The sequence below is a fragment of the Pagrus major genome, chromosome 2, assembly GCF_040436345.1.
Source record: "Pagrus major chromosome 2, Pma_NU_1.0".
In the NCBI taxonomy this organism is placed as follows: Eukaryota; Metazoa; Chordata; class Actinopteri; order Spariformes; family Sparidae; genus Pagrus; species Pagrus major.
In genome coordinates this window covers 17,296,175-17,411,392 of record NC_133216.1, presented here as the reverse complement: position 1 = coordinate 17,411,392, position 115,218 = coordinate 17,296,175, and the positions used below count along the sequence as shown (strand labels likewise).

General features: G+C 40.9%; 10 protein-coding genes across 15 annotated transcripts; 4 read left to right on the top strand and 6 right to left on the bottom strand.

Moving 5' to 3' along the window:
• Positions 1-5,610: 5,610 nt before the first annotated feature.
• On the bottom strand, positions 5,611-17,288 carry LOC141013155 (solute carrier family 13 member 2-like). The gene is made up of 13 exons (XM_073486748.1): positions 17,206-17,288; positions 12,047-12,175; positions 11,769-11,905; positions 11,363-11,616; positions 11,227-11,286; positions 10,827-10,998; positions 10,152-10,274; positions 9,852-10,061; positions 9,384-9,478; positions 8,043-8,158; positions 7,788-7,949; positions 6,957-7,094; positions 5,611-6,504 (listed from the first exon to the last, which is right to left on the bottom strand). Exons 2-13 carry the CDS (start codon positions 12,143-12,145, stop codon positions 6,376-6,378), a joined length of 1,695 nt encoding a protein of 564 aa, XP_073342849.1. The 5' UTR covers positions 12,146-12,175; positions 17,206-17,288; the 3' UTR covers positions 5,611-6,375.
• On the top strand, positions 17,258-31,425 carry slc46a1 (solute carrier family 46 member 1). 4 transcript variants are annotated; one of them, XM_073486760.1, is made up of 7 exons: positions 17,258-17,339; positions 17,469-17,806; positions 19,278-19,669; positions 19,771-20,249; positions 20,746-20,829; positions 21,049-21,205; positions 21,320-23,638. In XM_073486760.1, the coding sequence occupies exons 2-7, from the start codon at positions 17,486-17,488 to the stop codon at positions 21,375-21,377; spliced, it is 1,491 nt and encodes a 496-aa protein (XP_073342861.1). In that variant the 5' UTR covers positions 17,258-17,339; positions 17,469-17,485; the 3' UTR covers positions 21,378-23,638. The 4 variants fall into 4 exon arrangements, with proteins under 4 accessions (XP_073342861.1, XP_073342889.1, XP_073342880.1 ...); XM_073486788.1 differs by adding an exon at positions 31,408-31,425 and having other exon boundaries at positions 17,305-17,806; positions 21,320-21,420; XM_073486779.1 differs by adding an exon at positions 26,259-26,288 and having other exon boundaries at positions 17,305-17,806; positions 21,320-21,420.
• On the bottom strand, positions 24,332-30,230 carry sarm1 (sterile alpha and TIR motif containing 1). Its single transcript, XM_073494974.1, has 8 exons — positions 29,629-30,230; positions 27,551-28,169; positions 27,026-27,238; positions 26,852-26,943; positions 26,448-26,774; positions 26,134-26,323; positions 24,786-24,907; positions 24,332-24,446 (listed from the first exon to the last, which is right to left on the bottom strand). The coding sequence occupies exons 1-8, from the start codon at positions 30,090-30,092 to the stop codon at positions 24,332-24,334; spliced, it is 2,142 nt and encodes a 713-aa protein (XP_073351075.1). The 5' UTR covers positions 30,093-30,230.
• Positions 31,426-32,148: 723 nt separating the features above from the next.
• Positions 32,149-38,237, top strand: vtna (vitronectin a). The gene is made up of 8 exons (XM_073481357.1): positions 32,149-32,256; positions 33,629-33,748; positions 34,327-34,731; positions 34,811-34,950; positions 35,038-35,194; positions 35,570-35,722; positions 35,805-36,299; positions 37,197-38,237. Exons 1-8 carry the CDS (start codon positions 32,199-32,201, stop codon positions 37,313-37,315), a joined length of 1,647 nt encoding a protein of 548 aa, XP_073337458.1. The 5' UTR covers positions 32,149-32,198; the 3' UTR covers positions 37,316-38,237.
• scarf1 (scavenger receptor class F, member 1) lies at positions 37,752-46,633 on the bottom strand. The gene is made up of 11 exons (XM_073481346.1): positions 46,448-46,633; positions 46,121-46,182; positions 45,874-45,975; positions 43,381-43,921; positions 43,088-43,306; positions 41,852-41,980; positions 40,944-41,050; positions 40,743-40,854; positions 40,388-40,512; positions 39,884-40,021; positions 37,752-39,788 (listed from the first exon to the last, which is right to left on the bottom strand). The coding sequence occupies exons 1-11, from the start codon at positions 46,546-46,548 to the stop codon at positions 38,689-38,691; spliced, it is 2,736 nt and encodes a 911-aa protein (XP_073337447.1). The 5' UTR covers positions 46,549-46,633; the 3' UTR covers positions 37,752-38,688.
• A 424-nt stretch (positions 46,634-47,057) lies between these two features.
• On the bottom strand, positions 47,058-57,501 carry rilp (Rab interacting lysosomal protein). Of its 2 annotated transcripts, none has more exons than XM_073488419.1 (8): positions 57,064-57,501; positions 54,629-54,752; positions 52,412-52,533; positions 50,671-50,856; positions 50,213-50,382; positions 49,916-50,041; positions 49,716-49,814; positions 47,058-48,514 (listed from the first exon to the last, which is right to left on the bottom strand). In XM_073488419.1, the coding sequence occupies exons 1-8, from the start codon at positions 57,400-57,402 to the stop codon at positions 48,388-48,390; spliced, it is 1,293 nt and encodes a 430-aa protein (XP_073344520.1). In that variant the 5' UTR covers positions 57,403-57,501; the 3' UTR covers positions 47,058-48,387. The 2 variants fall into 2 exon arrangements, with proteins under 2 accessions (XP_073344520.1, XP_073344511.1); XM_073488410.1 differs by having other exon boundaries at positions 48,304-48,514; positions 54,629-54,755.
• A 692-nt stretch (positions 57,502-58,193) lies between these two features.
• Positions 58,194-74,372, bottom strand: prpf8 (pre-mRNA processing factor 8). Of its 2 annotated transcripts, none has more exons than XM_073481214.1 (43): positions 74,205-74,372; positions 73,449-73,569; positions 73,174-73,342; positions 72,861-73,025; positions 72,521-72,739; positions 72,220-72,432; positions 71,916-72,041; positions 71,652-71,757; positions 71,128-71,318; positions 70,883-71,002; positions 70,574-70,763; positions 70,040-70,159; positions 69,644-69,778; positions 69,390-69,519; positions 69,080-69,276; positions 68,489-68,695; positions 67,834-67,997; positions 67,592-67,718; positions 67,243-67,435; positions 66,895-67,082; positions 66,504-66,742; positions 66,191-66,337; positions 65,842-66,052; positions 65,582-65,698; positions 65,223-65,470; positions 64,951-65,130; positions 64,672-64,807; positions 64,169-64,338; positions 63,749-63,878; positions 63,484-63,630; positions 63,164-63,324; positions 62,858-63,049; positions 62,136-62,373; positions 61,882-62,010; positions 61,655-61,768; positions 61,352-61,525; positions 60,985-61,178; positions 60,633-60,872; positions 60,376-60,517; positions 60,088-60,228; positions 59,819-59,958; positions 59,443-59,645; positions 58,194-58,784 (listed from the first exon to the last, which is right to left on the bottom strand). In XM_073481214.1, the coding sequence occupies exons 2-43, from the start codon at positions 73,555-73,557 to the stop codon at positions 58,630-58,632; spliced, it is 7,017 nt and encodes a 2,338-aa protein (XP_073337315.1). In that variant the 5' UTR covers positions 73,558-73,569; positions 74,205-74,372; the 3' UTR covers positions 58,194-58,629. The 2 variants fall into 2 exon arrangements, with proteins under 2 accessions (XP_073337315.1, XP_073337317.1); XM_073481216.1 differs by having other exon boundaries at positions 73,449-73,566.
• Positions 74,373-75,447: 1,075 nt separating this feature from the next.
• On the top strand, positions 75,448-79,390 carry LOC141010141 (arsenite methyltransferase). Its single transcript, XM_073483001.1, has 10 exons — positions 75,448-75,559; positions 75,786-75,913; positions 76,520-76,670; positions 76,754-76,890; positions 77,048-77,117; positions 77,891-77,972; positions 78,094-78,225; positions 78,305-78,447; positions 78,629-78,754; positions 79,041-79,390. Exons 1-10 carry the CDS (start codon positions 75,524-75,526, stop codon positions 79,116-79,118), a joined length of 1,083 nt encoding a protein of 360 aa, XP_073339102.1. The 5' UTR covers positions 75,448-75,523; the 3' UTR covers positions 79,119-79,390.
• A 345-nt stretch (positions 79,391-79,735) lies between these two features.
• On the bottom strand, positions 79,736-88,371 carry aifm4 (apoptosis inducing factor mitochondria associated 4). Its single transcript, XM_073482987.1, has 19 exons — positions 88,238-88,371; positions 86,869-86,953; positions 86,628-86,737; positions 86,397-86,506; positions 85,890-85,934; positions 85,721-85,802; positions 85,083-85,195; positions 84,851-84,937; positions 84,672-84,763; positions 84,459-84,589; positions 84,120-84,235; positions 83,966-84,037; positions 83,757-83,820; positions 83,521-83,597; positions 82,483-82,600; positions 82,265-82,363; positions 82,104-82,179; positions 81,910-82,014; positions 79,736-81,214 (listed from the first exon to the last, which is right to left on the bottom strand). Exons 2-19 carry the CDS (start codon positions 86,949-86,951, stop codon positions 81,184-81,186), a joined length of 1,611 nt encoding a protein of 536 aa, XP_073339088.1. The 5' UTR covers positions 86,952-86,953; positions 88,238-88,371; the 3' UTR covers positions 79,736-81,183.
• Positions 88,372-91,187: 2,816 nt separating this feature from the next.
• tlcd2 (TLC domain containing 2) lies at positions 91,188-114,640 on the top strand. The gene is made up of 4 exons (XM_073481137.1): positions 91,188-91,775; positions 92,228-92,310; positions 95,140-95,222; positions 111,288-114,640. The coding sequence occupies exons 1-4, from the start codon at positions 91,597-91,599 to the stop codon at positions 111,666-111,668; spliced, it is 726 nt and encodes a 241-aa protein (XP_073337238.1). The 5' UTR covers positions 91,188-91,596; the 3' UTR covers positions 111,669-114,640.
• The last annotated feature ends 578 nt before the right edge of the window (positions 114,641-115,218 follow it).

Below are 115,218 nucleotides of genomic sequence, written 5' to 3'. Positions count from 1 at the left end.
TGGTATACTCAATCTGGAAATTTCAGCTTCTGATGCAACCAACAATGTCATAAACGAATAAACATACCGACCACTCAGGCTTGTTGTTGCAGGATGTGAAGTCAAACTAATCTCAGAACCATCAGGCAGCTCCAGTGCACATTTAAAATGCTCCTTTTTCTTGAGAGAAATTGAAAATTCCTCTCTATAACTTTTACAGTCAGGGTAGGAGGCTCACAGAGTAAGAGAGGTAGAGATGTAAAGGAGAAAGTGAGAGAGGGAGAGGGATAAAGGTATGTCAGTACAGGTAGATTCCTATCCTATCTTCTCATTGAACTTAGTAAACAGTAACAGCCTTAGGCTCGTAGCCATACCTTGAACAAACTCTGTCCTCAGTGAGAGGGTGAGGCAGAATGACAGTGGCAATAGGATTAATTACAGGTTGAATAAGCTCTTGTGTTACAGTCCAAGGCCTCTGCAGAGCGATGCTACAGCTGAAGGCTCTTTCTCCCAAAGATGGAGTTCTTGAGGAGGGTGTAATGTGGGAACAGAGTCCACGAGGGCACCTCAGTGAAAGTCTCATTATCTTCTTGAAAAGAAAAAAAAATGCTCCAGTGCTCCATGGGTGTTTTATAACACGATGTGCAGCTCTATAAAATGTTAGTGACTGTTTTATCATATAAAATTAAGACAACTGTACTTCTCTCATCTCCACTGTAATCATCACAAGTCAGTGTTGCTATTGCACCCGTCAAAGTTTTTACAATCCTGGACTCAACCCAAAGACAACAAAACACACACATAAATGCAGACTTCTGACAATTGTCAGGCCCTTTGGTCAAAAACAAAAAATAGATCACAACAGGTCTGACAGGTAACTGCCATTGGATGATACTTTCATGTTGACATGCATCTGTCTGCGCACGCGCTTTATACTCTACTCAGGGGCGGTTCCTCATATGGGCAATATGGACCTCACCCTACTGGTGCGGGGGAGCGGTGAAGCAGGGGATTCAGAATCAGAATCAGAATAAATTCCTTTATCAGTCCCGCAAACAGGGAAATTTGTGCATCACAGCAGCCAAAGGACAGTTCAATATAACAATAAGCAATAAAAATAATAGAAAATAAACAATATAATAAAAAGGTAAGAAGAAGAGCTAGAGCAGAAATAGAAATAGAATCTTATAAACATAATATGTACAAATATAAACAGTTTAATTATAAACAGTGTGGGCAGTGTGTTGTTATTAATAAGTAATAAATACAAGTATGAAAATTGCCCAGTTAGTGCAAACCAAAATGAAAAGTGATCATCTAATAGTGCACAACTAATGCAAGCAGAAGGCCAAATCACATCACGAATTGGGGGGTTGCGCTGAGGGTGAGCTTCGCCCAGGGCATCATGCAAGCTAGGACCGCCACTGACTCTACTGTATTCAAATGAGCGTCTTGTCATCCAAGTGGAGTTCAGACCTGCTGATTCAACATCTGACTCACCTTCTTCAACATAAAATTTTTAATAATTGGCCTGAAAGAGTCATCTAGTGGAACAGCGTCATGTAACACTGCTGCTTTGCTCTTTGTGGGATGAAACTTATTATATAATATTGTCTGTTGCGTTGTTTCTTTGATCCCCCCCGTGAAAGTAGGTGCATCCATATGACATTTAAATGCTACAGTTGTGAAAGAGTCTGGAGACGCCGGGGGTGAACGTTATGCTGCCTGCATCATCATCCAGCATGTCCAGTTTGGCAGTGGGTCAGTGATGGTCTGGGGAGGCATATCCTTGGAGTGTTGCGCAGACCTCCATGTCATAGCCAACGGTACCCTGACTGCTGTTAGGTACCAGGATGAAATCTTCAGAGCGGCTGTCCGACCTTATGCTGCTGCAGTGGGCCCTGCATTCGTTTTGGTGCAGGACATTGTCCGGCCTCATGTGGCCAGAGTGTAGGCAGTTCCTGGATGACGAAGGCATTGATGCCATTGACTGGCCCTCAAGACGTTTCAATTCTCATCCAAGAGGCTTTTCAATTCTGAAGTCTAATGTCAGCGACTCCAGTTAGTAAAGATTTTCAACTTAAATAATTTTTTATCAAGATCTGATGTGTTGTTAAAGTTTATAAAAAAGTTTTACAGTGTATTTAGTCCAAAACACAATATTCAATGCATAAATGGTGACAAAATTACAAAATAAATGTGATTGCGGATGTGTGACAGCAGACGCCATTATCTCTCTACACCAGAGATCCTGAGATGGCAGCCGTTTGACAGTTCAGTTGAGCAGATAGGAGTTATTCAGTTTCAGCTGATTTTGTATGTTTTATTTAAAATTGTCATATATGTGAAACTTGAATAATGATCTATTATTAAAGAGCAATACTAAATAGTCTAGCCATTTTGAATGTTGAATGCATAATGAGTGGACAGTTGTATTTTCAGCCACAGAAATGTGAAAGAAAATGTGAAAGAAAAATATTATTAAGGTTTAGGTAAAAGTATCTCTAACATCTCTTTTTTAGTTGAAACATGTTGTTTTACCTGTCTGGTTTTCTGACAATAAAAGGTTTAACAGTTATTCCTGAATCACTTTATATACTGTTGATGCCTGGTGTCTACTGCAGTGAACATTTATACGGAAGCCCTAAAGGGCCATGCATTCATACATTTTATTTCCTCCTTTTTCCTGTGATAACGAGTTAATTTCATTTGTTATCTCGAGATCTTGAGTTATTATCTCGAAATAACAACTGCCGTTTTCCCGAGATAACAAAACTTTGTTTTCCCGAGATAACGATATAATTAATTCGAGATCTTGAGAAAACAAAACGATAATGTAGTATATTAAATCATTGCAGGAAACATCATTCAGTGTAGCAATGTCAGAGGAGCAGGAGCATATCGATCACCGTGTCACATATCTTTTCAATCAAGGCCTGACAGGCTGAAATAGCATTATGCCTTGCTATTACAGATAATATACACATTAGTGTGCGTAATCTAAAAAGACAGTTAGCAAGGCTTCAGCTATATCGGCGGCGCAATCTAAGTGAGCCTGATGTCGTCGTTAACTACATAGCTGACCAGCTACGAGGTCCCAGGCGTCTCCATAATCTCAGGCCTATCATATCACAGTCATTATCTCGAGATCTCGAATTAATTATATCGTTATCTCGGGAAAACAAAGTGTCGTTATCTCGAGAAAATTATCCCGTTATCTCGGGAATGCCAACATTTATTTTAGCCTGTTTGAGATGCTAGCACTGATTTTAGCCTGTTGGAGAAGCTAACACTGATGTTAGCCAACTGAAGAGATTAACGTTGATGTTAGCCTGTATTGCAGTATTGTAATAAGGACCCAAAAGCCACAGCCTACATGAGTAAAAGTAAAGATATTGTCTTAAAATATAAATTAAAAGTCACCAATCAAAGACTACTTGAGTAAAAGTATCTGATATTACAGTAGATGTACTTAAGTATCAAAAGTAAGCTACAAGTAAAAGTAAATTTTACATGTATTAACGTGTATGTAGGCTAGACCTATGGGACGATCGATTAGACTATTGGCCCGGCCCATTATTGTTATTATATTGTTAATATTATTATTATTAGTATTAGTATTATTATTGTTATTGTTATTATTATTATTATATATCTAATCTGAGCCACAATGGCCCTGAAAACAATGGAGCCTGAAAAATAAAGATTCATAGCAGAAATATGCTTCCTCTGCTGTCTTATGTGTTTTCTGGCAACCTGTCGGATTTATGACCCTTTGGATGGTTCTGGGTCCAAGGGTCCCAGGTTTGAAGTCACTGCTTTAACCCCTGGGCTGCATTAGTTTTAGCGAGGTTTACTTTATAAATTGTAAGCTAAGCTTATTAAACGGAGCCTTTATTGAGAGCAGACAGACAGACAGATCTGTAGATGAGAACTCTGTATGCATCCTACCCCTTAGGCTACATCTCAACCACCTTGTGGTTGAAAGTAGCACACCCCTTCTCTGGAAGTTGTGACAAAGAAATGAAATGTCAGTGGGTGTCATCACAAGAGAATTTGCATATTACTGACGGTCACATGAGACACCTTGAACTGATGTATTCCTTTGAGAATCTAGTACTCCTGAAGCACAGGTCCTGCCCTTCACGTGAAGGATTGGTTGTGATGATTGAATACTTTTTCATGTGCCACTCCCGTGCAGAAGCATGCACTTTGTTTCACTTATCTTTTCAACTCACATTCCTTGTGATAGCGCTCAACCACACTTTGATTGTAAGTTTCAGAACAATTCCAATGTTTTCTCTCACAAAAAAAAACATTTTTAATCAGAAGATGAGTGTAAGATAAAGAAAATGAAAATCTGATTCCATATTTTATACGATCAGAAACAGTGATCTATGGGTGTCTTTTCAAAACTCAGGAAACATTCAGAGCCCCCAAGGCAGCAACTCTCTCACTCACTGTGCTTTTTCGGCTCAGGTGTGAAGTAATATAAATTCAGCAGTTGCCCTGCCTGTCCCAGGGATATATTATCATCAAATGTGCAGCTGTTTTCCCAAATGACAGTATGTTATATTCACCATTACCATTTCATCACAGATTCAGAAATGCTAAGTGCAGGTGGTAAAGCTTTCCAGTGAGCATGATAATTACAGATTATTATCATCAAATTGATTGACATATTACTAAGAACAGTTCTTGCACATGGTCAGTAACCATGAGACTTATAAATACTAACACTAACTGAGCTTTTAGGCAGAAAATGAACTGCAGCATTAATCGGCTCACTGACTGGCTCACATTACAATCGGAAAAGGTTCAAATGTATCCAAAACAAGACAAGCGAGACAGAAAAATGTACATAAAAATGTAGTCTTACCTGTGGTAAGGGACGTCCATCACACTTCTATTAACTTCCATTACTATGGGAACGGATGTATTGAGAGAGAGCTTTTGCTTTGAATGATGCCGTGTTACAGTCTTCTCCAGAAGAATGGTCGCTAGATTAAACAAAAATGTTTTTGATTTCATATCCGCTCACTCTTTTGACCTCTATGTACCATAGTTTCACCCTTTCAAAATCCCCTGTGCTTCCGGGCCTTCACATACAGTAGATATAAGGACCCCTGCCAAGGAGTTCAGTTAAATGTTTTCAATCAGTTCCCTATAATTGATTTCCCTTACCTTCAATCGTTTTGACCCTTTGAAGGGATTTGCCTTCTGTCCTCTTGGCTCTCTTTAAATCAGTCGGGGGACCGATGATCCTAATCCTATGGATGGCAATGAGATTTGAGTCCATCATTAAATGTAACCGTTTCAGTCAGAAACGTGCAGCATCTCTATTCCAAAGAGTGATTTTCTTGGAAGCTGAATATCTTGTTGTTGACAGACAACACAAACTGGTTTGAGTAACTGCAGTATTTTCAAAACTGCAACTCCGAGTAAGGAGGGATGATACAGGAATGCTCTCTATCAAAACAAAAGTCTCTCTCCAGCCTACATACAGTATGAAGGCTGGTTAATCTCTGGGAGGATGCACCTTCCCAGTGTTTTATTTTGTTGAAAGTTATTTATTTCAACTAGTAATTTAATTGTCATTTTTTTTACAATGCTAGGGTTTAAAAAACAAAACAAAGTTTGAGTCCTTTAATGCTCCATTCACAAAGAAAAGTAGAAACAGTCTATTTTATAAAATTGGGTATGAAGGGTGAGTCTCACAGCCTGAGAAATAAAGCTGCTTATGCTGTTTAAACTTAAGTTTGACATTAGGATAGTGTAACACTGTTTAATACAGATGCAATGACAATTCTCAACATTAAAGTTTGCCACAATATACATCTCTTTGTGATCCAGACTGGCCCCTGCTCCCACAAACAAACCCAAATTTCTTTGGGCGAGTGATAGAGAGACCCAGGATGGATCTCGATGAGGTAATGTATTTATATGTGATTTTATATGTGATATATGTGATCAGACATTAATAATAACAATATAACAATAGCAGTCTTTTTCGCTGATGGTCTCGTTTGCTGTTACAGATCATTTACAGTCATCAGAGGAATCATGAGATTGTTTCATAAACACTTAAAAGTTCCTCGTAGTCACTTTAACGTATATTATATCTGAACTCAGTACACTCAAAAAAAATGGGGCTCCAGTGTTTCCAGTCAGCAAGTCGGGCTGGTTCCTGAAGAACATCACAACATGAGGCAGGATATAAAGCTGCATAGAAGAACTCAAGGACACAGGCCTCAGTGCACATCATTCAGGGGAGCGTTAAAAAACACACACAGTCATCTGCAAGCCCAGTCCTCCAGTGGAGGAGTCCTGATAGATATGCAGGCATTGTTCATCTCCCCCAGTTTCTCCCCTGTCTCCCTTTCCTTGAGTTCATATTCAAGGACCTTTGGTGACATTAGCCCAACTGGGGAAGGTATCCAGCTGGAACATGGCCACTCCCCACGTGTTAATGGCCAGGTTGATGGTTAGGACCCCAAGAATGTTCAAAACGAATCCAGCTTTGGCCTGAAACAAACAGAAAAATAACAGAACATAAACAAAATTGTTGTTTTGTCAACAGCCCATATGAAGAGGCCTTACACACACACACACACACATATATATATATATATATATATATATATATATATATGTATATACACATATATATACATACATATATATACATATATATACATATATATATATATATATATATATATATATATATATATATATAAAAAATTCCAGTTAGTTGAAATACTAAGGCATGTATACATTGCATTTGCTGGTGCCTGAGCTCTGTAATATTTTGTTATTATTATTCACGATGTTGGGCAAATAGATAATAATGATCAGATATAAGGATTAATATAAGCTGCTCATCTTAAAAAACGGATATGAGCCTTTATCCAAAACACTGTCTGCATGTTATCATGCTCACTTACAGGGTCTCTATCTGTTCTGAAAGGTCTTACCATGTCTATGACTTTAAGGTTTCCGAAAGAAAAAGCGATGGCATTGGGTGGAGTGGCGACAGGCAGCATGAAGGCCAGTGAGGCAGCAATGGTGCATGGTAGCATGACGTACAGTGGGTGTATCTTGATGGCGGTGGCCTGGATAAAAAAAGAAAAAAAGTGAAATTCATTCACATGCTGAACAGGCAAGTCTAGAGCTGTCAGAGTCCAGAGGAACTGGTTGCATTGTTTGTTTGTTTTGTCAAACATGACTATTAAGATGTCAGCTACAGACAGCAGGCAATTATTTTTGATCTCAAGTGATGACAGTTTCATTTCCACACAAATATATACATACTTTCATAGATAACATCAGACTGAATTCGATTATGTGCTTTCTTGCAGAGTTAGATAAGGAGATCAGTGTAACCCTTAAATCTGTGGGTTAAAGATCCCCTTCAGACATGTTTTAAGATGTATATAAAACACCTTGCTTGGACAAATCATTTGTTTCTGATTAGGTTTTTCTACACACAAACACACTGTGTTATGAGTACGTGTCATGTCATGTGTAAAGTTTTCCTGCTTGGACACAAGATGCCTCCTACTTCACTGTGAAGTCCATTCTCAGTGTATGTGCACTGGAGGCCTTCAAACTTTAAGTATGGGTGTAGAGTCGAGGGTGATTAGTTTAGCTCTGCAAAAAGACTGGAAGCAAGGGGTAACAACTAGCCCTGCAAACAAACTAACATCTCTCGGTCTCACTAGTTAACACATAATATCTCATTTGTTTAACATGTACACAATCATAAACGTAATTAAAACAACAAAAACAATTATGTTCAGTCTCACCATGGAGGCCAGTATTGGTAGAAAGAGAGTGGTGGTGGCTGTGTTGCTGGAACATTCGGTGAACGCGGCCACCAGCAGAGTCATCAGGATGGTGATGGCGTATGGAGGGATGCTTTGCAGCGGGATGAGACTTTCTCCCAGCCACAGAGAAAGTCCAGATTTCTTTATGCAGGGTGGGAGAACACACGTCAGCATCCAACCATTTGTAGAGGATTGTCTTCAGAAAAATGTGGACTTTATGATCGGCTGAGTTACCTCACTTCCATGGGCCAATGCATAACCTCCTCCTAGAAGCAAAAGGACGTTCCAAGGGAACTTTTGATGGACGATGTCCCAACTAAGCAGAGCTGAAGGGGCTTTGGCAGGGGCCCCTGGTAGAGCATGGAGACAAAGAAGAAGGAAGCTCAAATATTTACAGCTTTCATCAGCTATTAGTTAGGACAGTCATAAATAATGATATAGAAGGCCAGTTGGGTCAATGACTCACAAGTGACCCTAAAGAACCTGAGACTCAGAGTTCACACATGACCTTAACGACTCTATAAGGACACACTCACACAGGGTTTAAAGCCTGCAACTCCCCTCCAGTTAGTCAGAACTGATTAAGCCACTTGGATGAGAGGTGAAACGTCTTCAAGAAACTGAAACAAGTCCAGTTGCCTACGATAGAGCTCTTAGAATCACCATGAACTGGATGACTGAGAGCCTTTTACTGTCGACAGATAAGACTGTTGTGACCATAAACGCACTCCATGAAGATAGAAGGAAGTGCGATAAACGGCAAGCCATCAAACACCAACAACAAAATGTGATGTTGTAAATGGATCCATACTTTTAAACTAATTTTTTTTCCCCCAATGTGAGAAAAAGACTTTGGCACCTCAAAGTCTGCGTCATATCTTTTAAACTCTATCTTTTAAGCTTGTTAATCATTCTTCTGTCACTCCTCTGTATACAAAACAAACTGCTTTTCCACCTTTTAAAGAGCTGCACAACCCTTGGTGCTTATGTGCAGGAGCTGGACACGCTTAACTTAAGTTACCAAGAGCAAAAAAAATATTCATTGATAGAAAAAGTAATTTGTCGGAGGAACAGAAGCAGCTCTTTGTACAGACTTGACCTTGGTGCTATCAGGCTACAACTCAGGAAGCACTGAATCAGCGAGAAGAATTATCACAGGCGATAAAAAGTTATTGACTGCATCTTTGTGGTGTACACACCTCGAGAGGACAAACGTTACTATAAAACTGCATGCTTATCTTTATGTGAGAGACTTACCGCAACATGTCGCAAACATAAATTGTGGTCCAACGTTGAATGAGCACTACCCACTGTTTCTGTTTTGCACAGAAAGACCCAAAAAGAGATCAAGCTCCTGCCTTCATGCTTCAACAAATATATAGTCTTATTCCTCTTAAAGCATGCTGATGTATGTATTTTTCACACAATTTTATCAATGCTGTTAATTTCAAAATGTGATCTCCGAAAGCTGCACCGTCAATTTGTTCACACACCTTTTTTTTTTTTATCTACGACGTGTATGGCAATGCACCTGTTGCACACACAAAATGATCTGAAACATGCCAGCTGACCTACCATCACTGGACTTCCCGCAGCATCCGGGCAATTTGGACGGGATGCAGAAGAAGAGTGCTGACATGAATATGGCCACAGTGCCATCTGTGACGTACCTGATGAGAAAACACGTTTAAAATATATTAATTTCTACTGCATTAGCTGCATTACCTCTTGAATAAACCCAGGACCGGACGGAGAATTACAGGGTCGGGTCATCAAATCAAACATCTGACACTGGACCCATTTAGGGTGAAACAGCTACAGACTGGCTAGGACACACCGGGCACCATGGAGACCAAAGTTTAGTGATTGACACAAGGGCTGTGTGATATGGCCTTTAAACAATATTGCACAATTTGACAGGACAGAGGAATCTCTCCAGAGAAAACAGAATCTATCTTTTATCTTCTGAAACAAATGTTTTGGACAGGATCTCAGGATTTATCAGGACTATTTTACTGAATGACTCGCAGTTTTTGTACTCACGTTTTGTCTTTGTTGAAGAGCACAGTGGCCCAGCCGGGTATGAACCCAGGCTCCCTGGTAAACCACAGAAGAACCAGCAACGTGAAGATGACCAGCACACAGCCCTCAGCGAAGCCCATCCTGCCCAACTTCTTGTATTCATCTTTGATGACCTGGTATGCCTCTCTGTCAGCATCTCTCTTTGTGCCACATCCAAAGGACTTTTTCAAGCTGGAATAACACAATGTGGAAATACATTTTTAATAACGCGGATTCTTCAGCAATAACAATCAGAATATGACTCTCGTCCATCAAACTCACTTGAAGCCCAAAAACATAAACTGCAGCCACAGCCAAGATAGGGCGAGCATTAGTAGCATGGTAGGGAAAGCGAAGCCAAACCAGCTTGCAAAGTTGATTACGCCTCCATTATCTGGGAAGAGTCTGTTGATGATAACAAATATCAGAAGAATATTATAAGTCAAACAGGTGTCTGAGCTCTCTTTTCTACAAGTCCCAGCAAGCTTTTTCCCAAAGGGGTATTGTTTCTGTTGACTAGGCCATCACTTATCAGATACTACAGTTTCTCAGTAATTTTATTGCTCAATTGACTTGGCATGACTATAAATAAAGGGCATTTGGCACATTGTATTGACATCCAAATGCCAATTGGGTGAAACTTGAAATTTGTTTAGTCCTGTTGCTCATTTGGACTTAGTTGAAAAACGTAGGTGGGGCTACTACTGGTATTACCACATGACCACAATGGACAAAGTGAGTAAAATTTATTCAAAACCAATAGGAACCCTACCCTACTGTAGTCGAAATAGACCTTTAGTGGGAAAAAAGTCAATCTGGCCCACCACACTATGATGAGGATTATATCATGATCCTTGGTATCTGGTTGGTTCCCACAGATTGAGTCTGGTTTTATGAATCTGCTTCCAGGAAAAATGCCCATTAGTGTGGGTGCATGTGCATATTTGCAGGTCGTACTCATCGATCTGGCCTTTCATGATGACATTGGGTGTGGTTCCAGTGAGAGTGGCTGTCCCGCCGATGCAGGCGGAATAACAAACACTCAGGCTCATGCCTTTCTTCAGCTCTGCATACTTCTGCTCCCTCTGAAGTCTGCGCTGCTCTGCCTCCGGACTCCTGTCACAAACTTCTGGAAGGACAGAGATGGCATCTTTAGCACTGAAAAGACTACTTAATTTGAAGTGTCTTGGACATGACATTAATTTTACTGCTTGGTTTTCAATGCTTTAGCAGTTTTGTAATTGTTTAACTCAGTGTTGACAAAGTTGCCATTGACCTCAAACAAACCACAGTAAGATTACATTTGGCCTTTTATTCTTTTCTGAGCTGTCTGCTGTAGATAAAGTTAAAAACCTACTTGAAATAACATTTTCTTTTATTTCCTTCATGTCTTTGCTGTCATCATCTTTATGTGCATCTGCAAAACACCATTAGAACAACATTAGTAAAAAGTTAGCATCTCAGGAGAACCAAAATCACTGTTACACACTCACCCATGTTGATGCTACTGTCCTTTGGTTTAAGCTCTTTCTTATGATTTTCTTTGGTGTCGCCCATCTCAAACGCCTGGTTTTCCTGACCATCCTTTGCAGCAGTCAGGCTATATTCCCTCTCTTCAGCGTTGGCCTCTGTCTCACACAGCTGCTGCAGCACAGCGCCGGCGATGGGCAGCATCATGGCCGTGGAGGCCGAGTTACTGATCCACATGGACAGAAAGGCCGTGGTGCTCATGAAACCCATCATCAGGCTGGGGAAGACGCAAGACAAATGATTATATGGAGGGTGGAAAGTTGAAGACAGCATGCAAAGGATTTCAGTAGTGTGAACAGGGGCGTATACAAAATGTATATTGTAGCTGAGGCATGTATACGTTTATGTGTAAAGAGAAAAGCTTCTTACAGAGCTGGCTTCACCCCAACAATAAGCAAAACAAAAATGGCAATCCTCTTGTGCAGGTTCCACTGCTCGACAGCGATGGCCACCACCAGCCCACCAATAAAGAGCATGTTGGAGTCTTTGAGGTACTGGATACAAACCTACATAAGGAAAGAAATCCAAATAGGTTCATGTGAGAGCATTAAACTGATTCCTTGATCCTTCAAAAGAGTTCAAAGACCCTGTCAAACAAATTTTAAAGAGGTATTTAATAAAAATGCATGTATACAGTTAGGAAATACCTCGCTTGATTCCATGATGCCCATCATGGGGAAGAGAATGACGGGCAGCAGGGCGGTCACAGACAGGGGGATACACTCTGTGCACCAGTACAGCGCCATGAGGATTATTACAAAACCACATTTTCCTTCCTGTGATAAAAGACGAGAGTTACATTCTGATGAATTAGACACGTGCACAAGCGATGACTAACTGAGAAACACGGCATTAAAGCCTTAAGGGGTTCTACAACAAAACAAAGTTCTTTTTCTTGGCACAAGCAAATGCACGTGCGTGCCCACTGTTTTACATATATTTGCATGTTCAACTTTGCAGCGGACCATTAAGTATTACATAACACATGTCTTAGCAGGGCAAAGTAAACACACCGCTTTTGTCTACGTGGTTGAAGGAATTTATTAGGTTCTTTTGCATGACTACTGCCTAGCTGTAATACTTTGATGATCCTTCCATGTGTTTCATTTCTTTTCTAGCTGTATGTTGTGTTTATGTTTATCAATTATGTTCAGCTGCTTCATTAAAATTGAAGAATGATCAGCTGTGATGAGCTGAAAGGGAGCAGAGATTGTGGTCTCTGGTTTTATGGGACTGACTGAGCCTCTGAACATGATGCCACTTTTCAATTTATCATAGTCAAAGATTACATGGCACAAAGGGTCATTGACATGAATGCATTTCCAGGCTGATGCCTGTGATCCTTTTTTCTTTTTTTTTTTCATTTTGAAACAATATACTCAGGGCAGTGAGAGAGTCTCATTTGATTCAAAACAGCACAAGTACAATAATTTTCTACATAAAACCTCCCAAGTGAATCTGTCGGGTTACTAAACAATGAGATTCCTGATGAGCCTCTACTCTTCTCTCTCCTGACTCTTCAGTGGTAGAATGACACTTTCAATCACTTTCATCATCACACTCACGGACAGCAGAGTCCGCTCTTATTTGCCTCATTAACTTCTAAACATATCTCTATAGAAACCATCATATGCCCCATTTAAATCATACCACTCTCAAATATCATCCTCTCCGACTTCCTTCCCTAATGAATCATGCATAGTATTTTTTACAAGAGTTTTGCTACATCTACAGTCAGGGATCTGTGACCTATGCACTGCTTACTCCGAGTAATCACACTGTAGTAGCAGAAATAGCAGCAGCAGCAAAATGCATTAATTTATTGATGATAAGGCTGATATTCAGTTTCGTTAACTCCTTATCAAATGGACAGGCAAGGAAAGGAGAAAAATATCTGAGATGATGACCTGGATATTTGTGATTCAAGTTTTATGTTTAATATCACAGGCAAGAGTTGAAGGTTTAGCATAATAATGAGTCATCTTTTTTTCTTTTTTTTTTTACTCAGGCCTACTTAATAGAGGTTTTCAGAGGTTGTTTGGATAAATGACAACTGTGTTTGTATTCAATCTAGACCTGAGTGGTGCTCTAACGTATGTACGAGTTCATAACGCTGCTAATAGAACAAAAGACAAAGGTCAGAGATCAGATTTGATAAAACTCCTGGAAAGTCCTTTAATCAGCGCTGCTCTTTGATGTGTGACCTTTGAGACCTCTAATCTGAGTTGGATCAGATTTCAGATGGACCAGTGAACCCTAAACGTGCAGTGAGGGTGACCTGCAGACATCATGATTTGATTTGATTCTGGTCTCTTTTATTGTCCTGTTATTCACACAAAGTGCCCGACCTTAGTGGGTTTACAAAACAGGTCAAATGTTTCATGACAAAATTACAGGTTATTTTGCAGCTCAGTCTTAAACGAGATATTCTGCCTTCTCTCCCAAGCTTGACAAACAAAATTTGCCACAAAAATGGTCCTCTTCCTGAAGCAAGACTAAAGTTTTTTCTTAATCAGCACATGGAGGACATCTTAGAGGGCACGTCCCTCACGTCCCCATAGACCTTGTCTTGAAACGTTTAAGCTCTCACTTCTTAACTTCTTTAATCCATCTTCCTGACAAGATTGATGGGTGTTGGAGGAGATCTGTGCTCCAAACAAATATCTAATATCTCATATTAAGTTGATTTAATCCAAAAAGCAACAATACTACGGCAAAAGTGACTTTGTTTAGTCCATTTTCACCCAGGCTTCCAACCAGTGTCTCTACAAGATGATGACTTAACTCCACCATGTGGTAGTAATAATGGCACATATTTAACATTATCTTAAACATGTATTGCAAAAGTTTTGGGTAAAGAGTTATAACATATAATAAAATAAAATAGTATACGTACTGTACATTTTCAGCAATATTTGAAGGCTTAAAGTAATAAAGTGGTGCCTCGGTTTATGTGTTGTACAGCTTTGGACTACAATACATCATGCAATTAGACAAGCTGTCCCTATTCAGTAGATCTGAAGTTTAAAGTAAAGTAAATTGCCTGCAGATTTCTCCTACTATAGAAAAACACACAGATGTGTTCATTGTTCTTACCGGGGTTGGGATGATCAGAGGCAGAGGCAGGAGTAAAAGAGGTGTCAGGACTATTATAATGTATTTCCTATACATCCACAGAGATGTGAGAAATCCCGCCATGCTCCACACGATGTGATGGGCATCCAAAGTAATACAGAGTCAGAGGGGAAAAAATTATTAGCGACACCGGCTTACTATCTAAGAGGCAGTAACAGACGATCTCTGAGTATATATGGTGGGAAATACAGTAAGGCACCCTGAAAAAAAGGATTAAAAATTAACCTTAGAGTGAGGGGCCTGCATGAACAGGGTGTGATATGGTGATAAGGTAAGCAACTATGAGCAATAAACAGAAAAACTAATCTTTTTTTATCTTGACCGTAAAATGAGACAGCTGTTTTGTCTGTGTCAGGTGTGATAAGATTTAATTACATGTTGTCAACTGAGCACATTGCACAAATTCATAAAGTGGAATGGCACGTCCCAGGATGAAAAACAAATCCATCAAACACCAAAGTTAAACTCATGTGGGTGTAACTAATGAAAACCACTGTTACGATTCCTAAGAAAAGCCTCCCGGACAGGCTGAAATGTAGACAAACCAGATCATCCTCCTATTGTGTGTGTGTGTGTGAAACGGAAAGGTGAAAAGTTTTTCAGGAGAGTGTCGATTGATGATTTATTGTCTGGGGCAACCCTGTGGTTGGACGGTATTAAATTACGGTCAAAGTCCCTGACAGTTCCTTTACAGGAAAAAATACCTTCAGTCTGAAGTAATCTAAAATACCTCACCGACTCAGATAAATTTAAAAAAAATACATTAATTAAAAAAAATTCAGATTTAAAAAAACTGAAAAAGTAATAAGTACAGTATATGTACTTGTACGTGAAACATGAGTGGGTGCAGTTGAGTTAGCTATAGGTTAAATGGATGAAACAGCCGAACACAGTGCTGCTTTTATTTTCCAGACACAAGATTTTAAATATAAAGGGGTCACAGGAGGACAACACCTGCCTCTCTAATATTAGGTTTCAAAACACAATAATTAAATAATTGATATGATAAAAAACACTATTTTCATGAAAGGAATTTCATGCGATAACCTAATCACTAAAGACATAACAGAGGCCAAATATGAAATGCTGCTTTCAAATCGCAGTGAAACATGTTGAACTGTGAATGTTAAAGTAAACATAAATAAAAAATAAAAAAAATTTACATTAAAACTACGAAGAATAATGTTAAATTGTCATTATGGATATCCTAATAGGTTCATGTCGGAGCGTTACACTGATTACTTGTAGAAACAACCGAGATTTATGATTATAAATACTCTCCTTTTACCTCCCTACACTCATAAAACAAATATTAATTTGACAAAAAAACAGACAAAACACACAGTAAACAAAGTTCAGATGAATTTGACTGAGAGCGCTATATAATATACAATATATATGTATATGTATATGTATGACCGTGATAGAAAAAAAAATATATATTGATATCCTATTAAAAACACATATGTGACAATACTGGTGAATAATCCAGTGCAGATGTGAGGCCTTGTGGATCTTTTGTTTATCAGCTAATCTGGTTGTTTTTTCATGATCAAAAAAGAGACAAAACAAAGTTAATGATGAATTTGACCTGTAGCAATATTGTGTTAATATCAGTAGCATTCATCCGTTTGGCCATGATAATCATGAGGTGTAAATCTGATATTGTGATGGCCCAAATATGTATTCTTCTTTTCTGACGTGATCCATGGAGGTGCTCTGAAGGCCTTTACTGTGTGCACTGAGTCCCTGGACAGATATTAAAAATGCACTCTAGAGATGGAATAAAACAATACATTGATTTTAAATTATTTTATTTAAGTCAATTTTGAGTAAGGCAGATTTGTCAGACTTCAGCCAACTATCTTTATAAAAGTTAAGGCCTGATTATGAGTAATCACTTCCAAGGATCATGTTTCTTCACAAGAATCCACATAGAAAAACAGAACACACCCTCCTGTTTTGTTCAGGTCTGTCAGTCAGACATAATTACAGAGGTTAGTAAGTAATGCTTGGCATGAGTTAACACAGCTCCCAATTAATAGCGGCATTTTTTTTTTATACATGGCTAATCTCTCCAGATCTGCTTAGAAAAACAGTATGAGCCAATTCTGTCCTCATCATGTGTGACCTGCAGTTTGCTTTTGGGGAGGGTGTTGTGCACAATACATCATGATTTTAGACATGTGTTATGTAATACTTAAATGGTCTGCTGCAAAGTTGAAAATGCAAATATATCTTAAACAGTAAGCACATGTGCATTTGCTTGTGCCAAGAAAAAGAAATTTATTTTTTGCTGTAGAGCCCCTGAAGGCTTTGACATCATGCACATGTCAAATGAATCATTATGTAACACTACCAGAATAACTCATGCTGTAATGATCCTTACATGTGTTTCATTTCTTTTCTAGCTGTATGTTCTGTTCATGTTGTTAGTATTACATACTGATTATTGACATGTGCACAAGTGATGGCTAACAAACCCACAACAGAAACAGGAAATAACATTGGCCCTGGTTTGTAGTGAAATGTAGGTTACGTGTTAATGCTCAATTTGAGCTCTCACAGCAACAGTTGCGCTAAAAATAGCTAGTTAGCTTAATTAAAGATGCCCTGTCACAACTTTGTGACCCGTCTCTTGGTGATAAGTACGAGTGTTAAGCAGAAAAACCTGTAGTTGAGCTCTTCGTCCAGACGAGGCTGCTGAGTTCCTGCTTCATGTGCAGCTTTCTGACCCGAGTGAGCTGGTAGAGAAGTTGTCTTTAAACTCGTGATGCTTCGTCCAGCACAGAGCAACTAACCGAGGTTAGCACGATAAGCTAGTTAGCTAAATGGTTCAGAAAGGAGCAGAGAGCAAGATCTAGTTCACGTCTCGCTTGTGTTCAAATACTGCGAATACAGGATTTGTCACGGTGACGCAGTCTTTGTTTACAGTTTAGTGTCGGGCTGCCATGGACGAGCCGGACACCGCAGCGATCCTCCCCGCAGATGCGCTCGCGTCCACGGACGATGAAGCTTCAACCATCGACCCAGGTGGCGTCAAAGGAGGGGAGGCTGACGTACCGACGACTCGCTCCGTCCGGCCGCCGTTTACATGCTCGCTGCCGGTGGCTGTGGAGCCGGTGATGTTCCTCTCCATGTTTGCTCTGGCTCTGCAGGCGCCTCTGTCCACACAGTACCTGTGGGACCGCATCAGTGAGGACCTCGGCTACAATGGCTCCAAGAGGTCGGAGTGCAGCAACAGCTCCGCGCCCCCCGACCCTCTCCTGAAGGTGTTTTTTTCACGGTTACTTGTATCAAAATTAACCAGTCGTCACAATAATCAGTCCTATTCCCTCTTGCTGTTGGCCAAGTATCTAATTAAAGTGCCTGGCTCAAAGGCACCCCTATAACAACAGCTGTCAGATAGTTACTCTCATGAGCAGCCATTTTAAAGGGTTCTGGTTCTGTTGCTTAGCTAACAGGTGTCAGGTATGCTAGTTAGCTAAACACAGAGCATCATTACAGCCTTAAAATTTCCTTAAAGTTTCTTTGGGATACTCTGATGTATAAGGCATCACATCTACAAACACAACAAGTGTGGGTCAATGGGCTGAGTTTTATTTACTTGTTAATAAACAGGGACGGTGCCAAAAGGCTGTTTTTCTCCTGCAGAGCTAGCACAGACGCTACATAGTGTCATAACAGCAGGTATTTAAAGGTGCGGTATGTAAGTATACACTATCTGTTGAACTCGTATGCAAACAAATAGGCAGCAACATACAACCAGGCTAACCGCTGCTAACTTTAGCTGCCGTTTGTGAGTTGGCTTAGTTAGCAGCGCAGCTAGCATCGCGGAGCAACAGGAGTGCTGTTGTTGTTGTTTACTCCGCTGCAATACAAACTTGTATTGCCAAACAGGATCGGCTGGGCTAGCCGGTTAGCATGCTTACCTGTAAACCACACGTCTTTGACATGATGTCAAAAATGTTTTCACTTTCAGTTGATGATTTTAGTTAATGTGGAACGTGACAATTCTTACATATTGTACCTTTAAGTAGTTGCATGTAAAGCAGTGATAAAAATGTGAATGTGATGTTATGTAAGGCATCTTAATGTTACGTCGTCAGGTAGATGAAATTGATCAAAACATGCCATACAGTGGCACACAGTACACACCATAAAAATAAACAGAATGGGGAATATTAATGTTAATGGAAAGGTATTACGAAGGCATTATAAGCCATCAAAACATGCAGCACAATAGCATTCAACACAGATAGAAAGCAACACACAATGAACAAAAGACAGAAATGGAGGTTTAGACATTTACACACATTCATCCAAGGCAAAATGTGACACTTGCAGATAGAGATACAGAAAAGCAGCATCGTCTGTGTCCCAAGTGCACATACATGGATAGGAAAAAAGATCTGCAGTGCTTTTTGAATATCAAAGGAAGAGCGCATTTAACCCAGAAACAGTTTCCACAAAGAGGAACAGCCGTCAAAAGTTGAAACTCAGCAACAAAGAAGTGATGAGGTCGGAGGTTTTTCGTTCTGCTGCCCAGACATTGTGTGCTATATGTGCTTTATGTGCATCTAATTACATCTAGCATGCAGGGTAAATGTGATTATGGGTAGGAGAGGGACCAAGCAGTAATAACTTGAATGTCTTCACCTTCGATCACAGTGTCCCTGAACATGAAAAAATCTCCATCCTGTTCGCTGGGTTACACTTGTTTTTGTTTGTTTTTTCTTGCAGGAGGTGGAAACCTTGACAGCCCACTGGAGCCTGTACATCAGTCTTGCAGGCTTTTCTGTAGGCCTGTTGGTGGTGCCTCTCCTGGGCTCGTGGAGTGACTTCGCGGGTCGCAGACCTGTTCTCATCATCCCCAATCTGGGCATGGCCCTCCAAGTAGTGGTTTACCTCGTGGTGATGTACCTGAAGCTGCCTGTGGTCTACTTTCTACTGGGCAGGATACTCAGTGGCCTTTCAGGTGACTTCAACGCCATCCTGGCCGGCTGCTTTTCATATGTGGCTGATACCAGTGACAGGAGGTCCCGCACCTTCAGGGTGGCAGTGTTGGAGGCTTGTATAGGCATTTCAGGGATGCTAGCCAGCATCATTGGAGGGAAGTGGCGGCAGGCACAAGGGTAAGAAATGTGCGGTGGTTCCTAGTCACAGTATGTAGAGAGGTATGAAAATATTTGCTATCTGAATTGGTAATCATTGTGTTTTTTATACCTGTGTGTAGGTACATCAACCCATTCTGGCTTGCCCTGGCCGCTAACTTGGCTGCAGCTCTGTACACTTACCTGTTTGTCCGTGAGTCTGTCCTTACAGACCCAAGTGCCAAGCTCCTCACCTCTCGCCACCATAAAGCTGTCTGGCACCTCTTCTCAACAGGAGGCAGTACTGCCGAGGCAGGGGGAAGATTTCACAGATGTAAGCTGTGGCTTTACATGCTGTGTTTCTTTCTGGTGGTAGCCATACACTTCGGCTGCAGGGAGCTGTTTGTGTTGTATGAGCTGAGCTCCCCGCTGTGCTGGGGGCCGGCCCTCATTGGCTATGGATCAGCCGCTAACAACCTAGCCTACCTCACCAGTCTGCTGGGGCTGAAGATCATGCAGCGCTGTCTGGCAGACTCCTGGGTGGGTGTCATTGGTCTGGCCTCCAACATCACAGGGCTGGTGGTCTTCTCTGTAGCTGACACCACCCAGCTCATGTTCACAGGTTAGAGAATCTAGAGTTTTTTTTAGTGTATTTGGCCTTAATGAGGCACGGTGACATGTGACCAACTAAAATCCTTTGCAGTAAAAAAGCACATTAATTTAATGACATTACAATTAAATTTAAAATTCTGCTTTTACTTTCGTAATCCTCTGTCATTTGTGCTTTCGCAGCTCTACAGAAAGGTTGTTAAAGCATGCACTCTTTTATCAGCCACACGTGTTAATAGTATGTATTTACCAGGCAAATGCTGTCATGCTGTCACAGCTCAGCAAGCGACAGACTGAACAGGTTGTGTATGTCGGATACCTTACATACCAGGCAATAAAACACTCAGTATGTTCACAGCTTGTAGCCTGCGGGCACAATAGCACAAAACATATGGGCCATTTTATGACTGTACATATACATGCATACAAATACTAGAACAGAAATTTTAAATATCAGCCATGGGGACTGTGTGTTGATGTATTTTAACTGTTAATTTGTCTGTCACCAGGTTATGGATTGTCTTTCCTCTTCGTGGCTGTGACACCTGTTATTAGGTCAAAGCTGTCCAAGTTGGTGGACCCATCAGAACAAGGTCAGTCACTGAACATGTACAAATACCACAAAAACAGATGAGACAGATGAGAGCCCACTCTGTGTGTCAGCTGTGTAGTGTTTGAATGAGTCACTGAATTATCATAATTGGATCAGTATGCTACAGCGCACTTTAATTTGAAGCTCATGTCCCTTTGTCTCGAGGGACAGCCTGTGTCCTGCAGGTTGTATACATAACTGTGTTTGTGCTTTCTCCCAGGGGCCCTATTTGCCTCTGTAGCCTGTGTGGAGAGTTTATGTTTTCTGGTGGGCAGCGGCGTCTTCAACTCTCTTTACCCAGCCACTCTGCACTTCATGAGGGGCTTCCCCTTCCTGTTCGCTGCCATCCTCCTCTTCATCCCCACTGGAATAATTGGGTGAGTTCACACTTGCCTCACTGGCATAATTGACCTCATTGACAAACAGCTCATTATTTATACTGTATATATTTATTATGAATTATTAAAAGGTGTTCACATTTGTCTTTCTAGTACCCTGCAGTGTTTGGACCAGAGGAGAGAGCACAGAGACACCACATCGGCATCCTGACCTGACGAGAGGCAGCGAGTTCATCCTGGTGTCAGTCTATGAGGTGAGCAGCTCTGACACAGACGTCCATCTGTGATGCAGGGAAAGACTTTGACGGGGCAGCTGACTGTTGTTAGCTCTCTCAGCGATGGGATTCCTCCAACAAGTCACAGCAAAGTGATCAAAACCAAAGGATGAAGAATCAATCTCCTGACTGACATTACAAATCAAATCTCGGCAAGATTCAACACAAGCTATCATTTTTTTATTTGATATATTTTCGATACAGTGTAAGTGCCTTACATTTCCATTTTGGATGTATTAATGTCAGTAGGTCTAATGAGACACGACAGGTTAAGATGCTAACTGTAAAATAAAAGGCCAAACTCCTCAGCTGTTCAAAAACATATCAAGTATGGGTGTTCACGTAATGTGTTCTCAGTTGGTCATTTATTAATAGCAGCATATCAATCATCTGACTCCGACACGGTTGCTAAGTACAGTGGTACAGTACAGTATGGCACATTACTCTTTAACTCTCAGCAAGGTTGCTAATAAGGGAATACCCTAAATGTCAAACACGTTAAAGGTGAAGCTCAAATGTTTTGTTTAATGAAATTCTCACCATGCGTTTTGTTTAGTCAAATGCTGCTGCTCGTCGATTTACGTACAACCACCCCAGTGAAAATAGTGATTTGTTGACAAGAGCAGGCAAGTGATGAGATACGACTTCACTTGTGGCCTGAAACTTCTCAGAAGATAAACCAACATTGTTTTATGGAAGTCAAGTAAGTTATACTAAGGGAGGTGCCAAATGCAACCTTATTTTGATTTTAGAAATGTTTTAGGACTAAAAATGGCCATTTATTGAGATCATATGTATATTGTCGAAGAAATGAAGGTTATAATATGTTTTTATGCCAATATAGGTGACTTGTTTAATAATGAACTATTCTGAACTTATTATTAATTTAGGAAAAATACATGAGCGAAATCCTCCCTGTAACAGGTAATGTGGTATATAGTATATAAGATCTATCAATTCTTAGCCACCACACCCTTATCTTTTACCTGAGTGGTTTTGTTCAAGGTACTTGTATTTTTTGATTGATTGAAGAGTACTTCTTCCATCACTGCCTGTTTGCACATTTGAATGGAGAGTCGGTCACGTTAACTGCTATCCTAAATCTGTTGTTGGACGCGGTCTCAGAACAGTGAAGTCACCACCTGAATTTCCCAGAATCACACTCTGCAGATAGATCTTCTGTGCCGAACTGAATGACACAGCAGAGAGAGAGAGGGATGGTAGTGGCAGCCAGGGATTACTGAGCTACACCTCCTCCTTCCATAAAGCAGAGAGCGAAATCCAAACTCCCTGAAGAGCCCCCTCCCCTCCCCTCCCCTCCCACCACCACAACAACACGCGATAGTCCCAGAGCACAGACCCACAGCCAACATGGACACAGGGGTCAGGTCCTGGTGGCACAGTGAGGGAACAAGAGCTGCCACATCAGCTTTAAAATGCACAAAGGGAAGTTTAGAGGTTAACTGAAGTATTACTGTGAATTGATCTGCATGGAGACGGATTGGTTTGGTTGTCAAAGCCATTCTTAGACGTACCAAAAATACTGTTAATTCTTCACTTTATTTATACGTTGAAATCGTCTTATTTATTGGACAACGACTGGACCATTTGGTACAGTTTGTGATAAAGATGGTGGTTTAAATTGTTTCTGTCACACAGTAATGAAAAGTCAAATAGTTTCACTGTTAAATGTTTTACGACACATTTTATTTTGACATGATTCAAATAAAGGGACCATTTCATGTTTGTTTCACAATGAGAACATTAATAAACATGACGATGAAAAATGAAATCCTGTTTTACTACTTGAAAAATAAAGTAATGTAAACTACACAGAGTATATTCAATAAATGCTATGAGGTGGAAAACAATAATAAGGCAATATGTTGCATCCAGGTTATAATAATACAATCAGTGATACATATATATATGAAACCAACACATCTTAATGAATGCTTACTTTGCAAGACTTCTCATACGTTTATTTCAAAGCAAAGGGTTTCTTGTATCTTGATTTTAGATGAAGGGATTTGCAGCTTTTCAAAGCTTCAGTGTGTCATATTACTGGATTTCTTTTTGTTTTTACTCGACTGCTTCTACTAAACACACCGAGGGAACAAGGATGAAATTTAAGTTGCAAAGCCACAATGAATTTCTCATCAGACCCAATCGTGTGGTGAATAAAACATCAGTACATTTTTGAGTCCTGTACATCAATTCAAAGTTTAATTTTTATCCACTTTTACAGGAAGGAAATGGTTAATACTCCTTGGTTATTTGTTGTTGCCTGTGCACTCCTTCAACCTGTCTTCAGCTAAAGTAAGGATGCAGTTTTGCAGCGTGTAGCTCATTTATTTCTGTACAATACGTCATGTCTCCAGCGTTGACTGTTACGCCCTCAAACAATGTTTCTTCGCTATCACAACCCAGAAAACAAATGTCAGTCAAATCAGAGACCTGCCTTACCCCTGTGACTGTACAGTACATGAGTTAAACAAAAGATGATTGCATACAACTTTAATGAAGACTGATCGGTTAGTGGAGACTGATTTTGCTGGATGCCAATGTCGGCTGATCTATCACAGTTAGTTTCCTGAGAGACGGAAGGCGTATACTGCACCTGATTAAACATATACAGCAGTGTGAGGGTACTATCGTTAAAGGCTTACCATTTATTATATACAAATCCCCTTTTTTTAATCTCATTTATTGTTAGTCATTTATTAGCTCAATTTATATTATGCAATCGAATCATAATCAGATTCACTTCACATGCATTTGGGCAGAGGGGGGGAAGCTGCTAGGCCAGTTCACCATCGGCCATGTGGAATTTGGCATCATTGGAAGTTATTGTAGCTCAGATCAAACTCTGTTTTTGTCATTTATTATCTTATTCTTTCTTTTTCTGCCCTTTGGAGGCATCCGGGCTGTCGACCTGGTCTTGGTGTCCCTTCAGAAAGCGTAGGATCTTCTCGATCGAGGCCTCCTGATATTCGTGAGACCATCTGTGTCAAGAAAAAGAGTAGGCATTTGATGGTGTGCATTATAAGAAAACCAGTTGTCTCTAACTTTGAAAAGTTAACCCTAGTGTTCATAAAATATTCATTAAAAAAAGAAGAGGCTTTAAAAGATTAATAATGTTCACATGAGGAGGAACTGTGTCGTTATCACACAACTCAAACGCGTGAAGCTGTGAAACCTGTCGAGACAGATTCTCCCTCCTGCAGCTGCGCCACACAGCCATGTGGTTAACAGTGTGAAAGTATGTTGTCCCAATTTCATGGTTGTGCAAACCAATAACCACAGCATAATCCTGGTTACGTTTACAGTAAACAGTAACTCACTTGATGCCATTGAAGTTGAGAATTGCTCTCATGTCCTCTGGCAGAGACATGGGATCGGGCCACATGAAGTTATCCGTGACGGGAACAATGTTCTTCTTCCCAGCCAGGGCGGTGACTATCTCCTGCAACATGAAGGATAAAATCTTTGAGTCTATGAAATATGTCCAGACCTGAAAAAGCACAAATTATTGATTGGAATCCCTTGCAAGTTAAACATCTGATCCCTTGTTTCAGCTGCAATATGCATGTCACATATAGCTCAGACAGGGAATATGAATGCAACAAGACTGAAAAAACTGCACAAGCACTTGTACAGTAATTCTCAGGCATTCTGCAGAAGATAAAAACCAGTGACATGTTCTGATCCTGTTTCAAGGGACTCACAGCTTTTGTGCAACCAAAAGTATCTGACAGGATTACATCAAATTAAATAACCGAATATGTGAGAGAGAGCAGAGGTCCAACAGGGACATGAGGACAACTCATCACAAAGCAAAACTACACTGTCACACATCAGTGGCCAAGATCAATGGCTTTTTAGACGAAGAACAGAATGTTACAGCATGACAGCACACCATTGTTGAAGTTGTTTTGCAGCCAGGAATTAAAATGTTTTGAACTGGCAAAATAATCATTTGTTAACACCGAATCGCTTCTCAGATACCAGTCGGCTCTACAAGGGCCAACCGCAGTAACCGCACTAACAATGAAGCTGAGAAAAATTATTTTCATGGCTTGAAATTCATGACCAATTATGTGACCGATGACCCCCAAAATTCAGATACTGCACTCTGCCTTTGTATTACCTTAAACAGATAAATATATATGTAGTGCGAAGGCTAAGTGCTTCTTCTTGTCTTCTTCCTGAAAATCTAAATCTAATTTCTTGTTACATTGTACAATACCTGTATGTTTTAGTGTTTGCATGTTTAAAAAGTTGTAATTGAGGAAATTGTTATTAATTTTTAATATTAATTATATGCTCTCATAGAATAAAGTCTAGTTCATGCCTTAATGAAAACAAATATCAATCAAATCTGGGATGATAAACATAACAACTGCTGTAATCCTTGCAGTCTGGATTACAGTTTTATATGCAGACACATAAATTATTCAAATTATTTAATTATTATCAAATGATTTGACCAAGACTGTAGATACTGCAATTTGGATTTATAGGGCAGCGATGTCCACCACATCCAGTTTGAATGTTATATGCATCCTTCATTCCAGCTAATACTGTTCTGCTGTTGTGTCAAGATAAATGTGGAATATCTCAATAAGGGCTTAAGGTGGAAGAGAGTGAAAGTATTTAGCAAAAAGAGGCTGAGAATGGAAAACTTCTGACCTTATGCACCCAGTCCTTCATGGCAGTGTCATCCATGCACTTGTCAAGCGCATTTGCGGACAGGACCAGGATGAAGTTACGTGCCCTCTGTACACTCTGAATCAGTTTGTCCTCGAATTTACCAGCCTCCAGCTTCTCCACGTCTATGAAGACGCTGTATCCTCGAACCTGCAGGTGCACCTTCAGAAGGCTTGGGACAGGAGAGAAAATGAGAAAGTCAGTGAGGTAAGGATGAATAAAGACAGTACAAATGTCTTCTGTCCTTGCCCTGGCTCTAATTTAATCTCCTTTTCCCCTACACCATGAGTTCTGACCTGGCCAGCTGGGAACCGGTGGTCCGACGGTAGCTGATGAACACATCGGGCCCTGCAGGCTTGGCGTCTGTGTGGCACGGTTTTAAGGGCCTGCGGCTAGAAGACAGGATCTTGGCTCTGTGGACTCCGTTGTCTATGTGGCAGTCGAGCTGGAGCTGCTGATCAGTCACGTTCTGGACACTGTTGCGATCCACTCCTGACTGGACCATGCCGTAGGTGTACTGACGGAATCGAGGGTCCACCTCCACTAGCCAGTCAGCCATGTTGTTTGGGTCACATGTGGAGTAGTTGGCGTAAGTCTTCAGCACACGCAAGTCTCTCAAAAACCTGGAGGAGGAGACAGAACAGAGGTGTTAACGTCGCTCAGCCTCAGACACGTGTCTTGAGAGGTTTGTACCACTTGCCTCTTGCGAGTGAGGGCTGCCGTCATGCCCAGATCAGCGCTCAGATCCTGGTCTGTGATGTTTAGCAGGAGGTCTCCATCCACCTGGAGCTCCTAGTAGGGTAGTTAGAAATGTCAGACATACTGTATTATATGTAGATCTCCGTGCTTGTATCTATATCCCTGTTTAACTCACCTGGAAACGGTCACAATAGGCACTAAAGCCAACCTGCTGCAGCCAGGTCTGCACCTCACAGGTTTTCCAGTTCGGCACACATGACAGGATGCGTTTCGGCACTTCCTCCCCCATCATACTCAGCGCCCGCTTGGCGAGGCTGGAAGCTGTGCCATTACTGGAGTACATGACAATTTTCTTCAGGCTCTGCACTGCTCCGATCTCTTGAAATATCTAAAAGGAGGACAAATTAAAGTCATTGTCACAACAAAGCTACCATAGAGCATTTTTCTAAGAACTTTAGTTTAAAGGGGCTCCACGAAACTCCTATGTTGTGCTGTAAGCCGTTAAGTTTATGTTAGCTGACTCCATTTCTCAACTAACTTAAGCTACTGTTGCTGAGAATCCAACCTGAGCCCTTCACAAAGAAATCCACAGTCCAGCAGCATTAAACAACTTAAATCGTCCACAGGCTTGTATAGGCAACGAGAGAAATACCCAGTTATGTGCATCCCTAGTTTTGAGCTATATGGAAAGTGATGGTACCTTGGTGTTACGCTGACGAGACTTGATGCTGGTCTCAGCACAAAGGTAAAAGGCTGCAATGCACTTTCCTTCCACTCTTGTGCCATCCAGTAACGGCAAAAGATGCTGCAGGTCAGCGGCCGTCTTGCCCTGCATGCAGTCTGCACTGTCCAGTAAACTGCGGGCAAAGTCATCTGGATCCAAAGATGCGATGAAAGGCTCCACCAGCTCCAAGGTCCCAGATTTCACCACCTCTTTCTCAATTTCTCGGTTTGTAGCTAACACAGTCACAGCCAGACACGCGTGGAAGCGGATGAGTTCATCCTCTTTGGAAAAGGCCAGTGGGAAAAGCCACTCAGCCGCCTGTTTCTCAATCATCCATCTCTGGCAGCGGTGGCCTCCGTACATGGCACAGTTTGCCAGTGCCACAGCACAGTGGCGGAGCACGGTGGGGTCTGTACCTCGGCACCAGAAGAGGAGGGCGTCCAGGGCTCCGTTAGAGATGAGGTGGACGGACGTCTCCTCTGAGTGTTTGAACATGTGCTCCAGGATCCCTGAGACACTCCGAGCCAGCTGTGCGTCTTCCTGCTGCCGAGTCAGGTTGAGGACGACCCCCATACCCATCCGTGCTAAATAATCTCTGCCAACAGAAGATTGTAAATATGGTTAAAAGCAGTTAGCCAGAGATACTCCTGAACAACTGTGGCATGAACAGTGTCAAACACTGCCACTTTGGGTTGTTGTCAGACCAGAATCACCGACCCAGACTTGCCTACAGATAAGACTCAGTAATCAACTAGCTTTCTCCAGAAAGTTACACATTGTTGCTTTAAGTCATTTATCAAGCAAAAATGAAAAACATTTATGGGCACCAGCTGCTTTTCCCCTTGCTTTTCTCTGCTTTATGTCACTGCAAATTAAATAATATTTAGTTTTGGACCGCTGTTTGGGCAAAACTTTAAAATGTCATGTTTCCCTCTGTGATGGGTGTTTGTCACAGTTTTCAAATATTACTGAGTTACATGTTTTATATAGCTTACATATATTGCACATTTTCTGTTTCTTTCCCTTTTTGTCTGTTGTTAGTCATTATGTTCAGTCATTGTTCTTCATCATGGTTGTTACAATCACTGTTTGTAGTGGCTGCTTGTCTATGTCTGTCTTATTGTTTGTTCTCATGTCTGTATTACAGTTTGTATCATGGGACAAGGACTACAAATTAACCATGGCTAGAAGTCCTATACTGCACCTGTTGCATTCTAAGATGAAACAATGGCTTCGGGCATTGTCCCTATTAAATAAGTCAATAAAATAAAAAGATAAAATACAATTTTATAGACAACTATGAATACAGTGAACAATCAGAAAAAATCTGACTAAATAAAAACAGTCTTGAGATCCATCTCTGTCATTTTTGAGGCTGTAGATTAAGGTTATCATGTAGTTCCTGTTATTTTGTCCTGGCTACATCATATGGCACAAACATCCACAGTTTTACTTGGTAACATTTTACAATAAGGTACATAAAAATGTAAGCAGTTACTAAATCATTATTTAGTAATTCCTGAATGACTAAATTTGAGGACTATGTAGTAGACAATGATGAGTTACTAAAGAATAGAGTTGGAGATACTACATTAATGAATCATTAGGTAATAATTAGTTCATAAATATCTGAATGAACATACTGACCACTTTTTTCATGAGTTGTTCCTGATTAACCACGAACCAGCGTGTTCTTCACAGATATTGATGAACTAATCATTACATAATGATTCAATAATATAGTGTTTTTCCAGTCTATTCTTACTCATCATAATTTCTGGTATAGTACTTGAATCAAAGTTATTCAGGAATTACTCATTAATGATTCATTAACTATCAAGTCGTTCCTGATTCGCTCCTTACTCGCTCCTCAGTAGCTACTCACATCTTTGTGTAGCAATGCTATTAACTACAGAGACAACATATGATGGTCTCGCAGACTACCAGATTAGAGTAAACACCTCTCTGAGAGAAAAATATTTAAAATGGTATTTGTTTATTGCAGAGCTGATCTCTTTGTCCAAGTGTTCACGTTATTTTGTCCACACTCCTACCTGTTGTCTGCCACCAGTATCTGCTCCAGCAGTTTTGCAGACTCATAGGTGATCTCCACAGCAGGTGTCTGTTGCAGCTGCAGCAGCAGCTCCAGGCCTCCATCCAGCCGGATCCTGTTGCAGATCTCCTCGGCCACCTGACGGCCTACAGCGGGCATCACCCAGGCCTCCTCCACCAGCTGGTACATCTCGGCGATGGCCTGGCGGGTCTCATCTGAATCAGAGGTCTCCTTCCCTGTCCTCAGCCTCCTGATGGCGCAGCGCAGGGCGGGGAGGGAGCTGTCCAAAACCGCCTGGACGTCGGCGCTGATGCCCGGGGAGACCGGTCGGTGGTTGCAGACGGAGCCGCTCCTCCCTCTCTGCAGCCGGCTGACATAATCCGGGACTGTGAGTCTTTCCGAGCTGAACATGATGGAGAAATGTCGGTAGAGCCTCCACAGGAAGAGCGTCAGAGAAAAGAGCATCTACCGGCGGAGTCAGGTTGTTTACAGGCCTCTCAGTCCTCGTCAACACTCTCACATCTGTGTCGATCAGCTGTAAATCACTCCTGACAGCTTTCAGCACGTTGCATCAGCTCTCTACGATGTCATCCCTGCAGTAAGCACATAAACACTCGTAAGCAGATCTTGAGCAGGTGCTGTTTTGTCTCTGTTATCCGACCGACCGACCTACAGACAGTGTGTCTGCAGAGGGGTCCTTAAAGAGGCGACATGTCAGCACACAAGCTGAGAGCCCTGAGAGAAAACACACTTTTGTTGTCTGCACTCAGACAAAGAAGGCCTGTTCCTCTCACACAGTTTTCATGTGAAGCGGCTTGTCTCCTGAGAAAAAACACTAAATATGACGCCGCCCTCCAATCAGATGTGGGCCCCTCGACCTACAGCATCCTCCGGTCAGCATCCGCAGGCTCCTTGTCCGTGTCTTCAGGGGTCTCTGCACCGCCCACCGGCTCCAGATACTTTCGATGATGTACAGGAAAAGAAGCTACCCCTCCTCCTCCTCCTCCTCCTCCTCCTCCTGCATCACAGCCCAGCACAGCTGAGCAGAGCAGAGCATGCTCATCATGTGCATAAACACTGCAGGCCCTCTGCTGGAGGAAGTGGAGAACAACAACAGAGCTTCACCATCACTGTTACTTAAAGGAGCAATATGTAGTTTTGGGGAAGAAATGTAAATCAGAGGAGAAAGATCTTCATTGACTGTTTCAAACTTTATTTGTTTTCATGACTGAATTAACTGAATAAACTAACTGATCTTAAAGGACAACACAGTTTTACTTTGTTTATATGTGGCGGACCCTGCCACTTTTCTTAGCTTCAGACGGTGGTCTGGGGACCTTATTTTCCTCTGAGAACAGCTTGTTTATTCAGTTATGTAAAAAAAATATTATTTCTGAGTTTGAATGAATGAATGCAAATTTATTTCAGACATGTGAAAACAAAACAAAATGCTAAATTAGTTCAACAAATAAGCATAATAAAAAGAAAAGCATGTTACAAAGTATTTTCCATTAACAAGACATGCCCGAAAAGGATTAACCATAATCAATTTACTTCCATTCCTAAACCTGTGTACCTTCGTACGCTCCCATCTAACTATATACAACTCTAAGTACAATTAATAAATCACATATTAGATATAAATATATTTACATACACACCCATATATCCATATAAACATATGTGCTGAACACACGTACATATACATACTGTACCTACATCTGCACACATCTATGTACATACATACACTCACACACATGCAATGTGTTTCTGATTACAGGCCAATATCAAGAGGGGTGGAGAGGCAAGTCTTAAAGGGTAAGTCCACCAAATGTACACATTAAAGTGTGTTTATAGGACTTGTGGCCTCCTACTGCTGAGTGAAGATGTAGTACAAAGCCTTCTGTGGCTTCAGAGGAAGCTGCATGTAATCTGATTAATTGCCTCCAGTGATGTCACTCAGTGGCTAAGTTGCATTGTGTTGAACTGCATGAAGACTGAGTGGAGGGCAGTAGATATGGCATCCTCTGTGGATCTGTTGGTTAACGGATTGTTATGGTGAGAATGATCAGATAATTGTTGTGTCAGCAGAGATCCTGTGGCAAGGTTAATTTTCTTCCTAGCTCTAGATGTCACAGTCTGTGTGGAGCAGTTGTAAACTCTTCTTTGTTAGCTTGTAAATGTCTGTCTAACTGTTTTATGAGACAACCCAACAGGGCCAAAACTCCCACTGACACCAGCTGCAAGCATTCAAGTCTTGCCCTTAAAGCAAATAAGAGAATAACAACAGATGATGTTCCTCCATCACTAAATGACTCACAGATTACCGTAAAAGAAAAGCAGAAGCAGGCTGATCACAGGTCATCAAATGGTCAAATTGCTTAAACATTTGTTTCCTATTGACTGCATTCTCTCTGTGTGACTCTGTTTATCTGCTCGAGTAGAAAGAGGCTTGCAAACAAGGTTAAAGTAAACAAAAAAGAGGGGTGACTGACACATGTTTCCAATGATTGGAAGCACACAGTCCTTCATTTCTTCTTTCAGTCTGTCCTCTCATACCACAGAGGCAACATGAGGCTGTGGGCTGTCCTGCCGCTCGCTCTGCTCGCTCAGGCTTTAGCTGCAGACGGTAAGTACTTTACAAAATGGTTTTAAAGTTTAGAAAAGTGTGTAAATAGAGGAGTGTTGGTGGTTGTTCTGTAGAGTATTATCATGTTACAGTCAGACTTGATAATAATGTGCTGGTGTCTGGTTGACAGTTTGTATATTTCTATCAGCAGCTACAACTAAATATTGAATAAAGTAACATTTAATACATTAATTCATTTCATTTTTTCTGTTTTTTCAACCATTAGTCCAATCAGAACTGTCTACAAAATACACATTGTTACAGTAGCTGATCGTAGCAATTATAGAACAGCAGATAAAGCAAATCATCATGTAATCTGTGATTACTTTTTACAAGTAAGTTTTATTGTTTTGTTTACAAAATGCCAGAAAAATGTGAAAATGCCCATCACAAATAGCGAGTACAGTCTTAAAATTGCTTGTTTTGTCTGACAAGTAGTCTGAAATCCAAATGTAATCATATTTTAAACTATATGAAAGTATGAAGAGCAGCAAATTATCTAATTTATGAAGCTGGAATTTGTGAATGTTTGGCATTTTTGCTGATAAATTACATTAACAGTTGAGCCAGAGTCTCAAAATAGTTGGTATCTGTAGGTCAGAACATCAAATAGTTATATGTTTCAGCAGTTATGAGTACACTTAAGTTACGAGTACACACTTTGTGTTGAAAAGTAGTGAGGACAAAAAAATGTTTACATGTTGTACAGGCGATGTTGACAAGATGTAGAAGGTATATGTGCTCTGATATAATGTGCTGTTTCTTGTATTTCAAATATGACTAATTTTACAATGAGGACTAAAAACCTTTCTGACCCACGTTTCAACTGCTGCATGCCGTACAAGATCACACAATTTTAAACCCTGGGTGGGTCTGAAGAGAACATATGCACTCTTACGCAAGGAGGGGATCCTGTGAGGTCAGCGTAGATAGTTACAACACAAAAAGTTGTGTAAGGGCTCAAAAAAATCATTTAATCTTATTTGTTTATTGTAATTTATTTATTCATTATTTCATATTTGAACTAATTATACTTTTAAACATGATGGAGAATAAGTTTGGGGACATGTCGCCAGAATCCCCAGTGTAAATGACACCTCTGTGAGTACATATCGGATACAATACGCAGGCATTTAATATACAGAATTTGCTACAATGATAGAAACACATATTTTTAATAAGAAAGAACAACATATCCCATGATGAGACTGGCATGGTGTCAAAGCCTCATGGGAGCTATAATCAAATAAAATCTAACTCATTTAATTATCCCAGGGAGGAAATTCATTTGGTCAGAAGTGCAGTACAAAAACACATCAAATTAAACAACAGAGACAATCCGTGTTCTTTAAACCTGACATTTTATCTACAGAGTCTTGTATGGGTCGCTGTGAGAATGGCTTTGACTCTGAGAGGAAGTGCCAGTGTGACTCCATGTGCAAGTATTACAAGAGCTGCTGCTTCGACTATGAGGTCACCTGTGGCATGACGAGTAAGAAACCCTCTCTGCCTATTTCTTTAAAGGGTAACTCCACTGATTTTACACATTTAGAGTGTTTACAGGTCTTGGCGAGTACTGCTGCATATGTGAAGAAAAAAAAAGTAGTATAAATTCTTTTGTGGCTCCAGAGGAAGTTGCATTAATCTGATCAATTGCCTCCAGTGCATTTGCAGTTGTATTGTGGGTAATGTAGGCTCCAGGTTTTGAAGAGCAGTCCACTGGTCTGCAATGCACTTGTATAACACTGTTAAACTCATTATGACCAGTTTAAAAACAAATTATCAAAATAGTAACAGCAGAATCAGAGATATCACCGTTATTCTGCTACATTAACCACAATGCAACTTTGACATCATTGGAGGCAATTTATCAGATTACATGCGGCGTCCTCTGGAGCCACAAATGGCTTCATACAACTTTTTTCACATATGCAGTAGTACTCCCAAAGATCTGTAAACACACTTTAATATGTAAAACTGGCGGAGTTACCCTTTAAAATACAGTCATGTCATAAGTCAAAATGGTTCCACAGAGGATGGTCACTGATATTTTACATTTTTTCCCCTCAGCTCGTGGAGACACGTACGTGTCTGCAGATGATGATGATGAGCTGTTGGAAGGCACCACTCCGTCCCCTTTTACTGCCACCAGTCGTCAGCTTAGGCCCGCACAGCAAGCCATCTCAGACTTTGGCCGCAGAGGACAGCAACATCCCGCAACCACACTGGAGATGACCAGACCTCCTCGATTGATGGACACCATATTTCAGAGAATACCTGTTATACAGAGGACACCCATTTCAGAGGAAGTCCCAGCTACACAGGACGTCCCCACCACGACTAAACCTCCTCAGACCACTGTTCCCAGCACAACAGGCACCACTGCAGCCCCCGACCCTGACGCCGTGGTGTGCAGCGGGAGGCCCTTTGACTCCTTCATGCAACTAAAAAATGGCTCCATATATGCCTTCAGAGGTGAGTGACCAAGTGACAAAGTGATCCCCTAATATTTAGATATTCAGAAGATCTTTCATGCTAATTCACTTTTTTCTAGGGGATTACTTTTTCGAGCTGGACCAGAAGTCAGTGCTTCCTGGTTATCCAAAGCTCATAAAGGATGTGTGGGGCATCCGTGGGCCTATCGATGCTGCCTTCACCCGCGTCAACTGTCAGGGGAAGACTTACATCTTTAAGGTGGGCACACAGGGAGTGACTTCTATCCATTTACACCGGTTTCAGGCATGTCAAATGCATGTTTAAATGAATCAAAACTTTCATCAGGGAAACCAGTACTGGAGGTTTGATAATGGCGTGCTGGACGATGACTACCCACGAGAAATCAGCGTGGGCTTCGACAAGATTCCGGATCATGTGGACGCAGCGTTTGCTCTGCCCGCTCCTGGTCACAACGGCAAAGAGAAGGTGTATTTCTTTAAAGGTACAGACAAATATCACTAAATAAATCCAGATATTAATTCAAAATATTTGGTATACTTAACATGAAGTTACTTAAAGGTGCCACACAGAAGAATTGGTCAGATTTCGAAATCATGGGGGGCAGCATATCACCAGAGTAACTGCTAACTCCTGATAACTAAGGCTTCAGTTAGCTAGTTAGCTCAGTTAGCTTCACCGGGGAAGTGTTGGTGTTGCTAAACATGCTTAAAATGCAACACATTTTATAGATGTCATACGTCAAAACTGTTATTCCTTCACATTTTGTTTAGAATTTTGAATGTATTCAACTAAAATTCTCACAAATAGGACCTTTAAATGATAAAGATTTAGATTTCCATCTTGTTGGTTTCTCCAGGTGAACAGTATTACACGTACGAGTTTTTGCACCAGCCATCCCACGAGGAGTGCATCACCATGTCTGAGAGTTCTCCGTCCACACTGTTCAGGCGCTACACTGACGTATACTATAACAACTATGAACGTTCCCTCAGCGAGCTCTTCTCCAACTGTGAGTTGTGATGTGAGAGATCATTTGTGCCTGTTTTGGGGTGTTGTCACTTGATATATCTTAATTACTTTCTAATGTTTAGTGCCCCAGCATCATGACAAACACCACTTCATCGAGAAGGACTGGAAGGGCCTCAAGGCTCCGGTGGACGCTGTCATGACAGGCAGAATGTACGTACCTCCGTTGAGGTCCACACGACGCCGCAACGACTACCGGTATGACCAGCAGTATGGACAGCAGTATGGACAGCAATGGGGCCAGCAGTATGGACAGCAGTGGGGTCGTAGGAGGCAAAGCCGCTCACCCAACTGGGGGTCAATGGCCGAGCGGGGGATGAACATGGGCCAGGAGTTTGCAGAGAGGGGTATGGAGATGGGTCTGAGGTTGGCAGAGAAGAGGATGGAAATGGAGGAGCGGCTCGGGCGAGACTGGGACAGACGGTGGGATCAAGACTGGGACCAGGACAGACGGAGAGATGGTTACCGTCAGAACAACAGAGGCAACTATGACTCCAGGTCGTTCTGGGAGCCCTTCCGGAGAGATCAGCCCATACAGACCGTCTACTTCTTTAAAGGAGGTAAGACAGCAGATTCATTAGTGGTGCAGTTAAGCTTTATGATAAATGAAACTAATTAACAACATATTCATTCATTCAACCTTAGACCTCAAGATGGTCCAACTGGACTCACTACCACTGCCTTGCTTGGATGCCCTGAGAAAAACTGAGATATTTATTACAACTAGAATGGCACTCAGTAGAGCGCATACCTCCGCCAAGGCCCAATAGTCCCCTTTAATTCACTCAAGCCTGTATTTAAATCCGCTAGATCCGGATTACATAACCTCCTTTGATGTGCTATTTTTTTATTTTGTGCAGACAAGTCATGGATCTTGTGCAGACACACTTAATAACTTCTTCCCACAAGACAATAAGTTGTGAGCACAAGACAAAAAAAAATCACCTTCAGGGACTTTAGGGCCTCTGTACAACTCAGCGTCTCGAACAGACCGACGGAACAAAGAGTTGCAGATGTCGAGAGTAGCTGGGAGAGGAGACAGGAACTCAGTGATGTTATTAAACTTTCCCCAGCTCTTGTCTGGCCACAGACGGCTTATTATAACTAGTTTCACATGCTGTGTATTGGTCCACATAACAGAGAAGCAGACGGAGAAACACTCACTCCGTCTGAATTTCTGCTTGATATTCAGTAGTTATCTATTTCACAAACAAGACTTAATAGAGAAAAGTTTTGAAAAAATGTTGACAGTGATGACGAATCCAAACTACTGTCATGTTATGTTCACTGGATAGCAGTGAGATTTTCTTTACACAAGGTCATTCCCAGCAAACATGAGCTGCTCCCATGGATAAAAATATCTTGCTCTTTGATATCTAGATATCAGTTTTGACCTACTTCTCCTCTCAAATTATCCACAGAGGGAAAATAACTGTCTTGTTTTATGTGTTTTCTAGACAAATACTACAGAGTGGACCTCAGGACCAAGAGAGTCGACCCCGGTTCGCCTCCATATCCCAGATCCATCGCCAAGTACTGGCTCGGCTGTTCAGACACCACCGGGGCAGAGAAGTAGTTTCAAGTGTTTTTAAATATTTTGCCATGGTCATCTGGAATACATTTGTACATTATTGATAATTCATTTTAACTGAAACAGGCCGTGTTGGCTGTAAAAAAAAAAAAAAAAAAGTGTGTCACACATGTTGAGTGTAACACATAACTAGCTGCACATCAACGTGAGCAAATATCGGAGATCAATCAAAGTCCACATACTGCTCGTCACGGCCAAAGTTCAGCTGGTTGAACTCTACTGTCATCTGCTGTCAATATCAGCTGAACCGCTTTATTAAACACATCTATAGAGAAAATATTCTTCAGTTGTATGTTACTTTATACTCCCTCTGAGGGAAATATTGTACTTTTACTCCACTACATTTATCTAAAGAATATAAATTAAAGATGTGAGCACCTACGGTTGTTCATTGATGTTTTCTAAATCATGTATCCACAAACTTTTTCAAAATGTTTATTTTCATTATTAAATGTCTACATATATACAGTGAAAATCAAAATATAAAACACTCATCGAGGAGGTTTCATGCACCAGATCTTGTCGTATGGTCACACAGATGCTGAGAGAAAAATCCTAAAATTGCAATAATGTGGGTTTTACCCGACAGCAGCATGACTGTGTCAGCAGAGGTCAGAGGGCAGGAACAGGTGGGTTCATGCTTGAGAGGAATTTGACCGTCGGTCATAGATGTGAAAAAACATTCTTATAATTCTAGTTTTGTGACCTCCATTGACTGGTTTGAGAGACCACAATAAAATACTACAATATATTTTTGACAGCTGCCTTTGACAGATATCTAAAGGCAGTACTGATGAAGAGTGAACCACACTTGAATATAAATGCAAACCTTGTTATTGTCTGTTCTTCCTTGTATTTTCATTTATGACAAATAAAAACATCAGTCCAGCAGCAGACTCAAATCTTATTCACGTCTCTGTTTTTTGCAGACAGTTCATGATGATAAACTGTGATATTTTTGCTGTTGTTTGCTCTTGTCTTTCTCAAACAACCCTGATGTTTGTGCCTTTAGGTCTGTTCATCCCCTCTGAGTCCAGGCCCAGACATTACAGTACTTGTCTGTATTAGTGTCGTGTTTTTGTTTCATTTCTCTTTCAACCTACAATATAAATTTAATATATTTTCTATAGCGATAGGCTAAAAGTTGAGGGTGTTTTTGTCACAAATGCTCCATACATCTGTACATTAGTGTTTAACAAATAACACCATAATTCAAGAATCACAGACGTGCAATTTACTCAGATTTACAGTAGTAACTAACTTTTTCCTTTTGTGTCTGTAATCTCATAACTGCTAACTGATAATAAATATGCAGCTGTGTTCGGATCAGACCTGCTGACATGTTAGTTTCTCAGAGGTTACGACTGTTTAATCATGACGTTTTCATAGCAGGGCTCAGCACCCTCATTGGCAATGACCTCAGTGAGACTCGCAGCGTCTCCTGCTGGTCCCACGGTCAGGTAGTTGCTCTCGATTTTTCCTGCGCTTGTGTCTCCCTCCGCCCTCAGATCTGACCCTGAGTCAGCTGAAGCCACCTCTGGCACGCTCTTCAAAATGGACGACAGCGGCCTTTTAGGAGTGCCGCCCTCCGATGGTGGGGTGTCACTATCACCGGTTGTGTCAGGAGAGTTTAGAGGAGCGTGCTTTCTCCTGATTGGCTTACAAACACTTACTTCCCCTCCAGGCGGCCCTCCCTGCTCCCACACACTGGCCCGAGCTCCGAGCTTCTTCCTCGGTGGTTTGATAATCCCTTCAGCTGTTTTAGGCTTGGGCCTGTTCGAATCCTGCTCCCTTTGTCTCTGGAGGCTGCCGAGCCGTCGCAGCATGGCCTGAACGGGGCCTTCAGAGCTCGACTCCGTCTTCGACACGGGCCGACCTGCTTTACCCACCGTCACATACACTGTGGTGACCTTATCTGAGCTCCCCACTTGAGCATCAGAGGCAGATGTTGGCAGCTGAGTCTCCTTATGAACAGCTGTGTTGGACATAGTCCGTCTTCGTCCTGACGCCCCAGGGACTTGCAGGGTGGCCCGGGATGGAGTTCTGTCTACTTCCTGGTCGCTTACCTCATAGGTTGATTCCCAATTGTCTGTTGCCTGCACGTCCACTTCATCTTCCCTCTCCTCAACCTCAGCTCCGTCCTCCTCCCCAGTTCTAGCTGCACCTCCCTGACTCTGGAGGGCAGACAGCATCAAAACCCCCCAGGGTGACTTGGGTTTGTTGCGTGGATGTCCAGGGAGAGCAGCAGGGTCCTGAGTCGAGCTGCGCCTCTCCTTGGGGCTGAAGCGGGTGCCCTCTGCAAAGGAGACAGACGGCCGCTTGGATTTAGCGATGCTGGAGGTGCGAGGGATATTGAAGGGCGAGGTGATGTCCTCGCTGCTGAAGCCAGACGGGTCCAAGAACATGTTACACTTGGAGCTCATCTCCTGGAACTCACCGCCCGCCACCGCTGGAATGTCTGCCAAAGAGATGGAGGGAGAAAAGTCCAGCCACATGAGATCAGATGGAGGGTAAAGAGGGAAATATATGTTTTTGTTGTATCCCTCTTCCTACCTTCTCTTGGAGGGACACAATAGAGCGCCTCTCCCTCCTCCTCGTCACTGTCGAAGGACGAGCCCTCGGTCACCCAGCCAGAAGAAGGAGGCTCAATGAAGCTATGGTTGAATGTCAGCTCCGGGTCATGGTGAGATACTGTGGTTGTCAATGGAATAAACAATAGAAGATGGTTATAAAGGCATTTTAAGACAAAAACTTTATTTTTTATTTCATTGTCTTGTATCAATAACTGAAGCAATGCCTGCTTCAAATATTCTAAATATGGAAGTGAGGACGGATATATTTTATGATGAATTTATATATTTTAATTTTCCAAGTAGATGGATAATCAAAATCAAATAAGTCTGATAGATAACTGGACTCTTCATGAGAATAGGTATTTTGCTGTGAATTACAAAATGGTCCATCTTGTCCTTCTTGAGTTTGTGCTCAAGCTGTAAACTACAATGTATTACTGTTTTATGCAATATGATTCTATAAATGCTATGCAGCAGGACTGACCAGTGACACGAGGCAGGCCAGAGGACCAGTTAGAGATGCAAGGAAGTGCAGCACCGATATTAGCCAGAACACTGTAGACGTGATATTTCATCCGAACTGACCAGCCTCCATCAGCCACAGTCGCTCTGGAAGAGAAAAGGTTACAGATTGTACTCTTGATGTCTTTCCACCCCCGGAAATGTCATGATCATATCAATTTTAAGGAAGAATTATGAAGTTAATATTTCCAGATTCTTGGTTATGTTACAAAAAAACGGTTCTGTACAATATCACAGCTTCCAAATCCAAAATAAGCCATTTAATCTCACAAATGACAGTGGGCAGTGATGTTGATAGAGGGAAGAGAGGTACAGACCTGTCTTTGCCATCAACAGGGCCTCCTCCACAACACAAACAGCAGAAGAGCACAGCAAGGAGCAACAGGAGCAAAGGAACCAGCACACCTGCTAGTACAGAGCCTCTCACACCTGCACAAAAACAAACACACATAAAGAAACACATAAATTAAGAATCAGGTGATGTAATTCAGGATGGATGGACGGAGGGATGGACGTACTGTTGGGACAGACACCAGTGACTGAGTTGCACTGGACGTCCTCACCACAGTCACAGACAGAGGAGCAGTTGAGGCCGAACTGCAGGGCTGGGCAGCTGCTGTTACAGCTAGAAAAAAAACATAAAATCACATAATTACATCACATCGGCAAACACAAAATCCCGTTTTAAACGCTGACTCATGTTCTGTTTGACAGTGAAAACACACTGTGATGACTAACCAAAACTGTAGCGTCAGAGAGCAGAAAATTAAAGGGGACTATGATGGAGATTTTACCCGTTTTAGCCAGCTCACCTCAAATTGCATATACAATAAAGATTCTACCAATAATCATCCAAAGCTTACTTTGTTTTTTGCCTAAATTATACATAAAAGTTCATGACTGCAGTGCTGTTTAGAGGCCGACTGTTATAGCAGAGGTTCCTTGAACGCACCAACGAGGCAGATGTACATGTTACATTAGACGCTAATGTAAGTTTGACAAAAATAAAACAATAATAAGTTCTTGTGTAGTGGTCCATGGGTTAAAACATGCAATACCTTTTGAGACTAAATAAATGTCTAACTTTTAGCTACTCTTGTTTTGTCTGTTAAGCTGATGATGTGGTTAAACACTGTGTATCTTAAAGAATTTCTTTAAGTTTAAATATTAGCACAAAAGCGTATCACATTATTCTCCAGGGTCAGCCAACCTTGAGAATAAAGACCCTTATCGATCTGCTGACATTACATCCTTTTCAGGCTTTCATAACAAAACAGTCATGACAGAAAAACACAAACAAACAAAAAAGGCTCAAAAAGTTACATTTCAGTTACTCTTGTTTGTATAGGTATCACAAGAATAATGTAATTTTGTGTGTGAGTGTGTGTGAAGTGAAACTATAACTATGCCCCGAGAGAAACATCACCTCTCTCCCTGGAAGCCTGGCTGACAGACACATCTTCCTGTCACGTGATGGCAGTTACCGTGGAAACAAGGGCTGCACGGGAAGCTGCAGGCGTCTCCGAACGTCCTGTTGGAGCAGGCCTTCTCACACCTGGCAAGAGGAAGCAATGACACAGATAATGAGGGCATCACACAGACCTACATTCATTTTCTAATCATAGCATCAACCTCACTACGTGTTTTAACTATTTAGACTGATGGTACTCTTTTCTTTTTAAACATGGATACTTGTCCCACACGTATACAGTATCAGTCCATACAAAATAGAAGAAGAAAGCAAAGACGAGATCAGAAAAGCATTTTCACACAGATTTAACTTTTAACCATTAGTAAAAAGTACAAGGATTAACTATAAACTCCATGAACTTATTCCAAAGCATGTTGTACGATTTAAAGCTGTATTTTCCTCCTTTCGGGCAGCTATTTGCATTCATGTCCATACAGTATAAAAAAAATCTATATACAAAGCTGAAACTTGCTTGAGGGAGGCAGTCTAACATCACATGTTTATATCAGTAAATGGCAGTGCAGTTGTGAGCTGTGACTGACTTTGTAAATCTCACTTTTTTTGAATGCAAGAAACTTCCAAATCCACATCATTCTTGACTTTCTGACTACACTGTCAGTTGGCTAAATGGACTTTGGATGACAATTTGCTGATGTTGGAACAAACAAACAAACTTTAAGTACATTTTGGCGCTAAATCTTTAGTACTTTTACTAGGTAGGATTTTGAATGTAGGATATTTACTTGAAAAAAGTATTTCTTCACGATGGTATTACTACTTTTACTTAAATAAAATAGATGACTACGTCTTCCACCACTGCAGGCTAATATCTTATGGCGGATGTTCTAAAACTTAAAGTTAAACTTGATATGTTGGCAATTTGTAGGAGATTTATAAGACTGATGAAGGCCAGTGGTATTATTTTGATATATTTTCAATTAAACTATTATTAAGTAGACTGTAATACACTTCAATATAATTGATTTGGAAGTTCCTCCATGCCTTTGACATGACATATGATATGTCAACTCTATAACTGATGAGAATATGATAATTTTGGGATCTAAAAACACAAGAAAATGTTGAGAAAGTGCCGGTTATTTCTTTTTCTCAAACATGAAAAAACTCACAAATGATGCAGTAACCTTCACTGACAACTGAAGTATAAGTTGGCCAAACATGCATCCACACCTGGGTCCAGTCCATCCAGGGTCACAACTCCAACATTTCCCAGTTTTTGGGTCACATGGTTCATTATTTCTGCAGTGTGGACACTTCATCTGGCAGCCGTCTCCATAATAACCAGGTGGACACGGGCGGTCGCATTGTGTCCCGTTCCAGCCGGGCTCACAGGCCTCACAGGCGCCATCAGTGGCAGAGCAGAGCTGGTTGTCTTTACAGAAACCACAGCTAGGACAGAGATAGGCAGAGTTAGCAGGAACACACAGGCGTTGAACAATAAAGTGTACCCATCTTACACCTACCTCATTATACAGCCGCTGCTATACTTCCCAGCTTCACAGGGCTGGTTGCAGAACTGACCCTGGTATCCCGGGTGGCACACACACTGGCCACTGACCGGGACACAGCTGCTGTGTGTGAGGTCACAGTTACACCGCCGGTCACAGCTGGGTCCCCACCAGCCTTCCCGGCATTCACACACGCCGGTTCGCTGATTACACGGCGACATGTAGCAGTTGCAAGTGCCGAGACATCTCAGCCCCCAGTGGCCCCTGTGGCACTGACACCGACCGGTCAGCTTGTCGCAGCCAGGGCCCACAGACCCACTGCTGACACACTGGCATGGCTTGAAGCAGGTTTGCGTGAACCAGCCCTCGTCGCAGGTGCAGTTTCCGTGAACGCGGTGGCAGTGACCGTGCAAGGCACACTTGCAGGAATACTGGCACAGCGGACCCCAGCGGTTGGTGTTGCAGGTGCACTCACCTGTGACGGGGTCACAGTGACCGTGTGGGTGGCACCGACACACCTGGCGACAGTCTGGTGCCCAAAAATCAGGAGGACAACCTGGAAACAAAGAGAAACAAACAAAGAGAATACATTCAGTACATAATACTTTAGAAAAACACTGAGTAAACACTGTATAAACTGGTGGAATGCATCTCCGTTTTATGATACTTTCTACTTCTAGTGCACTACATTTCGGAGAGATGTCTATAAGTGGTTAAAAGTCCTGCGAAAGCAACATTTCCTCTCTCAACTTCCTAAATGGTTTCTTTTAAATAGAGATTTATGTCAAAGGGAGTGTAATTATACACATTTCAAAACAAAGTCCAAAAAAAGAAAAACACATTTCTGAAAGACTTTTTTTTTTTAACTTATTTTTACTTCATTAATCATCTCATGACCTCTCAGATTTATCTTGTGACCCTTTGGTGGGGGCCTGACCCCTAGGCTGGGAACCTTTTGACTGAAATACTTAATATGTATACAGATATTTAAAACTAACTTCATTTTGACCTGTACAGCAGTAAAATGTTACTTAACTTATGCACTGTTGTATTGATAACAGCAATCTACTTTTTTGTTTTTGCAGAACAAGTACCTTTACTTTTGATACTTTATGTGCCGTAGACTGACACTAATCATTTCAAATGTACGACTTCTAGTGGAGTACAATTATACTGTTGTTTGGGGCTTTTACTCAGTGTTGTAAAAAGTAACCAAAAGTCATACTTGAGTAAAAGTAAAGATATCGTGTTCAAATATTACTTTGGTAAAAGTGAATGTGAGAGTGAATGTGAGAGTAAAAGAATCTGCTATTAATTGTACTGTATTGTAATTGTATTTTTCTGGCAGAGTAAAAGTAAATTATACATGTATTTCAGTCATGGAATGAAGTACATTTACTCAAGTACTGAGCAATTTTGAGAAATATATACTCTACATGGGTATTTCTTTTTCTGTGACTTTATACTTCCACTGCACTACAATTTGGAGGCAGATATAGAACTTTTTATTACACTAAATTTATTTTATGAATTTGGCAACTAGTACTAGTTACTTTGCAGATTACAGGCTGCATCAGAACCAAAGTGGTGCATCTATCAGCAATCGGACAAAAAAAAAACAACCCATCATCAGAAACAGCTGAATATCAGATCCGATAACTGGTATACTTAAGAACATTTAATGGCAGAAAAAACTTTTGATACTTAAGTTCATGTAACATCAGATACTTTAAGACTTTTACTCAAGTACTATTCGTATGGATGACTTTAACTTTTAACAAAGTAATATTTTAACACGATATATTTACTTTTACTCAAGTATGACTTTTGGGTACTTTTTACAACACCGATGTATTTACATATATGTATATACTGTATAGTTTGGGTCGACTGATTATCAGCCAAATGCTGATTTGATATTCAAACATTTTTCAGATTTTTGGAATCAGTGTTTTTTTAACCCGATTGTCGATTAAAATGAAATAAATAAAAAATATTGTTAAAAAGTACAATATTTGCCTCCAAAATGTTGTGAAGTGGAAGTATAAAGTAGCAGAAAATGGAAATACTCAAGTTAAGTAGGAAGTACCTCAAAATTGTACTTAAGCACAGTTCTTGAGTAAATCTACTTAGTTACATTCCATCGATGTTTTTACTTAAGTTAAATATATGAATACTTCTTCCACTATTTGTCAACAGTGACTCATGTTATTGTGGTTTTCTATTAAATTTCTCTATATTTAGAACAAATTTGCAATGAGCCACATCGTACAGTGTGTGTTAAACAGCAGCAGGTCACATTTCATTTAGGGGAAACATTTACAAGTTTATGATGTTGTTTTGCTAAAAAAGCAATATCAGTATCATCTTAAGGGACCCAAAATTGTCACTTCTACACAACAAAAACTGAAATATTAAATGCACTGTGTGCATTGTTAATTAAACTGACAAAACAGACACATCAATTTGACTGATGGTAAACAGCTCCTGATGTTTATAGTAACTCACGTGTTTTACAGTGAGCTCCGTAGTAGCCAGGTGGACAGCGACACACTCCAGGATACACACAGATCTCATCCTTGCCGCAGGCCTGGTCACCCTCACACACAGCTACACACACACACACACGCACACACACACACAGACACACACACACACACACACACACACAGAGATATACACCATACCAGTGAATGGGAAGCCAGTAAAAACAGAAGTCCTGTAGATTGCTGTCCAGCAGGACACTTAAACTCACGTATAGTACACTCTTTTCCCTCTTGACGCCATCCAGTGCAACAGACCAGGGTGGACGGGTTCCTAGATACACAGAATATGATCAAGTCTGACACTTAGCAAATAAAACACTCTATCAAAGCAGGAAAAAACATCTACAAATGCTAGCAATAATCTAAGGGAATACTAAGAAAGATAAGAAGATATCAAGCATGTATTCAGAGTTGTCCAGCACAGCCCAAAACTCCTTGAAATATATATATATATAATACCTACAATTTGTCACAGGAATAGTACTAATATCAAGATTTAAAACAGTCAAAAGTTAAGGTGTGAGGTTGAAGTGTACCTGATATTGTGGCAGACGTTCTTCCCAGCAGGATCTAGAGTCTGTGAGGAGGACAACGAGCAGCAGAGCAGAGCACTCAGAGCTCCGAGGAGAAGATTCATCTCCACACAGTCCGATAACCAAAAGCCAGGACCAAATGTCTTTCTGTCTCACGTCTTTACGTCCAGAATTCTTTTCTTTCTTCTCTTCAAGGGAGCACAATGAGAGGCAGTATCTCTCTTTCTGTCTACCCTCCACCCTTCCCTCCTTCTTTCTCTCCTGTGAGTCGTCTTGTGGCTCCGGCGCAGCCAGAGAGGTCGAAGCCCCCAGGTTTCCTCTTCCCATTTCCTGGGGAAGTCAGAGCCACTTCCTTCTATTCAGCCAGACACAGAGCTTTTTAAAGATGGTCGAACACTAACACACAAAACTCGCCGCACACACTGGTGGTGTACAAACACACACCCCTGATGTTCACCCTTTTTCCCAGAATGTATTGTTGACAGTCTTCCAGGACATGATGAAGAACGCCTTCACCCTCCTTATAAGTCAGTACAAAGATGATGACGTGATCACTAGGAGCTCCTCTAGAAAATGTGTTTTTAGTCGTGTGAAAAAAAATGCGTTGAGATCATTTTGATTTTCATACAATTCTGTGTTTATTGGATTTTATTGAATCTTGAAATCTTAATATCACAGATAATCCACATTTTTGAATTGTTTTTATCACATCCCATCAATAAAATTCACTCTGGTGGCAACTGACATCTTAAATCTCTTTTTCAGCAGCAAAAAATCTGCATTAAAAACATGCTTACAAAAATAAAACTGTGAACCCAGTATTTTAGGAGAACAAGATCTGATTGGAAGGTCATTCATTGTCTTTCAGCAAATACAACATTGCTGGTCGGTCTGTTATTGTCTGAGTAGTGCTATGGTTGAACACTTAGAGGAAACAAAAGGGTCAGACAGAGTAAATGTGGAAACTTTATGGTAACTGGTCAGCTAATGGTGGTAGGAACTAAAAACAACTACAAGCCTTTTTCTCATTTCCACAAGTAAACTCACAGCTTCCCTTTAAAGGAAAGTAACCCGTCTGAAGAGGCTGGTAAACCAGCCAGACCACATGTGCTTACACACACAGATTCTTATGCATATTTATGGCACCTTCATCACATACAAACCAGACAGGAGCTTTGGCTCTGTGCAATGACTGAAAATTAATTAAAATATATTTTTAACAAGATAAGTTAAGGCTTAAGGGGTTTTAAAATGCACTCACCGTTGGAAGAGACTGGTTATATATGACTACAACGTTTTTTTTTTGTCCTGGAGCATAAAAGTGCTTCTGATAATGAAAAATATATGAGTGAACACGTGGCTTATAAATCTCTCTATTGAGGTAAAATGTATTGATTAAATCTGTGGTAAAATCTGGATTATTAGTTATAAAATTAGCTAACGCCCTCTTGTGGAGAAGATGTGAACCTAATACACTTTTCCCCATAATACTAGAGGGCAGAGTTTCATTTCAGAATGTATTACTTTGTTATATCTTTGGTTTTTGTTAAAACTGTTTGAACCTCTACATAAATATCTATGTGTAATAACCCATTTCTTTTTTTTAATAACAATAAAACTTCTTGTCTGTGTGGTGAGTTAACAAGGTTGCCTCTTAATACTGAGGTACACTGTACCATATATACTGCAGTACTAATTACCACTTATCACTTCTGTGGGAAAATAAGGGGATTTTGCAGAGAGTGAATTCAACAAAAGGGGAAATGAAAGCAACATAAAGAAAGCTGAGAAGTTTGTTCAAACGCGTCCACACTTTCTTTCCTCACATTCAAATGTCCACGTAATCCTTTGCCTGAGCCACAACCTGACTGAGGAAGAAGTAGTGAATGAGGGAAGAAGAGAGTCTGTTTCAGTTAAAAACTTCTCTGTGGTCAGTACCGGGCTCAGGAGGGCAGTCGCTGCTCTCTTTCATCGGTGGCCTCTGAGTCTCCGATGATCTCCCAGCTGGAGGCAGAGCTGCTCATGTGGGTGGGGCTCCGGCTGCTGCCTGACCGCGTCAGGAAGCCAAAGCTGTAGCAGACAGAGTGGAACAAACAGGCCTGAGGTCAGATCTGTAGTCAGGGATTACAGCTAAATATAGTCCAGGATTGACAAAGTCCTCAGTACAGTGACAGCAGCAGCTCAGCAGAGAGATGGAACTACTCTGATTCACAGATGACGTCTGCTGTGTTTGTCTGATTTAGTTTATAGCAGCTGATGCTTTGGTCCACTTTTATTGCCCTTACTTTGCATTTAATGCGAGTTAGAGCACACACCACTGCAGTGTTTTGAGTTTAACTGATCATTCTCTACTTGTTTCTCTTTGTAGATTCTGGGCTAAAGATATTATTTTATGTTTCTTAATTTATTTTAGATCATCTGTACCATAAGTGACATTGCAAAATGCATTAAACTGGCTGTCTGATAAAGCTAAAGAGACCCATAACACATCTTAACCCAGCTTTATTTTAAGTCCCTGGCCAGACAAGAGTCGTCAAACACATTCTTCACTTAATCAGATTCTCAGTCAAGGGGCTTTCCTTCACTTAGACTTTCCCAAAGTTACTGAGTAAGTAAGATTTCCTTCCCTGCAAGTTTTTCACTCTGGTAATTTCCAGTCTTTATTCTACATTAATCGACTCTACATATGCACATTTCAAGAACGACAGACTTTGAAGTAGTAAATAGCAAGTCTACTTAATTTCTTCTGTTGATTTGCTGAATTACTACTGGGTAATGAATTACAAATTGTAGTGTAACCATATTACTAAAATAAAGCACTCTAAGAGCTTCATGTTTCAATTGATTATTCATCAGGTTTCACATCCATTCCAGGAACTTTGTCCCATGTCTAACATTTCTCTGTCTCCCTCCATTGCTTCTAGCAAATGCCATTAAGATAATCCTGAGCTAGCCTGTCTAGATAAATCCTCTAATATCAGTCTGACCTCTGTGTCATGAGAAAACGATTACTAGCACAACTAAAAGTTATCCAGTGGCCTATTTAATGATGAGATCTTCTTCGGATCAGGTCACTTAACTGACACAATAAAGCCATGCAAGCAAGGAAATGAACTTTAATGTTCTCAAAGCAAAAACACAAGCAGGGACAACCCAACTAAAAACCACAGATGAGGTCGTCATGTCTGGCTATTTTCAGACCAGCCTAGTGGTTTTAAATCTGAGTGGTGCAGTGAAGCAGTGTAGCAGTGTTTGCCGAAGTTTTACTCACAGGTTTCGAATGCGTGACTCAGCTGGTTTGTCAGTGCCGTCAACTACTGTACCATCAACTTCTGTCTGCCCAAACAGAGAACTCCTCTCCTCCTCGTCACTGAAAGAAGAAAAACAGACTTTCTTCTCTTCTGAACATATTTCTACACCAGCCCATTATTTCTGGATGTGATGAATAGGTGTTGTGTGCTTATGACAGACCTGCTGGTACATTCATTCACAGGAATCCCGAGCATCTTTGCCTTGATGAGCTTTCTCCTTTTTTTGATGGCAGAGCCAACGGCTTCTAACAGGAAACCCGGGCACCTCTCCTCATTCAGGATCTCCCTGCAGAAATGCACCAACATTTTCATTAAGAGTTCTTCAAAACTCAACCATAAGAAATTAGATCACCTACATACCCATGACCTCAATTTACTAAAATGTGCCACTTCAGAACTAAAGCGTGTCCTAAGAAGGATACAAAACAAAACGTGTCCACACACTCAGTAGACCCACCTCTGATAGTAGTTGAGCTCCTCCTGCACCAGGAACAGGTTGGTTTTTAGCTCGTTCCTCTCGAAAATGATGTCACGCACCTCCTTCTTGGTGAAGCATGGCTGATCGGGATCCTTCCGGTCGACCGCTGATTTTTTTGTTGACACAGGAGCTGATTGACTTGGACTGGCCTGATGGTAGACAGAGAGACATCAGGTCATACAGACTACAAAGATGTTGATAGTTTCTTTTGGTTGGAAACTGCCTTGTTTGATTGGTAGTACAAGCTTTGAATTTGTTTGTAATCTCTAAGGGGTGGTTTTAATACCATAAATAAGTGTAGAAGTGTCTCTGAATTTGAAAGGTGAACCCACACAGTTTTATAAACTAGTAGACTATCATATATTTTTTGGACATGAAATAAAGGGAACATAAATGAACTCTATGTATGATCTATCATTTGTAAGAGGCATACGTACAGGGCCGTTGCTGTTGGTTCTGTCCAGCTGTGCTTGGAGGTTTTCGATCTCTTTGTTTTTCTCCTTCAGGTCGGCCTCCATGTCGGCCTTCCTCTCCACGATGCTCTTCAGCTGGGCCTGCAGGACGTCCTGCTTGTGTCGCAGCTCAGCGTTCATCTTCATGAAGCGATCCAACTGCTCCTGGAGCTACAAACACACACACACACACTGTTACACATGAACTACAATTTTTCATTACTCATCACTTAACAGGTTTAAAGTCAAAAAGATAGTTTTCCATATTTCTTCATTCTGTCAGGTATAAAAATAGTTAAACCCAAAACCAACAAGACAGGGCACCTAAAAAACAATCTATCTGTATCTATGAGTGGGGTGAGAATTTCTCCATGCGTGGGATTTGGACCAGATGTCTGGGGGAAGGAATGAAACCACACGATGTCAACACAAGTGTAGCATTCATTTTAAGGATGATAAAAATTCCAGGCATCCATTTGAGCAAATACTGACACTGGTTCAGCTGACCATGAGCTGTTTCTTCAGTGTTTACTCAAGTCAACTGACTGCAACTGAGCAAAGAATTAACAAATACACACCCAGTTATGGCTGCTATTCAAATCATGTGGTACATGTGCCTTGACACACATACAGGCACGTGCAACACACATTAACAAGATCTAAGCTGTGTGGGGGTGAAAACTCTGCCCTGACTTGTCTTAAGTGCAGTTAAATCCTCAACCACTGACTATGTGTATAACCTCTGCACTCTTTCCCTGATAGTAAAAAACACTTCCTGTCCTCCAGTGTGTTTATTGGTGTGGTTTACATGATCTAACTTCTATGACGCTGCCTGTGATACATGGTTGTGTGATCAGGTGTGTACGTAACAAGGCTCGTACAAAAGCTACACTCTTAGCATGACAGTAACATAATAAACATTATTTGTTTCTATGCGAACAGCCAACATGCCTTCAAAGAAACCGACCTTTGTAGCCACAGTCATAAACATTATAATAGCCTTTTCTCTCTGCTCTCTACAAAACTCTAGAAACCCAAAACACAATTAAATATTGTAGCTGCAATAAGTGTTGCTTCTTGACTTTTAATGAGAACGTGTCAGTGACGGAGCAGCTCCGTCACTGACTGTGGGCAGCCCATACACACACACACACGGGTCGGAGAGCCGTGTGGTGTACACGGCTCTCCGACCCGTTTACGTCGGCGTTAAAGACATCCCATAATTATCCATTCCCTTAACTGTTTAGTAGTGTGATCAAGGGTGCACGCTTGCTCGTCCTACTATTTCCGGGATACATACATACTCACACAATCAGTAGACACTCACAAATGGATGAAACGCTTCACACTCACCTTGTCCTCGGCCATGCAGGCAAAACGGAGGCGAAACCATTACCGCCCGTAAAAAGAGTGGGACGATGGAGGAAAGAGAGAGATCGCATGACACGTGTGTTTTTTATTTTTTTCATGGTGATTGTGTGGCCAAATCACGTGTTTTGTTTATGGGGAAATGTTCACCTTATGTAGATATTGTACAGTTTGTTTGTTATTTTCACTTTTGTAAATATTTGCACTGCTGCATTGTGGAGGTTGGTGTAATTAAAAGGTATTTTCCCTATATAATTTTTCGACTACGCCATCGTTTTTTCGTTTTTGAGGAGTTTAAAGTAAAACCCTGCTACATGAGCAGGAGAATCGTCATATGTTTGTGTTTGTGTCTCCTTACCGCCTCCACCTCTTTGGAGATGGTGGTTATCTCCTGGACTTTGGCCCTCAGCTCATCTCTCTGTCTGTCCACCACCTCCTTCAGCTTCAGCATCACCTCTCGCTCCTGCCGCTGGACACGGTCTGCACACACACACACACACACACACACACACACACACACACACACACACAAAGGTCAGGTAAAGAAAGCCGTGGCCCTGAATGTACATCCTTTTTGTTAAACTTTTTCCTGTCAATCGATGCAATGATTATTACACTGCATTATATAATAATTATATAGTGGATTGATTGCTAATTAAGCAGTTTTACTGATCTGAAGCGTTGAATAATCTATCATGCAATAAACTAAGCATGAGAAATGTTGAAAGTAGTGTGATGACTGCATACAGGGTATAAACATATACAACAAAGCTGGATGTTTAATTCCAGCCATTCCTGCCATTTACATGGTAAAAAATATGACCATAATAATTCTCTTTTAAGAAAATGTGTCATAAATAACATGAACCAGAAGAAACTATCATGTAACAGGTTATTGCCACGAGCTTTCTTCTAATCAAAGTGTTGTATTAGTGACAGAGAATGCTGCACGTGATCTTGATATGTTTTACACGGAGTTAAAGGTTCAGCTAATCAAAATCACAAAAAATATATACATTATCTTCTGCTTGCTCCTTGTGTTTTATCGTCTTGCAGATCGTTTTGGTTTCATGCCTCCAGGTTTTGAGATATTTGTCTCTGAGGTAATGCTACCATCCCAGCATATTGAGATAAACAGAATATTTTGTTGCGCTGTAAGCACTGAAAAAAATATTTGGAAAACTGATCACAGCGAATCTGTGGATTATCTAGAGTAAATGATACTTTTTGTTTGGAAAGATATGTTATTGTTAGACTTTCTCAGTTATATTTTTTAATGCAAACAGACCACAAATAAAAATAAATTCAGCTCCATTGTATGGGAGTGGATGGAGAAATCTCTGACGTGGATATCTCAAAACCTCAGCAAATAAAAAAAACAAAGCTATCGCACAGGTAGATACAATTCAAGGTGAGATTCTAGACAAACAGGTCAAGCAGAAAAAAATAAGGCATTTCTTTTAAACCATTTACTGAAGTCCCTTAAAATTAAATTCTTTAACACAAATTGAAATCAACTAGTATATTTGAACTTCACCATACCTGATTAAAGCACGGGAGCCTGATAGCGGTCACATTCATCACATGAAACTAATCACAACATTTCATCTGCCACTTGGCCTCTTGTCAAATAAATCACAAAAGGATTAAGACGTCATGTTTTTCCTGTCAGCATATGAAAACATAAACAAGATCCAGCGAAGAGACTCCACCCTCTGGCTTAGAGTTTTCTACATGCTGATATTTATCGGCGACACGAGAGAAGAAGGGAGGATATCTTTTCTGTTGATGAAAAAGAAAAAACCCACACTGCAAATTTGGACCTTTTTGGACCTTTTTTTTTCATTGCATTGTCTTTATGTTTACAGGGTAAGCACAGCCTCCACTGAATCCTGTCCCTCCTGTGAGAAATGCTGCTTCAAACATAACTGTTCAATTAGAAACCAGTTGGACTGCTTTCGACCTCAGAGCATTTGACTGTTAACCCACTGCTTTGAATCTGTCCAGCAACCGATGGGGAAGCATTTTTCACGGACAGTAGTGTCACATACATTTGCATTCTTGGACTGGAGAAGGAAAACTAGATAACCAAATGGTGTTGAGGTTGATTTGCTTGTTTAAAGAAGAGCTGATGGCAAGGCTGGATAAGTCTTAGGGGTGTTCAAGGGATCATCAGGGCACTTAGGACAAATTATGATCCAAATATGTTTGGAAGAAATACTTGGTGTTTCCATGCTATTGACAGTGAAAGCAATGAGATATTAATCATGCTTGATTGTTATTTTGATTTATACATTAATTTGTTTATACTGTTTTGTTTAAACATGTCACAACTCATGCCTGGGATTTAGAGCCATCTTAAATAACACAGAGATTGTCCACTCAACTCTCACAGAAGGAAAGAATCCCCATTATTCCCTTGGGCTTTGGTTCAGTATTGTAACATCTCCATTTCTGGGACTGTCATATCACTACTATAAACACTTTGTAGTGTGCAGCAGGGAAAGGCTGCTTTTGGAATGACTCAGTCTTTTTGAAAGTGATTCGGGAGCAAACACAGTCCAGACAGACATACCTCCCTGCGCATGGCTGCCCTTCAGCCTGCTCTGCAGCTCCTCCCTGTCCTCCTGGAGCTGCTGTACATGAACCTGCAGCTCCTCACACCTCCTTCTCCACTGCTGCTCCTTCTGCTGCAGCTCCTGCTTGAGAGGATGAGAGACAGATGGTAAAACCATAGGCTCAGAGACAGGACATGCAAAAATGTAAAAGTCTCTTGAGCGTGTAGGAATTTGGCTTCAGCAAAGTAGATTGCATCTAAGTGGGTGTGTCAGTTTGTTAAGTCATTTGTTGAAATGTTTCCAAGACATCTCAACAATAAGTTCTGACTTCTCAGGAACAGACGTTACAAAGTAAGCACAGTTAAAGATGAATCAGACAGCCCTATGATCAATGTATGTCAAAACAAATATTGATCTTGCCTTTATAAAACCATTTAACAGACTCGTTGTCACACACAACTGTGACAGTGAAGTTCTTTGTTGTGTTGATAAACCATTACACATATTCAACTTCCCATTTCTGTCTGTACTCTACTCATGTCACAGCAGCATTTTAAAGCGAATCTGTTTTATGTCCCATATGAACTAGTTCAAACTGCATGAATGTCACACTTCATAACACCATGGCCTGATCCGTATGCAACATGACCACAGAAAAAGACAAGTATTTAAGTAGCAAAATGTTCTTAACATCTGCAGTTTTGGAGCACTGGTATTTGAGTAGTGTTTGTTTATTTTGTGTGACACTTTTTACTTTAATAAAGTACAACTAATTGAGAAAATTAAAATGTAAAAGTAACTTAGTAGTTAAAAAGAAAGCTATATTTGACACGCAAATGGCTGTTTGTTTACTTTTCAGAATGGAGTTTTACAAATGAGGCTTTATGGAACATACACGTGCCCGGATTAACCTGCTTACGGGGGCCTTGGGCAAAGTTTAGCTGCTGGGGGCTCCTATTAACCCCTGATATCATGCGCTCAAGTGCATATTCTCATTGAAAGTTCCTGTTAACCTAATTGCCACAAACCACTTACCCTGCCCAGTGAACCTGCCCTGGGGCCCCGTGGCCCACTTCGTCCCGGTGGTAGATCAATGTACAACAAACAATGCTATACAACTATTAATGCTGTACCATACTAACTCTTTAATACTATGTTTTAAATCATTAATGATTGTTGGACATCCACATTTAGCATTAATAATGAATAGTCTGCAGTATATATAAACTTTGATACACACCAAATGAATTTAGGATACTGCTAATATGCTACTTTTACATGATGTTTGCTAACTTGGGCGACTATAAGTATACAAAGACTTCATCTATGCAGTATTACTGATTGTCAGTGTTGTACAAAGTACCCGAAAGTTAACTTTAACTATTGATGTTAAATGTAATTAAGTATCAAAAGCACATTTCTGGCAATTAATGTAAATTACACATATATCAGCTGTATATCTTGGGTCTACCGATTATCGGCATGGAAAATTATCGGACCGATACCCGATATCTTTTCTGATTGCCGATAAAAATAAATGTATTTAAAAATGTGCTGCTTTGGCTCTGGTGCAGCACATTATCTGCAAAGTAACTAGTAACTAAGGTTATCGAAGAAATATAGTGGAGTAAAATGTACAATATTTGCCTCCAAAATGTAGTGGAGTGGAAGTATAATATAGCAGAAAATGTAAATACTCAAGTAAAGTACAAGTACCTCAAAATTAGACTTACGTAAGTACTTGAGTTAATGTACTTATAAACAATAAGCACATGTCAAAGACTTCACCTATGCAGCTTCATTGATTAGCTAGCTAGCTTCTTTTTAGCTAAGGTAGTAGCTAACATTGGTTAATTGTGCAATACCCTGCCAAGTAGCGAAAACACTGCTGTGTCACATTACCTGGCTTAACACACACATTTAACATGACAATGGCAAATATGAACTATTACGGGAAAAGGTTATTGTAATGGTTAAATATCCCTACTGTTAACTAGTTAAAAGTTAGCTAACTGCTAACTGTCACGCCGCGGTTGCCTTGACGACACAGGCAGGGCTCGGGTTAAAGATGGCGGCTTACCATCAATTAGTCAGGTAACTGACAGCTACAGTAGCTAGTACAGTTTATTCTATAACGCCAGGGTCTACACAATCAAAACACATATAGTTAGCTTAATAATTTCGATTAAAAATGTTCTTTACAAGCCTTCTGTATCTTTTTTAATGTTTTTGTTATATGTTCATACGTCCGCTCCATGTGGAAGGCGTCGGCCATGTACCGTCGCTGGTTTCCTCTGGGCTGCCTGTCAGCTCACGTTAGGTTGACGTGAGTCACGACACAGAAAACAGGCGAAACACTCGCTGCTATCGTTGAAATGAAGCACTGTTACACAGCTGTAAAGTCAGTATAACACACACAGAGGGTAGACAGCCCTGGCGCCGTCTCTCTCACCCGTATTTCATGTTTATCGCCGCCCTCCTCGCTCTCCTTCCCCGCACGTTTCTTCTGCTGCTGCAGCTGGATCGTCTCGAAGGTCTTCAGCAGCTCCTCTTCCTTCAGCCTGTGAGCGTGGTTCCTCGACGCGAAGCTCTCCAGCAGCTCCAGCACTTTCACTATCTTCGGCACCAGACCCACGACGCTCTCTTTACCGCATCCATCGATAAGTTTCTCCACCTCGGTGCCGATCAGTTTGGCTATTTCATACACATCATCGACAGTCAGAGCCGAGGACGACCTGTCAAAACAGCCCTCCATGGATTTGGTCTCTGAATGCGCTTCATGTACCTCCATGTCCGGACAGCTCGCTTCACATGCTCCGTCTCAACTATCGAAACCGACAGCGACTAAAACAGGCGGATCGTAAAACGAGATAATAAAAGTGAAAACAACAATGTAGAGCTGGTGGGAAAGTTTAAAGCGCGTCCCGCGTGAAGCCACCGACACGTCTGAACTTGAGCTGCTCCTCTTCCAGCAACACGTCACGCATCTTCATGGTGTGGTCACATTAAAAAGCCTGCCAGAGAAAAAAAGAAAGATACAAGGACATGGAGTACTCTGCATTGGTGCATGCTACAGGGTGCAGGACAGTACTCATGCAGGCTTCTCGCTGCAGGATCCTCCTACTTTCCTGACCAATGTAATTCGAGTACACACACACACACACACACACACACACACACACAGAAACAGACACACACACACAACATGCAGAAACTCGCCTGCCAAGTCGAGCATGCATGCTGATGCACGCAGCAGGATGTGAACATTGAATTTCCTCTGTAGAGACACCAACAAATGCTGACCTTTAACCATCCAATAAAATGTCAATCACATAATTAAAATAAAAGCCAGACAACTACACTTTACTACAGTACAAACTACAGTAAAATGTGCATGAGCAGGAACCAAAACAAGTGGGTGGTGTTGACCTGCGGCCTTCCCCCCAAAAAAAGGGAAGCAAGCCAAAAAAAGGTTCCCCTGTACAGTCAAAATTAACATGCATGCCACCTAATTATCTTCTGGTAAACAGATATTGTATAGTGTTATTACAATATAAGAATAAAAGCAGATTATGAGACACGTTCATAAAAAAAGTGATCTTTATTTAAACCCAAGCTACGATGTCACAAGATGTACAGTACAACATGGTAACTGGCATGAAAATACAAACTTTCAATTTCATTTCTCAATGCGCTAAAGGGAAGTAAGTCTTTACCCTTTCTGAAACAATATTAATTGACAAATATTACACTGAAGTATTGTGTACTTTAAACTACACACAAATGCACATATGCGTAGATGTAAAGGAGAAGAAAGTAGTAGAGAGTGGGGAACAAAACAAAACATTGGTAGAAAATATCAAAAAAATTACTTCTAAAATGTCCTTAAGCCTTTACACAAAGATTTCCAAACATCACAGTTACATGTGTTCAATAGAAATATTACAAGGGCTGTTCTGGACCGGCTCCACATGATTCTTGCAGAGCTATCTACAAAACGTGTGCAGAACGGCTGCTCTCAGGCGTACATGTCCTCGCGGTCTGCATTATAGATCTCACCCTCCTGCAGTGAGGCAAAGTTTAGGAAGTGCGAGGGCCGGTGGACTTCATGGTAGAACTCCTTGGGGTTGGCCAGCTGCAGGTCGTACTTCATGTTGGGGTCATGGCGCACACCTGTAGTAAGACAAGTGAACAAAACGGTTACTTCAGCTCAACTATTCTGCCAAATATATATGTTTTCTACACCTTGGTGTCAGGGCACGATGATATGAATGAGTCAAGTATGACAGCCTTGCTTAAAAGGTGCATGATGCAACTTATTTCTGGGCTTATAAACAGAGACAGATGTCTTGATAAAATGAATGGAAGTTTGCAAGAAATGCTGAAATAGTTTTAAAATCTACTTTAAGGCCACAAGTTTACATTTGAGTTCATAAACAAAAGAGCAAAACAGGATTGTATTTTGATTTCCGGTGGGGTGAGAACAAAAACAAAAAAAAGAAGCCTACATAGTGCACCTTTAATAAGCCATTGTTTATAACATTTAAATAGCACAGTGCAGGGTATTGAGCTGTTAGCAGAACCAGTAAAATCAATCAAGCTGAAATGGGGACAGAGTGGGAATATGTCAATATATGGCACAGATATATGTCACAAAGTAAAATAAACAGCCGATGGATGTGGCCACACAGATTCCAACTGTTTTTAAAACATAATGATTGAGGTCATCTAATAAAAGCATGAATCAAAAGCATAAAATAAAAGTTCATCTAATGGAAGTATAAAATACAATTCATCTACATGTATGAGAATAAAAACTATAGCTACTGACCCATGAAGTTGTAGTTCCAGGACACCTGTCCAGGCACCATGAAGAAGCCCAAGAAGCGGTCAGAGAGCAGCATCTGCACTCTTTCATAGTGGGATGGCAGGTAGCCTTTAGGGTTGTTGCCCTTGTCTGTGTTCTGCCTGCCCCACTCATAGCCGCTGGGTGTCAGCTTGTAGGCTGTAAGCGTGCACGAGCCTGGGGTGAAGCTTAAAACCAGAGGAAAAAGTTCATTTAATCATCATTCTACTGACAATTATCCCTTTATAACTGTGACGCATTATAGTTTTAAAACTTTGTAGCTTGCTTCCTGTAGCAAAAAGTCTTTCCAGAAAAAAAAAAAAAGTCCACCACAGTATTACAAAAGGTTATCATAACCTACCTGCAGGTGATGATGATGGTCTTCTCTCCATCCCAAGAAGGGTTGTCAGCCATGATCTTGGCATGGGTGGTGACGTCCTGTGGGGACAGCTGGGGTGACTCATTAGGCTGCGTATGGATCCAGCCGAGGGGCTCCATTTCCTGTTTGAGGAACGTAAAAAAAATTAGAAAGTGCTGGGACAACAAAAAACAGACTTTGAACCTGTTCCATCCATCACAAAAATTGTAAAATGAGCTGCGACATTATCTCAAACTGCATGCGAGTCTTACTTTGAGGTATTCATGACCAGGCAGCTGGTTGGGCAGGTGGACTGTCTGGTGTGTCCCCCACTGTGGCACCATGACGATGCAACGGATCTCCTTCACCTGAGGGTTGTCTGGTGGGCTGGTGCCATACAGATAGCCTGCAATCTAAAAAAAAAAAAAAAAAAAATAGACACGGTTTGTTTCTTTACTTGCACAGAAGTGATGAGTGATACTCGAGCAGAGATGTCAAGATATGCATCAATATAAAAAAAGTCAAAGGAAACAGATCGTCTATAAAATTCTCCTACATACCTGTGCCCGCAGATCTGAGATGCAGATAAACTTCTTGAGGACGTTCTTGGGCAGGATGTAGGTGTAGCCTGTCTCTTTGATGTCATCAGATGAAACGTAGATATGGTTGGTTCGCAGATGGAGGTTAGCAGCAGATATGGCCCTGAAGGAGGAGAGGAAGAAGGAAAATTAAAGCCAATTCATATGGAAAACAAAAACTGTGAGCCTAGTCACCCATTTACTATTGTTATAGTGTCAAAAAAAAAAAATCTGTGTACCTGACTCTCCACTCTGTCTTAGAGGAGAAGGTCTGTGTCTCATAGTTGGAGGTGGTGGAGGTGATGATCTCGTCACCGTGCTTGTTCACAGTTCTGGTCTGTGTGGCCGTGAGCTGCGACTGCTCTTTAGTCTGCTTCTCAATCTCAGCAATCTGCTGACGCTGCTGTGACGGAGCGGAGATCTCCATACCCAGGATGATGTCACGGATCTCAGACTGGGTCAGCGAGGCCACGTTCACACTGAATGACGGCAAGAGAAGCATCGACTATTAATGCGAGTCTCACTTTAATCCATTCTATTAACTTATCTTTTTTTTTTTCAGCAAAATGTCAGCTCTTTGTTAACACTCACTTGTTCTTTTTGCCATAATCTGCCAGAATGAGATCTTTGAGCTGCACTTCCACCTTGATCCACTCCTCGTCAGTGAGCGTGGGCCAGATGTGATGGGGCTCAGTGATCGTTGTCTTGTCAGGTTTCAGGATCACCTTAGCGCGGTCGTTGTTGACATGGAGCGCTCTGAGGATCAGGATGAGTCGAGAGAAGGCCTAGAGATGGAGCAGACCACCAAACACAGACTATTTACACAGGGGATAAGCTGATGTCGCAAAAATAAATGCACCTCAATGAGCTTTGTTGGAAAGCCAGCTTGGATCAATAGGATATAAATGTAATACTATCCATTCAGTCTATGTTTCTCATGGGACAGAGTGAAACTCACTGTGTAAGATGAGATGGTCTTGAGCCAGTCGTCATAGAGGTTGAACAGCACCATCTGAGGCTCTGTAGCCTTCAGGATCAGGTCTCCAAACTTCTCCACCTTCAGACAGGCCTGGAAGGGCAGCTGCAACTCAGAGCCTTTGATCACAATGTTGGGGAAGTCGAGCAAGTGGACCTGCACAGAGAGAACGACATTAGAACTGGAGAAAATTGGGAGCATGTATAAAACTTTGAGAAATTACTTTGAGACGATCCTTCAAGGCTTGTCATTGTTATAACAGCGGTTAGCTTGAAAGAGTCTCACCTCCAGAGGGTCCAACATGCCCTTCCTGGTGACAATGATCTGTTTCGGCTGCTCTTCCACTGGGAGGGAGCGAATCAGGGCAGCCACTTCTTCAGCTGTCTTCCATTTGGCCAGCTACAGAGGAATAAGCAGAATAAACAACAAATGAGCAATCAAATCACTAAACACAATCAAATATAAATATAAAATCAAATATAAATATTAGTGGTGGTAGATCAGGGCTTTACCTGTCCCAGACGTTTCTGTCCAGCCCACACAGATGTGTGAATGATCTTGAGGAAGAGCTGTCCAGTCCTGGGGTTGAAGATGAAAATAGCTCCATTGATGGGCTTCGTTGTCAAGTTACCCTCAAACGTCTGTTGAGATAGATGGAGAAACATGTGACTAAATTCAAAGGGTCAAGCAGTTACTCCAGAACAAATCATGCATTGTTATGGGACAATTACTCTTTAATCTTATAATCAAAACGGTCGGTCCTCACCTTGTGGATGGTGACTCTGTACACATTGGTGTCATCTACGAACCAGATGATCTGGTTGGAGAAGAGTTCACCGTAGTTCTGTGAGGACAGGTAAGGCTCAGTGGGCTCGGAGGAGTACAGCTGCAGACCTTTGCGGATGCGCTCCCTGAGCACATACAGGGCAGGGTTGGCCTTCATGATCTTGGCCATGGCCTGCTGGATCAGAGGCTTGCTTCCGGGGAACCAGTTACCATAACCACTACAGAGGAGATACAATGACAGAGTTAAATACTAACGAAAGATTGTTTTTTTCCTTTTTATTTTCTGCTGTTGATACCCTGAAAAAAAAAAAAAAATCTCAAAACACAGGGGAGATCAGAGTATAACATCATTGGAACTGATGTGACTTACTACTGCAGACAGTTACATTCATGTACAACAAGTTAGGAGGCTAGTGTGAAGACTTCAAAGGCTACTGTAGAGCACACTTATTGACATGAACAAGTGGATGCCAAAATCCAGGCAGAGCTGTCAAGAATTTGGCTGGCAATATCCTTGTTTATTTTTACACACCTAAAATACACTGGAGCTCACTTTACATCAGAAGGAACACTGCTTGGCCTTCCTCAACCAACAAACAATGCAACTGTTGCCTGAAGCCAAGATAACTCTTCATCTTAACTATGTTCAAATTATAATGCAACACCCTATTTTTTCATGTATCCAGACAGAAAAATCCTAACCTGTGGAGGTTGTAAGCCAAGTCAATAGCAATGAGCACCCCTGTGGGGGAGGGGTAGATACTCATGTTGTCGGTGGTGTAGTCCAGGAACTTGGCCCTGGCGTATCGCTCAATGTCATGGGAGTCATAGTCACCCCAACGCAGCTGAATGTCGATCCAGTACTTCTGTGTGGTGGTGCTGTCCATCACGTCCCTGTAGGAGGAGGAGAACATTTTAACTTATAGAAGACAAGACAATGGACATTTAAAAACACCTCCAGGAAGACAGTGTGTGAAAAGAAGGTAAATATAGTGTCAGCAGTCATACTTTGAGTCAGCAAGCAGAGATGGTCGAGAGACGTTCCACTTGTATGATGCGAAAAGGAGGATGTCTGCACAGGATGAGTTCATCTTGTACGACTTCCTGGGGTGGATGGTCTCCTTCTGCACCGTCTCAATCTCCAGAGCATCCAGCTCCTGATCAAACACCTAAAAAACAAAAACAGAAAAAGTTATTATTACGTCAACAGTAAAGCAGGTAAAAAAGTAATTTAAGAACAAACTTCAGCTTGCTATATTTCTGCTGTAATGCTGAGTAAAAAGATAGTCCATAAGGAGGTCAAATAAAATATATATAATAAAACCTACCTGACAGAGATCCATGACAATGCTCTCATGAATCTTCTGCCACAAGTGAGCCCTGAAGATCTGAATAAGGGAGATCTTCAGTGTGGGGATCTTGCCGTGCATGAAGATTCCTGTCAGGTCAAGTTGTACCTGGAAACCGACGTACACCTGAAAACGGAAGAAGAAAAAATGTAGCGGTTAAGAAAGTTATTCATTCTTCACTTTTCTGTCAGGAATATAAAAATCTGTCTGAAGAGATACATTTATAAATGTTGGTTGTACTGACGTTGGCTCTGTTAATGGTGGGTGACCACCAAAGTGTGAAGCGACGGTTGGGGATTTGGTTCAGACCGGACCTCTGGGCATTAGTCAGCTTCTTCCACTTCATGGACTCCTCAAAGCCACTGGCCTTCTCCCTAAAGTCCAGACATTGAGACAAATTATGCTTTTTTTAAAAGGAAGGACTAACATGTAAAACAAGTCCACAACTTAAAAAAGGAGTTTCATGGGCAGTACACAATTAGACAGAAAATAGAAATCAAACATACAAAGAACAGAAAGTGTTAAGTGTTTTGGTCGTGCCATTTTTTTAAGAAACACACTTAGCTGCAGAGACCAAGGTCGGGGTACTCTCCCTCCTTAAGGGTTGTTTAAGCCTTACAAGCATTATACACTACCAACTATCTTAATGTCAAAATGCTCTTACCAGAAGAGACCCTCCCAGGTGGGGAAGTAAGTGCCTTTGAAGAGTGTGTGTTCTAGGATGCCCTCCACACCGCCCAGAGCCTGGATCATGTCTGTGCGGTAGTTGTTCAGGTTCCACAGTTTGCCGTCGTGCCTCTGGTGGGTCCACCAGAACGGATTCTGCTTCAGCACCTGCACAGAGACATCAATTCATATAAATGCATGTTGATGGCAAATGCAGAATTTTAAATGCAACATTTCACTTTGTTAACATAAAAATTGGAAGCATTTTGGTATGTTACTGTTTGAATTACACTTAAAACAACAAATCCCTGGTACATCTGGGGATAAAAAATAACAATGTTCGGCCCTCTAAATCCTCAAGGGATCCAAAAGGGTCACAATTTTCTCAGATTAGACTGAAGGATATCTGAATTATTAAATAATAATAAATTATAATACGATACAAATAATTTTATCAGGATACTTTTGCTTATCACCATATCAGTTGTGTCTTCATCATACCTGATACTGTTTGAAATCTGTCCTGACTCTCCAGCCTTTGTCATAAGCCAGTGTGTGTCTGTCCTTCTGGAAAAGTGTGTTGATACGGGGGATGCCTCTGTCCCATGAGTCCTCCAAATCTTCCAGGGTCAGACGCCTGAAGCACAGGAAGACACACGAATATTTACCTTGTCTAGCTTCAGCTCACATTTCTTAGAATAAATACTATGAGTAGAACAGCAGATACTATGAATCTAGTTCTCGATAGACGTCCCAAACAAATGTTGTCCAATCAAATACCTGTTCTGGGCGATGGCCTCCTGTCTTTTCAGGGCGTACTCAGCCCAAACTCTCTGGGAGTCGATGAACTCGCTCTCCCACGGCTGAATGTAACGATAAAGGTTAGGAATCAGCTGATCTTCTTCGTGGCTCATTCCAGACCTGAAGTGGGTGATACCCACATCTGTCTGCTTGGACCACCTGGTGGAGAGCGAGAAAAATTAAAGCCCAGCTTGCTAAATTAATTCACCGACCAGAGATCAAGACAACAAATAACCTGCATCCTGACTTACCGCAGGTCTGACTGTGGAATAAGCACGTGGCCCATGGACAGCATGCCAAGGCCACCCAACTCTTTGGGAGTGTAGAAGACGACAGGAGGGAAACGGCTAGGCATTTTGGAGTTCAGGCCGATCTTGATACGTGTCTGGATCTTGTTCTCGCACTTCACCAGCAGGTCCAGGAGCTCCTGGGTATTGACCACAGCCTCTCGGAAGTACGTCATCAGACCGATCAGAGCCGTGTTCCATTTGTTCACAATCTGGGAAGAGAGGGGACATAGTGAAATATTCTGACAAAGTAACCTCTTACCATTTTTTTTTTAAAACAGTACATGACACAGCTCTTGTGTTTAGAGAGGTTTTCTTCTGACCTTGGTGAATGTGGTGGATCCAGAGGCCATCAGGATCTGACGCACTCTGTTGTGGAAGCGCTGCATTGACTCATCATCAACACGCAAGAAACACTGCGCTGTCCTCTCTTTGGTTACCTACACACATGCAAATATAATAGAAGTTTAAAAACAGGAATGTGATCATTTAAAGAAATACAAAGATTACAATATGAAAATGTTAGTGCTGTCTTGAGATGCATTCCCATAATAGTTGCTTATTATGGGCATTACTTCCTCACCTCATTCTGCAGGTTCCACACACCGTCTTTGTGAGTAAACTCTTCATAGCTGGTGCGGCACTTTGGCAGGATGCGGCACTCAAAGCCACACATGTTGAAGAGCAGGTTGGGGTTGTCTTTGCTGTAGACTGAAACAAAGCTGTTCTCCCACTGGACTGTGGTTACCGATCTGGGCAGACGGTTCTTGATGTCCCAGAACACAGCGCGACCACTGTTAAGATAAGATAAGAAAAGTTATGACTGCTTGTCTCCAAATCTGGTACAATAAGTTTAACGTTCAATATGAAATAAGATTTCATAACACGATAAACTATGAGCTTGAGAGGTAAAATCTTGAGGTGGAACTCACAGGTTGACATCATGCTTCATCAGTCTCATGCGTGCATCGCGAGGCCAGCACTTCTTGTTGTTATAACCCACGATGTTCTCATTGTTGGGGTCTGGGTGCTCCGTCAGGTACCTCTGGATCAGATCTCTGGCCTCGTCAGCAGAGAACCTGGTAGAGCCATAAAAAAAGACACATGACTTAAATTTAATCAGCAAAAATAGAAAAATCTGCTCTGTTTGGCAGTCAAGCAGAGGTGTGTAACCAAGACTGAATCATTTTTAAAAAGCATGGTAGTTGGTAGAAACTTTCCAAAGCGATATGTCACAAAACCCACCTGAAGAAGATGTGGATGCGGTCGATGTAGCGACAGTACAGTCTGATTGGGTGGGCGCTCTCAGTGGCTGTGTCCTGGAAACTGAGGAAATCATTGGGCATCTGAGGTGGACCGGCCATCTCGCTGGCACGGTGCAAGCCGAGCACCAGCAGGTCCATCACCAGGCCGTAGTACTGTACGATGAATGAGGCAAACTGGAGCCCCCTGATGATACCATAGGAGTTGGTGTGGTTCATATCCTACATGAAAAAAGAGAGGAAAACCTTTGGATCAAATACCACTATAAAGTTGAAACTGGATCAAAATGCAAAGTTAGTTCTCAAAGAGCTCTAAGGAATCATCTATAAGTCAACAGGAATACAACAGATATAAAATTAACAAGAGTGTTTACCTTGTAGTTGATGACCACGTTGTTCTTCGCCGTCATATAATCAGCGATGTTGTGGTCAACGATAAGACGCAGCAGCCTGTTGAGCAGAGTCAGATCAATCTTCTCGTACATCTTCTCATAGCGGGACTCCAGCATCACGTTGCACTCTCCTTCCGCCGTCTCCCAAACGTCCTGCAGGTTGTTGATGCCTGTGGAGAATCAACAAAAGCTTTCAGATAATGTTTGACTTTAGGTCCTGCAAACATAAAAGTAATTTTAAGATGATATGCGTGTAATCAACCAAAGTTTAATTCCGTCTAAAATTATTCAGTTATTACACAGTTTGATTTTATGTGAGTAGATCCTGACCTTGGCACCACTTGTAGACCAGCAGTGGTGGTGGTTCAGTGTCAGCAGGTTTGATCCAGGGTGGGAAGAGGCGTCTCTTGTCTGCCTCGTACCACAGGTACTGGTCCAGGTAGGCATCAGTGATCTTCTCCAGGGGCTCTACATCGTACACAGGCACCAGATGACTGTACAAGTCCATGAACTCAATGCCCACCTAGAAAAGAAGAAGTTGTTCTGAGACTGACAGGACATCTGTTTTGTTTGTAAATTGACAAAGATTGGAAGATGGAAGTCATATTTTCAACCAATGCTTTGCCCTTAACTGTGGAAATCTAAATTAAAAATATTATCTGTACGTCTTGGTCCTGACCTCTTTGAAGGCTCTCTGGGTGAGCAGGTGACGTTTGATCCTGGACAAGGCCTCGTGAGGATTGTCGTACGCCTGCTCTATCAGCCCCAGCTCCTCCCTCTGACTCTGGTTCAGACGAGACTTCACACTACGAGACACAGAAATACGAAATAATGATGCAGAGAAAAAAAACATTCGGACACTTGTGCGTTGTCTTTTGTGAAAAACATTTGCAGATAAAAGGTGGTCATGATGAAATTTACCTGTACGCCTCCTTGAGCCTCTCCAAGGCCAGGATGAGCAGCTTGGTGTCATGTTTGTAGGACAGCGGAGGGAAGGGGATGGGCGAGAACCGCCGACTCTCCAGCCAATGAACAGTGGTGGTGTAAATGGCTACAGCCTCTTCAGCTGTGATGTAGGGGCCATCCTGTAGGCAGAACATTAACACTTTGATGAATAGAGGCAATAGCTATAATTACCTCTTCATATATTTAGTCGTTTATAGGAAATACAGATGTGAGGAATTAAAAAAAAAATGTAGCAAGACATCATAGTTTATCTCATCAGAAGTAATATCTGAAAGGTGACGGGCCAACTGCAGTTGCAGCCAGTGATGATTGAGAGTCCCCATTCATTTCAATATTCCTCCAGTTCTTACGCACAGGCAAGCAGACCAATGCAAGTGCGCCTTTGTAAGAGGACTTCATTCAAAACGTCATTCAAAACGTCACTGGGAATTTCTGTGAGATCATTATATTCATCTTTCCTCATCTGCTAAAGGCAGCACATTGATAATCAGTTACACGTATGAGACCAAAAAGTTCTAAAATGAAATTGAACAACTTAACAGTCCAACCTATATTTCATTGGAAAGTGTGTTCTTAGTGTTTCCTTTTGGAGCTTTTTTCTGTGCGTTACCTTCAGGTAGTTGTGCTGCCTCTCCTGCTCAGCTTTCAGGTACAGACGAGTCAGCCTCCCCAGGTTCTTCTTGCACACTGTCTTGTCTACAGTGGCTCCACGGCGGATTCGCTCACGGTTGTAGTGGGCAGTGTTGGTCCACCAGTCAGCTTTAGCTTTCACGTAGCGCAGGATCATGTTCTCAATGGGAGTGGGCAGGCCTGGCACCTGTATGATGGAGGGGGTGGGAATTAAGAATCAGTATTTAGTTCATTCTTACGCAACTTTAAAAAAGAGACACGTTTTGAACTGTTTCAATCAGTTCTGTATTGTATAAGAAATGTTAGGTCTTAAACTAAAGGAAAATGTTGTATTGTAACATTTCTAACGACAACTAACACATATGCCAAGACAGATAAGAAAAACCGATCAGAACACAAACAAACACAAACTCAATCTGAAGCAGTCCAAGTGATGTTACACTTTAAGCACTCAAACTGAGCCCAGGCATGTAACATTTTACTTCACGAATCCTAAAATGGAGAATTTCTTAAAGGATTATCTGATTAATCATCGTCTTTTATTAATGTGGAAGTGATCTCTGTAACTGACCTTCCACGGGATGTTAGCCTTCCAGCACCTCCAGGATTCACTGAGGTGCTGCAGGATGGTTCTGGCCTTGTTCTGTTTGATGCCCTCGGGCATCATGTCCAAGATGTCGTGCATCACAGCAGCACGCAACTCCAGGTCAAAGTGAGACTCCACACGCTGTTTGGTAACCGTCTTGGCTACGCCCTTAGAGTGACGTCCTGTTGGGGGAAACAGTTGCTGCTTAAATGAAGCAAACCTCAGTGCATCATACCACTTTGTTGCTGAAATAAACGTGGCCATCAGAAAAACATGGAGAGGTGTTTATGCATACCTTCAAACTGCCTGGCCAGCAGATTCCCCAGCCACCTCTCCAACAGCGGAGTGATTCCTCTCATGAAGAACAGCCACACTCTCCAGCCGGGAGCCCAGAAGCCACAACCTGGGCCCTTGCCCACAGGACCCTGATCCATAAGAAAAAAAACGCACATCTTATTTTTCGATGCCAAGCTGGTGACAAATCTTTTCTTAAGGACACTGAACAAAATACAAAAAGGTTGGCAGATAAAATACACCAAGTTTACTTACAGTGTTGAACCTGTAGTAGATGAGATGCTTCAGATCTTTGCACATCCTGATTTGTCTCATCAACTTGTACTTGTAGCGGTACATGCCTGTCAACTGACCTACATGAGCGAAGATGTACTGCAGCCCATCAGCCAACTACAACAGAGGGGAAATTCAAGTATTAGTCAAATGTGAAATACTGTAAAATAAACTTCAAAAACATTTCTGACAAATACAAAAAACAGGCTACCTTCTAAACAGCAAAGAGCTGACTTTAGAAAAGTGAAAGAATCATCAAAATGGCCTAAAAGTTCATCCTTGTGTCTTACACATTAAGTAGTAGTTAAGCTGTGTTAGTACCCTTGCCCAGTAGAAGTAAAATATTGTTCTGGTGTGCAGTTTCTTTACTGAACTCACCTGGAAGGCATCGACATTTCCCAGTCTGTACTGCACGTGGCTGTCCACCACCAGCTTGCTCAGACGCAGCACCTCTCTGCACAAGTGGAAGGCATTGCCGAATCGAGACTTCTTTCTTTCCTGGGGGAGAGAAACAAGAACTTAGTTGCAGTTGTCAAGAAGCTCAAACTCCTCAAATTGATTCAGAGCAGGAAATTACAATAAAAAGTTAGTAAGTTGACCCATAAAAAGAAATTTTAAGAAAAATGATCCGGTTTCACATCAAATCAAGTTGAACTCTTAACTTTAAAAAATGTAAACAATATCTGAACAGTGAAGGACCAACTGCAGCTGCAGCCAGGAATAAAAACAGTCACCATTCATTTCAATATTCCTCAAGTTCTTACGCACAGACAAGCAGACCAATGCAAGTGCGCCTTTGTAAGAGGACTTCATTCAAAACTAGAAACATTTAATATACATTCTAATTGATCATGTAGGCAGAAAACAATGTTTAAGGAGTAAAAACGGGTGGATCTGCCCTGGAGACTTTACCTTTGTGGTCAGTGTCTTGACAGGCTTCAGGTTGAAGTTGTAGTCAAGATGCAGGTAGTTTAAGTTCTTACGATGGATAAGCAGGTTGAGCATGTTGTAGCCTTGTCTGCAAACCTGCAACCCCACCTCCACCCAGTCCAGCTTGGTGGACTGAAAGAACTTGGTGGCCTTGAAGGAGCGGAACAGATACCTGAAAGACCAAAGAGGATAATCTTCAGAGAAAAAATACTGATTGGTGAGCAAAAAACAGCTTAAACGTAGAAAAATGGGTTAACAGGAAATCTGAACAAAGCGTGTAATGATGCTCACCTCTTCTTCTGAGCCTTTGGTGGTCGGTGTTTGAGTGCATTGAGCACATAGTACTTGAGCAGTTTCTGGTATGACACTCGCACTTTGACTGGCTGTCCTGCTGGGCAGTGCTCACGGTACCTGTAGAATAATTATCACCCGACATTTAGAGTTTCTCAAAAATGATCATTGCATGTCTGAATTATATAAATTAAACCATTTTTTTTATCAGTAAGTATATTCAAACATGTCAGTAGTTTGCTCACCAGTTCTTGATCAGGGGGATATCAATGGCACGCCTTGTACGCCCCGACCTGAGGTTGAAGGGCCTCGGTGCCCACAGGAGAGCAATGCCGTTGGCCGTGTTGTCTGTGTAGAGTGGAGTCTCCTTGAGGAAGGGCTCCACATACTCAGGAAGCTCAAACTCCTCATCGTCATCAGGCAGAGGCTCCTGACTCTGAGCGGAGGAAAGAAGAATACATATATTAAGTATCTAAGGTTGAGCTGACTTGTAAAAATAAGTGAATTGTAAACAAAAGTGATCTCCATTTAAAATCAATTTGAACTTAAAACTTTCAATAATTGAAGTAATATTCGAACAGTGACGGACCAACTGCAGCTGCAGCCAGGATAAAAAGAATCACTGTTCATTTCGATATTCCTCCATTTGTTACGCACAAACAAGCAGACCAATGCAAGTGCGCCTTTGTAAGAGGTCTTCATTCAAAATTTCACATGATGTTTTCTACTAAAGTCAAAAGGTGGATATTCAGCCACTGTCATCACTTACCTTGACAGAATGTCTGTGTGAAATGGGGTTGATCAGCGGGTCAAAGTAGAACGCTGGGAGATCTGGATCCTCTGTCTTGATAAACACCACGTTTGGTGTATGATACCTGCAGGGATAAAGTCATGAGTATCTACTCACTGCTTACAGCCAGTGTGAAAGATGTTGTAGCCAATTTAGTAAACGAGTGAGCAAAGAGGTTTAGGGGCATTTCACATCTTTTGTTGTTATAATTTCAACTTTAAAATTAACTCATTCATTTCTCACCAGGTGAGGTGGACGTGGTGCGGCAAGTTGTTGTACAGGTAGGGGAAAGCGATTTTGTATTCTGTCCTGATAGGCTGTCGGATGATGATCTTGTTGATGTCGTTGAACTCATTCCAGTCTTCATCCCTGCAAGAGAAACACACCAATCAGCTATGGCACAAATGATCTTGTATCTCTTTTTATTTGGGGTTAACAGGATAACAACTCAAACAACAACAAAAAACATGATCCAAATGTAAAATTAAGGAAAAAGACTAACAAGAGTTTTAACATATATGAGCGTGCAAGTGTTGAGTGGCCTTACTGGAGGTTGATGTCTCTGACCAGTGGCTCAAACTTCGGTCCCCCAGGGATGGCCATATTTAAGGCCTTGGAAGTGAAGAAGGCCTTGAGGTCAAACAGATAAAAGTAGTTGAAATCCACCAGGTCTGTCAGCAGCTGATTGGCCAAGCGGTACAGTGTGGACATCATAGGCAGTGTGAACTGCCAGCGGCGGTAGGTGGTGCCGTTCACAAACCTGAAAAGGGCACAAATTAGTTATTGTTGTTTAAATTCGTTGAATATGTCAAACGTGTTAGTCTTCAAAGAGTGACATGATGGCTTACTTGGTGGTGTCTTTGAGGGGCTGGTGCTCATAGAACCACTCCACGCATGAAGAGTCCTCCTCAGGGTCCAGCTCCATCTGGATGGCCTCCAGTGGCTCCACATCGAGGATGTTGTCAGCGTAGTCAAGCGGTGGCTCCTCATCATCAAATGGTGGAAAGCGCATCCTCTTGAAGTGCCGACGATCACGCTTCTCACGACGCATCATGATCCACATGGTGCTGGGAGGAGGATATGGGAAACCAATTATTATAAATACGTGGAAATATAAATTACAATGCGCTTGATAACATATCAGTACAGCATGGAGTGTTTAGCTTCTCCTAAACCACACTTCCTTACCCCCACTGTGCGATGTAGACTGGCTCTATGACCCAGGGGATTTCATTCACAAAGGAAATAGCTCCAGTGATGTGGTAGAGGACCGGCACATCTCGAATCTGTTCCCAGGGCATAGGCATGTTTTCCAGCAGCTTCAGCACTGCGTGGGGCATGTACTTGAGAGCACTGTTCAATGAAAAGAAATATACAGGATGAGCTACGTTACTGGTGATGGATCTTCTTAGCCAATGAGTGAATATGTTTAAAAAAAAAAAGAAACCGTGCACATTTCATTCTATCTAAACTGGTTTATTATTGTATCATATATTCTTACCCCAGGTAAACTCTCTTGTCATGACGAAACTTCCTATTGGTCATGTCTCCATGGTCCCTGATGATCTTGCGGACGTGCTCAGGTGGCATGTCTTCCTTCTGAGCATCCACAAAGCCAAACTTTCTCTTTTCTGAGTAGCGCTTTGCCTGCAACTGCTGCCATTTTCTTGCTGTAATGTTGGAAAACATTTCAAATAAATGAGAAAATTAATTATGTCGTTTCAAGCTTTAAAAATCACACAATGAATGTACTACATTGAGTGAATGTCAACATACCTTTCTCTTGCAGTTTTTCCTCGGACATGTAGTCTGGGACTGGCGTAGGAGGGGGTACACCTGGTGGCATCCCTGCAGGGACCCCTCTGTAGGGGAAGGTAGCTGCCATGGCGCCTCACTACTAACAACAAACATCAAACAAAGACTGCATATTAACACTGACACTGCATGTGTTGTACGAGTTTTGTTTTAATGAGCCAACTCAATTTAAGGGCAACTCTCCGTTACATGAGCACACCGAGTTATCTGGCTTGCTCCAACATTTCGTAGGTTATTCGCCGAAATCTTACCTACTCTACAAACCAAGCAAAGTTAAACCGCAATGGATTAAATTGAAACGACTGTTGTTTAATTTGACAGAAACACGTAGCTATTCCTTGGCTTAATAGGACACACAACTGTTACACATTAACTTGGCAATGAAATCTCCATACAGACAGTCAGCTAGCGGTTAGCTTGCTAGCTTACCAACATGGCTTCTCTTGCGGCACAAACTGTCCGGTTACGCACATCTTAAAACAACAGCAAACCTCACGTATTACTCATTCAGTGGACTTCTCATTTTAAAGTACAATCAATCGACTCTTCACCACAAATTTCACGACAAGTTTGCATAACCTTATGTCGAGTTAGACATAGTTGTAGATTAGGCCAAACGTGGGTGAAGCGGTAAGCTAGCAAAATGCTAAAACTAGCATACCAGCTAACGACTGAATGTTAAGTAACAAAAACGAAAATGCTTGCAAATCCACGCACCTTGCTACCTTTACTCCCGGGGCAACTTCTTAACGTTGAAGATAGCCTTGTTCCATACACAGTGGGCTACCACAACATTGCTCTTTCAGGGATGTATCGTCCTTTTTCCGTTTCACTGTTGTGTTGATTTGTCTTCATAAAACTGCATCACGCACGATGAACGACGGCGGCCACACGATGAGCGTAGTTCAGTGGAAATCACGGACAGCAGCTACGCCGGAAACGAGTATTTCTTACCACTGAACAGAGAGGGCCCTACGCTCAAAGATACGCAAGCGTTGGTCAAGCGCAATTCTGCAAATACCCGGATGTTGTCATTTCCGGCACATTACTGCCCCCTGTAGTATCGGGGTGCAGCATACAGGGTAGAAACAGCAAACACAAAGGATTTCACTATACTTAATAAATAAACTTTATTTATTTATTTATTTATTTATTTATTTATTTATTCATTTATGTATTAATAATGATGACTTCAGTATACAGCTATTTACACTGTAGTATGTTTTATAGGGTGCAATAATATGCAAGCAAATATAAAGATACACATGTAAATAAAGACATATAGATTCAAGTGCATAATAAACAAATAAATAACTAAAGGGGAAAAAATGTTTTTCAACACACTCCCTTGGCGCCTGGATCTATTGTAACTTGGACACCCTATAAAACATGCTCAGTGATGATAACTAACTAACTAACTAACTAAATAAATAAATAAATAAATAGGTTTAGGATTATATTTTTTTATCTCCATAAATATCCATTAGCTGGGGTGGAGGACACATTGAAGTAGCTTACATTTACTCAAAAGCTGTAGTGAAGTACAATGTATTCAATGTATTTGTACTTTACTGGAGTATTTCCATGTTATTTTCTGCTTCTACAAAAAGTAGTTCAGAGTTTTAAAAATTACCCAAAGGTTGTATGTGAGTAAGTAAGTTAAAGTCTTAAGGTATCTGATGTAAAATGTAAATGTAAAAATGTGTTTAATTATTACACATACAAGTACAGGTAAATTATACATATATTTAAATGGGGGATATTCTAACAAATCTTAATTTGAGTACACAACACAGGCTTGTAAAATGAAATGCAAGTTTTACACGTTTTTTTGCTTAAATATTTGCTTTTGTTTATATTTGTTGTGGATTTCTAATTTTATTTTGTAATGCCACTTTTATTCTGAAATAACTGACCGGAAGAATAGAGTGGGTGTTGATGTCAGAGGGGCAGGTCTGTCTTAACTGTAGTTTATCATTCATGTAGAAAGCAGTTTGGAGACACTTGTGTGTGTTTGTGTAACGCTGTCGGACGTAATGGCGACTTGTGACGACGTGCGGGAAAATGTGAAGGTACTTTATTTTGAATGAAACACTGATCAGCTTGATTTCTATCCGGAGTTTGTGCAGAAGTTGTTTCTTCTGAAGCTTTTCTGACATGTTGCATAATAGCTGCTCAGTCGTGTGTCATTCAAAAGTTCTTGAAGTTGAAGATACTGACTTTAAAGCAGTGTAGTTAAATGTTAAAGCGCGTGTTAGGACAGTTGTTGACCACATATATTGTCCATCATGTGTGCAGAAGTACTATGGCAGCCTCCTGGAGTCCACTGGTGACGTGCAGACTAGTGCCTGCAGTGTGCCCTGCCGCCCGCTGCCAAGAAGTGTCAGAGATGCACTCAGCCTGGTTCATCCGGAGGTAACCAACAAGTACGGTTTGCAGTCTTCACTCTCACTTTTGCTTTTACTGCATCACAGACATCTACAGCGGTTACTGTACACAAGTGTCTCATGCACGTCATCACTGGAGTCTGCAAATATTTAGTCTCAAGCGTGGGAACGACAGCAGTGAACTGTTTTGTGGCAGTGCCACTTGATTCATCAGCAACAACAAAAGTAGTTTTAAAAATCCCTTCATGATCCTGACACAGTTTCATCGACAAATGGCTAAATAAACTTCTCTGTAGACACATCAGAAAACATGCATACTGCTGAAAAAGCATGCATTATCCAGGGTATTGCCGCATAACACTGACAGAAAACTAATATTGTGATGATTTTGTTTTTTTGTGATATATATTGTGATATTAAAAAACACAGGAACTTCCCCAAGATAAATTAATTATCCAATATCATCACCAAATCTTTCTACGGGCAGCTGGAAAAGCAGATAATAAATAAACAGCACTCAAAAAGTCCACTGAAGACTTACTACAGCCATCATCCTTGAAAAGTCATTTAGTTAATTTTGATGCTCTCCATATTGATGGTAGGGAAAACCCTGCTGCTGTTGTATTAAACAGTATCTTTCCTCAGATTCTTCGGCTGTGGCCTCCCCTTTCCAGCGAAGCTCGAGGGCTGCAGGGCCCTGGACCTCGGCAGCGGCTCCGGCAGAGACTCCTACGCCTTCAGTAAACTGGTTGGAGAGAGCGGACACGTGACGGGGATCGATATGACAGAGGAGCTGGTGATTGCATGTGCTTGTTTGTCCACACATCGTCTGGCACTTGACTTCTGTGCTTTCTACTGATTTAACTCACATTTCCTCAGGTCAAAACGTCTCGTCAATACATCGAGTATCATCAGAAGACGTTCGGCTACAAGGAGCCCAACGTGTCTTTTGTCCTGGGGTACATGGAGAAGCTGAGTGAGGCCGGCATACAGAGTGACTCCATCGATGTTGTGCTGTAGGTTCAAAGCGTGCACATGAATGAAAGTCATTGATCAACCCTTTGCTGTAGAATGATAAATGAATTAACTCTGGACCTTGTACTTGTTTATGGTCTGTTACTAATAAGACAGCTTTGATTAGTTGATAAACTGTTTTCCCTCCAATATTTCCAGATCCAACTGTGTAATCTGTTTGTGTGCTGATAAAAGAGCCGTGCTGCAGCAAGCTTACAATGTCCTGAAGGTTAGTCTGAAGAATTTATAACGGCTACATTAAAAAGAAAGATGTACAGTAATGTATGTTTAAAGGTCGAGTCCTTTTTTAAAAAACGATTACTTCCTGTTAGCCCGTACCTTGGGCCGTTAATGATCAGCCCCAACTCAGGGCTGTTTGGTGTCAGGGGGCGCTGAGGCACACCTCGCCTTTTGGTTTGGTTCATGTTTCTGGAGAAGTGATGCCACCGCAAGTGCAATTTTCCACGTAGAAAGTTCATCTTGGATTCAAATGAAAGCTTATTAACTTGGGAAGTTTTCTATGTACAAGTGAGGCAGTGATAGTCATCATAAAGTGCTGGAAAATAATAATTTTTGATGAGAATTTGTCAAGCGGACAGTAATTGTCTTGTATTTTTGGGGATGTTTTGGGTGATATTTTAAAATAGAATGGCAGCAAGCTACCAGAATGTTATTTTGCGACTTCCCTGTTAATTTCAGGATACTCTCTGCCAAATTTCATACTTGTTTAATTTTTTATTAAATTGTAGTACCTTAAATCTTGCATTTACATAATTTCACCAGAAACGTGCCCCCTGAGAACAAATGGGCCCGTGTTGGGGGTTTTCATTATCAGCTTGTGTCGGCCAAAGTATAGGTTAACAGGAAATAACGGTGGAAACAATGTATTAGTCTACTTTACTTGGTAATTTTGAGGTAATTGGTTTCCTAAATGTTTTAAAGTAAAGTAAATTTTTCAGATTTAAGTGTCTTATAGTGTCTTCATGCTCTCATTCTACACAGGAGGGAGGTGAACTCTACTTTAGTGACATGTATGCCAGCAAAGTCATTCCTGATCACATGAAGAAAGATCCACGCCTGTGGGGTAAAATCACTTTGTATTGTGGTCTAAAAATTCAATGTAAAAAGCATAAATACAGCACAGAATCCCTGCATCAGTAACATTAAATATCCCCTTTGTCTGATCTTTTTGTGCTGGGGCTTAGGTGAAGGAATGGGCGGCTCTCTGTTCTGGGAGGATCTGATTTCGTTGGCCCACAGCGTAGGATTCAGCACGCCTTACCTCGTCTCATCGAGCCACATTGTGGTCTATAACAATGAGCTCAAAGCAAAAGCAGGTACCACAAAGACGGCACTGACTTTTGATGACGTGTGAAGATTTTTATTCCACAGCTAAGCCTGCTCTTTGTTTTGCAGGTGACATCAACTATGCTTCGTCCACCTACCGGATGTTTAAGCTGCCCAAAAGTCCAGTCGTGTCTAAGGCAACTGTGACCTATAAAGGAACTCTGGCTGATTTCCCAGACCAGCTGGACTTTGATTCTTCCCACTGTTTCAAGGTAGGATAAAACTCACATCAGTCCAGTGCTGAAGTGCTTTATCTATTGCTGTTGACACAAGGGCTTTTGATAGCCTGTGGCAAAAGCATGTTTGTGTTTTTGATTTCATAGGGAAAAAAACTCCACATTCACATCTAAAAACTAATCTGCTCTGTTGTCGGTTTTCTTTTGTGCTATGCAGAAAGGTGTGGCCGTAGAGGTAAATGGAGAGATGGCAGCAATCCTCCAGAGTTCCCGCTTTTCTCCAGATTTTGATATCCAGATATCCGATAAACCGGATAAGCCCAGCTCAGAGTCAACACCACAGGTAGCTAATGGTCTGCCTTTACCATGGCTAAAATGCTTTTATTTTGAAAGATTAACTACTTACTGCATTCAGAAGTGAAGTTGACCCACATTTTGCACACAAGAATCAGGTTAAACACAGGTTTCTTAATCTTAAAATCTGTAAAGTACTTATATATTTGAGAATTTCTCAAGTTTTACAGAAAGAATAACTCTTTGTAGTAGCTGCACAGTGTGAGCTTTGATAGCAACCAAAGATTAATTTCAGTCCCACATCAAAGTGACTTTTCTTATTCTTTTCCCTTCAGTACTGTCACCTCAACCCGTTCCTGCTGGCTGACAAACTGGGAACATCGGTGAAACAGTGCTCCAAAATAAACAAATAGAGATGCAGCTGAATCCTGAGGGAAATATTTCAAAGACTGAGTATAACCATGTAAATACAACTGTAACATGTTTTTAGACTTTGATTATTTGATTTAAGTCCATAACTGTACATTAGAAACAAATCATTTGATGTGCTAATCATCACCAACCTCTTGTGATGTAGTTGAGGACAATTGTCTTGTGATTTGTGAATATCATCACGGTTTACTAGCGTCCTCATACTAAAATCAAACCTTGTGTAGTAAATAAAATAAGATCATTTAATAAGTAATAGTTGTTCAAACGTTCTGTGCTTCAACCTTGACCTACTTGATTAATGTCCAAGTAAACAAAGTGCAAATATACAAGAAAAAGAGTCTCACCAGTGTCTGTGCTTCCCTGTATTCTGCTGACATTGTACAGCATGAAAGAGCAACTTGTACTGACAAGCAAGTATAGTTATTAAATGCACTTAAATATTTCCAACTAGTAATTATGAGTAAGTAAAGACTATAGAGAGTGGACTGCCCTGGTTGCAGGAAGTGGGCGGTTCATAAAATATAGAATGCGTTATTAAAGCACGAAACAAATGAAAGACTGGAAATAGAAATCCACAGACATAATGATCACTCTCTGATATGTTTGATAAGAAAAGTTTTACTTGTCCTGGAGATTATTACATTGTGTTTTGTTACACAGCAATTAGAAAAGCAACTGTCCGACTGTCAAAACCTAAAACAAACATGACGTAGCAAAGATTGAGAAACAATCTAGTCAGTGAAACAAAAAAAAATCCTTGTCAGAAATCACATCCCCATACTGCACCCCACAGGCTGATGACAGTACATATGATGTATGAATAATCAGTGGTTATTGAAGCTGCCCAACATTTATTTTAAGACCTGATCATTAGTTATGTACCACACATTACCACATTTAATTGTTTTTCTCTTTATCTGGATTTGAATTTCAAAATGAGACTAAAAAAAGCAGTTTTATCTCCGTTATAAGATAAAGCCTAAACAATAACATACATCTCTGCAGGAAACATTTATGATCGATTAAAGCATTACTGTGAACAAACAGAGCTATCAGCAATAAAAGTTAATGGAATATGAAACAACGCTCTCATCACCATGTACAACCGACCTTTGTATTTTACTCTGTAACTCATTACAGATATCATATGTGACATTTCCACATTAAAAGGTTAATAAAAAGACCAGACCGCTGTTGTATATTTTGTTGAGTTGTGTACATTATCCAAGCTGTTTCCAACAATGTTTAAACCCAGAGAAATCTATTTGCTCAGGGTAATGGTGCATTTTATTTGATCACCTGTCGCTATAACTTCCAGGAAACATCAGGTTACACGTCAGAGAGCGAGGAAGGAGGTCGGCGAACCTGACTAAACGTAACATGGATAAAACTTCGATACATCACCTCGTCCATGAACATTTCTGCCCGAGTCATGTCTCATATATTTTCATCAGCAATGGTGGTTGTTTAACAATGAAGACAACAACTCCCATGATCCCACACTACGTCATGACATCATCAAACTAGTCTTTTGTTTTAACTGTTTTGATTGAGAGACCCCTAGTGGCAGAAATGACATACTGTGCATTTAAATATATTGCAACAAAGTCAAGTGGAGTGTTTGTTCTCAAAATGTTTCAAGTGGATAAAATAGTATGAAAAATACTATTTCTTTACTATAATTACAGTACTAAAACTATACTTCTACAAACTATTAAACTGAATATTTATGGAATCTTTTCAAGTTTCAAGCTCACAAAAATGTTTGGATAGATTTATGTTGTGAAACTGCTTCAAGTCATCTCAGTCGTATCCAGACGATGCTCGTTACACAGAGATCAGAGTGCAAATTCAATAAAGCTTTGTTTGCTGCTATGGTAACAGAGCTGTGAGAAAGAGCAGAGGTCTGATTGGCTTTCAGAGGCCCTGAGGCAGAAAATGGAGAAATCCAATTTGGCTATAATCGATGGAGAGAGGAACAATAACGAGACAAGGAGACATCCTTCGTCACTGAGAGGTGTTTCTCCTGGATGCAGCAGCCTCCGGTTACATCTGCAGCCAGCTCAGGTCATCAGCTCTGAACAGATAATAAAGTGAAAAAACAAAATATTCAACAAAATGAGAATCTCACTTTGGGATTCGAGACGTGACGTTTACGTAGAACAGGAAGTATTATTTTCCATCCCTGTTTCACGTTTACATAACGTTTTTAATGCAGGTATATTTCAAAATCTCACAACTCGCTGTCATGTCTGTACCAATGGAGTTACAGTATAATATTAATACAAATATAATATTTTATTTAACAGTGGATCAAATGACTGTGTAAAATTTAAGGCGTCGCTTGTCATGAATGACCTATAGAGAATTATCACCACCGCTGTTAGCCTCAGTTCTACAAAGTGTTTTAGCATCTTTCAGCTCATTGTTTTGGTTTTTACAGCCTCCATTTTTGCTTTTACTGTTTTGATTTACTCTTAAGCCTCATTTTTGGCCAAAATGTGCCATCAAATTCTCTAGAAATTGACTGTGCACTACCTGCCTTCACAAAAAGTCAGACAGACAAAGTTAGCAACTACAGCTGGTGGACACAATGCAGCGTTTAGCAGCTAAAGAGCCAGACATTTCTCTCAGAAGTTGGTGAAATAGCAAGTTGCAGGTTAAATAGTTATGGCCGGTAATAAGGATTTGGACATTATTTCAAGTACTGAATGTGCGTGCAGTATGTAAAACATCGTGGTCCAATTTGTGTGAATGCAGCATGACACTCACTGAGCCTGTGCCTTTGTTATGATCTGGCCAGTTGCCATCAGCTCTGCAACACGAGACACGGCCGGGTCAAACATTAGGCTGGCCGCAGCCACCACAGCCTCGTCTCTGTTAACGAAGAAGAAATGAAAGAAATTCAGCACAAATGGCATAAATTCATATTCAGCTGTATCAGCACTTATTTCACAGCTGCTCACTTTATGTAGAACGCCAGGAATTTTCTTTCCTCCACGTTGCCTTTGAATATGATTTCTGTGTATCCTTCCCCATAGCCTAGAAAGAGGAAATGAAAGGGGGAAATGAGTAAATCTGTATGTATTCTGATGTGAGAGTGACATTTTCTCATTAAATACTCCACCTGTGTATCTGATACTCTTTCCAAGCAGCACGGTCCAGAAGAAAGGAACAGACTCAATTTTGGTTGGTTTGTTCAGCATGTTTAAGGCAGCTACTCTTCCTAAGGTAAAGAAAAAAAACAAGCATAATAAGGTTAAACCCACAAATATCTTAACAGAACTCATGCAACCAACAAGCACCATATAAAGCTGTGTTTCTTTGAATCCTTCAGTCTCTCACCGTGAGATTGTGACATTTGCCAGTGACCGATGTTGACCCTTTGGTCCCCACGAATGGTCAGAGGAAAGGAGGCAACATCTCCAGCGCTAAAAATATCTGGTATATTGGTCCTCATGAACTGTCAGAAAAGATTTAGAGGAAGAGCTTCAACAATACACTTACCGACATGTACATAAAGAGGGATTCAGATAGTACACAATATCTTGGGCCGATGGCAGCCCTAAGAAGCAATTTGTGCGCCCCCTGAACAACACATAAAATGCATGCATTATATATTAAAGGGGCTCTGTGGGAACTTCTGTGTTAGCGGACTCCATGTATAAACTAACGTTAACTATTGTTGATCTCTATTTGCAGAGCGGAGAGAGACACTGAGATGAGGCACTCGAGAAGGTGCAGCAGGTGAAGCATTAATCAACTTGAACAAACTGTCCACAGGCTTGTATAGACAACCGAGAGACGGGGTAGGTCTCATTACTCTCACATCATTACATTACATTACATAGAGCCCCTTTAATCATTCCAATTCAATACTTTCACTTTAAATGGCTTACATTTTATACACTACTGCATCAAACTATGCCACTCTAACAAGTGTCCACAGGTTGGGAATGAACACAATGCTAGTGCTTTATTTTGGTGGATGACTCAGCAGTTTGATGTTGAGGTGAGGTGGAAAAGCCACCAAAGAAAACCAGTGTTTGGTTGAGGAGAAAAGGAGGTTTCAGGAAAAACTGATCAACTCCTACATCGTCAGACCGAAGGGGACAGACACAGTGGTGTTCCTTATATGCAGGTATATATTGCATAACGTGAATTTGGCGCTCAAGGAATTTAATGTTACATATCATTACGAAATTAATTGCAAATCCTACATAGATTTAATGGATTTTTCTGTGCGGCCCTCAGTCACATGCCAGCTCTTTTCATTGACACTGTAAATCCCTACTGTAAAGCCACATTTATGCTTCATCAGTAGCTATGTCAATATCACAGGGACTTTAATCCGGGCGTAGGCCTCTACTGACTGTGCGTTACCTTGTCAACAATCACAGCTTTCCTTGAATCCACGCCCAACTTGCTTCCTGCCAAGAAATCTGAATTTGGGATTACTCCTGAAAAAAACAGAGATGTTATTGTTGGATTTTTGCAGAACTGCACAGAAGAGATCTGAATTCAAAGTTTATGAAGCCATTACTTGTAAGGCAGAGCAGTGTTTGCAACTTGAACAAAACATTAATAGTAGAATAGTTGTAGTAGGATGATAAAATTACCAATTCCGGCAATCACAACATCAGCTTCCAGGACTGTACCACTCTTCAGCAGCACTCCTTTTACCTGAAAACAAAAAAACATTAATTTAGGGATCTACAAGAGGATAACAGAGCCATGGTTAATGTTATCAGTAACAACTGTGCTTTTCATACCAGTCAAATGTGTGCTGTTAAAAGGGCCAATGCTAACAGGGTAAAAGCAGAGTTACCTTGCCGTTCTCTCCTTTGATCTCTGTGACTTGATCATTCATGTAGAACTTCACGTTTTGTTCCTCCAACATCTTAAAAGGAGGAACATGTTTTAAAGATTGTTTCATTTAATAAAAGCTAGTGTCAGGCGACTCAAACATGGTTGTTTCTTACTTGCGTACTCATTTTGCCGATCTCTGGCCCCAGAGATCGCTCATACGGGTATCTGGTGGAGCCAACCACGCTGACGCTGGCCGCTTTGTCTGATAAGTAGGATGCCACCTCCATACCTATTGTGTTAATGAAAAAAATAAATAAGTTATTATTTAATAATATAGTTTCTTAAGTAGCTTTATCTTACTCTGTTCAATGTTTTAGCATAGAGGTGGCTGTGAATGAGGTAAAGACACCTTCCAAACGGAGCATCACAAATAACACCTACATGCTTATTTTTGTAAAGATGATCAATCCAAGTTTCATTCAGCTATGTTGAGAGAAACTGAATCTGATAACCTATGAAGGAGGCTCCGATTACGACAACTTTCTGGCCCAGCCCGGAGCTGTGAATCTCTTTTGCGTCTTCATATCTCTGCAGTAACTTCACTCCCGTCAGGTCGTAGCCAGGACAGTTGAGTGGCCGCGCTCTATGAACAAAATAAGGACTGTTAATATATATCGCTGTTGTCACATGGAAACCTTATCAAGCAGCAAGATGATGACTCTGACCTGCAGCCAGTTGAGATGAGAAGCTGGTCGTAATGCTGCAAAGTGCCATCGTTCAACTTTACCACCTTATCAGCTGGATTTACAGACACCACCTGCAACACAAAACACAGCTCTTAACACGACCAAAAAGAATAACAGTTTTTTTTAAACACATAACAAATAGTCCTTTTGCTTCTCACCTCCTTCTGTGTCCACACCTCGATCCCATACTTCTGATAAAAGTCACTTGACCGGAGGACAATGCTGCTACTGTCTACATTCAAAGCCTGAAAGAGGAAACGCCCTTTACTAAAAACTTACTTCTATAAACACTGACAGAATAATCTACTTACTCAACAAGGCAGGATGGTCAGCAACAGCAACAAATACACATGAATACAGGCTACCACTCCACTCTAATTGAGTTCTCACCTTACTCAGTTTGGGCTTATCAAATGGAGGCAGGCTGTCTTTGGTTACCATGATGATTCGACCTTGGTAGCACTGCTGCCGCAGCGTTTCAGCACAAACCAGGGCGGCAGGGCCTGAAATCACAAAACTCTTATTCAGTGGAAGGTTGTCAGAAGTATCAATACTTCAATTCTTTTTAGATACCTCGTGCTTAAAATGATACGATATCTGCATTTGATAAGAATCAAAAGTACTATAATAGAAGCTATAATAAAACAAATGTACAATCAGACTCAACCCAGATATTAACATTACAACCTTACAAACGTGTTCAATAACTTTTTCCTGTATCTGTTTGCAGGTTGTGTTGAGGAGTATTGTTTAAAGTTTTAAAGCCAAGTTTAAAATTCTGGTATCATCACAACTTTAATAGTGTGTCGAGGATAAATTCAGAGATGGAGCTTAAACTAACATGGAAGCTCTACACCACCATATTTACTAGAACTTATTCTCTTGTTTTAATCCCACTAGCAGGATTTGTGTGCACCAAAAATAATTATTAGAGAGAAATTATTCTAATAATTATTAGAAGAAAATAAAATAGGACTAATAACCTGAGGCTTCAACTTTCAGGTGTATTTATTACATCTAGTCCTTACCTCCTCCTATCAGCACGATAGTGTGTTTGATGTCTGTTACCACGCTGCACATCTCTTTCACCCGCTTTGTCAATTTCAGAGTCTGAGGGAAACAAACAAACAAAGGACTGTTTAATATTATGTATTTTATCATTTATCATTCTGATCTGTTTAACTTGCCATTACTTACACTTTTGTTAATGGTAACATACACCTTGCCATCCTCAACTTTGACCTGTATTTTGAAAAAAATGAGAGAAAAGTTAAGGTACAGAATGCAAGTTTAAAGACTGATCATAACACAGTGGAGGTCAAAATCATGTTCTGGACAACGATCTGCAGCATAGGAAATGCTTTGAAAGATTGAGGAAGTACCTGAACAACAGCAACATCTGGCAACAGATAAGTCCAAATGTACACTTTCATTGCCTCTTTCTCACCATGTACTCCGTCTGCAGGTGGTGAATTTACAACTTCTCCTCAACATGACTTCATGTGTTTGTGTAAAAAGACCAAGCTTAATCTAGCATTCAAGCCTAAATCTATAATTTGGACAAAGTGGTATTTTTTGTACCAATTACATGGAAATAATGTGCAATTAAACCATCTAAGATGTGACAACATTTGAAACTGGAGTTATTCCTAGAGAAGAGATGTCAATTGCCATTAAATGTTGATCTCTATAGACATGTTTTACCTTATAACTAGGCAGACAGTCCAGACCTGGATACTCTTCAATATCTCCAGTTTTGACGTTAAAACTAGCACCATGGAAGGGACATCTCACTCTCTCACCAACCAGCGCTCCTGGATTATCAGAGAACAGGCACTTAACAAGACTCAACTTTAATGCAAAACATTTCAAAAAGCTCTTCATTCAGATATTGCTGTATGGAGATTGGGGAGCTGAAAGTAAAAGAGGGTTTACCGTTTACTAGAGGAGCGTTGTAATGAGTGCACCGGCTTCCAACAGCACTGTACTGACCCTTGGTACGGACAAGCAACACCTTCTGCTCCTCCACGGCTACTTCCCTCATCCTAAACACAAAGCGAGGAAGAAGACAAGTGATGAAAAGCTACCAAATACAGATGAGGTCAGAAAAGCTTTGATCGTAAAAAAAAAAAAAAATCACATATTTTATCTGGTACGACGAAGAGTTGTGACTTACTGTCCATCTTTCAGGTCGGCCTCCTCACATACCATCTGAGTCACCTCCTCCTGCTGTTCACCTGGTTCTTGGCACGGATTCATCTCTGCAAGATATAAGCCATGTTAAGAAAACATGACTATTGTTAGATTAAATGACTTGACAAACAGGATCTGCAACGGACACACGGGATACGAGCAGTAAGGAATTTAACGTTATCATTGATGTTAAACATCAGGGTCAATCTAACCATTGATTACTTCTGTGTATACGCATTATGTAATTGTACTGTAAGCTTCCTTAGACTTTTTGATTACATTTGTACATAACACATGTACCTGTTTTTGAGCCTTTTTGGCCAATAAATACACTTATGCTAAAATCTTGCCCTCGGTTTATGAAGACTTGGGGTTGTAGGGTCCTCCCCCACACAAATATGACCTTTCTTGGCAAAAAAAATATGCAATTTCACATCATTTTAGACCATTATTATATCTGTGTACAAAAAACTGGAAAAGCTAGAGCAGATAAATGAACAACACAGAAAAAGCTTAGTCATAAAACTTGCTAAAGAAGTCCTCTGGGGACTAAGAACTACCGTTAGATCTGGTTAAATCCATGTAGTAAGTTTTGATGCTCTCCACATTGATTTTTACATTCATTTGGCTTAGGCGGTGCCCAAAACAGCCTGGGTGCGGCACCTAAGCCATACAAAGATAAGGAAACTCGAGTCTATGTTTTTCAACTCTCTCAGCTTAAAAAGGTGCTCTATGTAGTTTTGGGGAAGAAATTTAATGAGAAGAGACTGATTTTTTTTTTATGCCTAAACAAACCAAATAAACAAACTCTCTTTGTTTTCATGAGTGAATACACAGACTGACTTTAAAGGACAACCCAATTTCACACTGTTTTACTTTGTTTATATTTGGCGGACCCTGCCACCTGTCTAGCTTCAAACTGTTATTTTGCTCTGAGAACAGCTTGTTTATTCAGTTATGGAAAAAAATGAATATTTCAGAGTTTGTATTATTACCTCATTAATATTGTCAATATTTGGTTTTCTTCTCCAAAACTACACGGTGCCCCTTTAAGAACAAAACCCAAAGTAAAGAATATTAATGCAAATGTAAGACAAGGACCAACGATGCAAATAAAAAAGCATGCCTGTTCTCCGTGCACTGTCTGCCTACACTATGACTCAGCATAAAATATGACTACTTTTGTCTTCAGTTAACAGAACAGAAATCCATCCATGCCGCTGGGACATGACAGTGAAGCTGACAGACTGCGTTCAGTGATGTGAAAGGTTTTTAAATTCAGCTTTAACTCAAGCCTCTCTAAAACCAGCGGCGTGCATTAGTATAAACGTCAAAGCTCTGGCCGTGCTCACCTGTTTTCTTCCAGCTAGAAGTAGTCACAAGTGAAGCACCAGTCTTCTCAGCCTGGTCTTCAGCGGTGTCCTCCACAGAGACAAACAAGCCAGCCAGGGGGGACTGCCCGCGTGACAGCCAGGCGTCGTCGCGTGCTCCCCCGCTAGCTCCTCCCACACGGTCAACCGTAACCGGAAGTATCCGTGAACAGATCCGCCGCGCGCATTGGCGGTGCTGCAGAGGCAGGATGGAGGTTATGAAATATGAAAGGAGGCTCACACATCTTTCAAATTCATACTGCTGACTTCTTTCCCCACAACAGATAAGTCCTGTGATTTTCAGGCTGATATCATTAAATTTGACCATTTAAAACAGGGGGAACGCATCCTGACAGCTTTTTTTTTTTCATGTATTTATTTTTTTGCTGAAGCAAATTTAATAAACTCTTTTCGATTCATGATTGGATAAAACGAATAAATAAAACTGACTTTAAAGGGGCACTCCTTATTTTTGGAGAAGAAATTCAGACTCAGAATTGTAATATTTACAATATTAATAAGGTAATAATACAAACTCAAAAAATGTTCATAACTGAATATACAAGCTTTTCTCAGAGGAAAATACGGTCCCTAGAACACAGTTTGAAGCTAGAAAATTGGTAAACAGTATGAAATTGTGTTGTCCTTTAAGGTCAGTTTGTTTATTCAGTTTTTTCAGTCATGAAAGCCAAGAGATTGTTAATTTAGTTTGTTAATTATCACATCAAGTTTTCAAGTTAGCTGGTTTTTGGCATAACAGTAACATTTTCTTTAACTGGTTTAGACAAAGGCTGATTTAACAGCCAGGCAAACAGAAGAGGTTTTCCAATGTCTAACAATGAAATGTTTGAAAAGAGGAAGAAGAAAAAAAACTTTCCATGGATCAAATAAAAGGAAGTCAGATATTGATTGTACAGAGATGCAAGCAATGTGCCACTGACCCTTATTCATTAGACATGACATGAACTCTAAATAAGTGTTTTTGTGTGGTCATCCATTTATTTGATTGCTCACTCAGTAATAATAATGGCCCGAAAATGTTTCTACGGGTGTTTTAAGGTAGGATATAATTAGCTTTATTAATTCTGAAGGAAATCTTTTGCCAGAGAAAAGTCAGAATTACAAACATTAAGAACATAAGAATGAAAAACAAAAACACACTCTACTTTATTATACTTATAATAAAAAGCGTTAAAGGAGCAAATGCTGACATCTGTGCCAAAGAAGATAAAAATAAGAATAAGATACATTAAGGAAAATAAGTAAACTACAATAAAACAAATAGAAAAGGTAGCATATACATATATATTGCATATTGAGAAATAATTAAAAGGAATATTGCACATATTGATATTAATATGCCTGGGGCAGCATGAGGAAAAGAAATGCCACAACACTCACTCAGTTTTACATACAATACCAATGACCGGCCCACACTGAAGGGAGGCAGGGTGCTGTTTTAAACAATGGCCTTTAACCAGATGATGTCGCTGTGTCACCAAATATTACAGCAGTCATTCATGTTCACGGCCATGAATGAGCTTGAATGAGAGCAGCGCCGTTTTCTTTCGTTTCCACTGAATGAAACGACGAGAGAAAAGTAAAATATTCATCTCGTTTCAAAGTCCAGTTACAATATCAAACACTAGCGCACAATGAATGCTGTGTCAAGTCAAAGTGCCATGCCATGTGTTACATAGTCGTTATTTACATGTCATATAAACTACTATTCCCATAAATCCACGGTGGTTTGTGAACCAATGAGATGCGATAGAAGCAGTGTTGCCTTCGAGTGCTCTTCGTAATTTGTACGTTTCTTGGTCAGGGAGGACTCGCTTTGAAAAAATGAGTATTCAAAAGACCATGTAGGTTGGATGTTGTTTTCTTCAATAAATCAAATAGTAGTAGTAGTAAATAGTCAGTTCTTCTTCATCTGCAGGCAATGGCTACTGGCGCCAAAAAACAGTCAATCTCCAGTCCATCTTTTTTTTTTTTTTTTACCATAATTAATTATCTCAGAAGCATCTTTTGACATTTTGGGGGGTAAAAGTTCCAGTACAATACCTGAAGTTCATTATCAACACCAGAACAATGCTTTTTATTACCTTGCTTTGAGTAATATAATTTAGTTTTTCGACAAAACCCTCAAAAGTTAAATGTTGTGCAAATACACAGTAGCTATAAACCATTTTCGCAGCAGACATTTTGACTTGTCAAAGTAGGAAAAGCACAGGTGTGACCAATAAAGTTAACAATGGCTTTATTTTTCTAAGTGACCCAGTAAGCCATGTCAGTGAGTGAGCATGCCCAAAACCAGAGCCCGGGAATGAGCTCACCTAAATGGAATGCAGCCGTCATTAATGTTAGAAAATCCACCTGCTTTTCCTGCTTTGACAAGTCAAAATGTTTGCCGTGAAAAGGGTCTATACAGCCAAGTCAGTTTTATTTACATAGCCCAGAATCATAAATTACACTTTGCCCCAAGTAGTTTTTAAGGACAATGTGGCAAAAATTTTGATTCAAATGTAGAAAATCTCTCAGCCTTAGCGTTTGCACACAAAAGTCACTCTATTACATGAACTAATAAAATGTCAGTGTGGTTGGAAGTTGCTGTCCCACAATGCAACACAGAGCAGCTCACATCTGGAAATAAAATAAATCTTTGAAAAACATTTGCTTTCTCCCCGTCAAGTCAAACTTTGGTAGATTACAATCAACATGTTGTGTATAATTTCTTTTTAAAAAAAATTCTGTTCATGTTTACACATTTTAAAGCATAATGTATGGTAGTAATATGATACTAACGCGTCTGAGTGAAGTATTTCCGACAGCACTTGAAGGCAACACAACACATGAAACGTGCTCTTGGCCGCGCCCCTTCGTAGTAGGGCGGGGAGACGCTGTTTTTGGTTTCTGTTGATGTCAAAAAGTTACACAAGCAAGGTTTTTACAACAGGACTGTTTCACAACTGCGAACGAGGCTTCACACCTCATCTCACACATCCACTGCTCCCGGCTGCACGTGTGGCCACAGAGCTGTCTCTGGACATTTTTTTTTTCTTCAGTTTTTATGACAGAAATATCAAACATATCATCGTTGCTAGTGGAGATTAATTGATAGACCCGTGCACGCCTCCTCTCTCTGGACAATAACCCTCTACACAAGCCTCTCTGAGTGCCGAGAAGCCGCAGATGATTGGGAGCGCACCGGGATTTTAACCTGATTGTGTCGGTCGTCGGGAACAAGTGGCACACATCCGTCTGCTCCTCTGCTTTTATAATCAGCATCGTGGACACTTGTGCTCTGTGAAGTCTTCATCTGCCAAACAGATATTTCAGCGATGGAGTTGAGTTCAGTGATTTTAACGACTGGGAGCTCCGTCGGGTTTTTCAGACTTGTCAACGCCGGGGTGGGAAACCTCCCCATGCCTGAATCTGCCTGCAGGAATGCATGGAAGTGGAGGAATATCGCCACATCCTTCGTGCACAGCTTTATCACTGCGGTATGGGCAGTGCTTTGGTAAGTTCAACGACATGTACAGTTTTATTTAGTTGTTCTTAAATCTGCATGTGATTTGAAATTATTGGTTGAGATGTGTTCAGAGAGCCAGGATGGTTTCGTTCATGGATTCTGACTTTTGGCGCGTTTTTATTTAAATTGGCTTAAAAATACATGTTTATTTCAATTGCATCCTATTTGACTGAATTTTTGTAGTTTGTCTTTATCTGATTCATTGTTGACCAGTCATTGTTTTTGCCCTGCTGCTTGGCAAGATCCTCTACCAGTATACATTATGTTATTGGGAATACATTTAAATAGCTTCTTCTTTCATCACACAGGCTAACTGTATACGTGTAAAGTTTACTGGATTGATTGATTGATTGATTGATTGATTGATTGATTGATTGACTTCCACAAACTGTAAAACACTTTTTTTCTGAACTTCTTTTTTTTTTTTTTTATCTTGTCAGCTTCTTCCTTCACCCACAGATGGCCGAAGATCTGATAGAAACTCACTCTGTGTTTTCTCATGCTTTGGTGTCATTTTCTATCGGTGAGTAGCCTGTAAGCACTTCTACAGTGGTGAATTACAAACTGAGTCTTTTTGGGAATGGGCAGGTGGTGGTGGTGCTGGTGTGGAGGGGAGGACTGCGAGAGAGGGAGCGCACCCTTAGGTGCTCCCACTGTAAGGGGAAGTGGCATGGTCCATCCCAGCTAGTCTCATTTTCCTGCATGGTGACAGCACAGTCAAGTGTTTGTGTAGATCTCGTAAAAGATTTATTTCAACCAGCCTCGACTTAAAAAATGTTCTGAAGTTTAATGAGTTGAATGAAAAACTTTTTAAAAATAATATGTCAATAAATCGTGCAACTGTTGCTCTGACACTGTAAACTGAGCCTTTTTTCACATCAGTGCCTGAATGCTCAGCGCTGTTTATATGTTTTAAATGCTCCAGCATTTGTTCATTGTTTCTACGATTCAGTTCACACTTTATCATATTATTGTATTTTCCAGGGTCGATTGATTTCATATTGAAACGTTCTCATTGTGTTCTCTATGAATGTATTGGAGATGGACATTACAGCCGTTGTGTTTTACGATGTGTGTACTCTCCCACTCATTTGACTCTGATACTGTTAAACTTTATGGCTTGACCTGTCAACTTGTCCTGTAGATATGTCCTGATATCAATGTAGGCTGCTGAATTTTACCATCTACTCTCTGTTAACCAAATTAGAGGCTTACGCAAATTAGATTTTGCTCAATTTCATTAAAATTTCCCAAACCCAAGTGCACATCCTACCCCACATTCTTAAAATAGCAACTCGCCCTGTTTTTACTGTTTCTCATTAATCTCTAAAGTATTACAGAGCAACTAGTGGCACGTGAGCCCTCTTAAATCCACACTTTTATTGGATCTGTGCCGGGTTGCAAGGGCTCCCCGAGGATTCCCAGGATGTCTTACATTCTTTCAGGAAGTCAGCCCTGGAATCTGGCAAAGCAAGGAGTACTGTCAGTGTGTGAAGATCAATGGGGGGCATTATTATCAGTCCCTGGCACGGGGCGTAACCCTGTACAGTCATGTGACATCACCAAGACAGCAAGTGCGCAAAAAAGGCAGTTGATTTATGCGAGCGCTTCCCCCGAACCCTCCCGCCAGAAATGTGGTGTGATTCTGAGGCCTCAGGAAGTGTAGTGAGGAGTTTTGTGCACCATATTTGTGCGTTCAGCCCTCGCAGTAACGTGCCATAAATGATTCTCCAGTTGTTGAATGAAGACCTTGTCCAGTTTCTAGAAAAATGTCTTTCAGAGAAACCCAACTGAGGGTAAAGATTTATGTGTAATACTGCATTCATGTGCCTTTAATACTCTGAAGTTAGTTTTCCACGTTTCTACCTGTGGCACTTCACGCACAAAATACATTAAAGGGCTCCAGGTTGCAACAATTTTGGTCACACATGCGCCTAAAAGTCTGTCATAGGTGACTTAACATCTTCATTGGTCGCAGTGATGCGCCTGAAATGTGGCAGTTTCAAACGTATCAAACGATTCAGGTTATCACAATTTCTTGTGGCTTGCAATTTAATTTATTTTCACCTAATTGCTGTTTACAACCATTTACGCAATGTGTTTACACAAAGAAATTAAATTAAAAATGTATTATTAGGTGCCCCAAAATGATGTGCTCGTGCACCTAAATGAAAAAGTTTGGCGCACCAGTGCAACCGTGTGAAAAGTGAGTCTGAAGCCCTGTATCTCTCAGTGGGCACATTTGATTGATAAAGCTTAAAGAAGTACCCATTTTGCAAAGCAAGTCAAGTTTACACAGACCACAAAAACAAAAAGCCTCACTAGTAAGATGTTTACATGTCGCTGTGACTTGGCCAGTGTCAGACTAAGCCAGGTGTCTTAATCAGATTTTTCATGCTTAACTGGGTCATTCCAACAGAGACGTGATGTTGGCCGCCTGAAACCCGCTTGTTTGACTAACTTGTTTAAGAAAGGAATTCCCCCCTCATGTAAACATACCAATGGATCTCACTCCTGAGGATCCTGAATGGAAAGTCGAGCATTATCTGACTCCTTTTGTTCTCTGTGTGTACATTAGCTGTACAGAGCCAGGCATCACATATTGCAGAGCATCCATTCCTTCTTTGTTCCACTTCTGTGTTTTGAATACAGATGTGTCCGTACGGAAGCAGCCATTATAAAAACACAAAGGCAAGATAAGAGATGTCAGTTAATTGGCGCTCTTATTTAACGAGTCACGCGCTCAAATTGGCTGTTTATGGCAAAACTTGACCCAAACTTGACCTCTGGTGAAAACAAAAGCTGTTGAAAAGACCACAAAAGCCACTATGTTTCCACCATCCATTGTCAGTGCTCTTATGAAACAACATGAACTGCCATGGAGACCAGATAACACCAATAAACCAATCAAATGCTTGATAGCAATCTTTGCAGCTGGTAGCTAGTACATTTGTTTATGGTGATACGAACCCAAACATTTCACCACATCAACATGAGGGTCCCGGTGTCAAATTTATAACATAATGAGGTTAATTCCCGCCTCACTAAAGCCCTGGGCTCCCTCACACCCCTTCGTCCGTCCCCATCCTCAACACTTCATTATTTTTCCAGCATTCTGAATAGCGGTCACCATGGATACAGCTAGTGGAGGGGAAGGGGTGGAGTTGGTGGATATGAATAGCCCCTCTCCAAGACACATCTTGGTTGCTGTCGTCATGGAAGCAGGGTCCCCCCCGACACACTTGATACGCTCAAGGCTTCTATTGTCTAAAACAATCTGTTAAGTTTGGGCTAATTAATGAATTAACGAACATGACATTAACATTGGCTGAATGCTGTCTTATCCACACAGGTTACTTCATCTATGATTTCTGTGACATGGTGTTCAACCAGAAGCTGAGTCAGTCCTGGGAGCTTCTTTTTCATCACTTGGTGGTAGGTCTTTCAATCATTACTGTTACAGCTGGAAATAAACCTGATATTGTGGCCACAGATGTTTCATCTTAACCGTAACAGACAATAGAATATCTAACCTTTGCATCTACATGTATCTACCGCACCCGGGAATTCAATATACAGTAGTAACCGCACAAACAAATCATGAACAACAACCCCAACGCACCTGTCAGAAGCACAGACATGGGCAAGACAAAATAATCGTCTTTCTTGTCTAGCCACAAAGAACAAGTGAGGGAGGAACAAAGAGACAATCAATCCAGTGTGACCAGTCCCCCCACCCCCCGCCAAGCATTCAACCTTCTGTCATGCCTTGAGAAAGTTGAACTCCACCCGCCTTCCATCGTCTCTGCCTTTCCACTTTAAAAAAAACAACTGTTTCTAGCTGATTCCCATCAGAGCGAGTCATCTTCCTGACATACTGACCCTCAGCACGCCGGCCTGATGGGAGATGTTTCCTGAGGGAAGAGCAGGTTCCTGCTTTTAAACCCTATGGAAAATAAATAGGGAAATGACCTGAAGTGGCAATATAGAACTACATCCTGATTTTATGTTTTCTCTTTCTGACCTACATCCAAGACGGTGCTGATGTTGTGTACTGCTTTCTGTTGCCAAGCTCTCGTCTTGTCATTCAAGTGTATCACTCGCCTAACAGGAGCTGTTAATTTAATTTTTTATTGGAAGTGGCAGGATCGGGGTGGATCTGTACTATACAGCAGCCATCATTTATGTGTTTGTTATGGTGTTAAAAGTATGTGAAAACATTTCTCTGCATAATTTAGAAGTCAGGTCAGTGAGGACGTGACAGCGTAGCGTAACATGATTTGACAAAGTACATCACATGATCTATTTAGAGAGTTTATCAAAGAAAACCATGCTTAAACTTGCCACATTGAGGATATAAATGGACAGATATACAGTGTTTATAAATAGAAACAAACAGTCACAGTCATATAGCTTCACTCCCTTTTTAAGAGTAACATCTTGGCATCTCAAGTGTACTCTGATACATATTTTTTCTGTACATTTAGCAACAAAACAGCTCTGAAGCGTCAATCGAAACCCCCTTTCAGTATGTGTCTCAACTACACAAACTAAGCCCTTCATAGCAACATGGAAGCCAAGACTGTGCCAGGAAACTAGCAAACGTTTGTATCAATTCGCCCACATTTCTACTGGTTCTGGTAGTCTAATGGCTCTGTGAAAAGACGTGGGCATAACAAACATACGGCGTAACAGACATTTTAGTGTAAGAAAATAATACAAAGTTAGAGAATAGTGAAAACTTCCAAGATTTCCTTCTTTCTTTTTTTTTGGTTGGTGAAGATAATCACTATTTCCATGAAGCACAGTGGTTGCAGAGTGCTATACTCAAGGTCTGTATGATTGGGAAAGGGTACAATCTGGATCAAATGCAGTAGTCACAGGTATTTATTAGGCTCCATTTTTGATCAGCAGTGATCGAATGAGGACACCCTTATTTTCTCCCCTTTTTCCGGAAGAAAGCTATGACGCGTGATGAAGTTCCAGTCGTTGGTGCGTCAGTAGTTTTCCACCGGTCTCTGTTCAAGCAGAGCTCCAACATTGTTCAGTGCAATGTTGAGTTTGACGGAAATTGATGTTAAAGATGAAAAAAAAACGAACGAAACCACAGTAACATGTTAACTAGCCTTTCTACACGTGTGACGTTGAACGTGAAATACCAGGCGAAAAAAACACAAAGGCAAACTCATCTACTGGCAGTGGGAAAGGAGTCAATCATCTATTGTTAGCAGGTTTCCCCATGTTCAAAAAACCTGCATATACATGCTGATTTTGGCTTGAAAATTGCCTAAGAGTCATTTAGGATTAGTTGTGGGAACCAGCTCCAGCACAACCCAGTTGTTGGTGTCAAAGGACTTCAGATTCAGATTTCTGAAAGTCTTGTTTTTCTTTTCCTTCCTCTCCCTGGAAGCCTAGTGAATGGATGCTTTAGCTGGACCAGCTGGCCTCAGATTGTCACTAGAGTGTGGGAGGGACAGACTACTTCATTCACATGACTTTCTGTGTCTCTCAGCGAGCTTACTCTCTTTCTCTTTAATCACTTTGTTTTTCATTTTGTACCATAATCAAGACCGTCATTCATTCATTCCCTTCTGTAATTTTTGCTCTGCTTTTTTCTTGTTGTTTTAATGAAACGATTATAAATTAAATAGTTGTGTTAGAGTTTCATGAAGGGCTGAAAAGCAAGAGGAAGAAGTCAGGTCTTGATTTGCAAATGTAAGCACTGGTCATCTGAAGTCCAAGGTGTTTTCCCAGTGGGTGTAGCATTGAACTGAGCAGGTCCAGCTGGTCATACAATCAGGAGCAGGAGGTTGATCTCGAGTTAATCCCCTCCTCATATTGGCAGCCCACGGATTCATCTTTCACTCCTGCCCATCATCCCTGTGTCTTACAATGCTAATGTACAATCTAGCTCTTCCTGTACACAAACTAAATATGTTGAGGAAGGGATGTGGTTGAAGAGACAAACCCCTTTGATGCAGATTGATATTAAAATGTGACATTGATTATTTAGTACAGTGCATCTACATGTCAGTAAGTGCTAACATTACTGTGTATATGAAGAAAGAAAGATATCAAAAAAGCCCAGCACGAGTTTAATTGACATTCTCTGGACTCACATTATAGATACCATGCTCTATGTAAAGCATTTACGTCTGACTGAGCAAACAAGGTGGTTAAGAGGACTGGAAAAATCTGGTCGGAACATATAGTGGGAGGTGTGAGTGGAAATTTGCACTGACAACAATTAATGATAAAAACATATGCTAGGAGATGTAAGCCATGAAACAACCCAGGCAAATGACTTTGTGGACCATTTGACTGAACGCTGTTTTATTGTAAAAGGGTGGAATGAGATTTGTTTATGGACTTATATAAAAACACTTCATATCTAAGGTTGTTATTTACATGATTGAGCCTTAAGATGACATCAGCATGACGGCTCCAAGCTTCAGGATTCAGAAAGTTGAAATCAGAGTTTATATCTACTTTGTATGTCACTTCCCTAACACATGTTGTACTGTCAAACCTATGTGTGTTTTTTATTCTCACATCTCACTTTTCTCCTCAGCTCTTATCCTCTGTTTTGACCCATACCTACTCCTTTAGTGTTAGCTGGGATGCACGTGTAATTATTTGTTCTTGGTGTCTTCATTTCTTTGATATTCTGCGAGGGATTCCTTTCGTTCAAAACATAGTAAAACATCACGAGGTGTAACAGGGTTTTGTTGATGCTGGTTGTCGCGGTCCGGGAGGAATAATAAAGTCAGACATTCCACGGAAAGTTTTTTTTCCCCCCTTCTTATTGACTGAAGTGGAGATTACAGCTTCTTATTTCTGTCTGAGAATGGCCCAACCTCAGTCACTCACAGTTGATGAGATCCTGCCATAACCTCGTGTTTCCTTTGGAAAACAGGAAATCCTGATAGTTCTGCCATAAATAGGGTGCCTTCCTCTGAGGAGATTAAATATACATGTACCTCCTGTATAAATTGTCTAAGAAACATAACATGTAGGGCTTTTTCACAGGTAATCATCAGTATGGAGCCTGTTTAGCATAGTGTTTAGTAAAATGTGTTGATTTTGCCATTGTTTGAGCTGCATACTGCAGTACGTATGGTAAATGTAAACCAAGGATTGTTTGCCTTTCTTCTCAAAAACCCTCGTCCGCATAGTGGGTCTGTTTCAGCCTCGATTGCCCATTGGTCTTGGAAATACTGAGCTTGTAGTTAAAAAATATGAGCCAGAAGAGAAGGATGCCAAGCAGAGGCAGGAGGATTTTTTTTTTTCCATGAAGAACGAAAGCATGTGATTAACAGTATCCGATGTTCTCTTTTGAGATGTTCATCAATAACACACATTGGAAAACCCCGGTGAATTAGTTTTGCTCATCTCATTTTTGTCCCCTCACATGGGTTTGCAGTTTTGCAGCATATTTACCGTTTCCTTCCATAAATGTCGATCATCCCTTTCTCATCAGGCAGAATTCAATTATCTTCGTAGAGAAGGCCAAAGTCGACACTCCTTAAGCAAATCAGGGCAGCACAGGTTAATCAGCCATTTGAGGATCCGTGCTGTTTCCAATCACATCTGCCTTTGCTTGTCTGCTTTATATCTACACATGTAGGCTCTTAAATATTCTATCCATATGCTACTTATATGGATTAGTCGTAACATTTCATCATCATTTATACTCCAATCAGTGTGAGGGAATACTTCACAAGCTGCTCCTACACATACAAATTAAGAAAATGAAGATTGTGTAACTCCCTGGGAAAGTAATTCATTTCCCAATTGCCTTATGGTATTTCCAAATTTGCGATAATCAGCCCTCGTGTTCATCATCAGTCATATTTCCTCAGGTTTGATGACATACTGGGTGTAGCACAACTTTAACCACCTTTGCTAGAGTAATAATAGTTTTTTTAAATCATTTTTATATTTCATGAAAAATAGTGAACGTAACATTTGGCAATCACAAATGCACAAACAAGAGATAACTTGTAGACTACTCAGATGGCCCTAAACAGCAGCTTACATAAGGTCACAGAGGACGTGAGAATTTTCTGTTTTTCCTCCCCACAGATTTGCTCAAGCTTGCTCCACCTGGATGACGAACTTGTGTAAACATACTCCGATCATTTACAGATTTTAAGTGAGATTCAAATCTAGTTTGGTCAGTTTGGTGGGGCATCTCCAATAACGTTCTTATTGTTTTCTAAAGCCGTCTAGCTGTTCTCACTGAGGATATCTTCATTTTTATGGTTAAAATGATTTTCCCTTATATTGTGCAGCAGCTAAAGCCACAGTGTGAAGCTGCTACCATGCCAGCTAAAGACGATGTTAAGTGAGTCATGAAGTCTGCATGTTAATGCTAAACATAAGAGTTTGAATTATTGTTAGAAACATGGTTCTTCTACACACGCCTCCTTTTGCTGGTGAATAGTGTACAGTGTATATATACAAGGAGTCCAGCTGATTGTCAGATGTAGTGAATCAACAGTACATGCGTCTGTTTGTTTCCTTATAACCTGGAAATCATATTTACTTTTTTCCCTCTTGAAGGGTTCGTCTTGTACCATGTCAGATATGAATGGAGCTGGTATCAGTTTACAAGGCATGAAAATAGATATTTGTGGGAGGAGCGTGAAGCTGTCACACAGAACCAACAGGGAATGTCACTTTTGGAAGCAGGAAAATAATGTATCTGGTTGTTGGTCACCACATGTCACTGGAATGCCACGTCTGCCGTGTATTTCTACATCTTCAACACTGCAGAACCTGATTATCCTGATCTGTTTCTTTCCTTCAATCTATGAGTTCTCTTTTCTTTGCTTCAGCTTCTCCTTCCGCTCTCTGCTGTATGTCTAAGGCCCACGGACAAGCAGCCTAATGTGACAGCAGTCCAGGCAAATACAGAGTGGTTGTAATTCTGCAAGCCTCATATGGTTTGAAGTCTCCATTGTTGCTGAGGCTGTTTATACCCACATATCCATAGCTCAGCTGATCATTTTCCTATGGATGTACTTCCTCCATTGGTTGATCTTGCATTGACAAGAATATTAAGAAGCATGTCGAGAGGGTTAATGTCAAGTAGAAGTGTGGTGAATGATTTGTAATATACCCTTGTGTTGTCAGCCCCTTCCTAGTTTACAGCAGCAGTTGATTTAAAATGTATGGCATGTTTTTGTTTTTGCTAGCCATCCCACAGATGTATTTCCAGCCATCTGAAATCTGTGGGCTCTGCCACGCCTCCTTTTTTAAACCACAATTTGGTGTAACAAACCACATGGTGCGAGGTTTTAAAATCTCCAGTGTCAACATCATGTTTGCACACCATGAGCTGCTGGAAGCGCAGTTGCTTTTGCTGAAATTTTTGAAGGGGCATACCGAGCGAGAAGGCCTTGAACAATACAACAATGCCACGCCACATCCTGAGGGTAAAGAGGGCCAATCAGATGGCAAAGAGAGATGCATATCACAAAATAGAAAATTTGGTCGGTAAAGATTGTGATGTGTCTCAGCAGTCTCATCTTTTTGGCGGGGAATCCAGGAGGCCCCCCCCCCATTCTGTGTATATCCAAGAGGACAGACATCTGGTCTCCACATGAACCTCAGGCTCCTTAGAGAGAGACACACTTCCTGAGAGGGCTTCTGCAAATGTGTGCACCCCCTCAAAACATTTCTGGGCTGCAGCTCCACTCCATATATCACACACACTGCCTTGTTCGCAACCCCCCCTATCCTTGTATGACTGCCAAACATCTCCCCCATCCCCCCCTCATCCACCTACTCTCTGCAGCTTGTACCACCCCCTCACATGGCTACGAACCAATGAGAGCCTCCGCAATCTAGTAATGGTATATCTTGTTTTTGTGTTTTCCCTTATGGCATGACGGTCTGAAATTGAGGAATTTCCTTGACCGTTGCTTTTGTGTCAGAAACAGTTCAAACTCATCTAATGCAAAGGCAGCAAACAATGCAGCTTCTTGTCTCTTTATCATCCATAGAAATGCTTCTGTGTGGCACTGAAAAGCCATCACTGTGGTCTATTAGAAGCTTCTTTCACAACTTGTGTGTATGATTTGTCTCCATAAGTCAGGTAGATATTAGCTGACATGATGTAATTACACAGCATTTAAGTATAATTTGAGATAATAGAGTAGCATGTCTGAATTTGTCCATTACCATGTGCATCTGAGAGCGAGAAAGCTTGCGCAATGCACGTCAGTCAATCTACAAAGTATTGGGAAATAGTTCTTGGAATAACTTAATACGTTATGACCATAAAGACAGAAGAGAAAGCTATTAGCGCTGGTGGATCTTAGATCTTTTTTGGATGGTAAAAAAGTGAGAACACGTGTGGCAAAACGGACATCACGGTGCCTATCAAGGCTTGATTGGGCAATTCAAGTTATCAGTGTGAAGTGGAGTCAAGCTGTACAGGTGCAGGTGCTATCCATCCTGAAGAGATCCAGGCTAGTGTGAAGAAGCTTTATATTATACTTTCTTTAGCTGGAAGCTAAACAGCAGAAAAGAGCAGTTGTGTTACACACGCACAACACACACACACGTGCAATGCTTTCCAAAGAGGCTGGTGGCTGGAAAAGTAGAGCGTGCTCAAAAAGGAGGAGGCATTTGCCCGCGGTTTGTGTAACAACCAGGAATGCTGTTTGTAGAGGCATCCGTCCATCAGCAGGTTTAAAAAGCGTAGGGAGTTGACACTTCATAAGCTACTTGTCAGTGCTGAAATGCAAGGTGGGGCAAAGTAGGAGGTGTGCATTTGTTTGTCCTGAGTGACACACCTAAAGGCCTCGTACCAAAGCATGAAAAAGCTGGAGAACGAACCTGGCTGAGATCCAGCTGCTGTGGGAATACCAGAGTACTTGCGTATGATTCCAAAAGCAGCGTGGGTGGGTGTGCAGGCATGTGAGAGTACAGCGTAGGAACAACCTCACATTGAACATTTGTAGTAAATGGAGTAAACCATTTCAGTGCCTTTATTGAGATGTTTCCACAGCAAACCTGAGATGTCTCCAGTAATTGCAAAGGGGTTTCTTTTGTTTGTTTCTCACATCTCCCCTAGTCTGACTCATTGGATGTATAGGTCTGCCATTGGCCAACTATTTCAGACTCCTTCTCCTCCCTTCTGCTATATGTGTATTACCTACTTCAAATTTACAGACTGTACGTGAGGCAACAACCTCCAAGCTGGCAACCTACACACTGAAAATGGCAAACCTATCTCCTACCTTTTCCTAAGGTTTCCTATTTGCCGCACAGTGTTTCTCCCAAAATGCCAAACTATTGTTATAAGAATGTGTATTTAATACTCAAATTTCGAAGCAAAATTATGCTGCAATATGAAGACGGCTTTTTAAAATGTATTAAGAAATGTGTATTTTTTTCAGCTTTTCTCTGCAGTCATAGATAAACAAGTAAAACATTGCATTATCAGATCACACTGCTGAAAGTGTTGCAGCTAGTGAACAATCAGGAATATTGTCAGATTTCAAGAGCTTTCTGGTGCTTCCTGATCCTAATGAGAGTTAAGATGCATTGGGAAAGCCATCATTGGCTTTTATCTTTCCTTGGGCACTCTGAGAATTGAGGTAATGGCTGAGACGTACAGTACACTCTGGTGCAACTCAAACCACTGCTCCTCCCTTCACACCCAGTGCCTGAATACCTCGAGCGACCACGAATTCACCCAAACACACCTTCTAATAGTCATAGAGCTACACCCTGATGTCTCATGTGAGGACTCAGCCTTTCAGCCTGTATTTGACGAAGCACACATACGTCTAAAAATGAATACCCACACAACACAACCGATCATATTTGCCCTAACTAATTGGTTTAGAGCACGTCCGGCGAATGACTGAGCAGATGTTTGTGTCAGCGAGGCGCTGAAGTGCCTGGCTGTGCTGCTGTCAGCTGACTGTTAACGAATGTCGCATGATGATGGTTGTGACCACCATCCCCCAGTTGTGTGTGTGTGTGTCTTTTAAACTTTGAACTGTGTGTGTATGTGATCATTATGGTGTCATGTTTCAGGCTACACCATTTTCTCCAAGAGACCTGAAGCTTTTGTTTGGTCCTCCCACCTGCTCATCACCCCACTGTTGGTCTGCCTATGACCAGATGGCTAACACCTCTCTTCCTGTTAGTTTCCTCTCCATCAGCGTCACTCCGTCATTTCCCATCTCTTTATGACCTGTATTAAGGAAGCCATGCCCATCCAATAATGGATTCTTTAGGAAACTGAACGGAAGTTCAACTCAGTTTGTTCATCTTTTTGTAAATTCCTAGTAAACATTCATGGTGTGTTGTGGTTATGGCTCATCACACTTAGAAGGCCTAACTCTCATGGAAAAACGTGAGAATTCATTATTTCTTAGATACATTATTACTGTTAGATGGAGAAAGCTCTGAGGTAGGGTTAAATGGATAAAATAAAATTTAAAAAAACAATTAAATTACACTGACTTAGTGTCCAGTCTTGGACAAACTTTTCCTAGATGCCATATCTTTCTACAATTGGTGAAGCAACAGTGTACGCACTACACTGTCGTCCTTGTAAACAGTTCAATTTTAACAGTAGTTTACGGACCAAAATAACAATTTTCAGCACTTTTATTAAGAAAATGGTTTAACTTTTGCAACGATTAAGTGATGCTAAGACATAATTATGTTTAAGTAAAGTAGTATAATTAACTTAAACTATACTTTTTATATGTATTCGTATACTTCTTTAATTAAATCAAACCAGATTAAACAGGGGTGGCTGCATTTGCAGGCTGCAGGTTCACGGTAGTCGCACCTCTTTATTCCACTTCAAGCACTGGTTAAGACCTGAATACTTTGGTGGAATGGGCTGACAGACGGTATTTTCCATATGTCAGATTGCTGATGGAGACATATCTTAAATGTTTGTGGTTTGCTTTTTCTAATGCTTCAATTACTTCAGAAAAGCTGCTGCTGACATTGTTGTTTTTTTTCTTAGTGGTAACATGTTCGGAATACATTTATTCCTCACCTAGTATGGGTGTGTGTGCTGGTATGAGCATCTGTGTCTCGCTTGTGTGCAGTTATTGAAAAAGCTTTCTCAAACAGGTGTGTTTGTGGTTAGAGGGGTTGCTGGCTTCTGAAGCGCTCCTGTTTCACACCTGTTGATATTAAACCCACCACCCAGCACATCTCCTTGTCACCCTGACAACTTTGACCCCCGCTGCTCTGAGACCCAAGAGAGACAGCATGTTTTTATAAAGGAGGTTGCTTATGTATGTGTTTTTATATTACGAGAAAAACTCCAATACACACACACAAACCGGTATAGACTGTCAAGCTGTGAGGTTAATGACCTCCCTTGCCACCCTTTGTCTTTTTTTGGTCACATGGTTTCATTATCATTCAGCTCACAGGTTGTCTATCGTAACAAACGTGCTGTGCGGGTACAGAACTTGAAATTCTCCTCTGAGTGAGCCAGCTAGCAGGTTTCTTAGCTGGAGGCAGGGAAACTGGTTTGACACGGAAATCTTTAATTACCTTTGTGTTTGCTCTGAGTATCCTAACAAAAATGTGTGACAAGAAGAAGAGACAAGCCAAGTTTAATTTACAAAACTATAAGCATGGCATGTGAACGTCTACTGCATCAGCAGTGTAAGAAGTGTACGGATGTGTGGGAAATGTGTGTGTGGATGTTGAAGTCAAATGTCAATCAAACTAAAACCTGCCACTGTTGAGCCCTGAGGTGAAGGAAGGAGACTAAAAGCAGGGAGGGGTAACAGGTGCAATCACATCAGGCTTATGACCCTCCGCGTTGACTGCAGACTCCTGAAAATCCTGCTGGCAGAGGGAGGGAGATAACACTATGAATTTTATAATGATAAACATTCAGACCATCTCCAGCCCTGTACTAATACGGTCTATTAGAGAACTATTCTTGGCCTGTACTCCGTCCATATTGTGGTTCATGGGTGCAGCACGTTAGCCGACATGTACACATTGCTAAGAGCTCATTTAAAACTGGAATTATACTCCTGCAATACACAGAAGTTGTATGTTTGTCAGAAACACAAAAAAAAATATGCAAACGTCTATGAACTGTGTTGTGCTTGTCGGGTATGTGCAGCCTGGATAGACATATTTCAACTTTACTACGCTGTTCACTGATTAGCTCTTCGGATCTCATGACCAATTTCCCCTTAGATTTTTGATTTTATGTTCAGATGGAAAAGAGACAGTAGAGCAATGCCACATAGAAGCAAGTTTTTCAACAAATGAAAAAGCAGAAGTCATTTTGATGCATAGAAAACATAGATAACATTTCAGCCACTCATACAATGCACATGCACATACATTAAATACAGTTTTTATAGCCTTTGTCCTTGTACTACTACAGCCTTCACACATAGATTACAAAAGGCACAGAAGATGCATGTTTGGCTGTTACCATGACATTGTAAGCAGCCATTTTGAATCTCAAGTGTTATCTTTCTTTACAATCATTTTTATCAGCTCCATCTTCACCTGGGCTCCTGTCAGCTTGCCTTCTGAATAATGATTGCCTTAGTAGCTTAAGTCAATAGCACAAACGTTAATCAATATCTGCCATCTTGATACAAACTTATTTATCGTGAGAAGTTTGCTCTACTTTTTGGTTGACCTGTGGTGAGAGTGGTTGTTCCTTTGTTTTGTTTTGTTTTTACCACTGTTTACTGTACACGCTTTCCATTTTTCACCCAGCGTCTCCCCCCTGAACGTGGGACGTGAAAGTCCCTCACCAGGGTGGAGAGAATGTCTAATTGAGCCCACAGGGAGAAAATGCAGAGAACAAACACCCACACCGTCTTGTTTTTCAGCCCTTTGCTCGGATTTTATGCAGGTGCCCATAACAGTAGGTTAATGTACATCAGTGCAGTCCAAAGGTTAAATACTCGTAACACTCGTTTGTCCCACCCACCTCAGTCCCCATACCATGAATGCTCATGAATGTAGGATGTTGAACTTATTGATTACAGGCTATAAGAGACTATTTTCGAGGTATAATGGCCTATCTCGATATTTCATACTCACAATATTTTGCACCAAATATCTTTAGTGACACCGCTAATAATAATAATTTTAAAAAACCTGGGTGAAAGCAAGGATTGGAACAAGAAGAATAGTCTCGTAAAGAAGACTTCATAATTTTCTTGTAATGCAGCCTGTAAAACCAGGAAAAGAGAACAATTCACGATAAAACTATATCCAAAATCTGAGACAGTAAAAAGTTTTATATCCCGATAACAATATAATATTGATATATTGCCCAAACCTAAAATTTTATTTGGTATTGGAATTAACCAAGATCAGATTGAATGTATTTCCAGTAGTAACATCTCTGCATCTGTATTAAATCCTGCTCATCCATGTGTGATGTGAAAGATGTCTCACACGTGTTAATGTCTGTTTTTTACAGTTTCTACTCGGACTGTAGTGCGCTGCTGTATGTGAAAGCCAAGCTTCAGCAGAGCTTATTGAGACAAATCCAGCTATTGCTGCGTCATTGTGATCATCTGATAGATCCAGGGTCTGTTGGGGGGGATTACTGTGATTCCCTCTCAGCTCAGGGTGCTGACAACTGTAAAGGGTGTGTGGGTGTTGGCCCCCTGTCCTTAATGAATGAGTAACAGAGGCCCCATCTATGCTCACAGAGAGAGCAATGAGGATAGGTTTTGGCCAGCTGCTGGTATCTGGTTGGCTGTTGAGCCCCATGGGGTCATTGTCACCTGATGATGACCTGATATGGTGAGATCAGTGGGTCACGGTCATCACCTCTCTGGCCTGGGAGGCTGCACACATTGTGGCTCTTTTGTCCATGTTGTCCAACCTACTTTTACTGTTGGGAGCTTTGAAAGGTGAAGTATTAGTGAAGGTGTTCCTGACATATGGCTCCAACTTTATTGCATGTTATATAGCATTGTTGTGGCTCTGTGAGCCGTGTGCTTATCAGTGTCTATAGAAAGATCAGGTAAGAAGTGACTGTCATTGGCTGCCAGAGCATGTCAGAGCGCCATAAAAGAGAAGACTACCACCATAAAACTAGACACACGTGCAGGAGGAAGGAAACCTGAGGTATCCTGATTATAAAAGAAATACCAAGAAGTATGTCCATGTAATGTCTCAGTGTAATGGTGTTTGATATGATTCCTAGTTTACAACATGATGAAATAACACTCGGCCTTTGTTACTCAACTTGTCTTCAGCGTAGTGTTGTATAAGGGTATGTTTTGACCTTCCCAGCCCCATGTTCTGTTGTGTTTTATCTTCCCAGATCAGATTAGACTGCAGATTAGCCTCTCTAAAGACCCCTGGTTGATGTGGTTGAAGCTGGCCTTGGTGTGTGTGTTTGTGTTTGCATGAGTGTGTATGTGGGTACTTACACAGGTTAATCAGAGTGTATGGTCTTGTTTTTGAATTCAGGGTAACAAATAAGGGTCGTAAGAGTTGTTGGCATCTTTGCTCTTGCTTTGCTTTAAACCGACATGGATGAGTGTTTTATGACACGCACACCACAGCTTCACGTGTTCGTTTTTCTACTTGATGTGGCTGTAAACTGAGGACAGCGAGTGCAAGTACATGTTCTCCACCATATATCTGTCTGCTCTCGTCTCTGTTGGATTGATATTCAGTGTTTGCGTGTAAAGAATTACATATGTCTCGTAGTTGATACGGTGTATGTTGTATATATTCATGGTTACTTTTTCCAGTGAGTTGGTAAATTTAGCCTGATGTGAAATGTAACGCATTTTGCAAATTATAAGAATATATATCCTCCATCCTCCTTGTCTTATGTTGTTTGGAGTTGTACTTCAGCTGTGTCATATCACATCTATCACAGCTTCGATAATTTGAGAACAGAGCATAACTGTTCTTCAACATGACGGTATTTTATTTTTTGTCCCAAACAAAATGTTTTTGGAAAAGCAATTCTGATTCTGATATTTTTGCCATTTTCTGTGACCCTTGAGGTGAAAACCAAACATGTGATGACATTTGCTTACCAATCCAATTCATAAATATATTGACTAGAATGACATAGGACAATGTCAACGGCCAACAAACACTGTGGTGTCATCTCACATATCTGTAAGCGTGTCACTTTGTTTCGTACTGAAAAGCCCTGTGTCCTGTTGACATAACTGCTGCCTAGACACGCTGACTTTGGTGAGTCGGTCTGTTTGTGTTGCTAAATACGGTGCTTTCACTGTCGTCATTGGGGTTGTCCACCGACATTGTTTGGTAACACTGTCATTATAATGTGACTACAGGTGAAGGCTTTGATTTGAGCTGATTAGTCGGGGTGTGTGTGTGTGTGTGAGTCAGAAACTCAAATCACTGTTTTCATTTTGCGGCTATGGAGTCTACAGTGAACTAATATTTTTTTGTCAACGTGGCCAGAGGTCGTGATGAAGATGTCAACAACAAATTGCCAGATTCCCATTAATGTCAAAGCTTCCCTTTAGTCCATGACAGGAAATGTTGAAAGTGAATGGCCAGACATTCATCTGCTGTGACATGGAGCATGTGTTGGATCCATGCCACCCCAAACCATTTTGATTACATCTAGTGAAGAACACCCTTTGAACGTTGAACCTTTATTTTGTCAAGGACACATCCATTACAATGGATACATAACATAATGACCAGTTAGTGTGCTGCTGACTTTCCACATGCCCGGTTGCCTAATCCACGACAGCACGCCGCATGACTGTTTGTTTGCTGCATTAGAGAAGGCATCCTGTGACCTCACACGACACAAACACAAGATGCTTCTCTAACTGAGACCCGACTGATGGGAAATGCCATTCTCTCACTCCACAGTGTATCCCATGACCTGTACTAACTAACCAAAGACTGGACTGCTCTCTCACTATCTGCCCTTCGCTGCCACCGTGCACTCTTGAATTATAAACATGGCAGCTTTTGTGGTAACAAAAGTACAGTGTGTCTGAACACAGTTTGTCCTCCTGCTACACTTTTGAGTGTGCTCTGAGTGTGAATGAAGCTGGTGAATGTGGTGGTGTGGGTGGGTGCCAGCTCATGTGGAGAGCTGGCTGAACAGCCTGTTTTGGTATAAAAACATTTCTGTCATCCAAATTTTACACCTGCAACACAGCTGCAGTGAATGTGTTGGACAGCAGCATTTGCTTCTGTCACAACATATCAGATACTGTATGTAATGCTTTCCCCTGACACTTCAGTGTCATGTAAGCAGGCAGTTTCCTGGAGCTGCTGTTTGTCAGACAGGTTGTGAGTGATGTTGCTGCCATCTTGTGGAGGTTTTCTGTTCGTTATCAAACAGGCTTTCATAAGCACTACTCAGCAGAAATGTATCATGGGAGCGGTGACCTTCCACATGGTCATTAAGTAACATGCTGCCAGACGTAACAAAAAAAGCGGTCAAACATCAGCACTGAAAGGGAGTGGAGATGAATATGATCTAATAAATTATTCATGATTTCCTTTTAGGATTTTGTTTGGCAACTGCTTTAACTGAATTTAAATTAGATTTTAAAGTGAATTTTTAGGGGTGCATACTATTGTGTCAGCTGATATTTACTATCATTTGTCCTTTTGTCAAATTGGGAAGTACCATGGTCTTTAAAAACATATCTGAAGATAGGCATGTCTTCATGCTTAAACTGTTGCAAAATATTAATTCATATTTGTCAGCTTAAAAACAGCACATCAGAGTGTCCCAACATTTTATTTAGGGATGATTGTGAAATTCTTGGTGTTGTTATTGTTTCCCTTTTGTGTTTGGGAAACAAACTAATCTTAATTTAATAAAGAAATAATTTAACTCTTTCAAAAAGCACAGATTCCATTTTACAAATGTATTAAACAACCTTTAATAAAACCTTTTTTCACATTTGACAGATGACACTGATAACCAATGATTACCTCCTTTTCAAGGCCGATACCAATAAGATAACCAATAATTTCATTGGTTTTCAATTTATGAAAGTAATTTGGCTTTGTATTATCAGCGACGTTTATCGACTATAATTTCCTCGATACTGATAATCAGCTGATGATATAAATTTCCTAATATGGGCCGATAATTTGTCCTTTTTCCAGATAAACTGTGCATCTCTAATACTTATATCATGGTGTAAGTATAATGTAAGATTGTAAGTAAGATTGGCAGGGATGTCACAAGCCAGTAACTCATGAATCTGCCAGCACAAAATGATGTGACACAACAGCTAAACACTGGCTGCTGCCATCAGGGAATATTATCTTATTACTGATAGGACGATAACAGTCAGCAGAATATCGGCTGATATTGATGTTTGGCAGAAAAATCAGTGCATCTCTAATTTTATTGTGGTATTGGTGGTGACTTAACCAATCTCTGTACTAAGCTCAATCTTCATTATGTGTTAACCATGCTGCACACTACATCCATTGTAACTTTCTTGCCTTCTCTCTCACTGTCTCCCTCTGTAGGTGATCACCTGTTTCGGCCTCTCCGTGCTGTCTTGCCACTATGTGGGCTTTGCCGTGGTGGCCCTGTTGGTGGAGATAAACTCCGTGTTCCTCCACCTCAGGCAGATGCTGCGTATGGCCAGCATCGCCAAAGGCACGCTGTACCGGGTCAACAGCATGATCAACCTGGGCACATACGTGGTATTCCGCATCAACACGCTGGCCTGGATGACCCGCTGGCTCGTGCTCAACAGGGACAAGGTGCCCCTCCTGGCCTACACGCTGGGCAGCGTGGGTATGGCCATCATGACGGCCATGAATATCGTCCTGTTTTATCGGCTACTCAGGAGCGACTTTTTGAAGAGCAGCACCCGGGAGACCAAGAAAGAGAAAGAGATGTAGAGAGGAGGGGAGGAGGGTACACAAGAAGGATTATACTCATAAACACACTCATTACTGTATGTTAACACCCTGTGGCTGAGATTTGGTACCATTTTGCTTGAATGTAACATACTCAAAGCTCGGAGATGGAGGGATCTTTCTTTCTCTCATACTGTACAGACAGGTAAATGTATACAAGCTGTAATCAAACGGCTTCACTTCAAAACACATCACACACAGCTGGTATGCTTAAAGCTACATATAGATGTAGTGTTTAGGCTTCTGTACGTGTGGGGTGCACTCATCCTTAAGTACCATTAGTGCCTCACTAATGGTAGATGGAGGGTTCTTCATATGAGCAACACAAGGCCTTGTAAAATGACACCAAACGCCTTATTGTCCCACAGTCTGTTAAATCTGTTATAAAATGTAGCTTATGGTAAGTGAAGACACACCCACCAACAACACTCCTGTATATTTCTATGAAAACATACAAAATAAGTACAAAATATTATATCAGAAGAATAACTTTTTGTTCAGATATATTATATACAAACTATACTGTTGTGGGGTTTTTTAAATAACGTTTATTTCCCCAATTAAATGAGATTAGAGTCCAAACCCTCTTGTCGTTAAACGCTAGCGCTGCAGAGGTGAATATATCTTTTTTTTCCCTACCAAATCTCCTCAACTAAAAACCGCCTGCTACCTCAGAAAGCTTGTAACAATTCTTTACCTCTCTCTAACACAAGCTTTGCTGTCAGTGTTTGGCAGGTTATTTTGTTATTAGAGAAGAAAAAAATAAAGGAAAAAACTATATTTAAAGATTATAGAGGAAGGATATCCAGTAACTGGACTGATGGAGAGAATATGGTAATATAGTGATGAATAAATGCTAAATAATTTGTGGCATTAAAATGGAACAGATTTTACTTTTCTGTTGCCATTTTATGCTTGGCCAAATTGTATTAAAACATGTAGGAGAAAGCATGAGTAAATCAGCGGTAAATCAGACATATCATTCAGTATGATTATGTAACCCTAATCCTTTAAACTGCTTGTACTGTACTGTCCACCAACCAGGGTGTTGTGTTAGTAGATCTTTGAGCAACAAAAAATCAAGTAGATTCTGACTCAATCAATTTCTGAAGTCCCATCAGCCATCACCAATGACATCAACTTCCAGTAGCTCAGCTGGCTGCTGTATTTGTGAGCGCACTTGAAACCTGTACAATGTCAGGAAAACAAAACGAGCTCAACGATAGCAGATATTGCTGCAGTGCCATGATTGTTTTCATGGCTTTTTTGTATTCCTTTAATTGTCCTTGTTGTATAGTAGTCCGCGGTAGAAGCTTTCAGACAGGCAGAAGTTGTTGTTGTTCTTGTGGCCTTTAGAGGGCAGCGTACTCCTCAACATTACCTCAGTGATCTCAATACAGACAATAACACCAGAGATGTCTTTTATAGCTCTGTGCGTTTGATTTGAAGTCGCCAATAAGCACGGATGGATACAGAGTTAATCCCTGAGGTCGGTGCTGGAACAACCAGGTCTGAGATCTGTAAATACAACAGACTGTTATTACACAAGGCTGCTACGAGGCTGCCTACTCTAACTGCTCACATCATAGCATTACAGTCCTCATATGGCATGGAAATATCTGATGCCATTCATGTTTTTTCTTGTTGCTTTTTTTTGTGTATATTCATTCTTTGGGGCGTTAAATTGTGTATATTTGTAATTTATTTGTGCTAAAACGAAGTTGTCGATTAAAGATGAAATGAACACAATGTTCAATGAATTTCCCTGTTGTGAAACAGTTGATTATAGTGAAGATGATATGATCGTTGAAGTCATGTTGTTATGTCACATTGTGCCGCTTTGGTTCTTTATTTCTTTTGTTTGTTTCCCCAACTAATATTTCCATCACCCAGTGTCTATAATGGCAAGCTTGTAGTCATTTCAGCTTGAAAGTGTTCATGTTCAAGCCCTAAAACAAGACTGTCCAAGCATATTACAAACACAGCCACATATTAAGTGAACAGACATGAACACACTCTACTTGGTTGGAGTTGGAGGGAAACATCAGACACAAATTCTCAACTTATAATCTGCTGTTAGCACTTAACCACAGTCCACAAATTTGACTCTTGTCCTCATTGAAGTCAAGACATCACTGCACTAAAGAAAGGGCACTGTCTGGGGGAAGGCATTAAAGTTTGGATTATTATCGTTGTGGCTGATTCCCAGATGCCTTTTTGAAAGATCAAGATAAACTCCCTTTTTGAATTCGTATTACGAATGTGAATGTGCATTATTTGCTGTTGGGTATTTTTTCAATTCTTCAGATTTGTAGGGCAGCTTAACTTTGTGGTCGTAGTGAAGACAAACTGGTGACAATTGAAGTTCTTTCTAACAACCAGGTTTATATTTGTGAATGTGTTGTATAAGGCTGTTATTGGAATTATATTGTAATGTAATGGTACCAGATTTGTTCATTATGTTGCTGTGTGCTTTTACGAATCGTGATAAAACATCGAGATGCCTCCTCGTAACAATGTCGTAATGACGCCGAGGAGCCTTTAGCCAAAAACAAGCTACCGTTCTGCTCTCCACACACTTGCCTTTTTTGTTCATTTATAGATTTCTGTTTTTGTTCTGGTGATTGGTGAAATATTGTCCACCGGTAATTATTAAAAACATTAATTCATAACAGCAGGAAAGACTATTGACACTGTGCAGCTTGACTTATAAACCCTCCATTAAGGCAAAAACATGGAATACTGAAGCCACCGAGACCAGCTGAGGTTGAGAGAGCAAAATCATGTTTTCTCAGAACATCAAACTTGTCATGTTCCACATAATTTTGTCTTAAAACGTAAATATGACAGTTTTATTTTTACATGTTTTGACAGATTGTTTTGTAATTGAGACACCAATTTATATGTTTATATGATAACAATATTTGTTTAATGTACAAAATAAAGATCAAAAGATTAAACGTTGCGTTTTCAGTTTTTAATCCAGTACATTTGTCTGACAGCTGTCGTTACTGTCATTGCTAAAGTACTCGTGTCAAGTAGGTCAAGGTTTAGTCACAATAATACTTATGAATACTACATTTGCTAAGTACAGCTTTGAGGTACTTTTATATTACTACTATTACACTACTTTATACTTCAACTTCACTACATTTTGAAGGCAAATATTAGTACTTATACATCATTACATTTCTTTTTGATATCTTTAGTTACTAGTTGTCCCGTTGAAGATTGCAGGCGGCATCAGAGCCAAAGGATCTACTTATCACTACTTTTGGTACACGGATACATATTTTTACTCCTTACCTGTGCAGCCAGCAGGATTGTTTAACCACTAATTTAATCTTTTCAATGTGGCCCTGAGATGTCCACGCACATCAATTTAAGAAAACACAAATATAGGCTTTTCCCACTGTGCATAGCCCAGAGCCCAGAACCTTCTCAGGCTGAGAAAGCGTTTACACTGGCACAATCCTGGCCCGTTCCAAAGTGGGTTAACCCCAACTTTAGCCTAGCGCTGGGTGGCCCTTCT

Coding starts and splice junctions, on each gene's coding strand:
- LOC141013155 (XM_073486748.1), bottom strand. CDS start 12,145: ATGGCGCTGTACTGGTGCACAGAGTGTATCCCCCTGTCTGTGACCGCC. Junction 9,479..9,851: donor CTCTTCAACAAAGACAAAAC/GTGAGTACAAAA, acceptor TTTTCTCATCAG/GTACGTCACAGATGGCACTG. Junction 8,159..9,383: donor CTGCGGGAAGTCCAGTGATG/GTAGGTCAGCTG, acceptor ATGCTCTACCAG/GGGCCCCTGCCAAAGCCCCT.
- slc46a1 (XM_073486788.1), top strand. CDS start 17,486: ATGGACGAGCCGGACACCGCAGCGATCCTCCCCGCAGATGCGCTCGCG. Junction 17,807..19,277: donor CCCCCGACCCTCTCCTGAAG/GTGTTTTTTTCA, acceptor TTTTTCTTGCAG/GAGGTGGAAACCTTGACAGC. Junction 20,250..20,745: donor CACCCAGCTCATGTTCACAG/GTTAGAGAATCT, acceptor GTCTGTCACCAG/GTTATGGATTGTCTTTCCTC.
- sarm1 (XM_073494974.1), bottom strand. CDS start 30,092: ATGCTCTTTTCTCTGACGCTCTTCCTGTGGAGGCTCTACCGACATTTC. Junction 26,944..27,025: donor CCTATTGTGACCGTTTCCAG/GTGAGTTAAACA, acceptor CTACCCTACTAG/GAGCTCCAGGTGGATGGAGA. Junction 24,447..24,785: donor CTCAACTTCAATGGCATCAA/GTGAGTTACTGT, acceptor TTCTTGACACAG/ATGGTCTCACGAATATCAGG.
- vtna (XM_073481357.1), top strand. CDS start 32,199: ATGAGGCTGTGGGCTGTCCTGCCGCTCGCTCTGCTCGCTCAGGCTTTA. Junction 34,732..34,810: donor CTCCATATATGCCTTCAGAG/GTGAGTGACCAA, acceptor ACTTTTTTCTAG/GGGATTACTTTTTCGAGCTG. Junction 34,951..35,037: donor GGAAGACTTACATCTTTAAG/GTGGGCACACAG, acceptor AACTTTCATCAG/GGAAACCAGTACTGGAGGTT.
- scarf1 (XM_073481346.1), bottom strand. CDS start 46,548: ATGAATCTTCTCCTCGGAGCTCTGAGTGCTCTGCTCTGCTGCTCGTTG. Junction 43,922..45,873: donor CGGAGCTCACTGTAAAACAC/GTGAGTTACTAT, acceptor CTTTGTTTCCAG/GTTGTCCTCCTGATTTTTGG. Junction 41,051..41,851: donor CCAGGCTTCCAGGGAGAGAG/GTGATGTTTCTC, acceptor TTTTTTTTCTAG/CTGTAACAGCAGCTGCCCAG.
- rilp (XM_073488410.1), bottom strand. CDS start 57,402: ATGGAGGTACATGAAGCGCATTCAGAGACCAAATCCATGGAGGGCTGT. Junction 49,815..49,915: donor GTGAATGAATGTACCAGCAG/GTCTGTCATAAG, acceptor TTCTTCTTTCAG/TGACGAGGAGGAGAGGAGTT. Junction 48,515..49,715: donor GAGTCACGCATTCGAAACCT/GTGAGTAAAACT, acceptor TGTCTGCTACAG/CTTTGGCTTCCTGACGCGGT.
- prpf8 (XM_073481214.1), bottom strand. CDS start 73,557: ATGGCAGCTACCTTCCCCTACAGAGGGGTCCCTGCAGGGATGCCACCA. Junction 67,083..67,242: donor GGTCTACAAGTGGTGCCAAG/GTCAGGATCTAC, acceptor GATTCTCCACAG/GCATCAACAACCTGCAGGAC. Junction 64,808..64,950: donor GAGGCCATCGCCCAGAACAG/GTATTTGATTGG, acceptor CCTGTGCTTCAG/GCGTCTGACCCTGGAAGATT.
- LOC141010141 (XM_073483001.1), top strand. CDS start 75,524: ATGGCGACTTGTGACGACGTGCGGGAAAATGTGAAG. Junction 75,560..75,785: donor ACGTGCGGGAAAATGTGAAG/GTACTTTATTTT, acceptor TCATGTGTGCAG/AAGTACTATGGCAGCCTCCT. Junction 75,914..76,519: donor CATCCGGAGGTAACCAACAA/GTACGGTTTGCA, acceptor ATCTTTCCTCAG/ATTCTTCGGCTGTGGCCTCC.
- aifm4 (XM_073482987.1), bottom strand. CDS start 86,951: ATGAATCCGTGCCAAGAACCAGGTGAACAGCAGGAGGAGGTGACTCAG. Junction 85,196..85,720: donor TATCGTGCTGATAGGAGGAG/GTAAGGACTAGA, acceptor TTGTGATTTCAG/GCCCTGCCGCCCTGGTTTGT. Junction 82,601..83,520: donor AAGCTGTGATTGTTGACAAG/GTAACGCACAGT, acceptor CTTTTCTGACAG/TTCATGAGGACCAATATACC.
- tlcd2 (XM_073481137.1), top strand. CDS start 91,597: ATGGAGTTGAGTTCAGTGATTTTAACGACTGGGAGCTCCGTCGGGTTT. Junction 92,311..95,139: donor TTTGGTGTCATTTTCTATCG/GTGAGTAGCCTG, acceptor TTATCCACACAG/GTTACTTCATCTATGATTTC. Junction 95,223..111,287: donor TTCTTTTTCATCACTTGGTG/GTAGGTCTTTCA, acceptor CTCCCTCTGTAG/GTGATCACCTGTTTCGGCCT.